This window comes from Mytilus edulis, chromosome 1, assembly GCF_963676685.1.
Source record: "Mytilus edulis chromosome 1, xbMytEdul2.2, whole genome shotgun sequence".
Lineage (NCBI taxonomy): Eukaryota > Metazoa > Mollusca > Bivalvia > Mytilida > Mytilidae > Mytilus > Mytilus edulis.
Genome location: NC_092344.1, coordinates 118,445,287 through 118,552,466, shown reverse-complemented (window position 1 = coordinate 118,552,466; position 107,180 = coordinate 118,445,287). Strand labels below are relative to the sequence as shown.

The window sequence follows — 107,180 nt, the reverse complement described above, 5'->3', positions numbered from 1 at the left end:
TGGTCTCTATATTTAAAATTTGTTTTCCAGTGTGATTTTGTTTTACATTTTGTCATATTGTAGCATTTAAAATTCAATTGTATATCTCGAGCAACACCATATCAATATTTAAGGTAAAGAGCAGAAAATTATAAAGAGGTGACGGAGGGGAAACCATCAAGAATCGCTTTTCTAAAGTAAGGATTTCGGCACTTACGAAGCAAGTGCCAACAGTCTTTAATCAATGGAATGGCCAATATTCTCATTTGTCACTTATGACCTCTCACTATGAGCAATATGATGAACCATCAAGTATAGCCGGTCACTGATTACAAGCTCCGGATAAAGCAATATGATAAACCATCAAGTATAGCCTGTCACTGATTACAAGCTCCGGATAAAGCAATATGATAAACCATCAAGTATAGCCTGTCACTGATTACAAGCTCCGGATAAAGCAATATGATAAACCATCAAGTATAGCCTGTCACTGATTACAAGCTCCGGATAAAGCAATATGATAAACCATCAAGTATAGCCTGTCACTGATTACAAGCTCCGGATAAAGCAATATGATAAACCAGCAAGTATAGCCTGTCACTGTCCGGATAAAGATTTTGTAGTTGGTTGTTGTCTGCAGTAATTGTTTTTCGTTGACTAATTCGTACACAATGACAAATATACACAACGAACATAACATCCTGTTCTCTAACACATGGATTTGTAATTTTTGAAAGCATTTACATTAAAATTTTAACAGCAGTTATTTTCCTTTGATTTCGAATAATTATAACATCGTTTATATAATATATATATATATATATATATACAACTCGTCTAAACATCAACCCAACAATGTTAGATCTGTAAATTTGCTTTCGCAAATTTTTGGTTCTTCCCTCGCCGGGATTCGAACCCATGCTACTGTGATATCGTGACACCAAATCGCCTGCACTGCAGCCGTCCCGCTAGACCACACGACCACCTGGGCTCTCAAAAAAAGAGCTTTCGCTGGCCATGTGTTACCTTTCCTCGTCAGTTTTAATCTAGCGGCGTACTACAGTACATGATATATAAGGCATGAAGATGTTATTGTTACAGATCAGCTAAATTATCTATAGTAAAGGATCCTACAAATTAATGTAATATACAGTCACAGAAAATAATTATATTTATAAGTACGTCTGAGTCAGTGACAACTCTACAACAGATGTATCCATCGGATCGCCATCAATGATGGTGATACATGGCTGTGTACATAATGTATATACAACTCGTCTAAACATCAACCCAACAATGTTAGATCTGTAAATTTGCTTTCGCAAATTTTTGGTTCTTCCCTCGCCGGGATTCGAACCCATGCTACTGTGATATCGTAACACCAAATCGCCTGCACTGCAGCCGTCCCGCTAGACCACACGACCACCTGGGCTCTCAAAAAAAGAGCTTTCGCTGGCCATGTGTTACCTTTCCTCGTCAGTTTTAATCTAGCGGCGTACTACAGTACATGATATATAAGGCATGAAGATGTTATTGTTACAGATCAGCTAAATTATCTATAGTAAAGGATCCTACAAATTAATGTAATATACAGTCACAGAAAATAATTATATTTATAAGTACGTCTGAGTCAGTGACAACTCTACAACAGATGTATCCATCGGATCGCCATCAATGATGGTGATACATGGCTGTGTACATAATGTATATACAACTCGTCTAAACATCAACCCAACAATGTTAGATCTGTAAATTTGCTTTCGCAAATTTTTGGTTCTTCCCTCGCCGGGATTCGAACCCATGCTACTGTGATATCGTGACACCAAATCGCCTGCACTGCAGCCGTCCCGCTAGACCACACGACCACCTGTGCTCTCAAAAAAAGAGCTTTCGCTGGCCATGTGTTACCTTTCCTGTAGTACTGTAGTACGCCGCTAGATTAAAACTGACGAGGAAAGGTAACACATGGCCAGCGAAAGCTCTTTTTTTGAGAGCCCAGGTGGTCGTGTGGTCTAGCGGGACGGCTGCAGTGCAGGCGATTTGGTGTCACGATATCACAGTAGCATGGGTTCGAATCCCGGCGAGGGAAGAACCAAAAATTTGCGAAAGCAAATTTACAGATCTAACATTGTTGGGTTGATGTTTAGACGAGTTGTATATACATTATGTACACAGCCATGTATCACCATCATTGATGGCGATCCGATGGATACATCTGTTGTAGAGTTGTCACTGACTCAGACGTACTTATAAATATAATTATTTTCTGTGACTGTATATTACATTAATTTGTAGGATCCTTTACTATAGATAATTTAGCTGATCTGTAACAATAACATCTTCATGCCTTATATATCATGTACTGTAGTACGCCGCTAGATTAAAACTGACGAGGAAAGGTAACACATGGCCAGCGAAAGCTCTTTTTTTGAGAGCCCAGGTGGTCGTGTGGTCTAGCGGGACGGCTGCAGTGCAGGCGATTTGGTGTCACGATATCACAGTAGCATGGGTTCGAATCCCGGCGAGGGAGGAACCAAAAATTTGCGAAAGCAAATTTACAGATCTAACATTGTTGGGTTGATGTTTAGACGAGTTGTATATACATTATGTACACAGCCATGTATCACCATCATTGATGGCGATCCGATGGATACATCTGTTGTAGAGTTGTCACTGACTCAGACGTACTTATAAATATAATTATTTTCTGTGACTGTATATTACATTAATTTGTAGGATCCTTTACTATAGATAATTTAGCTGATCTGTAACAATAACATCTTCATGCCTTATATATCATGTACTGTAGTACGCCGCTAGATTAAAACTGACGAGGAAAGGTAACACATGGCCAGCGAAAGCTCTTTTTTTGAGAGCCCAGGTGGTCGTGTGGTCTAGCGGGACGGCTGCAGTGCAGGCGATTTGGTGTCACGATATCACAGTAGCATGGGTTCGAATCCCGGCGAGGGAGGAACCAAAAATTTGCGAAAGCAAATTTACAGATCTAACATTGTTGGGTTGATGTTTAGACGAGTTGTATATACATTATGTACACAGCCATGTATCACCATCATTGATGGCGATCCGATGGATACATCTGTTGTAGAGTTGTCACTGACTCAGACGTACTTATAAATATAATTATTTTCTGTGACTGTATATTACATTAATTTGTAGGATCCTTTACTATAGATAATTTAGCTGATCTGTAACAACAACATCTTCATGCCTTATATATCATGTACTGTAGTACGCCGCTAGATTAAAACTGACGAGGAAAGGTAACACATGGCCAGCGAAAGCTCTATTTTTGAGAGCCCAGGTGGTCGTGTGGTCTAGCGGGACGGCTGCAGTGCAGGCGATTTGGTGTCACGATATCACAGTAGCATGGGTTCGAATCCCGGCGAGGGAGGAACCAAAAATTTGCGAAAGCAAATTTACAGATCTAACATTGTTGGGTTGATGTTTAGACGAGTTGTATATACATTATGTACACAGCCATGTATCACCATCATTGATGGCGATCCGATGGATACATCTGTTGTAGAGTTGTCACTGACTCAGACGTACTTATAAATATAATTATTTTCTGTGACTGTATATTACATTAATTTGTAGGATCCTTTACTATAGATAATTTAGCTGATCTGTAACAATAACATCTTCATGCCTTATATATCATGTACTGTAGTACGCCGCTAGATTAAAACTGACGAGGAAAGGTAACACATGGCCAGCGAAAGCTCTTTTTTTGAGAGCCCAGGTGGTCGTGTGGTCTAGCGGGACGGCTGCAGTGCAGGCGATTTGGTGTCACGATATCACAGTAGCATGGGTTCGAATCCCGGCGAGGGAAGAACCAAAAATTTGCGAAAGCAAATTTACAGATCTAACATTGTTGGGTTGATGTTTAGACGAGTTGTATATACATTATGTACACAGCCATGTATCACCATCATTGATGGCGATCCGATGGATACATCTGTTGTAGAGTTGTCACTGACTCAGACGTACTTATAAATATAATTATTTTCTGTGACTGTATATTACATTAATTTGTAGGATCCTTTACTATAGATAATTTAGCTGATCTGTAACAATAACATCTTCATGCCTTATATATCATGTACTGTAGTACGCCGCTAGATTAAAACTGACGAGGAAAGGTAACACAAGGCCAGCGAAAGCTCTTTTTTTGAGAGCCCAGGTGGTCGTGTGGTCTAGCGGGACGGCTGCAGTGCAGGCGATTTGGTGTCACGATATCACAGTAGCATGGGTTCGAATCCCGGCGAGGGAAGAACCAAACATTTGCGAAAGCAAATTTACAGATCTAACATTGTTGGGTTGATGTTTAGACGAGTTGTATATACATTATGTACACAGCCATGTATCACCATCATTGATGGCGATCCGATGGATACATCTGTTGTAGAGTTGTCACTGACTCAGACGTACTTATATATATATATATATATATATACCATTGTTTATATGTGTGTTTCACAAAAATAAGTTTTTATAGGTTTTCCTGTTGTTTTAGATGTTCTTTTGTCTTTATTATAAGTATATTATCATTTTGTTGTTTTCTTTCTCACTGACTATTTAATAAAAGAAGTATAGTTTTATAAGTATGTTTCCATCTTACTTTAATGGTCGAACCCTTGCAGGAAAACAATGTAAATTTACCAAAATACAACTTCGATCGACATAGATTCAAAGTACGTGTAAATACAAACTACATGCTTGGTAACATAAGGTTCTTTTCCTTTAATCATTGGTAGATCGATTTTGAATTGTAACACAGTAATATTTATTTTTAGAGCCAAGTTTTCGATAATACATGCATATTGAGCATTCAATTTGCATTTCAAACTTAACCGGTAACTTGTTGCACTAAAAATGAGTATTCCGTAGACGCTTTTACTTCATTTATCTTTTCTTTTATCTTTTTTAGCGAAATATTGCGTGAATAATATATAAAATATAACAACTAATTTTATAACACTCATTAGTGTGTTAAAGTTACATTCTTAGACACTTATATAATTTAATTCAGTAACTGCATCAGATTATTTACAAACTGATCTACACCTAGATAGATAGAATGTTGATTGTTGCTATTTTTAGACACTATATATATAATAATTATATTTATAAGTACGTCATATATCAGAATTCATCTTTTATTGTATCTTTAAATGTCACAAATCAAAGTTTTATTCATGTACATGTATATGTGCACTTGCATTAGGTCGATTTCTCTCTGACGCAGCTCATATTATTGTGTTGTTAGCTTTCACGTTTGCTGTTTAAGGAGTGCAGTTTTTTATGATTCCTTCTTTTCGTAATGGTCGAAGCTTTTTTGCAAAAAAGGTAATATTACCATAAAAGTAACGTCGATCGAAATTGATTCAATATACGTGTAATTACAAAACACACTGCATGCTTGGTAAGTAAATGAATGTATTTCGATAAGATTACTTTTAAGATTGGTCAAGTTTAAAATTTGAATAATAGGCGAACAATGAACGAAAAATGAGCATTGCATTTTTAAATATTTGAACGATATCTTTGTGCGATAAAAATGAGTATTCACCTTAGACGCTCAAACTTCTTTCAAATCTCAATCTGTTTCTAGGAGATTTTCATAGTCATTTGTCTTTATTTTTCATAATCGGCTATTTTCTAATAAAAAAGATTATCGTATAGAACTAAGTTTTGTTTTCCAAAATGTAGCGTTTATTTTATGAAACTGCATACCAAGTCAGGAATATGACAGATGTTGTCCAATCGTTTGATGTGTTTGAGTTTTTGAATTTTGTCATTTGATAAGGGATTTTCCGTTTTGAATGTTATTCGGAGTATTTTTGTGACTTATACAAATACAAACAGTAACATCGGATATTTTCCTTTTGTCATAATTACAATCCCGTTCCCTTTCACGAATGTGACCTACCGAATTACTATTTACCGGCTTTGTAATAGCATGAGCAACACGAAGGGTGCCACATGTGGAGCAGCACCAGAAATAACCCCCAGTTTTTGATGGGGTTCTTGTTGTGCCCCTATTTGTGACATTTTGTTTGCACATCTTTGTCAATATAATGGAATTTGATGCGACTGTCGTACAAGTAAGAGGTTTAGCGCTATAAAACCAGGTTCAATCCACCATTTTCTACATTTGATAATGCCTGTACCTAGTCTTGAATATGACAGTTGTCCATTCGTTTGATGTGTTTTATTATTTGATTTTGCCTTTTGATTAGGGATTTTCCGTTTTAATTTTTGCTCGGAGTTAGTATTTTTGTGATTAGTAATTTTGTGATTTTACTTTTTATAAACTGCTACTTTGTAAGTAAAACACTATTTCTCCAGTATTGTTCCTCCATTTTAATATTTCTTTTCACAAGACAAAAATACATTACATGAATATAAATATTGAATATCCACCTAATTTAATCTATTGCACTTTTGAGATCAAAAATACACAAAAATAAAAACAGTCATATATAGTATAGTAAATAATACTGAAAACAACAGAAATAAATAAATAACAAAACAAAGGAATGTCAAATAAATAAACACAAGAAATATCTACAAATTATGAACACAAATGAGGCAGATTATTAAAATGATTGCCTTTAAAGTTAAAAGTAAAACATTTTTTTTAAATGTATAATGATAAAACAGTACAGGATTTACACCAGTAACTTTTTATTTCAATGCAAACCTGTTATCTCATTTCTTGGAATGTAAGCATCCCACGTTATATGAAATTTGTTTAACTAAATGAAATAATTGCATGTGATTTCTTTGAGTAACCTGAGAAGTATAAGATTTTTCTTACTCCTAAAATCAAAAATAATCATTGCACAACGTCCTCTAATATTATAAAACAATATTTTGATTCAATTCATTAATAAAAAAATTAAGAATTTTACATTTTTCTGAACAAGCCACATGGAAAATAACTGGTCAAGATTGTTATATCAAAACCTCTCATTCGACCATCGTGTGAAAGACACAAGTAAAGTCTCTTCAATATGAGTTAAGCATATTTTAAATAAGAAAAATATGAGCATATAGTTTGTACTTCAATATCAAAACCAAATATCTTTTTTTTTACAAATAATTTATAATAATGTTATTGTACTATGTTAATAAGGATATAGTACCATGGTATAGGAAAAGTAGCAAAGATGACAGAAGGCTACAGGATAAATAACCTGGCCAAAAAATGTGTAAATGTCTCAAGTTTGATACAAATATTTTGACATTTCTTTAACTTTCTTTCGAGTGCTATGCCATTAATAAATCATGAGGCATTAAGGTTTATTCTCACATTATAAATGATAAAATAATGTACCAATACAAAATACTTTTACTTTAAAGCAAAACCACAGAAAATCATTAAAAGTGTACTCCAAGACCACGAATTAAAATTAACTCGTGTAGAACTGTTTATTTGAATGTTCGTTAAAAGTAACACTCATTCTCTTTTAAAAATAATAATCAAAGTACTTCAAGCTATTGAAGGTTTAAGAATAGAAAATATCAAAGGTTTTAAAAAGTGTACAACAAAATAAATAAGAAATGACTTAAAATCTAAGAAAATCTAGCACTTTCCTGGGATAATGTGACCACAACTGCAAATTCATACAAATATCAAACATTAAAAATACAAAAATAGCTCTGTAATTGTAAAATATAATATCAATGGAAACACAGACAAGTAAGCCCACAACTATACACATGATAATATATAAATGTAAAATTTGACTAGTTATTTAATATCCCTGCAAGATCACAGAACAATGAGCTAGAGCATGAAATATGCACCACATAAGTTATGAAAATCAGCCCAAAAATAATCTGTTATAATTTATCCCGGTATAATTTTATAAAAATCAATTACATATTTGAAGTTTTAAAAAAATGGATTGTCAAAAACTATAATATTTGTAGTGACAAAGCATAAACCTTTAAAATATGTAGGTATGAATTTTCCTTGAAAATAAATATTTAATGAAAATTAAATCATATTACAACACTATTTCCAGGATATCTCATTCAGAAATTTAAACGCTTTAGTTTGCGACGATAAAGGATTCTTTCTACCCAATACAAAATAGAACATCAAGTTAACTCTCTCAATCATACAAAACAACAATATATTGTATATAAACCATGTTTAGTCCAAAACATGATTCGGGAAATTGTGACAAATCATACAAATTGGGGCCTTTCACCAAGTGAACAAAACCATTATGCACATGGTTGACTATCATTTAGAGTTTTCTTTACAAAAGAGTAGTTTTAAACAAAATACATGCTATTTATAATCAAGTAATTACATTATATTCAAACAAGTTTCAATTGAACCTCATCTACTATCAGTTTTGTTGCAGAAGTAATTGTTCAAGTTCGTCTGCTGATCGATACAGAAAGGCGGCAGATTCACGATATCCTGCAATGAGCTGCTTAATAGTTGTTATCTCAGTGGAACTTAGCTGGTTCTTTGCAGAATTTTTCTTCAAGCTTAAATCGGTTGGTCCTAAATAAATAAACAAACGAATTAAAGTTACTAACTGTTATTGTAATCATGTGTGTGTACTTTAAACCTCAAACTTAAGGAGAATACATCATGAATTGCATGTTATGCCATAGGGAATAAAAATCTCTGTTGTATTTAAAAACAAAAGTTCAAGAAAAAAGTAAATTAACCAAAATACCGAGCTCCTAGGAAAATCCATAACGGAAAGTCGGAAAGTCCGCAATCAAATGGCAAAACCAAAATCTCAAACGCATCAAACGAATGGATAACAACTGTCATATTCCTGACTTGGTAGAGATATTTTCTTATGTAGAAAATGTTGGATAAAACCTGGTTCATAGCTACCTAAACCTGTCACTTGTATGACAGTAGCATAAAATTCCATCCTGTTGACAACGATGTGTGAACAAACAAACGGACATAATAGGAAAATTTGTCAAAAAGACCATTCAAGCTATACACGCAGCATTATTGTGAACTTTAATTTAATCTTCCACATAATACTCTGCTTGCCAAAAGTGAACAAACTGTTCTTTATATTATGAGCGCTTATTGGTTTCTGCTATCTACATACATGCAGTAATAATTTTTGTACATCGATTAGTGCACCCAATTTTAGTTCGTATTCATTCTTTACAAAGCTATGCAGTCATTTTCAGATTTGTGAATACTCATTTAACCATCATTTATCTCATACATATTTGTGTTGTCTTTTTTTTTATAGCCGGTACCCATAATTTCATACGGCCTTTTAAAATATTACTTAAAGAATTATCTTATAATCACATACCATTTTGTACAGAGTTTGCTGTAATAGAACTATGTGACAACACTGTGGGGTGATGATGAGCTGGATGCTGATAGGTTGGCGGAAAACCTGGACGGAAAAGTCCGTTTCCGTTCGGAAAAAATGGCGAATGAAACTCTGGAGGAGGCCTAAAGGCGGGTGGTGGAGGCTGATGTCGTAGGAAATCACTGTTACTCTGTGAATGTCTTTCAGCTTGAGGAGTTGCTGAGGGTTGTGGTGCTGGTGAAGACCGACTGTGGGCAACCTGGACAGCAGGTGGCGCTGGTGGTGGTGGTGTCGTCTGCTTCTGTGATGAAGGCGTTGATTGTGGTGTAGATGTTTGACTTTGGTTAGTGGTGGATGATTCTTTTGCTGCGTTCATCACTGATGCCTTCAAGTATAGACAAAACTATTTCAAAAACATAAAAAAAAGGAAATTTGTTATAAATGTTAAACGACTAATAATGCAACCTTGAGTTTTTAAATAATATAAATCGATTTAAAATCACATTTTTTTTGTATTAAAATAAGTGACTATCATTCAATTGTATAAAACATATTTTTGAGGGTCAAATTTGAAGCATCAAAACATTAAATTATGATAGCTTTAGGAATTTGAATGTTTAAGGCGATTTATAATATTAATAATGGCATAGTCTCATAAACATTAATACACAAAACAATTAAATTAAGATAGCTTTCCAAAATCATAGTCTTTCCTTAAAAAATAAATTAACACATTTCCGAATTCTTACCGGAAGTGGTTCAAGTCCCATGCGCATTCTCTTAGCATTATTACTCTCATTTTCACATGCACTACTTAGAAGACCTTCCGCTGCGGCTGAAGTCAGGTGGGGAGGTGTTGGTCGAAGCTGCTGCAAAAGTTGCAAGAATAAACAAATTAGCTTTTCACAGTTAAGCCAATGCATGGATATTTACATTTTGTTTATGTTATCATAGATGTGCAAATTAAACATGACGTCACACTTAATTAAATATTCTAGAATAGTTGAAATTTACACTAGTATTCACAATTAAATTTATGTTTTAAATATTATGCAAATAACCAAAAAAGTTGAACTGTTATGTTTTCATTTATCTTATTCTTCATGCATTTGAAGATATTTTATTTAACTACGTTATGCTATTTTGGTGGCGATTTTTTTATGCAATTAGTATTTTATTTGGTAAGTAACAAATACTCGAATCTTAAACAAAGCGAAAGTTATTTTAAAATGCAATTGCAAAATTTTCCAGGATTGACGACTTTAATGATTTCGACCCAAATAAATGGCACCAAGTCGGGTGAAAGGCAAAGACTTTTGTTTGTTTCATTTTTTCTTCAAATTTTCAAAAGTGCATGCCCCTTATTATTCATAAAACATTTCATTATACAAACGTACCGGTTCCCAACCATTTTGCTCTTTAGTTCTTCTCATTCGTCTGCAGGACTTGAGGTAAGTTCTAATCCTTTTTCGTGATCTCTCGTGAAATTCCGGAAACTGACGATCACATGCTTCAAGAATTGCTTGAACTTTATCCTTAGGTTGTTTTGATATGGGTACTATTCTGTCCAAGTTTTCATCGACAAATAATCGAACAAACATCTGTAATTAAGCAATATCAATTTAATTAGATGATAAGGAAATGTTTCTGGATGCTTGTCCATCTTTTCCCGATATGTCACAGTTTGACGTAGCGAAAATAACATTTTACGTTAGCAATGTCATTACCTCCCCTGTAACTGTATCGAATGCCCTTAATAATGACATTCTAATGCAATTTGTATGTAACAATTTTTTTCATTGGCTAAAAGTTGCCGTCAAATCCACAGTTGACCAGGCGTAACTAAGGAGGGACAACCATTTTGAAATGATTGAATCAACAAATGTTCGATTACTAATGTATTATCCAAAAAAAAAAACTCCTACCTCGAAATCGCCGTTTTAAAGTTATTTTATCCGAATTTGAAGCGTTCAGGTAACGTAATAACCTCCAGTTTGTAAGTTTTTGTTTGTATGGCGTCACGTTTACCCATGACGTCTTTGCGCCAAAATCATTTATGAAGTTTCGCGGATTTTTTTTTATTTGTCAAATTAAGACTTTTTTCCAAGTTTTATCGTATCATTTCTTTTTGAAATGCATTAGAATCGGAATAACAGTACTGTAGTTGAAGAGTTGCCACCGTCAATTTTGATTTGACGGTCGCAAATCTCCGTTTTACTGTCTCCGCTACGCGTCGCCAGTAAAACTGCATTTGCGACCGTCAAATCTACAATTGACGGTGGCAACTCTTCAACTACAGTACTGTTATTCCTTAAATGCCATCGCCTCATAAATATAAACACTTAAAATAAATTACAAACAAGGTACAACAACAGACGTCCGTGCACATTAGGTTCAGCAAATTTAAAACATGCATTTTAAGGCAATCGTCACAAACATCTTCATTTATGAAGTTAGCTTGAATAATTGGCGTTTGTGTAAAAGAAATGGACTGTCTACTGGATATATAAGGGTCTTTAAGAAAAGTAAAAAGCTATTATGATCTACAAAACTACAAATCAAAGTCCTACAAAAAAAAATCAAACTAAAATTCAAAGAAAAAACAATAAACTAAGTTCAAATGATAAAAATGTTTACAAAGTCTGTTCTACAAATTTCATATAAAAGATGCATTTCTACTAGTTCCTTACATTGAAAGCTTTCAGTCTCTCGGGGTCAATTTCTTTCCCAACTGGAATTTTTTCGTCATCATCGTCGTCATTATCATCGTCATCATCTTTACCGTCTTGATCATCGCCCATTTCTACCTCACTAGTCTTGGTTGAACTCTAAATAATCATATACAATATTTTAAAGCAATGCAACTTTTTTTTCCATTCGTTAACTAGGTCGTTACAAATAAAGGGAGAACGTTCAAGATATATACAGATGCCATACATAAAGGGTGTAAAATTTAAAAAAAAATCTGTATCTATTACAAATTAACTACGTGTATTCACTATAAAAGGAAAATTGAAATTATACACTTTTTTGTTATTGGACTTACACCATTTAACTCGAAATAAAAACAGAAAATGAATGAATTAAGATAGTATGGTTTTATTCTGTCATCATATACAGAGGTCCTGTGAGTGGACCATTGGGTAACGTATGTGGAAAGTGGGACGGCTGGAATACGTTAAACATCCTCTCTGTGGATTTGGAGAAAAGATTATGCCCAGGGAGCTACTATAAAAAAATGTTTTCTGTTTTTATCAAACTCATCGTTATTTCTCATTCATGTCTCTTTGACTCTCGTCCCCTTTTAGAAATCATTATCATTTTATAATCAATTTAATTGTCATCGTTTCAATATAACCTTTTTGTTCTTCTTGGTTTACTAAAAAAACCTTTCTTGGTTCTGACACCTACGTTTGCATTAGTTTTTGGACTTTCATAATGTTGGGCTTCGAGCATCACTAGATAGACTGTATTTGTCGAAAATCGGGTTGCGTTCTAAGAAGTTGGGGAAAATAAGATTAAGTATGGTATTTTTCACCAACCAACTACAATAAACAAGGTGTACAGAATATACAATCAGAGGTGGTGGAATTCATTGCATTCTCTAATCACTATAAATGAATGATCAAGACGAATAAAAATTAAAAAAACATTTACTTTAATCTACAATTGGTAATCCATAGCCTCCATTGCCCATTACTCACCTCTACACTACTGTCGTCGCTTGCTCGTCGTTTTCTGTCATTTCTAGGGGTTGGTGATTTAGCTGTTGGTACTTTATCATCTTCCATTGGACTATCTGTACTCCTGGAGCTTTTTGGTGTGGATAAATTTACAGGTCCATTTACAGCGTCTCCGTTCTCAGATGGGGCATCTGTAATAAAGTTTGAATTTTTTTTAATAAAAAAGTAAATATTATCTAGTAAACGTCTGAATTCAAGTTAACTGCAGAAAAAACTCAACATTGTTGCGTTGATTTCGTTCTGCTTTTTATGATCTTTCTGCTTTTTATGATCTTTCTGCAATGACTTTTATATTCTTATTCTATTATTGTTGTTATACATCTTGTATCATATAAAAGTGAACTGCATACACACTACTGATACACATGCCTTTATAATCCAGCTGGATGAAGCAGGTGTATATAGTCACGGAGGTTGTTTGAGACAACATTCAACCTCTCCTTGATATAGTTTACCCTATGAACACTACTGGTCCACTTGTCTTTATAATCCAGCTGGATGAAGCAGGTGTATATAGTCACGGAGGTTGTTTGAGACAACATTCAACCTCTCCTTGATATAGTGTACCCTATGAACACTACTGGTCCACTTGCCTTTATAATCCAGCTGGATGAAGCAGGTGTATATAGTCACGGAGGTTGTTTGAGACAACATTCAACCTCCTTGATATAGTGTACCCTATGAACACTACTGGTCCACTTGTCTTTATAATCCAGCTGGATGAAGCAGGTATATATAGTCACGGAGGTTGTTTGAGACAACATTCAACCTCCTTGATATAGTGTACCCTATGAACACTACTGGTCCACTTGACTTTATAATCCAGCTGGATGAAGCAGGTGTATATAGTCACGGAGGTTGTTTGAGACAACATTCAACCTCTCCTTGATATAGTTTACCCTATGAACACTACTGGTCCACTTGCCTTTATAATCCAGCTGGATGAAGCAGGTATATATAGTCACGGAGGTTGTTTGAGACAACATTCAACCTCCTTGATATAGTGTACCCTATGAACACTACTGGTCCACTTGCCTTTATAATCCAGCTGGATGAAGCAGGTATATATATAGTCACGGAGGTTGTATGAGACAACATTCAACTTCCTTGATATAGTTTACTCTGTGAACACTACGGGTTTTAGTTTAAACATATTTATTTATAGTGGATTGGGAAACAAGTTATTGCAACTTATATTAGTCCCTTTCCACTTTGCTGGTGCAAGTGCTTGCTTGTAGCGGCATTAGCCTGCTCTTTTTCTAAATCTACAAATAGCGGCATTAGACCTGCTCTTTTTCTAAATCTACAAATAGCGGCATTAGCCTGCTCTTTTTCTAAATCTACAATGATGTCTTTTACGTGCAAGAGATATGGCTCTCTCTTAAACAAGGGTCATCTTTTTATCGTACCCTTCCGATGGACCGTCGTTTCTCAAGACCATACTCGCAAATGGGGTCAAGGGAGAGTAGAAAATTCAGTCCCTGAAATTTTCTCACCGGATCGGGAATCGAACTAGGAACCTTTGTGTTAGTAGTCAAATGCGCTAACCACTACACCACGGCTCTCCTACGGGTACACACACATGTTATAAACCCGCTGGATGAAGTAGGTACATATAGGCTAGAAGGATGTATGAGACAACATTAAACTCTACTTGATATAGTTTACTCTGTGAAATCTACTGGTCCACTGGTCAGTAGTTATCGTCACGTTCCCTACATACAGTTTGAACTGACGAGTTTTATTATCGTTGGACAGGACGGCAAGATCTTGTGCAAATAAACAATCAAGAGTACAGTAATCAAAATGATTTAAGTTACCGAAAAGCAAAAGGATTGTGTATAGTATGTATATAGAAAGAAACTTAAAGGTACATTCCTAGAAATATTTCTTTGAGAGAATTTTTTTTTTTTTAAATGGGATCACTGATCTTGATTTCTACTGCGCTGAATAACAAAAATGTTTTAACTTTGAATCATCTTAATTTGTCACATTTTAAATTAAAATTTGCAAATATTTTAATAATATCTCCGTGTATTTAAGATAATTTACTATAAGATTTAAAACTTCATAGATCTGTAGAGGTTTGAATATTGTTTTCAATTTATACGTGTTTATGTTATATATAAATATATGCAAACTAGTTACATTTTTATATTAACTTTGCAGCTTGCGGTAAAAATGTATTCTGGCATTGAATCCATACAATTTTCGATATCCGAAAAATCATAATGCAATGCTCATATACATAATGCATGACTCGATGTCAATTATTTTCACACAAAGGTCTCATTTTTAACCAAATTAGGCACGTTATGAACAGACTGGAAAGGGCACAAATGCATCAAATCACGAAAGATTGATATTATCCGACTTTTTGAGTTCATTGTAAAAAAACTGGAAGAAATCAACGGTTGCGTTGCCAAAATAATACATTCAATGTACCGGAAGAAACGTTTTTTTTTCTTATATGATTGACCAACTTAGATACCAAATTTCCCCTTATTTTAAATCTTGTAAGCTCTGATTATGAAATGTAGAAAGACAGAATTCGTATTATATTCAAATATATTTTCCGTTTCAAGTTCCAGTTATAAAACGTGCTTCATTTGCTATCACAGTGAAATAGTATGTTATGATTTTTTTCTAACAATAAGTTTGTATGGTCCATTCCCTTTAATTTCACACACAACTGCGCGTTCACTCATTTGAACAAGAGCACTGAGTGAAGTCTTTAAGTAGCAGATGTGTTACTCAAAAAAGGAGAAAATTCAATTTTATTCATAACTAAAGTTGTGAATTCGGGCTTTAAAATTACAAACCTGTTATTTCTTTTTTTTTCAAATTAAAACGAAAATATATAATTGTAAAATGTTATATACATATTTAATCAAAACTATGACTGCTTGATCCCTGACATCCCTTCTCTAATTTCGAATCACCATCCTTTTCCTATTGATTTAATTCCATATCGACAAAAAATGAGAAGGTTTTGTAAGTGCAAATGACAAATTAGATAGTTCCTGTGTACGTGATGGAAGGTCTGCGAGCAACAACTTCGATCAGTGGACGATTAGACACTTCGGTTGCCATAGTAATCCAATTTTCTTACCTGTCTCTCTTTGTGTTACCTGATAATATCTCCGTATCCAAAAATATCGATCTTATTTCAAAGTATTTTTTTCTTACCTTGTAAAAGTTTATCCATCAACTGTTTATTCTGTGAAATTATTTTCAAAGTATTTTAAATCACCATATTCGGTGTCAGTTACGCGTTTATGTAGTAAGCACAGGAGGTGATACGTGTTTCTCTTGAATGCAAATCCGATTCCTTTGTGACGCTTCATGAATAATGGTTCTACTCTTACATATTGATCGTCTGCTGAGAGGTTTAGCAGACGACACCATACCTACGGTTCCTGACTTTAATTATCCGGTATTAGGTTGGGATTTACCTTCAGCAAACACTGTTGACAACCTGTCGTGGTGATTTGTATCAATTCATCTACGATTTTATGTTTCCTTGACGATATTTCCAACTCCCCATTTTTTAAACAATAATTAACAGTTCCAAATTTTTTTTTTATTTATTTTCTTGAAAATAAAATAACTGTATCGTCCTTTTAATATTGTCATAAAAAATGTCCTTAGGCATGTATTAAATGGAAAGTATCAATACAATCATTGGAGCAACTGTCTTTGTCATTCTCAAGAAAAGATGAAATATGAAACAGAATAACCGAAGTGTCTTTAGTTTCTATATAAATAATATCATATATTATTGTCAAGGGAATATTTTACATTGATTAACCTGTCCTATATTTCTCCCCCATCCTACCCGTTCCTTTCCGCATACCTAAATGTATTACGTATCTTACCATTCGTTTTCTTTTTTTGAAATTAAGAACGTAGCGTATTCGAGTTTATTTGTTTTCCGCAACAAAAAAAGACGGAAAACGGATTCCGCATAAGATATGAATACAAGGCAACAGATATTTGGAAATCTTTGTATGTATCTTGTGTTTTAAAGCCCGGGAGTGTGTGTGTGTGTGTGCAGGTGTGTGTGAGCAAGGATGACAGAGTAACAAAAGTCTTGAATGATCGTCTTAGAAATACACGAACATCAAATCAAATTCAAATATCAAAGTTAAAATCATTAACAAAGAAATCAAAAAAGTATTTTTTAGATAAAAACAAAAAACTAACAAAAAGTGACAAAAACAGCAGATCTAACCGGGCATTGATGACTTGGTAGTGTAATCCGGACATTTGTGAGTCCCAGTACATTATTCACGGTTACAAAACAACTGTCAAATTTCTTTGAATATTCTGTTTTCATTAACTGTTTTGTGTATAGATATAAGAAGATGAGGTACGATTACCAATGAGACAACTCTCTCTTTTCAAGTCACAATTTATAAAAGCAAACCATTATATTGTACTTATTATAACAAAGAGTTTAAACCAATTGGTGCCTTTGCTATTTTTATTTTTTTCTCCATATTCTATTTACGTGTCATAGAGGAGAAAAGTCCGTCCGTAAGTGTTTATAAATTAACCAAATGAACGAATTGCCTTATTCATCTAAGATAATAATCATACGTCATAAGTGTTTTCTTTAATCTTTAAAGAAAATACACTGTTAAGTGAGCACGTGGCTAAAATAGAACGTTTGACATTTGTTCCATCGTCCATATTGTTATTTTATAAAAATATGTTTTTTTCACGTTTAATGAGTATTTTAAAATTTCTTTTAAAAAGATTTTCTTGCAAAAAAAATTAAATGTTAAAATGTTTCAACTGACAAACATCATACTTATAACCAAAAAAAGCTTTTGAAATTCTGTCTGTTCAGGTCGTCATTTACTTTTAAGTGTAAACAGGTATAAATGTGAGTAAATCTAATACTGTGTTTGTTATTAAGACATGCTGGGTGGAGTATTTGATCTGCCAGTATCAAGCTTTTCTCTGATAAGGCATCGATTCCTGGTGGTTCAGAACCATTAATACTCTGAATCGATCATCTACAAACATCGCCAAAGTGGCACTCATACCATCAAACACAGTTCAGATGTCTCTACGGGGGCTCTCTACGCTTCTAATGGTAGCTATCAGGGAAATATTGGAAACTTCATCTCTCCCCAGTCATGGCGACAGAATAATGTCACATATCAATGTAACATCATCAATAAACACAATTTTATAACATCTTTACATTGCTACTCATAAAAGACGATAATATAACACAAGTGCTGTAAAATGTACTGATACATATGTCACCGAATACACGAGGGCAAACATTTACAAGTTTTTGTTAGGAATTGTTTTCTTTGGTTTTAATGATTTGACAGAGAAAATTAACAAAGCCCGCGGATCACTCAGGATGAACTACTTTAATCGTGCACCTTGTTACAACTCATACTTATTACATTCAATGAAATAGTTCATTTTGTATTGTTGTACACCAAAAATAATAATAAATGCGTGGTGTATACGTAAATAAGACACCAATCCTATAATGCATTTGAAAACATACAAGCTTTATTTGGTTATTAATTTTTTATAATTCTTAAGCAACTCATCTTAATGGGAAAAGACATGTTCTGTTTTGTTTTTTATCTGAAGCAGAACCTAATTTTGATGCCTGTCTCTTATAAATCTGAATTCCAAGGTTTTCTCTTCATTGTTTGTCGTAAAGCATTTCTAGCATCATGACCTTATTTTGTTTTTATTAAGCTCCAAATCTTCTTACAAATAAAGTCTATGCATGCAGGAACTCAGAGTATTTACAAATCACTTGCGTATCAGGACTTCCCAAGCCATCGATTTTCTCTCTCTAAACTATCTTATCAGTGAAATGAGCGATCAGTCAGAATTTTGGTCTCAGAACTAACACAGGATTACACATCCTAAAATGAACGACTGGTAATTCTATTTGAACATTATCGTGATAGTACGTAAACTTTAGCGTGCCAATACAAACTGTAATTAAATAAGCCGTTTTCTACATTTTCAGTTCCTCAAAAATGATTTTAGAATTTTTTGGGGTTTATTACACATTGTTATTTTTTAGCTAACTTACATAGAACATCTAACAACAATAGTATATCTGATATGAAAATCTTCGTAAAATTCAAATTTTATTATATCTGGTATTGACTACTTTTATTGTCTATTGTTCTCTCAGTTAGTTCCTTTGGTGTTCTTTCTCGGTTTTTTTGTAAGCAAATGTGCAAGAGCATATGTATAGAAAAACCAAACATTATCAAATAAAAAGGGACTGTCAGATTATAGGAGGAGAAAACCTCGCCTCCCCTGAAATCTGTCAGATACTTGTGAAAGCTAGTGTGGATCACGTGGTGTAGCGTTTGTAATGGGATCACGTGGTGTGGAGTTTGTAATGGTATGTTTTTTTGTGCAAGATACAAATATGTTCAACCATGGAAGTAATTAATATTGAAATATTGAAATATTACTTCCATGGTTGAACATTTAAAATTTAAATCAGTCTGTAAATAATATAACCGCATAAAGGTCTTTTGATGGCATATTGTAAGGTTTATTGTTTTACACCAAAAGTTAGGAAGGTTTCGTATTGAATTGATAGGGGTATTCTTGAGAAGTTTTGTAGGTTGGTAGTTGGAAGGCTTAGATGTTTTACATGTTCTAGTTCGGTCTGTAGATGGTATGCTGTAATGATGGACCTCTGGTATTCTGGAGAAGTTTTGTAGGTTGGTAGTTGGAAGGCTTAGATGTTTTAAATGTTCTATAGTTCGGTCTGTAGGTGGCATGCTGTAATGATGGACTTCTGGTATCCTGGAGAAGTTTTGTGGGTCGGTGGTTGGAAGTCTTAGATGTTTTACATGTGATAAATCGGTCTATAGGTGGTATGCTGTAATGATGGACTTCTGGTATTCTGGAGAAGTTTTATAGGTTGGTAGTTGAAAGGCTTAGATCATCCCCTGTTCATATGTCTAAATAATTCACATGCGTCGCTAGTCTGTATTTCGTGTTCAATCAATCGGCTTTATTGACAGTTTTTACAGTAAGTCCTAGTTTAAGTCGGTCTTTGTTTGTTTAATTAAGATATTCAAGAGAAAAAGAGAGAAAATTTAAAAAAAAAAAAAAAAGAAAAAAAAAGACAGACAGGCAGAGAATTAAATGTAAACATTGAATAAGATAATGTTCTTTCAAAATTATTTTTTTACTGCCACCATTTTTTTTAAAGATTATATAGATAGACTAATTCATTGGCAACTCAAATCAAATCATATCTGTAAAAAAAAATATTTTGGGTGAGATACATTCTGGATTACAAAATTAAAAATAATTGGTACTCATTCTCGTTTTCTTTCTATTCTTAAGCAAATAAAGAGAAACAATACAACACCAACTTACGAAACAAGCAACACACTCTAGGTGACAAACCCAGCATATGGCCATTTCAATGCCTTTGAACTCACTTTAGTTAACTAGAGGCCTCGGTGGTTGAGTGGTCTTAGTAGGCGCGTGGTGACTTCTAATGGCAAGCTCATAATCATCATTATTCTAGAGAATTTGTGAATTATTTAACAGACGAAAGCGCTGAGACATATACTAACAAAACCAATGGCGAGGTTCACGGCTTAGGACAACAAAACACGGGTTCAATAGATAAAGCTAACATGTACTTTGAAAATAATATCCGGACCTTCAAAAATGAATTAAGAAGCTGTTATAAAACCAACAAAAGACTTTTATAATCAATGACATCAAAAAAATAAACCATTTTGCGAAAGTGACAACCAGTAATTTTTAAATATGCTTTCAAGAGTCATATGCTGTTGATTATTATTGTAAAGCAAGGAACCCGTTTGAATAATAAAAAAAAAGTTATCTCGCGAAACTTCGTTAGCTTTGATAGACTGAGAATAGACTTCGTTAGCTTTAGTCAGTAAACGGGAACCCATGGAACTTAGTTAGCTCTAATAAATAAATGATAACTCGCGGAATTTCGTTAGCTCTAGTAAATAAATGGTAAATCGCTAAACTTCGTTAGCTCTAGTAAACTATGGTAAATGGTAACTCGCGGAACTTTGTTAGCTCTAGTAAACTATGCCATGGTCAATGGTAACTGGCGGAACTTTGTTAGCTCTATTAAACTATGCCATGGTCAATGGTAACTGGCGGAACTTTATTAGCTCAAGTAAACTATGCCATGGTCAATGGTAACTCGCGGAACTTTGTTAGCTCAAGTAAACTATGCCATGGTCAATGGTAACTGGCGGAACTTTGTTAGCTCAAGTAAACTATGCCATGGTCAATGGTAACTGGCGGAACTTCGTTAGCTCTAGTAAACTATGCTATTGTCAATGGTAACTGGCGGAACTTTGTTAGCTCAAGTAAACTATGCCATGGTCAATGGTAACTGGCGGAACTTCGTTAGCTCTAGTAAACTATGCCATGGTCAATGGTAACTGGCGGAACTTTGTTAGCTCTATTAAACTATGCCATGGTCAATGGTAACCGGCGGAACTTTGTTAGCTCTATTAAACTGTGCTATGGTCAATGGTAACTGGCGGAACTTTGTTAGCTCAAGTAAACTATGCCATGGTCAATGGTAAATCGCGGAACTTCGTTAGCTCTATTAAACTATGCTATGGTCAATGGTAACTGGCGGAACTTTATTAGCTCTATTAAACTATGCCATGGTCAATGGTAACTGGCGGAACTTTGTTAGCTCAAGTAAACTATGCTATGGTCAATGGTAACTGGCGGAACTTTGTTAGCTCAAGTAAACTATGCTATGGTCAATGGTAACTGGCGGAACTTTGTTATCTCTATTAAACTATGCTATGGTCAATGGTAACTGGCGGAACTTTGTTAGCTCTATTAAACTATGCCATGGTCAATGGTAACTGGCGGAACTTTGTTAGCTCAAGTAAACTATGCCATGGTCAATGGTAACTGGCGGAACTTTATTAGCTCAAGTAAACTATGCTATGGTCAATGGTAACTGGCGGAACTTTGTTAGCTCTATTAAACTATGCTATGGTCAATGGTAACTGGCAGAACTTTATTAGCTCAAGTAAACTATGCTATGGTCAATGGTAACTGGCGGAACTTTATTAGCTCAAGTAAACTATGCTATGGTCAATGGTAACTGGCGGAACTTTGTTAGCTCTATTAAACTATGCCATGGTCAATGGTAACTGGCGGAACTTTATTAGCTCTATTAAACTATGCCATGGTCAATGGTAACTGGAGGAACTTTATTAGCTCAAGTAAACTATGCCATGGTCAATGGTAACTGGCGGAACTTTGTAAGCTCTATTAAACTATGCCATGGTCAATGGTAACTGGCGGAACTTTATTAGCTCTAGTAAACTATGCTATGGTCAATGGTAAATCGCGGAACTTTATTAGCTCTATTAAACTATGCCATGGTCAATGGTAACTGGCGGAACTTTGTTAGCTCAAGTAAACTATGCCATGGTCAATGGTAACTCGCGGAACTTTGTTATCTCTATTAAACTATGCTATGGTCAATGGTAACTGGCGGAACTTTGTTAGCTCTATTAAACTATGCCATGGTCAATGGTAACTGGCGGAACTTTGTTAGCTCAAGTAAACTATGCCATGGTCAATGGTAACTGGCGGAACTTTATTAGCTCTATTAAATAATGCCATGGTCAATGGTAACTGGCGGAACTTTATTAGCTCAAGTAAACTATGCTATGGTCAATGGTAACTGGCGGAACTTTATTAGCTCAAGTAAACTATGCTATGGTCAATGGTAACTGGCGGAACTTTGTTAGCTCTATTAAACTATGCCATGGTCAATGGTAACTGGCGGAACTTTGTTAGCTCAAGTAAACTATGCTATGGTCAATGGTAACTGGCGGAACTTTATTAGCTCAAGTAAACTATGCTATGGTCAATGGTAACTGGCGGAACTTTGTTAGCTCTATTAAACTATGCCATGGTCAATGGTAACTGGCGGAACTTTGTTAGCTCTATTAAACTATGCCATGGTCAATGGTAACTGGCGGAACTTTGTTAGCTCTATTAAACTATGCCATGGTCAATGGTAACTGGCGGAACTTTGTTAGCTCTATTAAACTATGCCATGGTCAATGGTAACTGGCGGAACTTTGTTAGCTCTATTAAACTATGCCATGGTCAATGGTAACTGGCGGAACTTTGTTAGCTCTATTAAACTATGCCATGGTCAATGGTAACTGGCGGAACTTTGTTAGCTCTATTAAACTATGCCATGGTCAATGGTAACTGGCGGAACTTTGTTAGCTCAAGTAAACTATGCCATGGTCAATGGTAACTGGCGGAACTTTATTAGCTCTATTAAACTATGCCATGGTCAATGGTAACTGGCAGAACTTTGTTAGCTCTATTAAACTATGCCATGGTCAATGGTAACTGGCGGAACTTTGTTAGCTCAAGTAAACTATGCCATGGTCAATGGTAACTGGCGGAACTTTGTTAGCTCTATTAAACTATGCCATGGTCAATGGTAACTGGCGGAACTTTGTTAGCTCTATTAAACTATGCCATGGTCAATGGTAAATCGCGGAACGTCGTTAGCTCTATTAAACTATGCCATGGTCAATGGTAACTGGCGGAACTTTGTTAGCTCAAGTAAACTATGCCATGGTCAATGGTAAATCGCGGAACTTCGTTAGCTCTATTAAACTATGCTATGGTCAATGGTAACTGGCGGAACTTTATTAGCTCTAGTAAATTATGCCATGGTCAATGGTAACTGGCGGAACTTTGTTAGCTCTATTAAACTATGCCATGGTCAATGGTAACTGGCGGAACTTTGTTAGCTCTATTAAACTATGCCATGTCCAATGGTAACTGGCGGAACTTTGTTAGCTCTATTAAACTATGCTATGGTCAATGGTAACTGGCGGAACTTTATTAGCTCTATTAAACTATGCCATGGTCAATGGTAACTCGCGGAACTTTGTTATCTCTATTAAACTATGCTATGGTCAATGGTAACTGGCGGAACTTTATTAGCTCTATTAAACTATGCCATGGTCAATGGTAACCGGCGGAACTTTGTTAGCTCAAGTAAACTATGCCATGGTCAATGGTAACTCGCGGAACTTTGTTAGCTCAAGTAAACTATGCCATGGTCAATGGTAACTGGCGGAACTTTATTAGCTCTATTAAACTATGCCATGGTCAATGGTAACTGGCGGAACTTTGTTAGCTCAAGTAAACTATGCTATGGTCAATGGTAACTGGCGGAACTTTGTTATCTCTATTAAACTATGCTATGGTCAATGGTAACTGGCGGAACTTTGTTAGCTCAAGTAAACTATGCCATGGTCAATGGTAAATCGCGGAACTTTATTAGCTCTATTAAATTATGCCATGGTCAATGGTTACTCGCGGAACTTTGTTAGCTCAAGTAAACTATGCCATGGTCAATGGTAACTGGCGGAACTTCGTTAGCTCTAGTAAACTATGCCATGGTCAATGGTAACTGGCGGAACTTTGTTAGCTCAAGTAAACTATGCCATGGTCAATGGTAACTGGCGGAACTTCGTTGGCTCTAGTAAACTATGCTATGGTCAATGGTGACCGGCGGAACTTTGTTAGCTCTATTAAACTATGCCATGGTCAATGGTAACTGGCGGAACTTTATTAGCTCTATTAAACTATGCCATGGTCAATGGTAACTGGCGGAACTTTGTTAGCTCTATTAAACTATGCCATGGTCAATGGTAACTGGCGGAACTTTGTTAGCTCTATTAAACTATGCCATGGTCAATGGTAACCGGCGGAACTTTGTTAGCTCTATTAAACTGTGCTATGGTCAATGGTAACTGGCGGAACTTTGTTAGCTCAAGTAAACTATGCTATGGTCAATGGTAACTGGCGGAACTTTGTTATCTCTATTAAACTATGCTATGGTCAATGGTAACTGGCGGAACTTTGTTAGCTCTATTAAACTATGCCATGGTCAATGGTAACTGGCGGAACTTTGTTAGCTCAAGTAAACTATGCCATGGTCAATGGTAACTGGCGGAACTTTATTAGCTCTATTAAACTATGCCATGGTCAATGGTAACTGGCGGAACTTTGTTAGCTCAAGTAAACTATGCCATGGTCAATGGTAACTGGCGGAACTTTGTTATCTCTATTAAACTATGCCATGGTCAATGGTAACTGGCGGAACTTTGTTAGCTCTATTAAACTATGCCATGGTCAATGGTAACTGGCGGAACTTTATTAGCTCAAGTAAACTATGCTATGGTCAATGGTAACTGGCGGAACTTTGTTAGCTCTATTAAACTATGCCATGGTCAATGGTAACTGGCGGAACTTTATTAGCTCTAGTAAACTATGCCATGGTCAATGGTAACTGGCGGAACTTTATTAGCTCTAGTAAATTATGCCATGGTCAATGGTAACTGGCGGAACTTTGTTAGCTCTATTAAACTATGCTATGGTCAATGGTAACTGGCGGAACTTTGTTAGCTCAAGTAAACTATGCTATGGTCAATGGTAACTGGCGGAACTTTGTTAGCTCTAGTAAACTATGCCATGGTCAATGGTAACTGGCGGAACTTTGTTAGCTCAAGTAAACTATGCTATGGTCAATGGTAACTGGCGGAACTTTGTTAGCTCTATTAAACTATGCCATGGTCAATGGTAACTGACGGAACTTTGTTAGCTCAAGTAAACTATGCCATGGTCAATGGTAACTGGCGGAACTTTGTTAGCTCAAGTAAACTATGCCATGGTCAATGGTAAATCGCGGAACTTTGTTAGCTCTATTAAACTATGCCATGGTCAATGGTAAATCGCGAAACTTCGTTAGCTCTAATAAACTATGGTAAATGGTAACTCGCGGAACTTTATTAGCTTTGGTAAGAAAACTCGTCGAACTTCGTGAGCTTTAGTAAATTAATGATATTCGTGGTACTTACTTACAAACTTTCTTATACTTGATATTTCAATGATAGTGTTCGTAAGTTAATAGTATCTCGATAATCTGTGTTATATTTTGGTAAGTTAATAGTATCTCGATAATCTGTGTTATATTTTGGTAAGTTAATAGTATCTCGATAATCTGTGTTATATTTTGATAAGTTAATAGTATCTCGATAATCTGTGTTATATTTTGATAAGTTAATAGTATCTCGATAATCTGTGTTATATTTTGGTAAGTTAATAGTATCTCGATAATCTGTGTTATATTTTGATAAGTTAATAGTATCTCGATAATCTGTGTTATATTTTGATAAGTTAATGATGACAAAGCAGGAGCAACCTTACTTTTAGTCTTATTAAATATACGAACTTACAATTTACAATTAACATTATTTGAAAAAGATTACATGTGCAAAGTCATGTTTTAATATTCTTGTTGACATTTTTACGCATTTTTTTCTCAATCAAATTTGTAATTTATAATTGTTGATAAGTGTATGAACTTTACTCATTATGTTTTCCACCAAGATTGTGGTTACCTCACTACAACATCAAACGCGACCTCATGACTTACCTTTAACAGGTGTGCTGGTCCTAACGTCTGTTACAGGGCTCGCTTCACTGGCCAGACTGTCTGTAGTAGACATACTCTCCTACAAAAAAACAAATCAATATGATAGGTTGACCGGTAGGATTGATCAATATGATAGGTTGACCGGTAGGATTGATTGATTGTTGTTTGCTTAATATCCAGTGGCAAATATTTCTTGCGTATTCAAGATGATGGTTCATAATGGATTAAAAAACTTATAACAAAATCACATTTGTTCTGAAGTTGGGCTAAGGTTGGCTAAGTCTGATATTCGAGTTGCATATTGGCAAGGGAAAGTTGAACAGGCATATATTGAAAACAAGGATAACCACAGAGTTGAGCCTACCACAGTATGAGGCTGCAATCAAACTTGTAATATCTTCGAAATGATAAGCTACAGCTAATCTGTAAAGTTTTCTAATTAAAAATAAAGCAAATTTAATTTTGTTGCAAGGTGTGTTGAGAATACGCATATAAATACCAACTTTGGCGTCAATCTCATTTAACACCTTTACGTCCCTTCTATCTTAAAAATCTTAAAAACAAAGTCGTATAAAGTAGGATGTTAATTTAGTAATAACTCTTTACATCACACACACACACACATATTCACATGCTGAGCTGATGGTGTGACTAAATGAGGTCATGTATCGCGGAAATTATATAGCGAGTAGCTTTTTTTCACATCAGGGTTTTCAATTGCTTTCATTGGATAACATATGAATTCCAATCTAATTTATGATGAAGAAAACATAATTTTAGATACAGCTTACCGTTTAACCCGCGTCTCCTGATCACCTTTCCGGGCAAGCAATTAGAGCTTGTAAAAAATTAGTCTTTTATACGCGTATGAGTAAACTTTTATGTATACAAAATAAAAAAGATCGTCAAATGAGATATTATACTAATATATACATTACTGAAATCGTTTAGAGTATATATTTGATATGCAATGGGTGCGGTAGTCATGATACTACCATACCCTTGATAGTTTCATTCAGATAAAGATCTAGAGTTGTGGTATCATTTAAAGACTATAGCGCTGGATATGAAAAAGTCTAGCACTCAAGATGTTAATTGTGGTTCTAGGGAATACGATTAATTTAATAAGCTGAGAGGCATTGGTGGTGAATATTGTTTAAATACGTTGTGGTGTTCTATATGTAACTGCAAGATGACCTGACAATTAAACACAAAAACAAATGGTATCGTATAATAAGTATTTCACACATAATATTTTTCTTCAGAGTGATATACATAAAAGACGGTACAGAGTGATATACATATATAAAGACGGTACAGAGTGATATACATATATAAAGACGGCACAGACTATAGAACTCTTGACCATCTGAATAATATATATATAAATAAAGATTTTAACTTGTAATGGTTGATTCACTTTTTAACCTTCTAAATTTAAATTTTGCCTATTTATCCGTAGCTTTCCATTGTTAACCATTTTAATAACGAATATTTAAGTACGACTAATACACATAACAGGAGTGTAAATATTATACACATTATATTTGTCTCCCATAAATTATTGATAAAAATTTGTCCAATAATGAACCCAATGTAGATCACGTTCCCCAAAACCGTTGATACTAATGTAGTAAAGTGGTTAATGCCGAAAGTAGCGAAGAAAATCAATATTAGAATTGTGTGACATGACTATGTCCGCTGAGAGTCTGCTTACATTATCAGCCAATCTCAGTACCATCAACTGGAAACCTCATTTGCCCAATTCAAAGGCTTAATTGTCCCAGGTAAAATCAATACAGGTGAACCGTTACTGATCACAGAACTTTTCAGGTAAAAATATCGACGTCCTTTTTGAAAGAATATACATCTTTTAAAAGGATTCCTTGTAAGATAACAGATTTTGGATCATGTCAAAGATAAAAATAAAAATGAAAAAATATTTTACAATGCTAGTTCTTCATATTTTGTTACCCTGAATACAAATAAGTACAACAACAACTGAAAAGAAACCCAACAAAAAACAACAAAACATTTACGCATGTGTAAAACAAATTGTTGCGGTCAAAAAAGTTCAAATCAAATCGTAAATTATATACGAAAATAAACTTACTGTTGAACGATCCTTCATTGCTAAACAGAATCCTTTATCTCTTTAAACACAAAGGACAAATTTTTTATGTTTATAACTTAAACGTAAAAAATTTATGTCTAACTGGAGGCTATTTTCTCCCAAAAGTGAAAATGCGAACAAAAATACTTTCAATGTTCCGTCCGCTATTGTCCCGATCCCGTTATACACTTTTCCAATACAGGTGGTAGTTATACACCCTTTGATCGTTGAATTAAACCCATTAACAAAGGAATCAATAATATTTTGTGAGACTATTATAATCGATTACCCCATCTGCACCTCTGCTAAAGGGTAACAGCTGTGTCGCGTGCCATGGTGTGCGACTTTTGTCAGCGTATGACCCGATGTTACTGATCGATACGAACGTTTTTCGGTAGCGTTGTGATTATCTATTGTCAAAATAAATTCACCCTTCCACTATTGTCTGTGCGTTTTGCTACGATCATCATGTTCACTTTTTCAGATATAAATATTACCGTAAAAATTAAGAATAAACATGAGTTCATCTCCTAACAACAGATATTAAAATCATCTTTTATACTTACTATACACACATCTTCTCCGCTTGGTAAAAATTCAATATCGACAAATAAAAAAAAATCTGAAGAATTCAAAATGTTTGTATCGATTCATCTTCACCCTACATTCTCAGTAAATGTCTCGTTCTATCTTAAAATCAACAGTTACATCACTTAATCAATAGTAAAGGTTGAAAAAATTAAAACTTTTTACCTCGGATTTTCCTTTATCTGTTTTACTCGTCTTTTTCGACATATTTCGGCACCCACCTCTTTTTTCACTCTGTTCCTGATTATGTTACTATATAGTCACTGTTCACAAAGAATTCCCCAGTTTTAGTAATTACACCTGGTACAATATTTGTATGAATAACGAAGGTGAACTACACATCAATACAACTGTCACCAATGTATTGGCGACGGATGCTGGATAACGTTCCTCTGAATATCGATCGCCAATAACTAAATATGGGTAAAGTTAATTTTCCAAATCTTTACAGAAGCTGACATTATCAGGAGCATGCGCCGTATCGATGACAAAAGCCCCCATTAACAATCGGTAGAATTTAGGGCTAGCTATTGATCTGATTCTTCAGTGCACCCATACGCTTGCCTCTAGGCACCTTCCTACGTATCGATTCGTGTTATAAATAATGAAGTACAGTGGTTTTGGAAGAGTGGTTTAACATCTAGCATCTGTTGTCAACTGTTTTATATTAAATGGGAGAAACAAATACCCTTCACAAAAACATACGTTTCGTTTTAAATCATTTGAAATAACGGAACCAGTTTTAGATTAGGAGATATTCTTTTCCAATCGATGGAGGATAAGCTTCTCTGATGATAAATAATTGATTGTCGCCGAATAGTGTGACATTTTATATAAAACACTCACACAGTTCCTGAGAGAATGGGGGAAAATCGGGTAAAATCAAGTGTCTTCTCTTTCAACTTATTTTTTTCCTTTTTTTAATAATTTATAATTTGCGACAAGGACAATAAATTCATTAACTTCTTTTCCGTGTTTATACAGTAAATATTATGTATAAGTCACTTGTTGCCGTTACTAATACAATGAAAATGTGATGTAAAACAAATTTTTTAAATGTTGCATAACCATTTAGGTATTTTCATTTTTGCAATTCTTTTAGGATCTTTTATTAATTTTTATTTTACTATTGATATTGTTTGTCAATAGAATGTTTTCACTTTTGTTCTTGGTCTCGTAATAATTTAGAAAACTTAAGTTGACTTTCACTATTTTCTTTTTGTTTTTATTACTCTTTGGTGCCTTTAAACTTCATTCTTTTGAAATGATTCGGCGTTAAACATCTACCAATCAAATTTTTCCAATTTCTAATTTTGTTTTAAGATTCAGATTCACAGACTGCATCACGATACCACAGGAACCACCGCTGGTTGTCGTCTCAACTTTCGTTTCGAGTCGACGTTATTATTTATTTTTAATTGATAGTGATAGTTAGGTTAAATTTGTATAAGAAGAAGAAGATGTTTTATTTCCATTAAATTGGCTCAAACAAATGGAAGTTTTTAACGACCTTGACTGGCTATACAGCCCTTGCACGGTCGGTAACTGGCTCACAAGGAGCCTTGTACAATATAACCGGACATTTATAATACAATAACAAAAAGAAACAAGAATTTGTCCATAGTACACGGATGCCCCATTCGCACTTTCATTTTCTATGTTCAGTGGACCGTGAATTTGGGGTCAAAACTCTTATTTGGCATTAGAATTAAAAAGATCATATCATAGGGAACGTGTGTACTTAGGCCGCATTTCATTCTAACCAAAATTTTGTAAACTTTGTGTCGCGTTTGTTCTTGTTTTCTAAACGCTTCAAAAGTAGAAACAAATACATCGTTTAATAAGTCTTTACTGGCCCTGTTTGAACTTTCAATAATGCATGCACATGCTGTTAGTAAACAGACTTTTTACAAACGTAAAAACAAACATTCCGTTTAATCAGGTTGAAGTAAGAAACAAATGTAGCGTTTGTACTAAAAAACGACAAACTGCAGACGCATTTTTATCGTTTGTATAGTTTGTCAAAGTGTATGTAAACTTTGCAAACGTATGTTTGAAAGAAATGATAAAAACATGTGCGCGCTTAGCCGTTTTCATCGTTTGTGTTAGAATGAAATGCACTCTAAGTTTCTAGTTGATTGAAGTTCAACTTCATCTAAAACTACCATGACCAAAAACTTTAATCTGAAGCGGGACAGACGGACGAACGAACGGACGCACAGACCAGAAAACATAATGCCCATAAATGGGGCATAGAAACAATAATCTAGTATACATACAAAGAAAAAAAGGTATTCTGAACATTTTGAACTACACACATATATATAGAAATAAATATATGTTCAACTGTGTTTCCCACCTTCGAAGGTACACCCCAACATGAAAAATTTCCTAAAATAAATTGACAATGTTTTGGATATTTAACTGCAAAATCCACCAACGGATGCTGCTGAAAGGTGTGATATAGACCCAATAAGATGGGTCTGATTTTGGGAGGTATCACAATGACTTTTGACTTTTCCGTTTTATTTTCACATATGGCATTTTAATTGGAATTGTCCATTTAGTGCCTAAAATACGATGACACGATATAAAATTTGTTTCTCGATCTTGATATCTATATCACTAACGGAAAGCTGAATACTAAAATTTATGATAAAAGAGATGATTTTTCATTTCCTATCGTTAATTATCCATTTTTAGATGGTGACGTTCCCTTGTCACCATCTTACGGTGTTTATATATCTCAACTTGTACGATTCGCTCATGTATGTAACAATGTTTTAGATTTTAACGAGAGAAATTTATGTATTACTGAAAAATTATTACACCAGGGTTTTCGATATCACAAACTAGTCAAAACATTTACTAAATTTTATCATCGGTATAAGGACATCATTCGTAAATATAGCTCAACATGCAGACTTCTTATACGTTCAGGTATTTCACATCCAATTTTTTTATGGAAATATTCTTTATAAAGCACAAAGGTGTCAGTATTCACCTCAAAAACTAACAAAACCTTTGAATAGACTTATTAAGAAGGGATATAGTTACGATACTGTTGTCAGGTCATTAAAGATTGCATATTTTGGCATTAATATTAATTCACTTATAGGGTCTTTGCATCGGAACTAAACACATTTATTCAAAAACCAGTTGTTGGCATGACACGGGTTATGTTTTCTCATATATGTTATGATGGTATGATACTAAACCCCTAACGGGAAGGATTGTGTCTGATGTTCATATGATGAAATCATAATCTTTCAGTCAGTTTAATTGAAGTCTGGAGCTGGCATGTCAGTTAACTGCAAGTAGTCTGTTGTTATTTATGTATTATTGTCATTTTGTTTATTTTCTTTGGTTACATCTTCTGACATCAGACTCGGACTTCTCTTGAACTGAATTTTAATGTGCGTATTGTTATGCGTTTACTTTTCTACATTGGCTAAACGTATAGGGGGAGGGTTGAGATCTCACAAACATGTTTAACCCCGCCGCATGTTTGCGCCTGTCCCAAGTCAGGAGCCTCTGGCCTTTGTTAGTCTTGTATTATTTTAATTTTAGTTTCTTGTGTACAATTTGGAAATTAGTATGGCGTTCATTATCACTGAACTAGTATATATTTGTTTAGGGGCCAGCTGAAGGACGCCTCCGGGTGCGGGAATTTTTCGCTACATTGAAGACCTGTTGGTGACCTTCTGCTGTTGTTTTTTTCTATGGTCGGGTTGTTGTCTCTTTGGCACATTCCCCATTTCCATTCTCAATTTTACATTTCATTTTATTTTCGACATTCCTTCGTCATGACAATCTTTTTATTTTACAGGCAAAAATTTCATAAAAGTTAAAAATATAGGACACTTTAAAAGTTCATTTTAATTTATGAGATAAAAAGAAACTAAACTTTTAATAAAAACCTTAATATAAGAAAACATTGAAGTTACATTAACACATTCGTATATATATGATAAGGTCATAAACTTCAAACTGGCATCATATAGAATTTTTCTTTCATTTGTTTTGAAAATAATTACAAATACGTTGATTTTAAAGATATAATTAAGGAGTGGTGGTATGAGTGTCAATGAGACAACTCTCCATCCAAGTTACAATTAGCAAAAAAAATGTAGTTTTCTTTTATAAACCAATAAGCGCAAGCAATGTACTACATCTTGCATGCGTATATTAATTTGGGTAACCCATGCGTTTAATTTTATTTAACAAATTTATGGTTTAAAATTACTGATAGTCGTAGATTTCGACAAATAATCTCAATGCTGTGCTAACTTTGGAAGTAGTTATTTTGTCTATGCAGAAAAAAAAGCTTCTACGTTTGTCTATTCAACTTTGTACACTTATTTGAAAACATGTTAACGCCGATCACCTACACATGGTGGTCCTCATAAACGATTACAGCGTGTGCCCGTGTCAGTAGTTGCTAAAAAGTATCATGTGATGCTTTATTTTACAAATCTTTTGGGATAAAACATTTCTGGAACCACAACAACTGGAAAGGTCAAAACAAGGTCAAGAAACAATCCTAAAAATGTGAGTTTTGCTTCCATCACCAGCTCTATTAAAAATATCATTTGTTCAGCACTCATTTCATTTTGTGAATCATGATATTACCTTTTTTGTCATCAAACTTCATTATCATGTGTAGCTTTTGACTCATAGAGAACAATTTATGTCATAAAACGGAATAATAAATTAACAGTTGTCTAATGAAATTGAGAACAGGGAGAGCAATTTATGAACAAAACTGTCAAACTTGGTATACAGGCATGTTTTGTATAAAATGGCGGCATTAATCGATATTTTAGATTCTGATTCTTGCTATACACTATATATTTCTAACGTTCGTTTATAAGTATTATTTTTTTTTTAAATACTGGCCCCTTTTCCACAGACGAATAGTTATATTCAATATAAAAGTCAATTTAACAGTTGGAGAATATCGCATCAGATTTTACTTTTCACTTGACCATCTTTAAGACTGACTCATATTCATTTTTTCCTTTTTAATGTTTTATACAGAAAAGAGCAATAATCCTAACATCAGTTCCCTTCTGCTTTAAATGGAGATCTTTCTATCCAAGTAGAAAGAAGGATTGGACAAGAAATATTTATTGGTATAGAATTAAAATAACATCCTTAAAATATACACTTTTTCAACTCACATCTTTGTTGGAAACGTGAAAAACATAGAAGGTTTTATAGAATCTCTTTCTATGTCGTAATGTTATTCTACTGTTTCATGTTAGGGTGAAGGTTGGCGCCTGTTAAATCGTTTGAACCCACTACATTTGTTTGAACCTGTTGTTCGGTGGTTATCGTTTGTTGATGTCGTTCATAAGTGTTTCTCGTTTATTTTTATAGATTAAAACGTCGGTTTTCCTGTTTGAAACATTGTGAGTCCTTTATAGTTTGTCATTCAGTGAGAACCAAGGCTCCGTGTTGGAGGCCTATAATGTTTCACTTTTACCTATAACGTTTTACTTTGACCTATAATGGTTTACTTTTTATACATTGTGACTTGGATGGAGAGTTGTCTAATTGGCACTCATACCACATCTTCTTATTTCTAAGGACTTGAATAAAGATTTTAATGCAAATTCAAACGTTATTTGAAATTTCAAATTTTTATTTATTGAATTAATTGAATTAATTTAGTATTATTTTGATTTATCAAGAATTATTTATTGTTGGTGTTTAACGCCACTTTTGGCACTTATATTGAAGGGAGTCGAGTGCGCTGAGAGAACTACCAATCTTCTGCAGGAAAATTGGCAATCCTTATTAATTAAGATTGGAGTAGAACACACCTGTCATGGGTTGTTCGAACTAACAATCTCAGTGTTACTGTAGATGAGCTTGGACCACTCGACAATCGGGGCTCCCTATCCAAAAAGATTGTAAACTTAACTGGATTCTGTTTTTTTTTATGGTGGGAATAGTAGTAGATTTGTTTAACTTTAAAATATAATTATGCATTGAATCGACAAATTTTCAATTGTTTGGTTGCTATTACTACTCTCATCTTTTTCATTCACACATCAGTGTGATTTGGCAGAAGAAAATGTAGAGTTGAACATGATTTTTTTTTAGTTTAAGAATAGCCTTATCAGTGTATTTATGTTTTATATATCATTTCCAGGCGTAAGTTCTTGTATAGTTATATCTGTCAACAGTAGTCCCATAACAAAACATAAGATTTCCCCCAAAGGAACTCCTTTCCAATCTCTTAACATTATAAATCGTGTTCCATTAATCACATGAAATCAAGCTCTTGTCTTGACTTCTGACGTGTCAACGAAATCCTCTAATAAATCTCCTAAATTATTCCAGAACAAAATAAGACACGCTTTCACCAAACCTTTCTTTTACAGTTAAAATAACATCGATTTTACACAGGTAAATTTAGAACACCTGAATTTGTCCAACGGTGTCCCTTTGTAACAGGTAAAAATCTTATCTAAACCGAACTTGTTTCTGTATTGATCTGACAGTAGTCAGGGCTACAAAATCACAGAGGGTTTCACGATTCTATTCTGTATTTGACCCGCAGCGCCACGTATTGATTTTGGTTGTTTTGTCTGTGGATAAGTTGTTGGATATTACTCGCGTCAAAGATATTTGGATGGAAACATCTTAATTTATTATTCATACGGAACAAAGTGACTCTATCGTCTATCGTATTCACCGCTCAAACATTGATATAGTTAATGGAATGTGTATGATGAATAGAATGGAAATCATTTCCAGGATAAACAAAAATGCTTAACAAAAATCAAATAAATAAAAAAAAGTATTGCTTTCTTTTTTGAACTAGATCGAAATATTTTCATCATAGTAATGTTTAAATAAGTAAAAAAATAAATCAACAAAACAAAAAAACAACAACATAATACATACAAGTAAAAAAATCCAAATATTTTTAATAGAAGATAAAACTATGTTTCTTCTCAATGCATTTTTGGGGCATTATATTGACATGCATGAACAGTATAATTTATGTAATTTAATTTTTAATGTTACTTTTTGATAAATTTGATGCCGGGCATCTATTTTCATGATATAGAAGGAGAAAAGGGTTAATTTGTTTCAACCTTATTACATGGTGAATATTTAATGTATACAGCTTACCTTTTGAAACATACACATTTGATATTTACATATATACAGATTTAGACCTACAGGGAATACGAAAGCATAATCATTTTTGGAAGTCTCTAAATATGCAATACGCAGAAAATACAATCTAATTAAAAACCGATCTCTCATCGCTCCTGTTTCTGATATGTCGCGTGGGAGATCTAACGAAACCCGCTTTGAGGTCACATGTGAGTGACCTCGTAGGTGTGTCTTTTTCGACCAATGAAATTGAGTCTTCCACGATTTTGGAAGTTTAACGTAAGGCAAAGGGATGTAACTCATTTCATTTACGACGAAATCGTCAGTCAAAATAATTCATAAACTTTTTTGATTGGCTTATTAATAGGTCGTCAACTCATTTGCATATCTTTACAAATTCATGACTTTTAGTTCACTCACATGTGACCTCAAAGCCGGTTTCGTTAGATCTCCCACGCGACATATCAGAAACAGGAGCGATGAGAGATCGGTTTTTAATTAGATTGCAGAAAATACAAGACATTTGAACATTTCGTATTCCCTTTACAGTAAAGTCAACGCCAAAATAGATATTCCTCTTTTAATAAAAAGGTTTTATACAGTTTGTATTTAAATATATGTATGTTTTAAAACCGTTTTAACGTAAGCGGTATACATTTAACATTCACCCTGTAATAAGGTAGAAACAAAATTAATATTTTCTCCTCTTATATCATGAAACATAAATTCCATAAATACTTCGATTAATTTCCTAATGCAAAATAGAAACGTTCAAGCCTAATAATTGTAGTTAGTTGAGGAGCGAGTAACAGTTCACCATAATTTAGGGTAACAGTTCACCATAATTTAGGGTAACAGTTCACCATAATTTAGGGTAACAGTTCACCATAATTTAGATTTAAGGAAATTAACTATGTTGAGGATATACATTTGTACGCGCTATCAATATAAAGTGAAAAAATGATATCAAATCAAAAACTTTCTATCTTGAAATCTTCAGATAAGTCGAGTGAAAAACAAATACTGCTATTGCTGACGGACACACAGACGGACAGTGCAAATATAATCCGCATCGAATATTCGTCTTAATTTGTATAAATTTAAACCATTTAATGTAAAACTCAGCAATGCGTCAGCTATTGTATGTCATTGGTTTTCTCTGTACTTTTCCTTGTTAACAATGTTTATGAGTACTAAAGAATTATACAAATAGGAAAAGTAAAGTGCCTCTGTTGCCATTTATTACGGGAACAGATGCACGGAGACATGTGTGTATCATCACGTTATACTCTGTCACGTGTGATTTCCATATACATGTTACACTGATAATTTAGTCTAAGTTATCTTGATGTACAGTTCTAAACATATCAAATGTACATCCGTAAAGCTGTATACAAACTGCACAGCTGAAAAAGTGTGTACAAACTGTACGGCTGTAAAGCTGTATTCAAACTGTTCATCTGTAAAGCTGTATACAACTGTACATCTGTAAAGCTGTATATAAACTATACATTTGTAAAGCTGTATATAAACTGTACATTTGTAAAGCTGTATATAAACTGTACATTTGTAAAGCTGTATATAAACTGTACATTTGTAAAGCTGTATATAAACTGTACATTTGTAAAGCTGTATATAAACTGTACATTTGTAAAGCTGTATATAAACTGTACATTTGTTAAGCTGTATATAAACTGTACATTTGTAAAGCTGTATATAAACTGTACATCTGTAAAGCTGTATATATAAACTGTACATCTGTAAAGCTGTATATATAAACTGTACATCTGTAAAAGTGTATACATACTACATCTGAAAAAGCGTAAAACTGTACAGCTTTTAAGTGTATATAAACTGTACATCTGTAAAAGTGTATACAAACTGTACATCTGTAAAAGTGCATACAAACTGTACATCTGAAAAAGCGTAAAACTGTAGAGCTTTTAAGTGTATACAAACTGTACATCTGTAAAAGTGTATGTAAACTGTACAGCTATAAAAGTGTATACAAACTGTGCATCTGTAAAGCTGTATATAAACTGTTCATCTGTAAAGCTGTATATAAGCTGTACAGCTGTAAAGGTTTTTTTTATAAACTGTTCATCTGTAATGCTGTATATAAACTGTACAGCTGTAAAGCTGTATATAAACTGTACAGCTGTAAAGCTATATATAAGGACGACATAAAAAGTTCAATGTATGATAAAAAAATACTTAATTTGCATAGTTTTTTCACTGACCACCCCAACCCCCACTTAACTTAATTTGGGAAAAAATGATTGACCAATATGGATATATGTAAAACCGATTTTGGATAAACAAAACTTGCAGCAATTTAAACCCCACACCCTCAAACTATTTGATTTAAGTTTTTTTTATCATAAATTGATCTTTTGATGTTGTCCCTTAAGCTGTATATAAACTGTATATTCCTAAAACTGTATATAAACTATACATTTTTAAAGTTGTATATAAACTGCAACTCTGTAAAAATGACTTTAAGTGCACATATTTAAATCAGTAATGAAATGCAAATAGTGAAATAACAATTCGCTTTTAGCAGCCAGTATGGTTCAGTTTTGTCAAAATAAGCTAAAAACAACATTCCAATAAGACAACCTAAAATCACATGATGATGATCTACACAATTATATGGCACTGTATGGACTTCAACAATGAGCAAAACCCCAAAACTGTTAAAGGTAACTACATGACGAAATGTGAAACAATTAAAAAACATGCATGTTAAATTCATTCGAAGAACAATAATAAATGAAAAATAAAAATGAGAATGACCGAAACTATTTTCTTACAATTCCTTTGAACTCAAACCAAATATTATAATTATTTTTTTCAATTTACAAAGAGCATCAGACATTAAATATAATTTATAAGAAAGAGAAATATGAGTGATTAATACACAACTATACACAAACAATGACCGAAAGTTATAACATTAGCAACTTCGATTACGTAAAAATTAAGGACAGTTATTTAGTTAAAAAAATCAAAGAGAATGAAAGATGCCTATGTCGATGGCCAAGTGTTTTGAATAGTCTAACGTCTGAGAGTGGTAACTCTCAGAAACAAAATTGAGATTGTGAGTTCGAACCCTGCTTTGGTATTGTGCGTTCAACTCCGATATTAATTGACTTTTGATTGCAAGTTTCCTAGAGAATGTCGGTAATCTCGACGGCTACATCGGCTTACTACTCCAATAAAATTGGTTGCCATGATATATGACATATAGACAGGTGTTTAAACACCAATAATCAATCAATCTTTGTATTTACAGTTGATTTAAATGTTTCTCTCTATCAGACACTGCGTACGGTATTCAATGTTAACTCTCTATCAGACACTGCGTACGGTATTCAATGTTAACTCTCTATCAGACACTGCGTACGGTATTCAATGTTAACTCTCTATCAGACACTGCGTACGGTATTCAATGTTTACTCTCTATCAGACACTGCGTACGGTATTCAATGTTAACTCTCTATCAGACACTGCGTACGGTATTCAATGTTAACTCTCTATCAGACACTGCGTACGGTATTCAATGTTAACTCTCTATCAGACACTGCGTACGGTATTCAATGTTAACTCTCTATCAGACACTGCGTACGGTATTCAATGTTTACTCTCTATCAGACACTGCGTACGGTATTCAATGTTAACTCTCTATCAGACACTGCGTACGGTATTCAATGTTAACTCTCTATCAGACACTGCGTACGGTATTCAATGTTAACTCTCTATCAGACACTGCGTACGGTATTCAATGTTAACTCTCTATCAGACACTGCGTACGGTATTCAATGTTAACTCTCTATCAGACACTGCGTACGGTATTCAATGTTAACTCTCTATCAGACACTGCGTACGGTATTCAATGTTAACTCTCTATCAGACACTGCGTACGGTATTCAATGTTAACTCTCTATCAGACACTGCGTACGGTATTCAATGTTAACTCTCTACCAGACACTGCGTACGGTATTCAATGTTTACTCTCTATCAGACACTGCGTACGGTATTCAATGTTTACTCTCTATCAGACACTGCGTACGGTATTCAATGTTTACTCTCTATCAGACACTGCGTACGGTATTCAATGTTTACTCTCTATCAGACACTGCGTACGGTATTCAATGTTAACTCTCTATCAGACACTGCGTACGGTATTCAATGTTAACTCTCTATCAGACACTGCGTACGGTATTCAATGTTAACTCTCTATCAGACACTGCGTACGGTATTCAATGTTAACTCTCTATCAGACACTGCGTACGGTATTCAATGTTAACTCTCTATCAGACACTGCGTACGGTATTCAATGTTTACTCTCTATCAGACACTGCGTACGGTATTCAATGTTTACTCTCTATCAGACACTGCATACGGTATTCAATGTTAACTCTCTATCAGACACTGCGTACGGTATTCAATGTTAACTCTCTATCAGACACTGCGTACGGTATTCAATGTTAACTCTCTATCAGACACTGCGTACGGTATTCAATGTTAACTCTCTATCAGACACTGCGTACGGTATTCAATGTTAACTCTCTATCAGACACTGCGTACGGTATTCAATGTTAACTCTCTATCAGACACTGCGTACGGTATTCAATGTTAACTCTCTATCAGACACTGCGTACGGTATTCAATGTTAACTCTCTATCAGACACTGCGTACGGTATTCAATGTTAACTCTCTATCAGACACTGCGTACGGTATTCAATGTTTACTCTCTATCAGACACTGCGTACGGTATTCAATGTTTACTCTCTATCAGACACTGCGTACGGTATTCAATGTTTACTCTCTATCAGACACTGCGTACGGTATTCAATGTTTACTCTCTATCAGACACTGCGTAAGCTATTCAATGTTAACTCTCTATCAGACACTGCGTACGGTATTCAATGTTAACTCTCTATCAGACACTGCGTACGGTATTCAATGTTTACTCTCTATCAGACACTGCGTACGGTATTCAATGTTTACTCTCTATCAGACACTGCGTAAGCTATTCAATGTTAACTCTCTATCAGACACTGCGTACGGTATTCAATGTTTACTCTCTATCAGACACTGCGTACGGTATTCAATGTTTACTCTCTATCAGACACTGCGTACGGTATTCAATGTTAACTCTCTATCAGACACTGCGTACGGTATTCAATGTTAACTCTCTATCAGACACTGCGTACGGTATTCAATGTTAACTCTCAAGTAATTAACTCTCCTAGTATGTGCTAAATGCGCATAGTTTGCATATTAATCCTCTTTTTTTTCTTTTCAAAATAACTTTCCTTTCTTATTTTGGTATTTAGAAAAATATATGAGACGAGTTTACCATCTCTCATTAAGTCATTTCAATGATTCCAATAAATTAAAGATTAAATGTTCTTTCATCATATGACATAATGTGTTCTTTAATGTGAACAATCTTTAATGATTTTTTCAACTGAGGTATAAGTTGTATAATTAGCAGGAGGAAGGTTTTTGTCTGCGTAAACATGTATCTTGCAACAATGAATCTCTGATGTCAGATTTTCTAGTCTACAAGAAGACTGTGCTTTTAACAATACAATACAATGTAAAAGGTTTTAAAAAAATAGTATGGTACACTTTCCTTGCTTCTAACAAATGACAGAATTACAAAAGTAGTATAGTATTATCAAATCTGTTATGGGAAAATTGATATTTCAGAAATTATAAAAATTTTAATTTTTTTACAAATTAAGTTATTTTCAATTTTATAAAATGGCAATATAAGCTGGAAATTTAGAAGAGAAATATCGTGATGTAAATATGATGCTGTAAACATTTCACAATTGAAACAGCTGTTGAATATTTTAAACTATAAAAACCAAATGCATGCAGGTTTTATTTTGTATCTTTAATACATAAGTCAAATAACCCAGGAAGATCCAGTGTGTTGGTGTACAATCATTCTGATTTCCATCATAGATGGTAACTTCTGGAAATGCATGCATCCAATGCTCTCATTGCCGACACGAAGCTTTTGAATGTTACTTCCCTTTGAACGAATATTACTCCCCATGCAGATGGTATCTATACATGTGAAAAGCTTTGTTTTTCTCGTACTACCAAATATTCATCCACCGAAAGCTTGTTTAAAATACACCTGTTCCTACGGAAGATGAAGAACTGTACTTTAAATGGATATCACTATTTAAAAATTAATTAAACGATTATGCGAACAAAAACGGCTCCATCTGATGATTAGTATATTTAAGACTAAATTAGAAAAAAACACAATCCTTGAATCTTCACTCAACTATGAGAAGGTAATTGTTACTACAACATAGTGGAAATTTACAGTCCATGTCAATTACAAAAATTCCTGTATTTTAAAGGGGCACTAGCTACAAGTATGGAATACTAATGCATGATAGTGACATAGTGCAATACAAATATCGCTTTTAGCAGTCAGTTTGGTTCAGTTTTGTCAAAAAAGCAAAGAAACATCGCTAATGAATTATTCAGTTGCAGGTGAATGATTCGACCTCATTAAAAAAAAAAACATTTCATGTGAACTTCAATTGAACCTCATAGCTAGATGTGGATTACGCATGAACTAGGCGTGTTTAGTTAGTAAAAGAAAAAAATGGCAACATTGGAAGTAAAACCAGGGTAAACCATTTGATTGACTGATTCGATCTACAAAAACTCATTCTTATACAGGTAAACACTATTATTAACATATTATTTTAACATATAATATGAAATCAAACAGATTTAGACAATTTCCCACTGTACGAGTTCGCTATCTATTTATATGTATGTTTATTTTTATATAGGGTCAAATAACCGTAGACAGTCCTCGGAAGGTCAACTCGATGGTTAATTAGATGGCGTTAAGAAAAAAACACACACGAAATTCTTATATATAATGCATCGTTAATTGTTTGTTTTATTTGGTTTTTTTTTTATAGTCGTTTAAGTATGTTATAAATCGAATAAGATAATTTAATTCAAATCGGTGCTCATGAATTTGACAGCTTAGCCCCTTTATGAATGCTTTTGATTAGCCATGGTCTCACTGGTGAATATTTTAACGTTTGTTTTCTTAATGTTACATCTAAAACAAAAAATAAAATTGATAGTTTATTGAGCCAATCCAGGCATCAAATTATATTTAAAGACTTGACGAGAAGCTAGCTGCCTCCTAGCTGCTGACGAATTAAAGAGTTTTGACACAGTATTACATCAACAAGATGGAAAAACTATAAACAAGTACAGGTGTCATTCTTTTACAACATCATATGTATATCATTTAGGTTGCGTTAACTCCTCTAGTTTAATATAAGATACTTTACTATATGTCATCACCCCCCCCCCCCCCCCCCTTTTCCCATTTGTTTTAGAGGTATAAGGTATCATTATGCACCCTTATGTATTTACTTATGTTTTATATCTATCCTTATTTTATTTCATTTTTTAGTATCATACATATCTGAACTTTTACTAGTATGTCGGCAACTGCCCGGAAACCTCTTCTAATATGGCATACTGATTTCAAAAGCATAGTTTCATATTTTGAAAGATAAATATCCTATATTAACAGCGCACTTTTAACCGCTGTCTGTGACATTCAAAGGGAAATAACGCTATTTAGTTTTGAGGTCCAATAACATGATTTTTTATGGATCCTGAAGCTATGCTGTCAATATTCAGTTTGATAGACTGATTACATATGAAAAAATAGCCCGGCCAACCTATATATAATCCCTGGATATTGATTTATTGTCTCCATTCAGAGTCCCCAATTTAACACATAATATTGATGAAAAATTAAAAAAAAAAGTCATAGTAAACTAGAAATAAAAATTGTTAAAAAATGTTTTTCAATATCCTAATTTACAGAGGAAAAAACCCTTTAAAACACCACTTTAAAAACTAACAGCTTCATGGGTTTTCGATGCGCTAGCTAACTTGAAGGACCTGGGTATATGTCGAATACAAATTATTATTTTTATAATTATTTAAAAAAAAAAAAATGGCAAATGCGATACGCCCATATATAGCTGTCAGATTTTAGTTCAAACATGTTTATATAACCATCATATTGACCGATTCAGTATTACCTTTGTTAAGTCATTGTGGGAGGGTTTCGTTATTGTATAATTGGATCGTTTGTATTCACAACTTTTATTGACTTGGGACGATTTACAGCTTGACATATTGTAAAGACACCTGTCTATTGTTGAAGGCTCTACGCCACCCTCTAGTATATGTTGACATTTGGTTGCTTTCTCATTTACATTTTACCCACGTGTGATTTTTGGTGAAAAACAAAAACATTTCCTGTCAGGTCTCTTTTTAGTTTCTGTAGGGAGCAAGAATTAAACTTCAAGGGTGGGGAGGGGTGTTAATGGTTTTATCCAACAGTATCCTTTAGATAAACTGCAAGAAAATTTAGAAAAAAATGAGTGGATTGTTATTTTATATCTTGGGTCAAAGTCCTACATGTTCAAATTGTACAAAAGCTTCAACATCCTTCATAAACTCATTACTGTAGTCATATTTGGGCTGAAATCTATATCTTATCTTAATAGTACTGACGTATGGTTCAACAGTAATCATTAGGACACTCTTTTCTTGTATTAACTTATTTTCAGGTTGTTATCTCATTTAAGTATATCCTAATCTCTACTTGAACGTTTCCTTACAAAAATATAGCTAATTTTCAAACAAAATATTGGGGGGGGGGGGGGGGGGGGGTCGTTGGCCAAGGTGTCTAAGTTGTTCTACTTCTGTAATTACTAGCCAGTAACCCTGCTCGTGCGGGTGCACTCGACTTCCTCCACCTATAAAAACTGACTGCCACGAAATAGCATGAATGTGGCGTTTAAAAGTGGCGTTAAAAAAACAACAATTAAACAATCAATCAAAGATTTTTTTTTTTAATTTTGAATGTACAAAAGAAGATGTGGTATGAGACAACTCTCCGCAAAAGACCAAATGACAGAAATTCATACAAGAAAAAAACCTTACTGATGTTCCTTATTTGTTCCTTTAAGATAATCCAAGTTTCTGAAATGCTCACAAAGAGAGAAAAAAATCTATGTGAACTTCTCGCGTAAGAAATATTAAAATAAGAAGATGTAATATCTATGATTGCCAACGCGAAAAGACCAAAGAATGTTAACACGATACGGGATTCAACAATGAGCTAAACTACAGTAAGCTTACATTGCTAACATCCACTTCATTTAACTTTGATGGATAGCTGTCTCATTGACAATCATACAACATATCCTTTATTTTTGTATAAAAGGCCACGAAATCACAAAATGTGGACAGTCACATCAAAGTGGGGTTAATATAAAAAAAAAGGAAGATGTGGTATGATTGCCAATGAGACAACTCTCCACAAGAGACCAAAATGACACAGAAATTAACAACTATAGGTCACCGTACGGTCTTCAACAATGAGCAAAACCCATACCGCATAGTCAACTATAAAAGGACCCGAAATGACAATGTAAAACAATTCAAACGAGAAAACTAACAGCCTTATTTATGTACAACAACAAAACGAAAAACAAATATGTAACACATTAACAAACGACAACCACTGAATGACAGGCTCCTGACTTGGGGCAGGCACATATACATACATAATGAAGCGGGGTTAAACATGTTAGCGTGATCCCCCCCTTACCTGGGACAGTGATATAACAGTACAACATAAGAACGAACTATAAAAATCAGTTGAAAAGGCGTAACTCAACAGATGGACAAACATACAAGTGGACGTGGCCGGGTACTTGTACATCCCAACAACAAAAAGACACTATGCTCAGATCTGAGAGTAATCGCAGTTAACTGACAGCTAGTTTAAAGCCACTAACAACTTATAAAAAAATCATGCATCTAAGACTGAATTATCATGTTAGTGAGCTTCAACAGACAAAGAATCAGCTGGAAAGAGTTTGTCTCATCATATCTGTACAAGAACAAAAATACACAAACAACAAGTGAAAGATAATATGCAAGCTGACTGATGAATAACCTTGTTTCTATACTATGATATCAATCAGTACACCTCCGTCGGATTGCCATAACAATATCATTATTGTAGTACAATAATGTAAAGTATGTTCCCTATTGGATTTTTTTAAAACAAGGATAACAATATCGGACAATGAAAACAAAAAATAAACTCTTACCTCGTCACTGTAAACTTCTGTGTGGAGGTTTCTGTACTTTAGGTGATTGAGGTAAGTTTGAGTAATTGGCATGTTGAAGTCTACAATGGGTACACTCTGTGCCTCATTGTCATGCTCTGTAGTCCTAAAGCTATATTGTGACTGGGGAATTACAAAACTGCTATTTACAGATTCGTTGTTTGTACTGTCGGCAGAAGATAAGTGCATCCTCTTTTGGCAGTCAGAACATGACATAAGAAACCGTGTGACAGCCTCTCGAGGTAAAAAGGCATATTTCTCAGCAATCTGAAATAAAAAGAATGTATAAAACACTTTGGGTCGACCCGATTACTGATTAAAAACAACAATCTTGTACATTTACAGCTTGCTCCGAACCATCGCAACTCTTTAACTACTATTCTGTATGCTGGGTATAAAGGTAAGGTATGCTTCTTTTTTTATCAGATCTACTACATTCATTTGTAATAAAAAAAAAAATCTTTCGTTCGGGAACGCCCATTTATAGTATTGATCCGATTAAAAAAAAAAACTTTTTTATGTTATCTGTTCCGTTTTTAAGTTTAATTTCAGACAAATGAAAATAATTATGTTCAGACACCCAATTAACGATCTTTCAAGATTTGCTCATTCTTATTTCATAGTGTTAAATATTTGTTATTAACATTGCTATATAAATGTATTGGATTTTGAAATAAATGGGACATAAACACCTCACTACTTGTAGAATAGCGAAGATGGAGTTGTCCTCCTTTCATTATGTTTGCCAACTGCATAGGTATTCTAAAAAAACTATCTTGATTAAAGAAGGTATTTTCAGGTTTTAATTACAGTATGCGTTCACCTCTCATGAAATAAATAAATATAAGTATCAAAACTTCAGTACTTGTATTGGTGGACTGAATTTAAAGAATTAAAAGTTTCTATATATAGTAAAACTCCTATATATAACTAGGATATTAGTTTGAGTGAAATAAATGGAATATATAGTTGTTGCAAGTACGTCGATGATGGGATTGGAGATAAACGTCCAGTGGTGAATATTTCATTCGTATCGGGACGAAATCAGTTTAATTAGATATGAATGTGAACCATAATTTGTTCTGTAAAGACAGACACGTTGAATAGGATTTTTAACATGCTTGTTAACAATGTAATCTACAGGAAGACACATGACAGTACACGTACACCTTACCGTACACGGACACATTAATCTTATTCCGAGCCGACTATTGATTACTCTTACTCCCAAATGCTGTATACATGACGTAAATTCTACGTCAGTATCAGTTACCTTTATAATAACTTCAAGTCAAGCGTTTCTATATAGATTAGACCGTTGGTTTTCCCGTTCGAATGGTTTTACACGTCATTTTGAGGCGCTTTATAGCTTGCTGTTCGGTGTGAGCCAAGAATACGTGCTGAAGACCGTACTTTGACATATAACTTTGACCTATAATGGTTTGCTTTTACAATCTATGACTTGGATCGAGAGTTGTCTCATTGGCACTCATACCACATCTTCTTATTTCTATATGCACTGACCATCATTTTTCTCCGATCTTTAATCCTAAAAGTCATTTAAGTATAGCGCCCTCAGCCAGTTTTTTTGCCATTTCCAAAACCATTCCCCACAGATTACAAAGATTCTATCTTCTCTGGACCATGTCTTGGTGTGGTAAATTGAATGCATGGGGTATCATGAAGGGTTTTTGGATAGGCGTCAATGAAACAGCAACCCGACGACAAAAATAACCAAGAGACAACTAAAGTACAACAATAGACAGGAGTCTATACAATATTTTAAGCTTTAAATCGGCCCGAGTATTAAAAAAAATGTGCATAAATTAGAAAGACACACCCAAAGATCTGCCATTTGCACCCAGTGCTGCAGTTTATTAAAATCTGTCTTAGCGTGATCAGTAGATCTCAAGATATTTGACACTCTGATAGGAAGGCTGCCAAGAGAATTAGTATAATTATGTTTAATAGAAAACAAAAACTTTTTTGCCTTTTTTGTTAATTCAGCTGTACTATGACTGAGATTACCATTTGATTTAATCAGAAGACCTAAGTAAGGATATTCTAAAACATTCTCTATTTTTTTGTTTTTATATACAAGTATAGATGTTTCAGGCTTTTGCTTTGTTGTTGAAAAGACCATACTTTTTGTTTTATTTATGTTTAGAGAAAGCTGCCAGTTTTCACAAAACATGGAAATTTTATTTAGACTATTTTGGAGACCCTCCTTAGATTCTGAGAGTAAAAGCAGATCATCAGCAAACAGGAGGGAGTCTAGTTTACTATTTATAAGCTCCAATGGACTTGAGTTGTCATCTTCCAAGCCTTTAGTGATATCATTTATAAAAATATTGAACAAAGTTTAATGTTTCTTCAATTAGGAAAAGTGTAAGTTTCCCCAATAAAACCCATATAAAATAACTGCACGTTCAATTAAAAAACCAAGGTCCGTGACCCCCAGTTTTTATATTGAAAATTGAAAGTGCATTGACCCAAAGTCTTTTACAGAAGTTTAAGAAAAATCTATCGTCGATCTTCTAGACATTCATAACAATAATAATGATAATATTTTATTCAAATAAATATCAAGCATGCATATGAGTAATTACAATACACAATAAATACGATACCAAACGACAATACTAACACATATATGGTAAAATATATTGGCATTTTATGAGTGCAAAATTGCGGATATTTTATCAGAGATAACCCATGAAAGCTCTAAAGCTTGTTTTCAATGGGGTCCCTTCATGTAAACGGCTCATAGTTTCAATCTAACACAAGACAAAAGGGGAAGATCTAGCAGATATGGTCACGCCAATGACCATTTAAACGCTATATGAAATGGCTCTGTTGACTATATAACCAACACACTTCATTTGGCTATGGTTGGCAAGTGTTACATTTTAGGATAAGATTTCAAAATGAGAGAAATAACTACACAGATCAAATTTTCTGAAAACTGCTTTTCTGAATAAATTTCATCAGGTACACTCGATCGAGTTCAAAGCTTGGAACAGCAAGGTATTTAAAACATTAGAGACAAAGACAACCAAATGGTCTAAAACAGCAAGGTATTTAAAACATTGGAGAGAAAGACAACCAAATGGGCCAGAACAGCAAGGTATTTAAAACATTGGAGAGAAAGACAACCAAATGGTCTAAAACAGCAAGGTATTTAAAACATTGGAGAGAAAGACAACCAAATGGGCTAGAACAGCAAGGCATTTAAAACATTAGAGAGAAAGACAACCAAATGGGCTAGAACAGCAAGGTATTTAAAACATTGGAGAGAAAGACAACCAAATGGGCTAGAACAGCAAGGCATTTAAAACATTGGAGAGAAAGACAACCAAATGGGCTAGAACAGCAAGGCATTTAAAACATTGGAGAGAAAGACAACCAAATGGGCTAGAACAGCAAGGTATTTAAAACATTGGAGAGAAAGACAACCAAATGGGCTAGAACAGCAAGGCATTTAAAACATTGGAGAGAAAGACAACCAAATGGGCTAGAACAGCAAGGCATTTAAAACATTGGAGAGAAAGACAACCAAATTGTCTAAAACAGCAAGGCATTTAAAACTTTGGAGAGAAAGACAACCAAATGGTCTAAAACAGCAAGGCATTTAAAACATTGGAGAGAAAGACAACCAAATGGGCTAGAACAGCAAGGCATTTAAAACATTGGAGAGAAAGACAACCAAATGGTCTAGAACAGCAAGGCATTTAAAACATTGGAGAGAAAGACAACCAAATGGGCTAGAACAGCAAGGCATTTAAAACATTGGAGAGAAAGACAACCAAATGGGCTAGAACAGCAAGGTATTTAAAACATTGGAGAGAAAGACAGCCAAATGGTATAGAACAGCAAGGCATTTAAAACATTGGAGAGAAAGACAACCAAATGGGCTAGAACAGCAAGGCATTTAAAACATTGGAGAGAAAGACAACCAAATGGGCTAGAACAGCAAGGCATTTAAAACATTGGAGAGAAAGACAGCCAAACGGTATAGAACAGCAAGGCATTTAAAACATTGGAGAGAAAGACAACCAAATGGTCTAGAACAGCAAGGCATTTAAAACATTGGAGAGAAAGACAACCAAATGGTCTAGAACAGCAAGGCATTTAAAACATTGGAGAGAAAGACAACCAAATGGGCTAGAACAGCAAGGCATTTAAAACATTGGAGAGAAAGACAACCAAATGGGCTAGAACAGCAAGGCATTTAAAACATTGGAGAGAAAGACAACCAAATGGGCTAGAACAGCAAGGTATTTAAAACATTGGAGAGAAAGACAACCAAATGGGCTAGAACAGCAAGGCATTTAAAACATTGGAGAGAAAGACAACCAAATGGGCTAGAACAGCAAGGCATTTAAAACATTGGAGAGAAAGACAACCAAATGGGCTAGAACAGCAAGGTATTTAAAACATTGGAGAGAAAGACAAACAAATGGGCTAGAACAGCAAGGCATTTAAAACATTGGAGAGAAAGACAAACAAATGGGCTAGAACAGCAAGGCATTTAAAACATTGGAGAGAAAGACAACCAAATGGGCTAGAACAGCAAGGCATTTAAAACATTGGAGAGAAAGACAACCAAATGGGCTAGAACAGCAAGGCATTTAAAACATTGGAGAGAAAGACAACCAAATGGTCTAGAACAGCAAGGCATTTAAAAAATTGGAGAGAAAGACAGCCAAATGGGCTAGAACAGCAAGGCATTTAAAACATTGGAGAGAAAGACACCAAATGGTCTAGAACAGCAAGGCATTTAAAACATTGGAGAGAAAGACAACCAAATGGTCTAGAACAGCAAGGCATTTAAAACATTGGAGAGAAAGACAACCAAATGGTCTAGAACAGCAAGGCATTTAAAACATTGGAGAGAAAGACAACCAAATGGGCTAGAACAGCAAGGCATTTAAAACATTGGAGAGAAAGACAACCAAATGGGCTAGAACAGCAAGGCATTTAAAACATTGGAGAGAAAGACAACCAAATGGGCTAGAACAGCAAGGCATTTAAAACATTGGAGAGAAAGACAACCAAATGGGCTAGAACAGCAAGGCATTTAAAACATTGGAGAGAAAGACAACCAAATGGGCTAGAACAGCAAGGCATTTAAAACATTGGAGAGAAAGACAACCAAATGGTCTAAAACAGCAAGGCATTTAAAACTTTGGAGAGAAAGACAACCAAATGGTCTAAAACAGCAAGGCATTTAAAACATTGGAGAGAAAGACAACCAAATGGGCTAGAACAGCAAGGCATTTAAAACATTGGAGAGAAAGACAACCAAATGGTCTAGAACAGCAAGGCATTTAAAACATTGGAGAGAAAGACAACCAAATGGGCTAGAACAGCAAGGCATTTAAAACATTGGAGAGAAAGACAACCAAAATGGGCTAGAACAGCAAGGTATTTAAAACATTGGAGAGAAAGACAGCCAAATGGTATAGAACAGCAAGGCATTTAAAACATTGGAGAGAAAGACAACCAAATGGGCTAGAACAGCAAGGCATTTAAAACATTGGAGAGAAAGACAACCAAATGGGCTAGAACAGCAAGGCATTTAAAACATTGGAGAGAAAGACAGCCAAACGGTATAGAACAGCAAGGCATTTAAAACATTGGAGAGAAAGACAACCAAATGGTCTAGAACAGCAAGGCATTTAAAACATTGGAGAGAAAGACAACCAAATGGTCTAGAACAGCAAGGCATTTAAAACATTGGAGAGAAAGACAACCAAATGGGCTAGAACAGCAAGGCATTTAAAACATTGGAGAGAAAGACAACCAAATGGGCTAGAACAGCAAGGCATTTAAAACATTGGAGAGAAAGACAACCAAATGGGCTAGAACAGCAAGGTATTTAAAACATTGGAGAGAAAGACAACCAAATGGGCTAGAACAGCAAGGCATTTAAAACATTGGAGAGAAAGACAACCAAATGGGCTAGAACAGCAAGGCATTTAAAACATTGGAGAGAAAGACAACCAAATGGGCTAGAACAGCAAGGTATTTAAAACATTGGAGAGAAAGACAAACAAATGGGCTAGAACAGCAAGGCATTTAAAACATTGGAGAGAAAGACAAACAAATGGGCTAGAACAGCAAGGCATTTAAAACATTGGAGAGAAAGACAACCAAATGGGCTAGAACAGCAAGGCATTTAAAACATTGGAGAGAAAGACAACCAAATGGGCTAGAACAGCAAGGCATTTAAAACATTGGAGAGAAAGACAACCAAATGGTCTAGAACAGCAAGGCATTTAAAACATTGGAGAGAAAGACAGCCAAATGGGCTAGAACAGCAAGGCATTTAAAACATTGGAGAGAAAGACACCAAATGGTATAGAACAGCAAGGCATTTAAAACATTGGAGAGAAAGACAACCAAATGGTCTAGAACAGCAAGGCATTTAAAACATTGGAGAGAAAGACAACCAAATGGTCTAGAACAGCAAGGCATTTAAAACATTGGAGAGAAAGACAACCAAATGGGCTAGAACAGCAAGGCATTTAAAACATTGGAGAGAAAGACAACCAAATGGGCTAGAACAGCAAGGCATTTAAAACATTGGAGAGAAAGACAACCAAATGGGCTAGAACAGCAAGGCATTTAAAACATTGGAGAGAAAGACAACCAAATGGGCTAGAACAGCAAGGCATTTAAAACATTGGAGAGAAAGACAACCAAATGGGCTAGAACAGCAAGGCATTTTAAACATTGGAGAGAAAGACAACCAAATGGGCTAGAACAGCAAGGCATTTAAAACATTGGAGAGAAAGACAACCAAATGGGCTAGAACAGTAAGGCATTTAAAACATTGGAGAGAAAGACAACCAAATGGTCTAAAACAGCAAGGCATTTAAAACATTGGAGAGAAAGACAACCAAATGGGCTAGAACAGCAAGGTATTTAAAACATTGGAGAGAAAGACAACCAAATGGTCTAAAACAGCAAGGTATTTAAAACATTTGAGAGAAAGACAACCAAATGGGCTAAAATAAAATTTAGGTCTAACGCAAACTTTGCCTGAGGGAGTTACAATCATAGCTTTATTACATTAATAGTTTTATGATATGGTAATCATATATAATTTGAAGCATGTCAATGTGAAAGACATTGTTCCTGAGTTGACGATACCGTCAGTGACAGATATTCCAACAGAAACGATACAGACCAGTTCATGTTTACAATCGGCGGACATTAGTGAAATAAGCTTGGATTCAGTTTGATATTCACCCGCTCAGTATCGGTTTTGATAACGTATTCGACAAGTTGACAGACGACGGTTGCCTAGCGATGGGACAGAAATTTATACACTAGAACTGATGTTACTTTAAAAATTTCAAATTAAAACGATCAGTCATTCAACCGATTAAAACCTATTCTTAACTTGTTTAGTCTCTCCAAATTTCTTTAATAAATAACGGTTAATCCTCTGCTATTTCCTATTAACAGTTTGTGTCCTACTCAATATAGAGGATTTGTCCCATCTCCGCAATGTAAAATGTTCCTCGTTGTCGCAGAAATCTAATCAACAGAGAATTCTGAAATGTTTGTAAAACGAGCCGAAATAATTCAATAGAGTATTCCTAGCGTCTTACGGACAAACTTCACATAAACTCAATGAAATAAACAGCGATCAAGAATAAAACAAGTGATTAGTATTCTGTTAACGTTCTAAACATTCTTCAGAGGGAATAATGAACGGGACAACGACGACAAAAAATATCACAAACCTTATTGAAATAATTATTCTACAAAGTAAACATTCAAACTTGATGGAATTAAAGGATTCACATGACAAAGTTTAGTTTTACATCGATTTTACACCTTAATTCGAAACTGAACAGTTTTACTTTTGACTAAGCGTTTGAAACATATTCTTTTTACTCAATACATTGGATATAAGTAAAGCACTCCAAACTTCAATACACTCCCAAGTTATATTCTTAATTTTAAGTTGATAAAATAACTAATTCACAGCATTATATCTTTGAGAATGCCTAACGCAGATTCTAATTTCTTGTTCTCGCAGTAGCGAAATGGTGTCAATCCAGTCTAAATCTTTTATTTACAAGCATTCTAATATTCTTCTTTGTTAAGTTAGTTTCTGTCATCTAATAGATTGAGAATCTCTGATGCCTGTTACACAGTTCATATTTGTGGAAATATTCTTTGATAAAAATTATTTGTACTTGGAATATAAGAACTCGTACTAAAAATGTTTTGCCTTAAGAACGGAATATAAGAACTCGTACTAAAAATGTTTTGCCTTTAGAACATTTACGAGTTTAGAATTGTTGAAAGACATAGAAAGCGGCCGATAAACACAACATACTGAAGAAAAACATTCTGTAATAATGTTCTTGAAAAAGATTCCGAAATAATGGCCTGTGTTGTTTGATGGATTTAATTTTCTAGAGTCATTCTAAAGCTTCAAATCTCACTTTCGGCTAAATTTACAAGCATTCTAACATCTATTGATTATGAATATCTCTTGACTAAAGGCTTCCGCCGTGGATTTCATGGGCTTCTCTGTAAATGTCCTGGAAGGTTTTTAATCGATCTTCAGGAAACTATCCAGTTAGAAAGTTTGTCAACAAAATTTCTCATATAATTTGAGTGCAGTCTGTCAAATGTTTCAGGGACAAAAAAATAGTCTTGCAAAAGAAAATTTTCAACGTCCATTATCTGATATAATTATAAAAAAAAATGTCATCTTTGATCATAATTTTCAATCTTAAATATATCTAGATATAAACAAGTTTGTTACTAATGAGAACACGATACTTTTGATATCTTTTAATCATGCGGCATGCAAAAGTAGGATTTTTCCTAAAACGTCCACTAGAACCACGTACACATCTATATACATACATAGTTTAAAGTATGGCAGATCTTGCAGGCGATATAGAAGAATATGTAAACTATCTCACACTATTAAAAAATGTGAACAAAAGACAAACTTAATATTTATTAAACGTCATAGTCAGTCTTCACCAGTCACATGTGTCACGGTTACATGTCACAGCCATTTATCACTATCTTATGCATTAACTGTCACATTCAACCGTCATCTTGGATATGTGTTAACTGTCACATGTTTTAACTGTCACAGTAACCGTCATCTTGAATATGTGTTAACTGTCACAATGTGTGGTCTACTTTATATATGTTTACTGTCAAAGTCTGGTCAAATGCTAACGTGTTAACTGTCACTGTCAACGTGTTAACTGTTAGTTAGTCGTCAATGCAATGCGTTTTAACAGTCACAGTCGGTCATCACCTGTTATGTTAATTCATTGTCAGTTGTCTCCTGCTATTACATTATGTGTGACAGCCAGTCGCGACTGTCCTAAGTTCTACATTAACTGTCAAAGTTAGCCGTCACTTGTCAAATATGTTCAACCGTCATGAAACAATCAGTCGTGCTTACCCCTTTTATGCGTTACTGTAACTGTCAGTCGTAACCAAATTCATTGCATTTTGAAATGTTTTTTAGAAATTTGATTTCAAGAATGAGAAAATCCATTATAACGAGTTAAGAGCATTAAAAGAAATCCTGTATCATCCGTCTTATTCAATATTCTCGTTTGGGCTATTTTTGTTGAAAAGTCATATTTTGATAAATGTGTTATGGAAGCCATGTAAATTGTTCGGTCGTCTTTTTCAGTAGTTTTCTCATAAACCGTTAAACTTTCTCCACCCTGACATGTTATCAGAAGATAAAATTTGTTGAACTCAAATGTATCGGCGCTTTTGTTTATGATAAGCTTATCTAACTAAATAAGGCAAATCGTGTCGAAAATATCATGGCTATATTTGTCGAATTTAAAGATAATCCGATTTTTATTGAGAACTAGCTATAATATATTCTGCAACAAAATACTAGTTATTAAAGAGTGTACTGTTACTAATCAGGAAAAGTGCAAAACCATAAAGTTCGTCTTAGTAGAGTGAAATGAAATATTTGTTCCCGACTTCAAAGTTTTTTTGAATATTACACTGGTTACAATTCAATGCGACAGATTAGTTACGAAGTTACAAAACAACTAAGATATTGACAGTTGTTAATACAGTACTTTACTAGTTTTCATTATTTTACTAGTTTTCGATATAGTACCCTATTAGTTTTCAATATATAGTTTTCAGCCAGTTGTCATTCAATATAGTACTCTACCAGCTGTCAATATAGGACCTTTCTAGTTGTCAATATAGGACCTTTCTAGCTGTCAATATAGACCTTTCTAGCTGTCAATATAGGACCTTTCTAGCTGTCAATATAGGACCTTTCTAGTTGTCAATATAGGACCTTTCTAGTTGTCAATATAGGACCTTTCTAGTTGTCAATATAGGACCTTTCTAGTTGTCAATATAGGACCTTTCTAGCTGTCAATATAGGACCTTTCTAGTTGTCAATATAGGACCTTTCTAGCTGTCAATATAGGACCTTTCTAGCTGTCAATATAGGACCTTTCTAGTTGTCAATATAGGACCTTTCTAGTTGTCAATATAGGACCTTTCTAGCTGTCAATATAAAACTCAACTAGTTTTCAATATGGTACTTAACTAGTTTTTAATATAGTCTTTAGCCAGTTGTCAATATAAATCTTTATTAGTTGTCAACTTTACTATTTGTCATTATAGTACGTAACTAGATGTCAATACAGTTCTTAACTAGTTGTCTATTGTTACAGTACTTTTCTAGTTGTCAATACCGTACATTACTAGTTATCAATATAGTACTTAACTAGTTATTAATACAGCACTTAACTAGTTATTAATATAGTACTTAACTAGTTATTAATATAGTTTTTTACTAGTTGTCAATATCACACTTTACTAGTTGTCGATATAGTTCTTTTCTAGTTATCAATATAGTTCGGTACTAGTTATCAATATATTATTTTACTAGTTATCAATATAGCACTTAACTAGTTATCAGTATAGTACTTGACTAGTTATCAATGTAGTGATAATACAGAACTTTCCTACTTGTCAATAAAGTGTATTACTAGTTGTCAATATAATACTTTACCAGATATGACAATATAATGATGTCATTGACTATATGTAAATACTAATAGACAATACATAACTTTCCTGAAAATATCAATAAAATCTTCAGTTTTTAAAAATCAATGAAAATGGTTTATACCCAGAGAATTTTTTCGTGTTTCTCTCAGATGTACTCTTCTGTCGAGTAAAATGTTTACGTTTCTCTTGCAGATACCCAATACGTGTCTATTATGTCATTCATCAACCACAGTATTTATTTACACCTATCAATGTAAGTGTGAATCGGAATGACTACAATAAAACTGCGACTGTCTGATATGAGATATATTAAACGTAAAAGTTTAATAATTCGTTGACAGCGGCATGTCGTTCGATTCTCAGGGTTTAATTTGACCAAATTTGAACATGTCTGTAGATGATTAGCAATGAAATTACCACCTAGGGTATATTCTGAATTTCGTAACACTTTCTGCTAATGGTAGTGACACACATGCAGGTGCCCAAAGCCGGAAAGTTAATTAGCGGGTCGACAGAAGCCGTTCAAAGATTCTTGATGTAATTGTAACATATTCTATAAACTGTATAGATCCTAAGCTGGAATCAAATTTAATATCTGTCATTCTGATTTTAAAACGCTGATACAGAATAGTTATATTTTGTGAAATTATACCACCAGTCAAATTGCATGGACATATTTTTCTCATGGATGTGTAAAAATTGTTGGCATAGAAACATTAGTTGTTTTTTTACATAAAACGAACGGGCTTTTCGACCTTGAAATTGTTTTGTTATCACTTCACAAAACATTAATTGATAATAATAAAATGTGTACGTGGCCCAAGAAATATTCCTTTTTGTCATTTTAATTCTATGAATTTTTAAAATAATGCTCTGACATTCAGTTTTCTTTAGTTCCTATGACTTATGACCTATGATTTTTTTATAACATACTTTTTTTAAATGTTAATTCTTGTCTATTCCCTATAACGGCTGGATTATTCGGAAAAGAGCTGGCGTAGTTTACAGGTCGAAGTGCTTGGAAATCATGTGAAAAAAAATCAGTTTCATAGAAAGTATTTTCCGCGCAATAAAACCCATGTGTGTTGACCTCTATCGATCAATATACAGTTTAAAACCTATGAAATCTAGAAAAAATCTCTTCTTTATTTGTGAAATATTAATTTTCTTCGTTCGCAAGAATAATCCAAGCAAAAAACTCTTTAGAAATGGTGAGTTATTAACAATAATATATCTTCCTTCAAAGAATGTAAAAGATTCAGGAGAAAACAATAGAACTAAGTTCAGCGGTTATTATATAGTCATCAATTAACACAATCTATTAACAATGGTATATATGTTCTACTGACAAATATTAATAAAGTATTTAAACAATAAATATCAATATCAAAATATATTTATTTCTTTTTTACAAAAAGTATGTAAGTTATCAACACTTTTCAACCGTTTTATCTAGCTCTGAATCCGTTGAACTCGTTTAATTTTTTGCTATAACAGAGATGACTGTCCGCTGAGAATAATTGCGCTGAAGAAACTTTGGGTTTAAAATTGCTTTGAAATATATTTCTTATAAAAATATCGATAATAAAGTAAAAGATATTTCTGGCAACATAGTAATAAAAAAAAGAACTCGGGCAGAGTAACAAATTTCAAGACACCAAACAGGCAAACATTAACAAGTTTATAAGATGCCTTTTCATGAAATAAGCCTATTAAAATTAAATGTTTCTATAAAATATCCCTAAAGTATCATTTCACTCTATCAACGCACCGTATGCACTTCATATTATCAGCTGGAGTCTCGACAAACCAAATCACTGGTGTGGTTAGTTACAGGTTTGATTGTTAAATTGAGCGCATGCTCTGTAATGACTGAGTTCCTAATATTTTTAACACCTAAACATATTTTCTGACTTACCGCTCGATATGTTCTTTTTTGTCCTGCGTGTTTCCCTCCTCGTCCATCCATCTCCACGTGTACTCCATATATGATGTCAAAGAAATCCTCCACAATGGCCACTCGTTTATACTCCTTACTAGTATCATTACTGTTAGAATCTGTCTACAAAATAATCATATTCAAAATAAAAACCATGATAACCTTGAAATATAACCTTGTATTGAATATAATTTTTACTGTTTAACTTCTATTGTATTTTTCAAGATATAAGGCAAAGATTTTAGATTAGTCAAAACATCATATAAAGACCCCTCCTACAATGAGTCCGTTCGTTAATAGTCAAAAACAGACCAGCCATCACAACTGTCTTTTGAATCGTAGATAATAGATATAAGAAGATGTGGTATGAGTGCCAATGAGACAACTCTCCATCCAAGTCACATTTTATAAAAGTAAACAAGTATAGGTTAAGTTATGGTCTACAACACAGAGCATAGGCTCACACCGAACAGCAAGGGCCCCAAAAAACTAGTGTAAAACCATTCAAACGGGAAAACTATCGGTCTAATCTATATAAAAACGAGAAAGAGAAACACTTATGAAGCACATAAACAGACGACAACCACTGAACATCAGATTCCTAAGAGAAAAAGATTTTGTCATTTTTACCGGAAAATTGAATGATTACCATATTCAAAAACTTACGCTTCCATACTCTGGTAATACTGTATTCTCTTTTCTATCTTACCACAACAAAAAACATTCATGAAATGTAAAAATAAATAACATTAAACTTTTAAATAAAATCTTTAAAGTAAATGATGCTTATTATATGATGAGAAAAACCAAGAAAACAATAATTTAAACCATGTTTACCAAGATAGAGTACAACAATAAACAAGGTTTGAATTCTAGATGATCTCCTCACCCTTTATATAACAAATGTATTTGCGAAGCCAAAGCCAAGTTTTAATAAACTCCTAGTGGTAACAATGTAATGTGATGTATGTACAACAGTAAAACAACAACTTATATGTATGGTCACCAAAATATGGACAATGTGACCTTCAACAATGGACAAGCACCCACGCTGTAAACATTACCTCTAAATCTCTGTACCGTTGTGAATCACTGAGAGTGTAGACACGAAAAATACAATAACAACACACAACAATATACAAACAGATGATGAAAAACACATTCCTGAGACATGCGCATCATAACTAAGCGGGATAAACTTTTCTTGGGGTACCCATCCCGAATTCTTTTATCAGTAAAAGAACAAAAGTATGCTTCCAAAACACATAAAATTAATTTTAACTAGAAAAAAAACCCCTTAAATTATGAAAAAAAAATGATACAAACAATACTATATTATGCAATTAAAATGAATGTGAGATCTCGATTGAAATCTTTCTATTATAAATCATACCTTCTTACACTCTAATAGTTATATTACTTGGTGTGGCCTTTTATAATATTCTATTAGCGATATAGTAATATGATTTATAAACAGTGAAATAACAGCTATAGAGTGTCCCTTCTGGATTTTAGCTCCAGGTAAAGACAAATTGACAAGCCTGTTAAGACGACTGTCTGTTTTGTAAATATTATTGTTTTTAATCTCAAATAAATGAGCCTACACATCGTATATCAATAGCCAGTTTTGTTTCATGTCCCAAAGTCATTGTTTTGCGCTGAAACTCATTTGGATCCCGGATTGAGATCACCTGCTACCCGATACGATCCCACGGAGCATTATTACCACGACTAATAGTTTAGTAATAACCAGCTCTGTTTGAAGGAACCTGAAGTCAGATAAAAGAGGCTCTTATTGATCTCGGACGGACAAATTAAAATACACTCGTATTAGAGAACAAAGATGTATAACTAACTCAATCATCCCTTTAGAAGATGATTTTTATTAGAAAATATAATTTTGCAGAAAACATCAGTATCAAATTACCGTCCTAAAATTGTTGATGACAGCATCTTATTGAGGTGTTTGTCAAAGGTTTTACCTGTTTACCAAGATTACGTTTTATGGAATTTAATACAAACCATTCTGCTCTAATTAAAGTCGTTATTTTATTCTTTTAACTGAAGATGTTTAAAAGAATTATCCTAAGTGGGATGACTCGTAGGTTAAGATAGACCATTTTAATTGTGACTTTGCAATTCATAGAATAAATGAACGAAACAATACAATCTAGTAGCAAATATATAAGACTGCATATTTCAAACTAAAATGCACGCAGCAATGTCAGGGGCGGATCCAGGCTCTGATGAAAGGCGACTTACAAACGTAGCAGGCGTAGCACGGAACACATGTTTAAATAAGTTTATTTATTTCGAAAAAACTACAAAACAATAAGAAAGAAAAAAAACGCAAAAAGAAAAGGAAGGAAAACACAATTAGCTTTAAAATAGATATAAGAAGATGTGGTAATCGTGACAATGAGAAAACTCTCCATCAGAGTCACAGTTTGTAAAAGTTAACCATTATAAGTCAAAGTACGTTGCAAATGACATTTCACCATAATTATTCTTTTAATTTTTAGTCAGCCTTCTTTTTTATATTTGAAGGCAAATAACTCTACTGATTTGTTACAGATTTTAAAGAATTATATAGTGCGGCCGCAGGTCGACCGGCAGGAAAAAAGTTTTTACGAGGGAGAATTTTTCATCGAAGAACCGTGGAAGATGTTTTAGCTGGATTCCGCGGGTCCTATACGACGAGCGGGGCAGAAAAAAATATCATCGGGAAAAAATTTCACGTTTTAAGATGCACGGTCCCTTTTGGAAATGTCGCTGCTGGTGGGTGTGTGACATTATAACCAAAGTAAGTTTTACTGTATATTATGCTATCGTCTCGAACTCGGTGAAATGTTAGAGGTTAATATAGTGTTATTATATATGTAGGACTCTAAAGTGCGATGGGGACGCTAAAGTACGATGGTCACGCTAAGTGCGATGGTCTACGCTAAAGAACGTGGTTCCATACGCTAAAGTGCGATGGTCCGGGAAAATATAGACGTAAGAACGTAGTTCGATAATGACGTTCACGTTGTTTATACAAACTAAAAATGAGCATACCGGTAAATATATTAGGAATATTTGATTAACAATTTTTAACACCACATGTCTATGACTTACGAGTAATTGATTGAATTTTACATGAAATATAATATTAGCAAAACATAAATAACCTTTATCGCAATTATTACTAGGTCGGACTTGTTAATTTAGAAACAATTACTTACGCCTACCGCTAAATTGTAAAGCCTATCACATATTTTATATCTTAGCATAATAGCTTTTGCAAAAAGACTTTGTAAACGTCTATGTTTTAATACGTCGAATCTTACCCTTTGAACCATCACACTTTAGCGTGATACACCATCGTACTTTAGCTAACAAACAACCAATGCACTTTAGCGTGAGACACCATCGTACTTTAGCGTAGACCATCGCACTTTAGCGTGACCATCGCACTTTAGAGTACCATCGCACTTTAGAGTCCTAGATATATACCAAAAAACATTTATACTTTAGTTTACACAAATATATGCTGCATTATAGCATTTATAGATATTTTTCTTTATATCGAATTTTTCTTCTCTTTTTAGTACTTCTCTTCTTTCATTCCTATAATTTTATTTAATTCAATTCGTCGCTATGGAGAAATAATAAATGTCTTTGTAATAAGTCTAAAATTACCAGAAATGCCCACGTATCCCATGGAAATAATATAAATTGTGTTTTCGACAAATCTTATTAAAACCTGGCATGTGTTTTACTAGTATAAAATGATCCAGTCCAATTTTAACATTTATGAAGTCAATTTCATGTATTTTTTAATGTAACTTTATTGCTTTGTACAATAAATTCTGTAATGATGCAAAATTAAGACCGAAGGTTAAAAAGACGTTGAGAAAAAACTTGTAAGATATCTAGAACCCACATTACATATTGTTTTACGATGGAAGGGTGTATGTGGATGTTCTTTAATCGGATATTGTGCGGAGTTTAAATGATAGAGACTGTCGCAATAACCATTGCGCAATATAACATATCATGAATGGTAATACAGCAGAACACGACGAACGGAGTATTTTTAAATGAAAAACATTTCAAATCAGAATCTGTTTTTTTTTTATTCTTAGACAAAAAAGCAACAATTTTTTTTATTGGTAAAACACAGTTTTGAATGTCAGAAAAATTTATTTGTTCTTTTCTTAACACTACAGGGAACCATGGTAACCACATAGGTCTTTTAATCAGCGAGTAAATCATGAATCCAGAGACGAGATTTAGCTAGCCCTGAAATAATAATGTATACTAGTTTAAGGAAATGGATCACACAAAACTCTGAACCATATAATTGAACCAAAATTTAAAAAAAAACCACTCAAGACTTACAAAGGCTATAGGTTCCTGACATGGGACAGGCGTAAAACCATGGCGGGGTTAAACATGGTTTGTGAGATATCAACCCTCCCTTACACCTCAATAGTTAGTTTATAATAATTTGTTTCTTTACTAAAAGAAAATATTCGTTCTTGGTTTTATGGGTTCTTCCTAACATTACTGGATATTTAAATTTCCGTTCTAGTGAAGACAGCTATGGTTATATATTCTACATGTATTCGATTCCGGTATTCTGTCCATCCAATGGTAAACAGGTTACCTATTGACTACACTATTATTCTGTCCATCCAATGGTAAACAGGTTACCTATTGACTACACTATTATTCATACATTATACATGTGGACATAGGAGAAACGACACCGAAAACCTAGTAAGTCAAAAAATAGGGGAAAAGTTATACAAATAATAAATTACTAAACCAAATAGACAAAAAGAACGACAGAAAAAAACCTTGAAGATACAAAAAGAAAATCAAAAGTATGAAAAGGACCAAAGTAATCCACCTGCATTCAGTTCTCACAGAAAGCATTTATCGTATGTCATTCTAATCCATATGAAATACTAATGATTAAATATTAATTTAAAAACCAGAGTGACCATCATCATTTTGGTATTACCCGTTTGGGGTATTTTTTATTTTTCCGCTACAAATTAGAAATGAAAACTCCTTGTGATTTGGTAATAAACATTCCATGACCATTATTAATATCACAACGTAATATTACAAATGGTAGGAATTTTAATATTTCCCAGTTTTGATACCTTAATGTATGTTTTGTAATATAGGATTTTATGTTCAAATATAACGATCGGTTTAAGCAATGGATTAAGGAAAGAATTACAATGTACCACTCCTGGGTCTCGTCTTCTCCGATTGGTGAATCCGGATTGTGTTTCTAGTGTCCTGGGACGCATCAAAATTGTTGTAAAACAATTAAAGGAAATTGGAACGGAGAACAAGCGGCTACATTGCCCCGTAAACGAAACTTGATTCCTTTGAGGCAAATTTTCTCAAAGTTTCAGTAGCTAATACGTCATTAAAACGAAGCTTAAACTTAATAGAGAAAAATTGTCACTCTTTTTGTCAATCCTGATTTTATCTTCTGTCGGGAGTACGTTTTAGTATGATGTACATGAAAATGATAAATTCTTTCTCATTTTAGCCGTTCATAAGATCTGGGAAAATATTATTTAACGACGTAGGCGAACTGTATAAACACATTAACAAAGCCAAAAAATGTTTTGTTTAAAATCCTGAGGGAAGTTAGTGTGGGAAATTAGAAGGTTGGACATTTCCTTTTCTTTTTTTATACAGACAAATTATCAATATCCTATTTTTATCTGAAAGTCAGTTTACTATATTTCTTTTAAAAAAAATGGATAAGTTTTTACACAAATTTCACTTTTTTAAAAACAATCTGTTTTTTTTTTTTTTTTTTAAGTATATATCAATTTGAATATACAAAACATAAGGTTTCAATCAATTTATGAAAAAATGACACACATGCAGGTCTTCCGAATGTTGCTGTCGAGTCAAATCAGCATTTTAACATTTGTAGGAAGGTATAGTTAACGTTGATGGTCATAATACAGCATCACCAATTTTGATTTAAATACTAGAACACATTTGTGTTTAGGGTCCAGTTGAAGCCCGTCTCCGAGTGTGAGATCTTCTCGTTGTGTTGAAGACCCATTGATGGCCTTTGGCTGTTTTCTGCTCTTTGGTCGGGTTGTTGTTTCTTTGACACATTCCCTATTTCCGTTCTCTATTTCAATTGAACAGCAAGAATAATTTTTTGATACAAAAATACAGTCTGTTTAGTGTATATAAGTCAAACCATGGAAGTAATATTTAGATATTACTTCCATGGTCAAACAAACACTATTAATGTCTCGTCGTCGGTGTATAGACTTATCAAAACTGAAAGCAGCTATACGTGTTTTATCTTGCTTTTACCTATACGTGGTTTTGTCTTATTCTTTAACTGCGAGCAACAAAAAGCATGAAAATATAAAAATTCACATTATTTAAAAAAGAGGGAGACAACGCCATGGCTAAAAATGAAAAAGACAAACAGACAAACAATAGTACACATGACATAACATAGAAAACTAAAGAATAAACAACACGAACCCCTAATTTAAGATTAATAAATATGTATTTATAGTTTTTCGTGTTGTTTGGTTGCTACTTCATTGACTAACCCACTCATCTCATATTAAATAATCTTTACATATAGATATGATTCAAGGGTGAAAACATCAAATAGATAATTTATTATATACCTTTTAAAACGGTATGTAAAGTCCTCCCTTCATTTCTTTTTTACTCTGAGGTAACAACCCTTTTTTCTATTTAAAAAAAAGGGGTGTGATAATTTCAAGAAACAAATATACTGAAGGGAAAAATTTCAAAAAAAGGGTTTGATTCCATTGAAAATTAAGAGAAAATAATACAACATTGAGTTAAAAAAATATAACATTTTTAAAAAAGTGTTTATTTTTTAGTCGTATTTCGGTTTGTCCCCCACCTCTCCGCAAAACATAAATTAAAAAAAAAACCATATAAAAGAATACCAAAAGACGAAAGGTTGGTAATAGTTAGAGCATTGCCTTTGGAATGGTTTATAATTTCTTTAAATAATTATTAGTTTCAACTATAAAATTATATGACTCAATCGGATTTGTTTTTCTTTGCAATTTTAACATAATAATAGTTTGAAATAATTATTTGATTCAGTCAGATTTTTCTTTAATTTTGTGTTTTTCGCTAAGATTGACGTACTTGTGACAATATCAAAAATCTGCAAAACCACAAACCCTACAAATAAATAGCTTCACACTTTGAAGAATATTATGCTTTAGTTTCTGTTGTTGCTGTTGTTCAAAGGAATCATATATAAAAAAATGATATATTTATTTCATTTTCTCATCTCTCTAAAAAAACATCCTTGTAATAGAGGTTTTCTTTCATTTTAAGTGGTTTATTTAAAGTTCAGGTTAAGAGAATTTGTACTGTAACGGGATAGATAACCAGGAAAAAGGACGGATGTTTAACTATCATCTTCTTTCCGGTTTTGACGGGACAAATAAGATAAACCACGGAAGTGAGATGAGTATCCCTGGTGATAGAAACCGATTTATTTTTGAAGTCCCATCTGAGTTTACCGGATGATAGAAATTAAGTTTCCATGGAAACATAAAGGCAAGGTAACCGCGTTGTTTAGCTGATGTGACAATACCAGAAGTTTCTCATCGATACAAGCCCTCGAGTTGAAATGAATCTAAATAATTACTAATATTTTCTTCTGATTCTTCCTTTTTAGTCCTTGTCCCGTTATATCTATTCTAATTAATCATTGCTTTTGTCCCCTGGTTTCTCATTAATGAACTATTTTGTCAAATCATTTTTGCTATCCATTGATTCATTCGCTTTCAATATCCTTTCTTACTTTTCCAACCATATTTGACGACACGAAAATTATATATCTGCCTTAACAATTCCTTTTGTTACAAATATTAATCTGCGGGCCTAATTAGCCCGAGTTCTGTAGCAGGTAATCTTTTCTCCTACAGAAACCAGGAATCAGCACGAGGCGTTTCCGATTAGCTTAGACTGGCCGCGCACCTGTCCGTAAAGGTGATAGCTATAATATATATCGTTAGCTACTGTAATTACTTATCTGATACATATACCTGTTTCCTAGGTAACAAAATCTATAAAACCAAAACGAGCAAGAATTATTCTAAATAACACTGACGAAATAAAACAGCAAATGCGTGTTAGTTAGAAAGTTTTTTTGGCTAATATATCGTAAAACATTTTTTCATTATATAGTTTATAAAGATGTTTATTATCAGTCGTATTTTTTTCTTTTTTAATATATAATGGTTTACTTTGACAGTTTGCAAAAAAAGAACTTTAATATATAATTGTTATGGGACGGGGTGTTAAACTCATGTGTTAATGTGACTTATATAAATATGAACAAATATGGCATTGGAAAGGACAAAGAGAGCAGTGTGATCATTCCAGTAACAGTTTGCAGCAGACACCTGCCTATTTTACTTACATATTCATTCATTTTTGTAATATTGTCTTTCTATTCTTTCAAAGAAAATAGTTTCCTTAAAGCATCCATTAAAATATATCTTGTTTTTGATCAATAAAGTGGAGTTTGATGAGAGAGTGGTATCACAGTCAGTTTTTAGTTTGATGGATAATATAGTTAAGAGTGTCTTAGCGTGAACTTAATTTCGAGTCATGGATTTTTTAAACTCTCGAGAGAATTTTAGGTATTAAATGGGACAAAATTTCTCATCACCGGGATGCAAAAATCCTAGCAGTGGTGACAGTCATATTGATGTCTGCCATTATAAGGCTCAGAAGTGTCCAGTAATGAGACACACATAATATTCTACTGTCCGGTCGACCGTCAAACTAATTTCGGACTTTAGTATTGAATAAATAGTCGCCCTGTATATATACAAGATCGATGCTTCCTTCAAAACAACGTAAAAAGTCTGAGAGATTTTGTGCAGTTGGTCGAGACCCGACTGAGTACAACATATATGTAAGCTTCAGGATATCGTGGTCGGATTAAAGTATATAAATATATAACTATCATATTGCGTTGTTAAAACTTTGAAATAGTCATTTAAGTATTCATTTTGTTTTATTTAAGAAATACATACATGAAAAAAAATTATATATACATCATTAAAATTTTTAAGCAACAACTTATTTTTTTAAAATTTGAAAGTTTCACTACTTACAACAGGTTTAGTTGGAACATATAAGCAAGTTCTTGATGGGTCACTCCCGTCTACAGGTCCTAAACGGAATCCTTTTGCTTTAACCCAAAATCTGAATTTAGAATTTCCAGCCGTCGGAGGCTCATCCCCTGTCAGGATATCTGTTATACGTTGGTACTTTTTATGTGTCACTGTTTTTGTTTTTCCACTGTCCCCATAATTCTGGATGGCCCAGTAGTGAAAAGATTCATACATTTCCCTCTTTCCTTCGTCTTTCAGAGAGTAAGATAAATTGTTACTATCCATTTGCAGACGACAGCTTTCAGGACGGCAGAAGATTCACGTTTAGGTCTTTATTAGTAAGGCGGGACTTGCGTACATCGAGCAATCACGTCCAGTAGTAAAGTGTCACAAACATAACGGATAACTTATCCACATGTCCAATCACCAGTTATAGGTAAAAAAAAATCCTAATTATCAAAACCAATATGATATTTCTTCTGTGGATGTCATAAATGAAGAGTTATACATTAATTATTTCCGCTGTCTGTAGAGAGCATATTAACAGTGACAAAACTGCATATCCTTTTTCTCGATCGATTGATTTTAAGTCGAAACTGGACAATTTTATAAATATCTTTAAAGTACCTAAATTACTCATAAAATTAATCCTATATGTAGTTGTTGTAGATATACATATTTATTTGTTATATAATTAAAAAGATGTCCCAGTCATTGCTAAATATCGATTTTATATCAAATTAACCGGTGAAATGTTACAAGTTAGTTAGAACAAAGGTGGAAGCTTGTGTATTTTAATGTATACTTTACTTATATTGCCACACTAATAACTATTAATAATTAATTATGATTCAGATTCAGATTCAATGGTTTATTCATAAATGTATTGTATATATAAAGTCTCACCACAGATAATAGGATTCATAGGATAATATATTTTAAAAAATATGAGGGAATTTTAAATCACAATATATATCTATACATTGTTTATATCTACAGTTTAAACAGTATGACATATAAAAACAACACCCCCCTTAAAAAAAAAAATCAAAAAAGAATGCTGAAGTCTGAAGGTTAACTAAATAAGGTAAATGTATGATAAATGATAAAAAAAAAAAAAAAAAAAAAAAAACCCAACACGATGTAAACTTAAATGTATTTCAATGTATTTCGATGTGTATTGAATATGGCACACCTTCACGACATTTGGGCTCTGGACGATAGTCATTATTTTTCATTTGCAATTACACCACATTTCCTTTTTTGTGTAGGCAATCACACTACATCTCCTTTTTTGTGTAGGCAATCACACTACATCTCCTTTTTTGTGTAGGCAATCACACTACATCTCCCTTTTTTGTGTAGGCGATCACACTACATCTCCTTTTTTGTGTAGGCAATCACACTACATCTCCCTTTTTTGTGTAGGCAATCACACTACATCTCCTTTTTTGTGTAGGCAATCACACTACATCTCCTTTTTTGTGTAGGCGATCACACTACATCTCCTTTTTTGTGTAGGCAATCACACTACATCTCCTTTTTTGTGTAGGCAATCACACTACATCTCCTTTTTTGTGTAGGCAATCACACTACATCTCCTTTTTTGTGTAGGCAATCACACTACATCTCCCTTTTTTGTGTAGGCGATCACACTACATCTCCCTTTTCTCCTTATCTTATATACATTGAAGTAAAACATTCCAGCTGAAGTTCATTATTCAGATATGATCACGTTAATTGAGATTCTAATATAAATTTTGGTGTTTTTCACTCACTTGAGGTAAATTGTATGGGATATTTTGGTAGCAGAACGTCTTAATTGAGGATATATCTACTTACATACCATTAAAGTATTACTTTTTTGTTTTAACCTCTGGGAATAAAGTACATAATCAGCGCGGGACACTTCTTATGTCGACGTTCTCTGTCAAAGTTTAGTTCAATATTCAATGGCTGGGATCGGAGAGGGAAATAAATTGCAATGTGATTTCTCTGTGCAGTACTGGGACTGTGTTCTGGTTCAAAATCCTTTATTTTCCTCGATAATATCGGTTAGCTCAAATACTAATAAAAATATATCTATATGATCCATATCAAGTCAAGCTCATTGTATATTCACAAGAGGAATGATTTTTTCTTATGACAAGGGTATCAAGAAGGACATGCCTTAAGACATGATGCCGGAACACAATGACGACTGCTATACTCCTATTTTTGACATTTTACCTATTATGTCTGTTTGTTTTCACACATCGTTGCCAATGAGATTGAATTTTATGCGACTGTTATACAAGCGAGAGGTTTAACGAACTATAAAACCAGTTTTCATCCAACATTTCCTACACAGAAAAATGCCTGTACCAAGTCAGAAATATGACAGTTGTTATCCATTCGTTTGAATGTGTTTGAGCTTTTGATTTTGTCATTTGATTGAGAACTCTCTTTTATGAATTTTCTAGGAGTTCAGTATTTTTGTGATTTTACTTTTTCATATAATGAAATTCGTCAGTGGTTGTCTTTGTTTATATGTAATTGTTTTGTTCAATAAATAATTGAGTGTTGATGACTTTTTTGTGGTCTCTGTTTACTTCCTCGACATGGTGAAGAACCGGTACAATCTAGAACCTGACATTTTGTTTACACATTTACACGAGTGTTGACCTGTATATAATTTTTCTTGACATTTTTTCATGTCTCATTGGGCTGTATATGATATGTTTGTCTTAGTGTGCTGCATATGATTTTTTCATGTCTCATTGGGCTGCATATGATTTTTTTCATGTCTCATTGTGCTGTAAAGGAGTTTTTTTGTCTCATTGTGCTGTATATGATTAATTCTGTCTCATTGTGTTGTATATAATTTTTCCTGTCTCATTGTGCTGTATAAGATTTTTTTCCTATCTCATTGTTCTGTATAAGATTTTTTGTCTCATTGGGCTGTATATGATCTTTTTTGTCTAATTGTGCTGTATATATGATTTCTTTGTCTCATTGTGCTGTATTTGATATTTTTTGTCTTTGTGCTGTATATGGTTTTTCCTGTCTCATTGGGCTGTATATGATTAATTCTGTCTCATTGTGCTGTATATGAGTTTTTTCCTGTCTCATTGTGTTGAATATGATTTTTTCCTGTCTCATTGTTCTGTATATGATCTTTTTTGTCTCATTGTGATGAATATGATTATTTCTGTCTCATTGTGCTGTATATGATCTTTTTTGTCTCATTGTGCTGTATATGATCTTTTTTGTCTCATTGTGCTGTATATGAGTTTTTTTCCTGTCTCATTGTTCTGTATATGATCTTTTTTGTCTCATTGTGTTGAATATGATTTTTTCCTGTCTCATTGTGCTGTATATGATCTTTTTTGTCTCATTGTGCTGTATATGAGTTTTTTCCTGTCTCATTGGGCTGTATATGATCTTTTTTGTCTCATTGTGCTGTATATGATCTTTTTTGTCTCATTGTGCTGTATATGAGTTTTTTCCTGTCTCATTGGGCTGTATATGATCTTTTTTGTCTCATTGTGCTGTATATGATCTTTTTTGTCTCATTGTGTTGAATATGATTTTTTCCTGTCTCATTGTGCTGTATATGATCTTTTTTGTCTCATTGTGCTGTATATGATCTTTTTTGTCTCATTGTGCTGTATATGATTTTTCCTGTCTCATTGTGCTGTATATGATCTTTTTTGTCTCATTGTGCTGTATATGAGTTTTTTCCTGTCTCATTGGGCTGTATATGATCTTTTTTGTCTCATTGTGCTGTATATGATCTTTTTTGTCTCATTGTGCTGTATATGTGTTTTTTCCTGTCTCATTGGGCTGTATATGATCTTTTTTGTCTCATTGTGCTGTATATGATCTTTTTTGTCTCATTGTGCTGTATATGATTTTTTCCTGTCTCATTGGGCTGTATATGATCTTTTTTGTCTCATTGTGCTGTATATGATTTTTTTCCTGTCTCATTGGGCTGTATATGATCTTTTTTGTCTCATTGTGCTGTATATGATTTTTTCCTGTCTCATTGGGCTGTATATGATCTTTTTTGTCTCATTGTGCTGTATATGATTTTTTCCTGTCTCATTGGGCTGTATATGATCTTTTTTGTCTCATTGTGCTGTATATGATCTTTTTTGTCTCATTGTGCTGTATATGATCTTTTTTGTCTCATTGTGCTGTATATGATTTTTTCCTGTCTCATTGGGCTGTATATGATCTTTTTTGTCTCATTGTGCTGTATATGATTTTTTCCTGTCTCATTGGGCTGTATATGATCTTTTTTGTCTCATTGTGCTGTATATGATCTTTTTTGTCTCATTGTGCTGTATATGTGTTTTTTCCTGTCTCATTGGGCTGTATATGATCTTTTTTGTCTCATTGTGCTGTATATGATCTTTTTTGTCTCATTGTGCTGTATATGATGTTTTCCTGTCTCATTGTGCTGTATATGATCTTTTTTGTCTCATTGTGCTGTATATGATTTTTCCTGTCTCATTGTGCTGTATATGATCTTTTTTGTCTCATTGTGCTGTATATGAGTTTTTTCCTGTCTCATTGGGCTGTATATGATCTTTTTTGTCTCATTGGGCTGTATATGATCTTTTTTGTCTCATTGTGCTGTATATGTGTTTTTTCCTGTCTCATTGGGCTGTATATGATCTTTTTTGTCTCATTGTGCTGTATATGATCTTTTTTGTCTCATTGTGCTGTATATGATTTTTTCCTGTCTCATTGGGCTGTATATGATCTTTTTTGTCTCATTGTGCTGTATATGATTTTTTCCTGTCTCATTGGGCTGTATATGATCTTTTTTGTCTCATGGTGCTGTATATGATTTTTTCCTGTCTCATTGGGCTGTATATGATCTTTTTTGTCTCATTGGGCTGTATATGATCTTTTTTGTCTCATTGTGCTGTAAATGATCTTTTTTGTCTCATTGTGCTGTATATGATTTTTTCCTGTCTCATTGTGCTGTATATGATCTTTTTTGTCTCATTGTGCTGTATATGATTTTTCCTGTCTCATTGTGCTGTATATGATCTTTTTTGTCTCATTGTGCTGTATATGAGTTTTTTCCTGTCTCATTGGGCTGTATATGATCTTTTTTGTCTCATTGTGCTGTATATGATCTTTTTTGTCTCATTGTGCTGTAAATGTGTTTTTTCCTGTCTCATTGGGCTGTATATGATCTTTTTTGTCTCATTGTGCTGTATATGATCTTTTTTGTCTCATTGTGCTGTATATGATTTTTTCCTGTCTCATTGGGCTGTATATGATCTTTTTTGTCTCATTGTGCTGTATATGAGTTTTTTCCTGTCTCATTGGGCTGTATATGTTCTTTTTTGTCTCATTGTGCTGTATATGATCTTTTTTGTCTCATTGTGCTGTATATGAGTTTTTTTCCTGTCTCATTGTTCTGTATATGATCTTTTTTGTCTCATTGTGCTGTATATGATTTTTTCCTGTCTCATTGGGCTGTATATGATCTTTTTTGTCTCATTGGGCTGTATATGATCTTTTTTGTCTCATTGTGCTGTATATGATCTTTTTTGTCTCATTGTGCTGTATATGATTTTTTCCTGTCTCATTGTGCTGTATATGATCTTTTTTGTCTCATTGTGCTGTATATGATTTTTTCCTGTCTCATTGGGCTGTATATGAACTTTTTTTATCTTATTGTTCTGCATATGATTTGACTAGTCTTATTGTGTTGGTGGAGTTGCTGTTTTATTGATTTTGTGGAGTTGCTGTCTTATAAACGGACTCTACACCCCTTCCTTTTCGTAGAAAATAGGAGTTACACAATTTATATATTTATCTTTTTGTGATCTCTTTTAGAGCAAAGAAATGTTTCCGATTCAGATTTCCAGTTTTTATTTAGATTATTTTTGTGATAAGCAGATACTACTGCCATGATTTTTTGTGACTATTGTAAAACTTAATTCTCCGGAGATCCGAAACTTGAAGAGACATCTTGTGGTCTTATTTAACGCTATTATGTTTCATCTAGTCGGTCAAATCGCCTTGATTATCTTGTAATTGTCAGAGATAGACATCTGAATGAATACTGGGACGGGACAGGAACATCTCTGGAGACGAAAACACTTAGTGTATTCCGAACATCACTGCAAAACAATAATGTTATTTACTAGGTTCAGAGCAATGTAAATTGAAGGCGTGCTATAAATCAATGGATAGGTATATCACAGTATGTCTATATTTCATGTTATCTAAACTACAACAATTCCAACATGCACAAACATCTGAATACTTTTTGAAAATAGAGTCTCAATCAGACTATTTACCACTTTCACTACAAACATTTCTAGACATGGCACCGAAACAAAAACATGAATTACTGTGAGAAAAAAATAAGATTGAAGTCTTTGTGACACCATATTTCTGCAATTCGATCACTTTGAAACGTGTCAAACCTACATATGTATAGCAGCAAAGAAGCTTGCACTTTGCATGCATAAGATAAATATATTGAACAGTTTTTATACCAAATAAAAAAAAACTTCAAGTAGTTAGAATTTATAATTTAGCGAAAACATGCGAATGCGTCAAAACATTTTTTTTTTATATATATAAAACTGCACAATATCCCACAAGTTTTCACAATAACACATTAACATTGTATGGATAATTTTTGCTCGTGTCAAATTAGTAAAAGTTTAAATACTAGTTAAACGAACAGCCTCATATTTTAACATTCATACGTGCAAATTCGTCTGACATTTTAAAAGTACTTTCCGTGGTTGGAAATGATGTGACTTTTAAAATGTTTTAAACCAAAAAAAATATGTCAGACAACAACCAACGAAATACATCACTTAATTGCAATAATTTGAGTTTGGACACTCATACATACAGAATTAATTGAGTTGTAAGTGATTAAAACCCTTTTCAAGTCAGGAATCTCACAGTTGTTATCCATTCGTTTGATGTGTTTGAGCTTTTTATTTTGTTATTTGATTGGGGACTTTCCGTTTTGAATTTTCCTCAGAGTTCAGTATTTTTGTGGTATTATTTTTTTCTTAACTGGAACAGTAATATCACCACAAAAATTAACAACAAACTGCACGAAACACAAAAAACTAACAAATACACAAAAGTCTGTTTATTTCCCTGTCATATTTCACACGAATATATTTCTACTTTTCTGTATTCTTTGTAACACTTCATAACTTTTATTTCCTTCCCTATGATAGTTAATATAAAAATGTCTACACCTCTAATACACTTCAAAATTTTGGTTTCGTTTCCTGTCAAACTTTTGACATAGAAGCAAAACTTAATGCAAAGAAGTTTACGTATCTATTATGTATAAGACATAGACGATAATTTCTCTGCTGATCTATTAAAGTTCTCGAAATCTTTTATTCTTTTAAAAATGAAAGTCAAAGAAATGATTCAACAACTGCAAGGACTGTAAATTAGGACAATGCTGTTGCTTGCTATTTAAATTTCGAACATATATTTTTCAATCTCTTAGAGATTTCACTGAAAATGAAAATAAAACTATGTAAATTTGGTGCGTCCGTATCTTCATTTACCCTAACCAGAAACGTTTAAAACCACAAAACTTAGAATGCCAAAGTTCTACAAATACTGTAATGCGCATTGACCAAACGTGTAAGGTTAGCTTTGCCCTATGGAGTTGAAGCCTTAGTTTTTTTGTGGATAAAATATGGTGACTCAACAGCACTCTTCTAGATTAACCGTCATCAGGAACGCTCAGACTTATATGCATGTTAGACAAAATGTGGTGACCCAATAGCACTCTTCTAGATTAACCGTAATCAGGAACGCTCGGACTTATATGCATGTTAGACAAAATGTGGTGACTCAACAGCACTCTTCTAGATTAACCGTCATCAGGAACGCTCGGACTTATATGCATGTTAGACGAAATGTGGTGACCCAACAGCACTCTTCTAGATTAACCGTCATCAGGAACGCTCAGACTTTATGCATGTTAGACAAAATGTGGTGACTCGACAGCACTCTTCTAGATTAACCGTCATCAGGAACGCTCAGACTTATATGGATGTTAGACAAAATGCGGTGACTCGACAGCACTCTTCTAGATTAACCGTCATCAGGAACGCTCAGACTTTATGCATGTTAGACAAAATGTGGTGACTCGACAGCACTCTTCAAGATTAACCGTCATCAGGAACGCTCAAACTTATATGGATGTTAGACAATATGTGTACTGAATGCTCGCTGACCAGTTCTCAGACTAATGGTAAAATTAAAATTGAGAAAGGAAATGGTGAATATGTCAAAGCGACAACCATCCGACCATAGAGCAAACAACAGCCGAAGGCAACCAATGGGTCTTCAATGTAGCGAGAATTCCCGCACCCGTAGGTGCCTTTTATTTGACTGATGGTGGTAGAGTAAACTTATCGATGCCATCATGGTATAGTGTTATGATGAGTTTGTCTTAAACAATCCCCAGGAGTAGGTTATTGTTGTTGATGACCACAAAGAAATTGTGCTACTTAATACCGCTGAAGGAGGACCAGCAATAGCATTGCGAAAAGTACAAGCAACAAAAAATTAAATATACTGTCCAAGTAATTATCAAATGAACCCGAGTAAAAGGGGATCCTTGTTGGATCAAGACATAGATGACCGAATACCGGGTAACATATTTGACACGAAATCTGGAGATCTTGAAATATTATGGTGTAAATACTGTATTCTTGGTCCGAAATATATAGCAGAAGGTTAGTGGTAGAAAATGTGATATTGATATCAACCGAAATTGAAATCAGTTCAAATTTAAATGAAGTGAATATATAATGAGCTATTCATCTTATTGAAATAAATAGTGCGATGTTTCATAGTTGAAATCAAGTTCATTACGTATATCGTCAAGTTATTGGAATTCCTGTTTTTATATTGTTATGAGTTACAATTTATGACTAAAATTAGCAAAGACCCATCGAAACAACATTTGATACAAAAATTTAACAATACTTTAAGATATTTGGGTGATATATTGGCTCTCAATAATGACGACTTCAGTATGTATACTAAAGAAATTTATCCTGTTGAACTTACTTTACATAAAGCTAATACTAACAATGACCACTGCCCTTTCCTCGATCTTGATATCTATATCATTAACGGGAAGCTTAATACAAAAATTTATGATAAAAGAGATGATTTTTCATTTCCTATCGTTAATTATCCATTTTAGATGGTGACGTTCCCTTGTCACCATCTTATGGTGTTTATATATCTCAACTTGTACGATTCGCTCGTGTATGTAACAACATATTAGATTTAGCGAGATAAATTTATGTATTGCTGAAAAATTATTGCACCATGGTTTTCGATATCACAAACTAGTCAAAACATTTATTAAATTTTATCATCGGTATAAGGAAATAATTCGTAAATATAACTCAACATGCAGACATCTTATACGTTCAGGTATTTCACATCCAATCTTTTATGGTAATATTCTTTACAAAGCACAAAAATGTCAGTATTCACCTCAAAAGCTAACAAAACCTTTAAACAGACTTATTAAGAAGGGATATAGTTACGATACTGTTGTCAGGTCATTAAAGATTGCATATTTTGGTTTTAATATTGATTTACTTATAGGGTCTTTGCATCGGAACTAAACACATTTATTAAAAAAACAGTTGTTGGCATGACACGAGTTATGTTCTTCTCATATATTTTATGAAAGTATGATACTAAACCCCTAACGGGAGGGATTGTGCCTTATATTCATATGATGAAGACATAATCTTTCAATCAGTTTAATTGAGGTCTGGAGCTGTCATGTCAGTTAACTGCTAGTAGTCTTTTGTTATTTTTGTATTTTTGTATTATTGTCATTTTATTTATTTTCTTTTGTTACATCTTCTGACATCGGACTCGGACTTCTCTTGAACTGAATTTTAATGTGCGTATTGTTATGCGTTTACTTTTCCACAATGGCTAGAGGTATAGGGGGAGGTTGAGATCTCATAAACATGTTTAACCCCGCCGCAATTTTGCGCCTGTCCCAAGTCAGGAGCCTCTGGCCTTTGTTAGTCTTGTATGATTTTTAATTTTAGTTTCTTGTGTATAATTCGGAGTTGAGTATGACGTCCATTATCACTGTACTAGTATATATATTTTTAAGGGGCCAGCTGAAGGATGCCTACGGGTGCGGGAGTTTCTCGCTACATTGAAGACCCATTGGTGGCCTTCGGCTGTTGTCTGCTCTATGGTCGGGTCGCTTTGACACATTCCCCATTTCCTTTCTCAATTTTACTAGTAGTGAAATATATTTTTTTTAAATTACATATAACTGAAAACTTCAGATTTGAATTACTGTTTCATCCATTACCTTGACCAGTAGTCGAAGAGTGTCTGGTGATAACTGTGCTTAGACATATTTTATGTTTGCTTTAAGGTTTGTAATTGACATAACATTAAGAATAATTAATTTATGTGTCGAATTTCACTTTGTCTCTTGTATTATTAGATATGTAGCTATGGACATATTTCAGATTGCTAGCATGTTTGGTTACCAAATATTATTTACTTACCGTAAGTTCGTTTATTTCCATCCATTTGCATATTTGTTTCTATGAATGTTGACCCAAAAAAAAGTCCGACGCCTGTACACCCACTATTTCAAATATGGAAGCTACGAACACCATCGCACAACCCTATGGCAAATGACGTTGTGGTAAGATTTAAAGATACACTAAAAGTCATGTTGCGGATTCATTAATAATTCCTGTTAGAACTTTTGAAATAGTCTGAATGACTTCGTATGGTTTCTTATTTATCAAAAAAAGAGTTTAATGGATGAACAGAAGAAACAAAGCTCCTCAATCAAAAAGCTCCATGCATTATGTTAATGAATTCATCATCGATACCACAATAGAAAGGTTGTAAGACAGACACGCATTTCGTCTACAAGAGACTTCAATGACACTCGAAACAAAAAGAGTTGAAAAGGCCAAATAAAGTACGAAGTTGAATAGCATTGTGGATTCAAACTTCCTACAGGTGAAGCAAAATACAGCTAAGGAAATGCATTGAAGGGATTTTTCAGACTTACACAACAGAGCAAAGAAGTTGATTATCAGGTGCGGATGGATGGCAATACAGGACTTCAAACCAATCACATAAATATGTTGCGTTTAAAAGGTATTTAAACTGTCTCATTGCCCTCCCTTTAGACAGTTCACCAACAACATTCAAATTGAAAGCTGGGGATGTTACAATCAGTGGAAATGTTTCAATAGAAAAGAAATATAATTAAGGAAATATTACTTAGTAAGTTACTGCAAATCCTTCTACATTTGAAAATGCCTGTACCAAGTCAGGAATATGACAGTTGTTGTCCATTCGTTTGATGTGAGTTATCATTTGATTAGGAACTTTCCGTTTTGAATTTTTCTCGGAGTTAAGTATTTTTGTGATTTTACTTTTTTCTTTGCGTTAAAGGCCGTAAATACAGACTTGATAAAACATGCCACTGAACTCAAGGATGAGAAATAATAGAAGAACGCCATGTCAATTCGGAATTTCCAATGTTACTCGTACCGATAAAGTATGTTTCTGAACGTTTTTGCATAGACCATCGAAAATTTAGTTCTATGTCCAAGTACGAGGCATATCCGATTCCACGACTGCGACCTTTAAAGTACATGAATAGTCTTGATCTTGCGAAAGGATACTAGCAAATTCAGATGATGATTTTTTTTTAGAGCTGGCTGCTTTGATTCCCCTTTGGAATATATCAATTTTGAATTCTGCTGTTTTCTCTTAACTACGCTCCATTAACATTTTAATATATTGTTGAAAGACAAATAATAATACAATGGAACATACTTTGGGGTACAACATATTTAGAATATAACCGAAGAAAACATTACGATACTAAACATGTTCTAGCTATGATTCATGTTACTGGTTAAACTACTTGTTTAAATGAGGTAAGTATGTACTGGGCGCATCTAATATAGAAGTTGTTGGACACATTGTTTGTCAGGAAAAAATCAGGATGAAAATCATGCAACTACATGTAATAGAGTTCAAAATTCAGATAGCTTATCGGACAATTTATTTTATTTGCGTACCGCAAGGGTCAGTGGGATATTCCTTTTTTAACTTTTAAATGGTCGGAAGGTAAGGGGACCATTGGACTAAATTAGGGGCAAAAGACGGCAATTTCTTTCATCATGCGTCGGGAATGGGGTACTGACTTCGTAATATTTCTTACCTAGTCATAATGAGTTACTAGTAAATGGATGAGCAGATAAAACAAAGCGCCTACTCTGACAAAAATGATACCAGGATTATAAATTTTGGAAGACAGACAAGCGTTTCGTCTCCAAGAGAGTCGAAACAAAACGATTTAGAAGACCAAATAAAGTACGAAGTTAAAGAGCTTTGTGGATCCAAAATTCATAAAGGTTATGCCGAATACAGCTATGGTAATGCATGCAAGGGATCTTTCAGAATAACAAAACAGATCAGAGATGTTGATTATCAAGTGCAGGGATTTGACAATGCAGGACTCCGAACCAATTATATACATATGATTTATTCATCACAGGAAAGGCAACTGACTATCTACTTTCCAACCACTAGATAGATTCGACATTCCAAATTGAAAGTTGGATGATGTTAAAATCAGTAGAAATGAAAGACTATCAAGAAAATAAGTTATTTCAAGCTAAATTTTACATTAGAGCCCATAAAGTCAGACCTGATAAAACATTCTAATGAACTCAATGATGAGAAATTACCACAATTAAGACACAAGTAGTCCCGAATTCCAGAATGAATAAGGAAAAACTTAAGTGGAGCTTGAAAACCTTTAAAAAAGTGTTAATATAGAAGAACACAATAGCAATTGGTATTTGCCTATATTACTCTTACCGATACAGTACAATATTTAACTATTGAAAGTTAAGTTTCATAGTTAAGCACAAGGCATATCTCATTCCTGGACAAGGACCTTTAATGTGCATGAACAGTCTTGATCTTGGGTAAGGATACTGGCAAATTAAGATGAAGGATGTTCCAGAGAGCTGGCTGCTTATCACTTATATTATTGTAAAAACGCATACCTTATTTACACAATAATATTGTTTGTATTAAGTAGAATAAAAGTTTAAATCGAATCGCTGTCTTATTTTGATTTGATTAGAAATTGGGATACAACACCTATTGCAGATTTTCGAAGAGGTATGCAAAATATGTTTAGATATTTACAGACAGGCCTCTCCTTTTTATTTTCATTTTCATTCTAAGGTCAAAGATTCTGTCTTGATAACGTTTTATAAAATAAATACACCCATTATTTTTCGTAAAATGAACAAGACATGTATTCTAAACGATTTTTTATTTTAATTGGTTATATGTGATTGAAGTTTAATTCGATGGTAGTTGACTGATTCTGTAATGCTTCCTTTCAATTAGACTTGTAATTTGTTTTCTTTGATTTACTTTAGTGGATATTTGACTAGAATGACCAAGTACTAGTGAACTTCTGTATAATTTGTCCCATCAATCCTGCCATAACCTCACATTGATGAGAAAACAAGTAATTGTCGAGTTAGCTTACATTCATTAGATGGCAATTTTAGCCCACTAACTGTATTATAAACTATAGTTGGGTCTGTTTTACACAGAACATGTAATTCTGATGGAGTACTTGAGAAAGACATTTAGTTTAAATGGAATTGCACATCCAAAGTGAATGTCCCAGTCCGACAAATTATTCATCTCGTTCTCGTTTTTCTCTGATATACGACGCTATTGCAATTTACACATGGATTGTAATTGATTAGATAAAGGAAGTGTTCGTTCTATGTCACTTGTGCAATATTGTCACAAGACATGCCAGCTTATTAGATAAAGAAGAAATTTCTTCATTATCTCTCACACAATATAAAAAATAGTTTGCTTAACCGGGACAAAATATTTTAAGCTAAATGCACGCGGGACTTGAATGAACGTTTTACAGAACGTGTTGAATAAGAGATCAACAGGAATGGTTTAAACATTTATTGCTCCAAATCATTTGTAATGAAGTCATTGGGTCTCATACCTTTCCAAGGTCATTTTGTCTTATTAAAACATATCTTTAAAAATATGGTTGTCCTTAAAAGGCCGTCATCGTTTAGAAAATAGAGACCCTGAAACGGATTGAGAGAAAGTAAAACTGAGTAATTCTGTATTTCAATGTCATCATTTCAAGGTATTTTTTTAAAGATTTCTATTTTTTTTTTTTTATTTTGGCACATATATGTTTCATTTTTTAGATAGTTTGTTAAAGGATCAGCCAGATTATTTATGGTGGCTTAGAGAAGGGTCAACCGGAAAAGTGATATTTTAAGCAATGAGTAAAGGATTGTGATCCTAGTTATATCGTCCAATAAAAACAAACGTTTTTTTTTAAATATGTTATTAATCATATAAACAAATATCAAAATGAAAACAAGTAAACATCGCATCATTTTGCAGGATCTAAAAAAAAAAAGGGTAAATTGAACGGAAGAAGAATGGACAATTCTAACAATTAATTTGGACAAGGAAGTCTTTGTTGGGTCGAAAATTGTCCTAATATGACACCAGTAATTCTTTTCGAAGATGGCTAAATTCTTGAACTCAAGGAAAATGTAATATCATAAATACCAGTCAAGGTAAAAAAAAGAAAAAAAGTTGTAGATGAGATAAACAAAGTTGTCTAGAGGTCAACATGCAGCTATCAAAAATATACAGGTGACCAAACCATATGTAAAGTTACAAATTGCACAGATATTAGATACTAGTATGTGAACAATATATAACAAAGGCATAAGAAGTTCTTGATCTAAAATTGTGCATGTTTTAATATATCAAACTTATCTACAGCATAGATGCATGTTAAAAAAAAAGAAGCTGATAGACATTTTGATTTATGTAACGTTGTTGAAGACATTAAGACTCTTCAACATTTTAATTCTATCATATTTCAACAATTTTCAAATTTTAACCCTCAAAATGTAACAGGGGATGGTCCTACCTCATTTAATTAAAACATGTTTTCCTGGTTTACACGTGATGTGTACGTTTGTTATAGTTTTATTAGGTCATAGTTAATTGAAAGTCGTTGGTATAATCTTGAAGCAGATAATTTGACATTAAATCATTGGAGTTATTCCTAGAGCAGTCACATGAAAAACAAATGATGGTTTTCTCAGTGTTAAAACTGCGATCGATCACCTCTGAAACGATCATCAGACGGGACGGATACCATACTCCAGGGAACATTTAATCAACAGTATTTTTCTATGTGTACCCATGATATACAATTCTTAGTTTATAACCGTGTTTTCCTTGAAATTCAGTCATGTTTAGATTTAGATGTTTGTAAATAGAAGAAAAGGAGCTTAATAACATGTGCCAAAGAAAATGAGACTTGAGGGTTTTGAAGTATAATTTATTGTCAAATCAAGACAGAGTGTCACGTATTTTTTATAAAGAAAATCTTGTAAAAAGTAAAATAAAAAATTGTGGATTGAAACTGGTTTTATCTAGCTGGAAATTCAAAATGAAATGGCAACGTAAAAGGTTTTTCCATAGTATCTCAAGAAAACATGTCTAGCATTCGAAAAACTTGTTTACTTATTATCTTACTATTAATTACTTGGTTGAAAACTACAAATATGAGTCCACGGGACGAAATGCGGTACTGCATTTCACGCAGGACACCTGCACTTTATAAACCAGTTTTACTACATGTGTTTATAAATAATTGGCTTGTTCAAAAGGACTTACATAGTTGTAGTACTGTTCGTTTTGAAAACAAAATACGCAAGGAAAGCTATATGAACTCGTATGAGATAATGAAGTAATGAAATCGCAAATGACTGTCCAGTAGAATAATGATGTACAATACATATTAAACAAAGCACGTTCAGACCTCAGAAAATAGAGAAGTACATGTTGTAATTGGTTACTGGCTTCGATACTCGTAGTAAACATTCATCTCCAAACAGTAGGATAGACATAACCGTTATATTCAACTTAGAAACGGATGGTCCACATCAATAATGACAAGTACAATAGTCAAACTTAACCAAGCATGTTTTGTTGAAAAATGTAAATGCTATACAATAAGAATTAAATATAAGTTTAACCTAAGTTTTATGATGACGATTGAATATTAGTAAACCTTTCAAAATTGTGTTCCTAATAGTTGTTGTCTAATTATCGTTTTGTGGAATTTATCCTCATTACCAAATTGATATTGTATTATACATATGATGAAAATGAATATTGAAGTAGTTTGAATAGTTCTAGATTCAAATGTCTTCGATATGTTATTTCGTCATTGAGCTCTTTAAGAAATTTGTCTTTTTAATGAGTTAAGTATTTGTGACAAGGCAAGACTAATGTTACCAGGGATACCAAATTTTGTTGTCTTGGAAAGGGATTGAGGGAAATGAGCACTTCAATGTAAAATCGATCGAAATGAAGCATTACCACAGGCGGTTCCCGCGCTCTATGTTTTGTCTCTTAATAAGTTCAATCCTGGGACATTTCTATCTTCCTGACAAGAGTTTCTTTAGAACAAATTTAAAAGAATTGATTTTGTAAGTGGGTTATCATCGTATGAAGCCATGTTTTCAGCTTTAATTCTCGAATAATTGTCGATCCGCAATTTAAAATATGAAATTACGTGCACACTCACGACAAGCTTATACAATTTAATCCGGCAGAAATATTTCCAATTCCATTTAATTTACATTCCGCTGTGGTCACGGAAGATTTTAAGCATGTAATTGACACTTCAGGCTAAATGATTTCTACCATACCATTCAACAAACGTCCTGTTAAAACTGACAAAAATTATTGTTAAAAGAATAGTGATAAATTGGGGCCTTGCAATTTTATTTCATTCCAGATTCAATTGAATAAAGTTTATGAATATTGTATAAAAAGAAGATTTATAATACTATTTTGGTTTGCAATTACACGTTTGTTTTTGAATATTGTTGCGCTTTGAGATTTTGTTGAAATAATTATAATTTTCAAATTTTCAATCTAAGAAATTTCCAGAAAATGGTCTAAACACGAAAAAAAGACGTATATAGTTACTTTTTTCCGAATGAGTTGAGGCTTAGAGACTTTTTTCCGAATGAGTTGAGGCTTAGAGACTTTTTTCCGAATGAGTCGAGGCTTAGAGGTCGTGGATAAAAATTATTTTCTACTTACGAAAATGCCTGTACGAAATCAGGAATATGACAGTTGTCCATTTGTTTGATGTGTTTGGGCTTTTGATTTTGCCATTTGATTTAGGGACTTTTAGTTTTGAATTTTCCTCGGGGTTCAGTATTTTTGTTACTTTACTTTTAAGAATAAAAAAATATGGATTTATGAATAAACTCATCATATATACCAGGACTAAATTTATTATATACGACAGACGCGCGTTTCGTCTACAAAAGACTCATCAGTGACGATCGAATCATAAAAAGTTAAAAAGGCCAAATAATGTACGAAGTTGAAGAGCATTGAAGACCAAAATTCCTAAAAGTTTTGCCAAATACAGCTAAGGTAATCTATGCCTGAGGTAGAAAAGCCTTAGTATTTCAAATAATTCAAAAATTTTGTGAACAGTAAATTTATAAATTTAACCATACCAATGACAATTCATGTCAGCACAAAAAGTGCTGACTACTGGGCTTGTGATACCCTCGGGGAAATAAATCTCCACCAGCAGTGGCACCGACCCAGTGGTTGTAAATAAACTCATCATAGATACCAGGACTAAATTTGGTATATACGACAGACGCGCGTTTCGTCTACAAAAGACTCATCAGTGACGCTCGAATCAAAAAAAGTAAAAAAGGCCAAATAATGTACGAAGTTGAAGACCATTGAGGACCAAAATTCCTAAAAGTATTGCCAAATACAGCTAATGTAATCTATGCCTGAGGTAGAAAAGCCTTAGTATTTCAAATAATTCAAAAAATAAAAATCCTACGTTAATCTATATAGATCACAATGTTGTTAAACACCTGTACTACCTTCATGGCAAATTTAGATGTGTAGTCGCAGATAAAGCCCCAAATAACATTGCTTTCGTGTGTAAATCACATATATAAACTGCTTGATAACGGATTTAAATTAAGTATTGATAACTCACTTTAAAAATCCATATCCACATACACCACCACGACATTTACTAAGGAGAATATTCTGAATAATCATAGGTCTGAAGTTTCTTTAAAATTCAACCAAAGATTAAGAACTGGGTCTTCCTTCAGTGAATTGGATAATTTTACCTAAAACACATAAGTGTCATTGCAAATAATGTCATATTTGTGAGTCTTTGGAGTGCTCCATAAAACCTCTTTCAAAATCATTAACATCTATTTTATCAGCAATCAAAGTTATTACTCTAGGAACGGTGTGAATCAGATGTGGATACTTAAATATTCGAAAGATCTTTTAGAGTACATACACTCTTAGTCTCTTTCCTCTTGCAATAGTATCAAAACATTTGACTGTTCTACCTTTTACACAAGTATTCCCAATTCCAAACTAAAAGACAAATTAAAGGAATTAGTTTTAAAAAAATCCCTTTGGTCTTACGGCTCTCTTTCGTAGCATTTTTCTATCAAATGTAATTCGGCTGATTTTTGTGACACACAAATGTTCTCACAGGTTTGATCTATATACTAAATGCACATGCACTCGTCTCAGATTTTGTTTCCCTATATACCTTTATATAACACGTGTTATGTAAAGGTATATAGGAATTTTTTTTCTGAGACGAGTGCCTGTCACTAAATGCTACATTTAGATAATGTATTGTTTACATATGAATAAATTGGTTCCAGGATAATCGAATCAGCAAGTTTGTATTTTCAAAAATCTGGTTTTAAAGTTGGGTATAGCATAACAATGCCAAACAAAACATATTACATTTCAAAATCCCCTCAAATTCCATTGAATAGCCTTGATGATTCTTTTACGTGGTAATGTCCCATCTTTGTCTTCTTTTATCACCAAACTTATAATTGTTCCTCACACTGGGGAATAACAGTTTTGATTCATACCCCTAGATAGTGCTTATAGAACCCTGTGGTAGAACCAACGACTTAACGAAATTCTTCATTTGTTACCCGATGTTTTAATTATTACTTATTTCGTTCTCGGTCTTCTATTTGTTTGTTTGTTTGTTTGTTAGAGTAGTTAAACCTTTCACCTTTCCTCTTTGACTACAAATACTTTTGGAGAACAAAAACAAATAGGGTATTTGAGGCGAGTTTCTTCAGAGAACAGACAGAAAAGACAAATAGTTCGCGTACAAAAGAGGGACGAAAGATACCAGAGGGACAGTCAAACTCATTGATGGAATATAAACTGACAACGCCATGGCTACAAATGAAAAGACAAACAGACAAATAATAGCACAGAAGACACAACATAGAAACCTAAAGACTAAGCAACACGAACCCCACCACATACTGGGTGTGCTCTCAGGTGCTCCGGAAGGGTAAGCAGATCCTGCTCATCATGTGGCACCCGTCGAGTTTTTTTTATGTCAATACAAATCCGGTAAATAGTCCAATTCGGTAGGTCGCCTTCATGAAAAGGGAAGGGTAATTGTAGTTACGACATAAGGAACATATCCGATATCATCTGTGAAACGGTTATTCCGTAACTTTGATGTAATATTTTTACTGGACAAAGTAATAACGGATTTACACAGACAGATTGCTGCCGATACAAAATATGGTTGTAGGAAAAGGGCATACTTACCAACAATAGCAAAGCAGTGAAAACAAAATTACTTTGAACAGAATTTCACAGCATTCGAAGAACAAAATATTTTATCGTCTACTTTGATGGAGATCAATTCTTAGATAAAGTACTTTTCTAGTCTATCCTTCAAAGCATTACAGTTTTTTTTTAAATTTACAGATTCAACAGAGAATCGGTAAACACCAATACTGCATACGCAAGTTAAATGTGTGTTTCGTTTATTGTATGAGGCTTTTCAAGCATTAACTGTAGTGACGGAATCAGAACTCATTGAGAGATGTTTTACTTGAACGACTGTAATTTGAAGCCCAATTCAACTAACAACCAAGCCAACCACAGTTGAAAAAAGCTGTTATAGGTTGTTTAAAAATATCCAAAATCGAGAACCTATGGAATTACCATTTTTGATTATTCCTCCGTGTGCGAGAATGGCCTCAATGATTTAAGATAACCAGACCAAATTTGGCACCCAAAAGATTATCAAATCTTCCCTATATAATTATAAAAGAGGGTAGGGGTATAATCCCTTACGTGATTGGAAGTGACAAAGGTAGTGATTAAGAGTATGTCAACAATAAGAAAAGAGAAAATACATTAACCAGAGTCTTGAAAATACGGGCGGGAAACAATCATAAGTATACAGTAAAACCAGACCTGGTCGTAACAAAGAAACAAAAGCACATAGCCTGAAAATAAATACTTCGTGCTCAGAATCAGAATCATGGTTTTCCCTGGCAAAATTATTGTTTTTATCTTCAAATCTTTACCATCGAAAACGTTTTCCCTCCCTCGGGAGAAGCTCCATGGGTGCTCGCTAATGGATTTTGAAGAATACATTCGCTAGTGGTGCGATAGCACAGATTACAAGAAACAAAATTTAAAATTATTGTGCCCGAAACATTCGTTGACCATTTGATAAAAATTACAGAAAGGGAGAATCGAACAAGAAATAATTTTACTCAAACGCCGAATATTGTTTCAGAACTAGAAGGATACAGAGACAGTTGTATTCTTTGATATGTTGTGTGTTATGCAACAAGCATAAGAACGAAGTCTTTAAAACACTGTGTTGATACGACTCATCTCAATCGGTCGAGATATTGGACATAGACAACTTTAGAGAAGTGTTTAGTCGTAGCAATCTTCTAGACCCTCCAAACAACATTGTGTATTGTTTACCTGATCTCAACAACCACATACGTAAATTAAACTGTTGGAAAAAAGGGACAAGAAAATACTTCAAAGCTAAAAAAAAAAAAGAAAAAAAAAAAAATGAAATGTACTTTAAACTGTCCGGCAATTCAATTATATCCATGGGATAGATATATATAATGAAAATCCTAATGAAAAAAAATCATCAAATATATCAGTGTGTATTCCATACATGCATTTAATCTACATGACACACGTTGCTCTACATGCGTGCATTTTGTCTACATGACACGCATTATGTTTACATTGGACGCATCAGTGCTACTGGCATCATAAACTTGGATGGCCATATCAATAACAAAGTCGAAGAGCGTTGAAGCAAAAATAATAAAGTTTTGCCAAATTTGGCTGAATATCTCTATGCCTGGATGAAGAAAACTTTTTTTTTTTAAATAATTATAATAACATGCTATCAACATATTATTTAAAGAAAGTTATTGCATCAATGATATTTCATGTCATCAAAGACCCCTATCAAAGAAGTGCTGGTTACTGAGCTGGGGAAATCCCTTATGACGAAACGTCAACCAACAGTGGACTCAATTCAGTGGTTGTAAAACCTCACGAAAGATACCAGACTTCAAATTTAACATTCAAGACTATTTTTTGGACTATATAATACTCATCAGTGGCATCCAAATCAAAACAATTGAAAATTGAAAGACCAAATCAATGATGAAGCTGAAGAGCATTATTAACCAAAACTTTCAAAAAGAAACGTCCAAATAACTTTTGATTCGTTGGTGGTTGTTTGCCTTACATGCAAACTTTCTATGCACATCCAGCATGGAGATATGGTATAATTGCCAAAATAGAACACTATATATAATACTGTAACACAAGAACAAAAATGTGAGAAAAAAAATATATGTCACCGTACGTCCTTCAACAATGAGCAAAACATGTACAGATAGTAAGCTATATATAACAGACCAGGCATGACAAAATTTGAAACAATTCAAAAGAGAAATCCAACGATCATATTTACAATACAGCAATAAAGGAAACACCGTTATGACAGACACCAACCAATGATAACCTCTGTGTTACAGGGTCCAGCTGGTTTAGGTTAAGACGTTACGCACGGTATTCGGTCTATGTTTTATTTGACCATTTCTTGATGCTTAAGTAGGACAAAAACAAACCAATTCTGCATATTGTTAAATAAGTATTTGTCTTGATTCATCATTTGAATCGAAATTAAATAAAACCTGATTTTAATAAATGTAATGTAATGTTATGTATTATTACATAATTAAGCAATGATTGTGAGTATATAATGCCATTTTTGTCGTGTAAGACGTAACAACAATAACTAACTATCCACATATAAACGAAGAAAAAGTTAAAACTACTGAATGGATTTCGATGAAATTTGTAAAGGTGAGATATAATATGACCATATTCATGGTGTGAAACGGTTACGATAAATATCATTTCAGTTCGCAATCTATAAGGTTTTTTTTTAAATAAGTAGGTAAACATCAAAATGCCAGCTATATTAAAAATAGTGCAAAGCTTTAACGTTTTGTACAGAAGTCGGTTGAAATAATTGAAAAACTTCCAACATTACCATTACTAAACCTAACACTGTGCGTAACGTGCTGGGCATTCAAAATAAGACGAGGTTACATGTACGGAAGCGTATATTACCCTCGTTTTAATACTTATAATCCATGAAGGCGATATAACTTTTAGCGGGAAACTGCATTATTTCTCATTACTGCGATTTATTTTTTTCGACAAAATGCCTAACAAGGCATTAAGCCGATTTGTTTTTTATCGCCTTAAAAATAAATCGTTTTAAATAACGCGACATATTATCAAAACGAGAAAAAAAATTACGATTAATTTATAAGTCAATAAAAATATCATGCAATAATAATAAATTGCCTTTTTTTTTTATTACTGCGATTTATTTTTTTCGACAAAATGCCTAACAAGGCATTTAGCCGATTTGTTTTTTATCGCCATAAAAATAAATCGTTTTAAATAACGCGACAAATTATCAAAACGAGAAACAATTTTACGATTAATTTATAAGTCAATAAAAATATCATGCAATAATAATAAATTGCCTTTTTTTCTTCGATATATTGTTTTATAAAGCAACACATTGTTTTAAATTAAGGCGAGCAACGGGAAAGTTTACAGCTAAATCGAGATAAATGTGGCACGATTTTAACCTGTTCATTTTCATTTTGACTTTGGAAGGATCAGGTCGCCATCACATTTGAGCATTTTATTTCAAGCAAATGGAGGTAAGATAAGAAACAATTTATTAAATGATATCTCGCCGCGATATAGCCTTGTTGTGCTCATGTGGCGTTAAACAAACAACAATCAATCAATCAATCATTAAGTTATTGTTGTAAAAAAACTTCTATAAAAAGGCTTTTCCACGTGTCTGCCGTAGTATACACACGTTAGGGGAATTTTGTTTTTGATGCAAAAAAAACCACAACCCTTTTTCTCCAGCTGTGAAAGTAAAATGGTCGCCTCATAAAATAATCAGGTTTAACTATAAATTAACATAGGGTGTCACGAAATTTACGTTGGAGAGAGCCAGTCGAGTTCTGATTTTTTTAATTCACAGTTGCGGCAAAATAAGATCCTTTGATGTTTTAATACTGAGTCACTACGAGTTCATTTGAACTATATAGACCCCCTCCCCCTATATAAAGTTCCAATGACTGTTCTTGTGACTCTTGTTACTTCGAAGTGTTCAGCGAGAAAAAAAATCTCGTGCAGTACTGAAAAAATGACGGGGCAGATTAATTATAATTGTTCGGTTAATATAAAAAAGAAGATGTGGTGTAATTGCCAATGAGACAACTCTTCACAAGAGACCAAATGACACAGAAATTAACAACTATTATAGGTCACCGTACGGCCTTTAACAATGGGCAAAGCCCCTACCGCAATGTTTTTGTGTGTGCAATAAACAGTACAAAGACGACAAATTTTGTCAACTGTTTTCTGTTCTTTAGTCAGGTTGTTGTCTCTTTAGCACATTCCCAATTTCCATTCTCAAATTTAGTAAACAAAAATTTCCCTCTATGATCTATCCTTATTTTCCATATTTTTTTTACAATAAATACTGACATGACGTATTGTTAACTTCGTATTAAAAATAAGCTGTTTTAGTCCGCCATACCAGGAATAAATAAATGACTGTCTAATCATGTTGAACATTACAGCCATCGGATTTGACTATGTACGTTCAATCAAAAACTTTGATTACCTTTCTTGCTAGCTGAAGCGTAACATCGTTCTTAGGTTTACCTTTACTACCCTAATTTGAGAGTGGACTAATCAATTTATCGTCTTTTGGACTAAACTACTTCAAAATAAGGGTAATAAAGGTAAACCTTATAAGCTAATAACGACTTTACGCTTCAGCTAGCAAGGTTGCTAACAAAAGATTTTGTTTGAACCTGTACATACTCAAGTCCGATTGCTGTAATGTCTGTATTATAAGCTAGTTTAAAAAATGAGGGAAATTTGATGTCACACGCCAAGCTGACAAACTATGGCACTTTATAATGTGATTAAATCTTTTGATCTGTTCTTGTATTTTACAGGTCAGCTTAGAGATCCCTTGCAATTACTGTAAGTATAATATGTGTATGAACAGAGATGTGGTAACGTTATATCATCGTATATGGCAAGCAGTTCTCGTCAAAACTATGTTTAAAACATTTTTCGAAAAATTAACACACTGAGAATTGAAAAAAAAACACAGATTAAAAAACCTGAAAACACACACTAAGAATAAAAACATACACATTGAGATATCAAAAAGACGCACTGAGATTACAAAAATATAAATAACACACAGTGAGCTTTGAAAATTACACACTGAGAATTCAAAAATTACACAATGAGATTTATGTACATGTTGTGTGCAAGTTGTAAAAAGTAAAATAACAAAAAATCCGAATTCCAAGGACAATTCTAAAGAGAAAGTCCTTATTATCACATGGCAAAAACAAGGGGATGGCTCAAACACATCAAACGAATGGAGAGCAACTGTCATATTCCTGACTTGGTACAGGCATTTTATAATGTAAAAAATTGTGGATTAAACCTGTTTTTAAAGTTTTAAATACATACAGATGCATTAGAACTCTCGAGTTTCCTAATAATGTCAATTAAAGATACAGGAGATTTAGGGAAATTCTTCACATCTTTACTAATCGTAACTTAAACAGACCTTGGACTGCTGATGACATAAACTTAATCGAAATAACAATTTGAGCCATGAACTCAGGCTACAAATTAAAAGCGAGTTCTGTCTCCTAGTTGTTTAAGATTGTAATAGATACAGATTAGATATGCAAATTAGATCTGTGCGCAGAAAAAGTGCGCACAAATCTCATTGTGTAATTTTCAATTCTCAGGATGTGTTTTTCAGTTTATTTCATCTCAGTGTTTTTCTTTCTAATTCTCAGTGTGTAAATTTTTCGAAAAATGGTTTAAACATACTGAGTTTTGACGTGAACGGCTTGCAATAAACGTGGCAATTATGGGTATCCCATACCTTGTTTCCATATCAAACGTGGAATATTAGTAAAATTAATTAACATGAAAAATATACATAATTAATTTATCAATATCTAAAATTGGTGAATGTTGCATACTCATTTCTGAGTAATTTACCTTTGAACCATGGTCTCCAATCATTGGAGTTTTTTTAACATAAAGTGTCTTGAAACTTTATGTGAGTCACTGAGTGGCTTGATATATATTTCAGTGCAGATATCTAGCTTCTACTTCTTTTAAAAACAGCGACAAAAAGACTCAAGTCAACATCATTGGAGGTTTTATTATGTTATATTTTCCATTTGTAAACTCAGTTAAAATGTCAAAATATATCTATAACTTTTGAAGCTATTGATACATTTTAATTTTGTTTTAATTTATAAAATGGCAAATATAACAAAACAACGCTCTTCGGTCTTCACCTGAGCACTCGTACATATAGAATAAAAGTATATTAGATTCTTGAAAAAATAAGTATGACATTTATAAAATATAGGTGTTTGCAATAATTCATTTGTTTAATATTTTCAGCTAGTCTATTAGACCTTCCTGAAGAATTAGTGATAATGGTACTTAGTTATATTCCTGTGTCGGAGTTACTTTATACAGTCTGTAAAATATGCAGAGGTCTAAAGGATGTTGTGCGAAAAATGCAAAGCTTGTGGACTATTGTAGAATTTGACGATTCCTATACTATAGACATTGCAATGATGGAAATGATCGTGAAAAATAATCAGCTTGTATGTCTCAATCTAAGTAACCAAAATATTACTTTTGGGTCACACAGATTTACCAAATTGATGCTAAAGCTTACTCCTACTATTCAAGAATTGTATGTAGCAGAAACACCGCTAAACAATCTTGCATTTGTAATGTCCTTGCGAAATTTAACCACCCTTGATATAAGTGGGACATCAATAAATGATAACCAAGTAGTAATATTGTCACATGCTTCACAACTGAGACACCTTTATATTTCATTCACTAAGGTTACTGCTGCAACCATTGCAGATTTGTCTCGAAATTTCAAATTTCTTGTCATTTTTGATGCATGCCAAATTTATTTTATGTTTACTGATATTTGTTTGATTGTATCATCATGTGAGCAACTTAGATTTTTACATGTTTCATTCTTTTCACAGTTTGACATAGATCAAGCTGTTCAGTATGTAAATCAACAGCTTTCAATTGAAAGACAATTGAAGCTGACTGTATTTTAAGTTATATATTGTCGCATATATAGGGTATGAACTTTAAGTTTATATATGTACAGTGTATAGACATATTTTGACAACAAATAAGTAAAACTACGCCACTACTCGGTTCAAGTAGAAAAATATGTTTTTTATGACGTTTTTAGACACATATCTTCTTGCACCAGTTGATACAAGTTTATCTTTTAAAACGTATCAACCCTATGTTCTTACTTCAAATCCTAGCATTTAGTGCTGGTCGTTTTGTCCTAAAACTGCAAATACAGATACTTGAATGGTTCAAACAATATTTTTATGTTTACCAAAATACTAAAATCATATGATATGAATCAAATATCATTTTTTGCATTTATATTTTTTTTTAATTGTCGAAGTTCAAATTATTTGAAAATATTTTTATATGGGTATTTATCTGTGGTCACTACGATAAAGATATATATGTGTATAGTGCATATATCTTAAATGTGTTGCATCAAATTTGGAGAGAGGAAATCTCTTATTTTTTAATTTTATTAACAAAAATGCATTGAATGACTGCAATATTTTTTCTGTCTATGAAGATATAATATCAAAAAAGTTGTGCACACTGAATAATCCATGTAGCGGGTTATTTAAAAGTGTGCACCACATTTTTTAGGTTATTTCGAATAGATGGAAAAAATATAACAGTCATTGCTTATTTATAATCTAAATTCCTTTTAAAAGGAGTAAATCATTATAAATGTTGATGACATCCAGATCACTATGATGACAAAATTATGTCTATGAGCTGATATACAAAAATATTTCCATGTGTTTTAGGAGAATTTAAGGTTAATATATAATATAGTGTGACAACAACAAATAGCAATCCCTTAATATGTGTTGACCCTGATTTTGCAGCAAAGGACACAATAACACTATCAAAAATACATAATTGTAACAGGATGCTGTTACAAGTCTCCCAAACAAAGACCCTGTAATTATAAACCCTGTGGTACTACCCCTGTAATTTTTGCCATTGCAGCTGTCCGCACTCACTTGCTAATAAAGGATTTGATGACAATGAAAATTTGAAATGATTGTGTTTTCTATAAAAAGTTTTGTGGAGATCTTGACTTTTTAAAAAAAGGGGGGGGTGACCCTGGAGACTCCCCCTATATATCATTTGATTTGATTTATTGTCCCATACAAGAATATATATGGTTTAGGGGTGGGGATCTCTACCGTTTACAAGTTCTCAAACAGGAAGGGGTGGGGATGATCCCAGGGGACTCCCACTATATTTCATTTGATTTGTTTTATTCACCCATTCAAGAATATATAGAGTCCCATGGTTATACAGATGAAAAAATGTTGATGTCCCATTCTTTTTTGCAACAAAAAAACTTGGTGTCCCATGTTAATTCATAAAGTATATCAAAGATGTCTTTTGCTCCAGACAGCATACATCATTCAAATAAAACTGACATGTGATGTGATGACAGTGCTGTTAAAATGTGTTGCAAAATTGTTTAAGACAGCCATGTTTAACAGGTTAAGTAACTTCATATTTTGTAAGGATTAATGAAACTCCAAGTTAATTTTAAAAAGTTATAGAAATTTTTAAAGGTAACAATCTGAATTATAAAGTCTGAACTGAAAACTGTAGCTTTTTTGTAATCTATCAATTAAAACATTGATGTCAAGTTTTATTTGAAAAAGTTATAGAAACTCTTTAAGGTGACCATCTGTATTTAGTCTGTATTGAAAATTGTTGCTTTTCTTAACCATTTATTAAAACCTTATAGGTTTGACAGTATTTGACAAAATACTAAATAACTTTGTTATTTGTAAGAACAGTATATAATTAAGATAATAATCAAGTTTATGAAAATCAAAGTTGATTTGACAAAGTTATGGATTTTTTTACAGGTGACCATCTGTATTTAGTCCATACTAATTTTGTTTTAGATTTTTAACTATTTATTAAAACATTATAGGTTTGACAGTAATTAAACAAATATTAAATAACTTTGTTACTTGTAAGAACAGTATATGATAAAGATAACTTTCAAGTTTAATGAAAATCAAAGTTGATTTGACAAAGTTATTGATTTTTTAAAGGTGACCATCTGTATTTAGTCTGTAATGAAAATTTAAGCTTTTTTAGCTATTTATTAAAGCCTTATAGTTTTGACAGTAATTAACCAAATACTAAATAACTTTATAATTTGTAAGAACAGTATATAATTAAGATAACAATCAAATTTTATGAAAGTCAAATTTAATTTGAGAAAGTTATGGAATTTTTTAAAGGTGACCATTTGTGTTTAGTCAGTACTTTTTTTTAGCTTTTTTAACTATTTATTAAAGCATTATAGGTTTGACAGTAATTAAGTTAACCAAATATTAAATAACTTTGTAAATTGTAAGAACAGCATATAAAAAAAAATAACTGTAAAGCGTGTTGAAAATCAAAGTTGATTTAAAAAAGTTATAAAAATATTTAAAGGTGACATCTATATTTAGTTGGTACTTTAAGTTAATATTTTTGCTTTTTTAACTATTTATTACAATATTGTAGATTTGACAGTATGTAAGCAAATAACTTTGTAATTTGTAAGAACAGTATCAAGTTTTAAGACGATCAGTGTTGATTTGAAATAGTTATGGAAATTTTTAAAGGTGACCATCTGTATTTAATCCGAACTGAAAATTATAGCTTTTTTTTACCTATTTCTTAAAACATTATAGGTTTGACAGCAATAAACCAAATTCCAAATAACTTTGTAATTTGTAAGAACAGTATATAATATAGAAAAAAGGCAAGTTTTATGACAATTAAAGTTGATTTGACAAAGTTGTGGATATTTTTAAAGGTGACCATCTGTATTTAATCCGAACTGAAAATTGAAGTTTTTTTTACTATTTCTTAAAACATGATAATAGATTTGACAGCAATAAACCAAATACCAAATTACTTTGACAGTATATAATTGGGATTATAGCTGTCAAGTTAAATGGAATTCCAAACTGATTTGAAAAAGTTATAAAATTAAAAAAAAATTACTATCTGAATTTTGTGCAAACTGAAAATTCAACCAGACAGGAATTTTATTGGGAGAGTTTTCATGATTATCATTTCCTTGCAAAGAAATATGTGGAACTATCCTTAACCTTGTGGCTGTGCAGTCGATTATACATAGTTTACAGTCAGAACTTTTTTTAATTTGATTTAATAAAAGAAAAGTCAATGTCCCATGCAGATCTTAGATGAAAAAAATCTTGGTCCCATTGAAATTTTGCTTTTAAAAAGTCCATGTCCCATGCTAATTTGCACCGGTCCCATGCCTTGAGAAATTTGACCGGTCTCTTTAAACTACATATTATTATTTCTCAAAAACATTGTTTTGTGTCCAATATCTAGAATTTAACAATAAAATATTGAGCGGACATTTTCAATGTTGCCTCTGCATATTGGGCATTTCCTGCCATGTTCTTGTATCTGTAGTCCACATACCAGACACAGGCTGTGGAAACATGGCTGTATGACGGCATCAATTTCCCGATCAGCACATATGATACATTTTCTCGCCGTATTAGGTAGTTGCATGGTTACCTGTTAAAATAAGATTAAAAATGATGTTAAGTGCCAGTCTATGAAGAATCAGGCAAATAATTCAAAAATTGAAACATGATGAAAAAAAAGTATACTATTTTATAGTAAATAACCTCCTGAGTTAGAAATGTTAAGTCTTTTGTTTGGAAGTGTCTGGTAATAATAATTAAATAAGTTATAAAATTGGTTAGAAGGACAGCAAATAAGTTGAAATTACAGAGTTATTTCCCCTTATCTGTTCATTTCTAATGCATTCAACCAAAATGTATCTTCTATTACCAAAACAGAATACAGAAACACATGTTATTTTTGTGTATAACTACATATGATAAGGTAAATAAAATAAACAGCTGTGCCTAGAGTGCATGATACACCTGTATTGCGCATATAGAAATTGGAAAAGACAGCATTAATAATTTCCTTTAATTCACATTGTTTAAGTCCTGTAACTCCAGAACAACAAATAAATAATAAAAAATCAAAAGGGAGCTTCATTATATCAATCCCAACAGTAATGTAAAGTTTCAAGGAAATCAGGAAATTTAGAAACACTACAGAAAGTGTGAAAAATGGGGAAAATTGCCTGAATTCAAATTGTTAAAAATTCTAATTACTCTGAAACAACACGGCAATTGCTTTTTCTAAATCAAAAGGGAGCTTTCTTCTGTAATTCCTAATGTTGTGTTATTATAATGTGAGGAAATATAAGGTTAAAAGGAATTTGAGCTATAGTCCGATAAAGTCCCATTAATCCAAAACACATAATATGAAATTAAAAAAAACACAAAGGGAGCTTACATCAATAGACTTTAACAATTCACCAAAGTTTCATGGACATAAGCTTCTTTCCAAGTTTGGTACAAATCCAGGATTAGATTGACAGTTGGTATATATAAGATTAAAATCTAAAACAATTGTACACTAGGTTTTGATATCTACCAATATTCATGTCAAGTTTCTATTTGTAAGTTAATGTTATTGCTCCTCAAGCAGTCTCTGAATGAAAAAATGTTTTAAAATGTTTAGGGGATCATTTCTGGTTTCTTTTTTAAATTAGAAGTTTATTCATGTATTGAAAGACATTTTTGCAATATTTTATATTGTTCTCTGTTAATGCTTTGACTTTTTTGAGTTTTTAAAAGAAAAACTCCCCTTAGTGCAAGGAGAAATTGTCATTTATTTTATTGTTTTGAGACCACGATAATAAAGATATTATTTGTGTAATTTTATTTAATATGTATGTATTTCTTTCACTTGACAGGGTATTAATACTGATTTTTTTGAGTTTTTAAAAGAAAAACTCCCCTTAGTGCAAGGAGAAATTGTCATTTATTTTATTGTTTTGAGACCACGATAATAAAGATATTATTTGTGTAATTTTATTTAATATGTATGTATTTCTTTCACTTGACAGGGTATTAATACTGAATTAAACTAAAGTCCCCATTCAGTTGATAGTACAATGGTTTATGTCTCGCCTACAATACATAGGACTGTTTTACTGACGATGGTGGTATAACTGTTGCATCTAATTTTATTGCTAAGGTCCATATCTCGTGAAGTATGAGGCATGGTCTTTAATATTTGGTATACAGATGCTCCACTAGTTCACATCAGTCTGACATGTGTCATTAATCCTTGACCTTTTTTCATAAAAAGAAGATGTGGTATGAGTGCCATTGAGACAATTCACCATCCAAGTAACAATGTATTAAAAGACCGACCATCTTACTTTAAGGGGGGGACAGGGGTATGGTATTTTCTTTATAAAAGATTCTGAGAAAATATTGAAAATATTGTGGTTAAGCAAGTGACAAACAGTAAATTCTGAGATCCTTATTTTCCCCAAAATAGGTGGGAAACTCGAGTTATTTGCAAAAATCTCAAACAATTGCATATAAAGGAAAATTGAGGAGACCTTTCTTTTTAAGCTTTACAATCTTTATTTGGGCCCGGTTCTATGATAACCCTTGTAGGAGTTATTAATCCGTAAACGTCAACTTTCAGGAAGTGATAAATATTTACTACAACTAGAGAACACTTATTTAGATGACTAAAACATAACGTCTCTATATATTACTTTATTAAGAGGTTATTATTTGACCATGATGTAGAAGGTTAAGGTTACACAAAGGTCATTTAAAGATGTCACACATCGCCTTATAGTCATGCAGCCGCACATTAAGAAGAAAGAAAAGAAGTTAGCTGTATCCTTCAACTTTACTTTCCGCTATATAGATGATGTTCTCTCACTAAATAATTCAAAATTTGGTGACTATGTTGGACGCATCTATCCCATTGAACTTGAGATAAAGGATACAACAGATACAGTAAAGTCTGCCTCATATCTTGACTTACATCTAGAAATTAACAATGAGGGTCGGTTGAAAACAAAACTTTACGATAAAAGAGATGATTTCAGCTTTCCAATTGTGAACTTTCCATTTCTATGTAGCAACATTCCAGCAGCACCTGCGTACGGAGTATATATCTCCCAGTTGATACGCTAGTCCAGGGCTGGTGTTTCCTATCATGATTTTCTTGATAGAGGGTTGCTGCTAACAAGGAAACTATTAAATCAAGGGTTCCAAGTGGTGAAGTTGAGGTCATCTCTTCGTAAGTTTTACGGACGCCATCACGAGATGGTTGACCGTTATGGAATAGGCACTGGCTACGGTTACCTCCAGGGAGTATACTTTGAACATACATGTATATACTACGAATAAAGTGTATTTTCTATCTGATATCATTTCCACGGCGGTCACAGAGTTAATTAAATAGACAGGGTTTGTGAAATGTATCAATGACCGCCGTAGATCGATTAGTAAACTGAGAATTGAAAGTAAAAAGCAAATACACTTTATATTTATAGTAATATGAATGTTCATAATACACAGATATGCGCTAAAATTATTCATGTGATAGAATGCCCGCGAAGTCGCGGGTGTGTTCTAGTATTTCATTATAATACGTTAATTTGATCAGCAAACAGCAATCTCGTGTTTTTATAGCTGACAGCGGCTATGCGGTATGGGCTTGCTCATGGTTGAAGGCCGTACGGTGACCTATAGTTGTTAATTTCTGTGTCATTTGGTCTCTTGTGAAGAGTTGTCTCATTGGAAATTACACCAAAATCTTCTTTTTTTATAATTATTCTGAAATTAACCTTCATTTCAAAATGAAATGTAACATTCATGATGTCATGACCTTCCACATGAATGTTTATGTAGGCTATTGGCTTCCACAATAAAGTGCACAGATAAATAAAAGAAAGAACCTGATAGAAATTGTACTTTCATGATCCGAGCAAAAAAAATGTAATAAGAAGTATTGAATGCTTTTTTTAGTAGTTCTATAGAGTTGTAAAAGCGTTGACCGTGCGCACATTTTTATAGAAGGAAGCGTGCTTCATACAAAATATACGCATTTTACAATCCAATGCATTTACAAATAGAAGCATTCAATCGTTAAGTATATTTATGGAAAGAGCATCGTCCATAGATTTCCAATAGTTATACACGTGTATAATAGTTACGCTGAAAGGTGCCCACAGGTCACCTCTGAAAAAGTGCTATTTGCGTAGTAATATTAAGGTTCTAAAAATAGAATTCTGCCGTAAGGTGACCAGAGGTAACCGATGTCAATATCGGTGTATTAGCAAGGGCAATGTAAAAAATAATCGGTGTTTGGAGATAACAGATAACCAGTCAATGTCTGTATATCCCTTTAAACGATAACCATTTTATCATACGAGAAAGGTATAACCAAATGATGTTTCAAAGTATTGATTACAAAGCGTCAACTAACACATACAGACTATGGTTACCTCTGGCCACCTTACACAGCTATATATTTATTTTCTTTAATTTCATCATATAAACAGCAAATTATTTTAAAACAACCATTTAACTTAACAATAAAGGGGGGACTGGCAACATCTGGGCATCTGACACAGAAACAGACGATATATTGTTATGTCTGGTCTTATATCAAAACATCTTATCAAAATCTGGTTAAGTGATACATATATAAAATAAGATAAACCCTGGTTACTCAATACAGATATATACTTAGGTTACCTGTGGTCACCTTACACAGATATAAACTTGGGTTTCCTTTTGTCACCTTGGGAAGCTACCATTTGATTTTCAGGGCGGTGGGGCCGTGGGGTGGGTTTGGGTGTGCTAGGATGAAACATTTTGTCCTGCATTTGTTTAGTTGCTATCTTCTTTTCTTCTTGTCCTGCCTTTTTTATTTAAACTATAATGGTCCTGCCTTTTTAATAAGTTAAACCTTTTTTACTTAGTTGCTCATCCTGCCTTTTTTTAACTCAAAAATCATGTCCCGACTTTTTTCAAATTTCATCCGAACCTACCGCCACCTAAAAATCTATTGGTCTCTCACTGAAACAGAAATAGACTGGGGGGTTGTCTTTGGTCACCTTACACAGTTTTAGATATAGACTTGTGGTGTATCCGGCCACATTACCCAGATATAGACATTAGTTTCCATGTGGTAACCTTTCATGTATATCGACTTGGTTGACCTCTGGTCACCTAACACATATATAGACGGGTTACATCTGGTAACCTTACACTGGGTGTGTTTGGATATAAACCTGAGGCGGCCTATGGTTACCCATAGGTACCTATGGTTTGATATTTTGTGTATAAAATATCAAACCATAGGTACCTATGGGTAACCATAGGCCGCCTCAGGCGTATATCCAAACACACCCACTGATATAGAATGGGGTTGCCTATGATCACCTTACACAGATCTAGATATAGACACAGATATACACTAGGGTTACCTCTGGTCACCGTTTATGGATATAAACTGGGGTTACCTCTGGTCACCTAACATATATATATAGACTGGGTACCTCTGGTCACCTTACACAGATTAGACTATATTTACACCTAACACAAGTATAGACTTGGATTAACTCTGGTCACCTTACACAGATCTAGATATAGAATCAGATATATACAAGGGCTACCTCTGATCACCTTTAACATATATATACTTAGTTAGCCCTGGTCACCTTACATGTATATCGACTATGGTTACATCAGGTAACCTTACACAAGTATAGACTTGGGTTACCTCTGGTCACCTAACACAAGTATAGACTTTGGTCACCTCTGGTCACCTTACACAGATCTAGTTAAAGAATCAGATATATACTAGGTTAACCTCTGGTCACGGTTCATAGAAATAGACTGTGGTAACCTCTGGTCACCTTACACATATATAGACTTGGTTACCTCTGGTCAACATACACATATAAAGACCTGGTTACCTCTTGTCACCTAACACGTATCTAGATAAAGACACAAGTATAGACTTGGATTCAATCTGGTCACATTACACCGATATAGACCTTGATTACTTGTGGTCTCCTTATTTGTATATAGATTTGGGTGACCAATGGTCATCTAACATATATATAGAAGGATTACTTCTGGTCACCTTACACTTATTTAGACTTGGGTGACCTCTGGTCACCTTACACAGGGTGTGTTTGGATATAAACCTGAGGCGGCCTATGGTTACCCATATATACCTATGGTTTGATATTTTGTGTATAAAATATCAAACCATAGGTACCAATGGGTAACCATAGGCCGCCTCAGGCGTATATCCAAACACACCCACAGATTTAAATATCGTTCATAGATATAGACTGTGGTTACCTCTGGTCACCTTACATATATATAGACTTGGGGTGTGTTTGGATATACGCCTGAGGCGGCCTATGGTTACCCATAGGTACCTATGGTTGGATATTTTATACACAGGGTGTGTTTGGATATACACCTGAGGCGGCCTATGGTTACCCATAGGTACCTATGGTTTGATATTTTGTGTATAAAATATCAAACTAAAGGTACTTATTGGTAACCATAGGCCGCCTCAGGTGTATATCCAAACACACCCATAAAGGCCATAGGCCGCCTCAGGTGTATATCCAAACACACCCTTGGTTACCTCTGGCCACCTTACACATTTCTAGATATAGACTTGAGGTGTATCCGGTCACATTACAGAGATATTGACATAAGTTACCTATCGCAACCTTACATGTATATAGACTGGTTACATCTGGTCACCGTACACTGATATAGAATGGGGTTGCCTATGGTCACCTTACATAGATCTCGATACAGACACAGATAAATACTAGGTAACGTCTAGTCACCGTTCATATGTACCTTACACATATATAAACTGAGTGACCTCTGGTCATCTTGGTACGCTGACCAGAGGTAACCCAAGACTATATTTGTGTTAGGTGACCACAGGTCACCAAAGACTGATATATGTGTACGGTGAGCAAAGGTCACTCAAGACTTATATCTGTAACCAGAGGTAACCCAAGTCTATATATGTGTAAGATGACCACAGGTCATCTAAGACTGATATATGTGTATGGTGACAAGAGATAACCCAAGTCTATATATGTGTACGGTGACAAGAGGTAACCCAAGACTTTGTATATTTGTAAGGTGACCAGAGGTAAAGCAAGACTATATATGTGTTTTGTGACCAGAGATAACCCAGGACTATCTATGTGTAAGGTTACAGAGATAACCCAAGTCTATATTACTGTAAGGTGACCAGATGTTACCCATGTCTATATCTGTGTGCAGTAAACAGAGGTAACCCAAGACTATATCTCTGTGAGGTGTTATCATGTGTTTATCTGTGTAAGGTGACCAAACGTAACCCATGTCTTTTATCAGTGTAAGGTGACCAGATGTTACCATGAGTATATCTGTGTACGGTGATTAGAGATAACCCAGGTATATATCTGTATAATTTGACGAGAGGTATCCCCAAACTATAGCTGTGTTAGATGACCAGATTTAACTAAAGTCTATATATGTGTAAGGTGACCACAGATTACCAAAGTATATATATATATAAATAGGTTTGAACGTTGTTTTCAATTTAGACTTGTTTATATTTTTTCGTTTGGGCTTGTATTATATTTGCCTTCGGGTTTATATGATCCGTTCATCCTATTTTGACTCTTTCAAAATTCAAGAGTCTATCCTAAATTGAGGTAAGTTTTATGGCCTTCCAAATACCGTTTCGATTCCTAACATCACTGAAGAGACATCAATTGTCGAAATCCGGATATGGTGTACAAATTTTTGCACCTTATGTTTGCGGTATACCATCTTTTCCGCAAGTTTGTTGTTTTCTGTGTGATAATAAATTAATAATAAGATTCATTTTGTAACACCTGGTGATCCGTTTATTTGGAAATCGCCAATGGCAGTCAGCAGAGTTTAAGAATATCAGTTGTTCGACCTGCTAGTCAAATGCGTTTTGTTAAAATATTCTTTCTCACTTTTTTGGTCTTTTGGAAAATGTTGTTTGTGCTGTATTTAGACCCCTCTACCAAGAAATTGTTTTACATGCACACGTATAAAAATTGCGGTTTTTATCCAACGCAATCATAGGTTTGAACGTTGTTTTCAATTTAGACTTGTTTATATATATATATATATATGTGTATAAGGTGACCAGATGTAACCCAATGCAATTGTAAGCGGATAGCAGATTTCAAAGTTTTCTAATTTTTACATTTTTTTCTTTGCAGTTTGAAACAATGATAACAATGTTTTTTAAAATGTTTTATGCACGAATATTGCAAAAAGATCACTTTTATTCTGTTTACCCTGTATCAACTATATGTAACGTTCGTGAAATAATGTACTTTTTTCGCTTAGATATACATTTTCAACCGTTTCTGTTGGATGACCTAGCGTAACTATTATTCTTATGCATAGTTATAATGGTGAAATGTAATCTCTTTTTGGTGATACTATGGCAACAATCTACATCTATTTAATACAAAATATTGCAAAAAGGGGATGAAAAAGTCTCCAAAGTGTGGTTCAAAGTTGAATTTCAATCCATTATTTAGTGATACCTTTCCTGAAACTATAGACATTTATTTATAGACGTGTAAAAAAAAACTATACC

The 107,180-nt window shown here is 33.5% G+C and overlaps 2 protein-coding genes across 2 annotated transcripts; one reads left to right on the top strand and one right to left on the bottom strand.

Annotated features, from left to right (window-relative positions):
- Positions 1–6,342: 6,342 nt before the first annotated feature.
- LOC139502847 (nucleolar protein 4-like) lies at positions 6,343–69,618 on the bottom strand. Its single transcript, XM_071292478.1, has 10 exons — positions 68,823–69,618; positions 59,632–59,775; positions 46,638–46,922; positions 26,589–26,667; positions 13,028–13,197; positions 12,014–12,151; positions 10,721–10,924; positions 10,073–10,192; positions 9,321–9,708; positions 6,343–8,530 (listed from the first exon to the last, which is right to left on the bottom strand). The coding sequence occupies exons 1-10, from the start codon at positions 69,105–69,107 to the stop codon at positions 8,370–8,372; spliced, it is 1,974 nt and encodes a 657-aa protein (XP_071148579.1). The 5' UTR covers positions 69,108–69,618; the 3' UTR covers positions 6,343–8,369.
- Positions 69,619–91,774: 22,156 nt separating this feature from the next.
- LOC139503082 (uncharacterized) lies at positions 91,775–100,408 on the top strand. The gene is made up of 3 exons (XM_071292763.1): positions 91,775–92,101; positions 93,425–93,452; positions 94,917–100,408. Exons 1-3 carry the CDS (start codon positions 92,096–92,098, stop codon positions 95,603–95,605), a joined length of 723 nt encoding a protein of 240 aa, XP_071148864.1. The 5' UTR covers positions 91,775–92,095; the 3' UTR covers positions 95,606–100,408.
- Positions 100,409–107,180: the final 6,772 nt, after the last annotated feature.

Excerpts from the sequence above, each read along its gene's own strand:
- LOC139503082 (XM_071292763.1), top strand. Across the intron at positions 93,453-94,916 it reads AGAGATCCCTTGCAATTACT|CTAGTCTATTAGACCTTCCT; the intron begins GTAAGTATAATA and ends TAATATTTTCAG.
- LOC139502847 (XM_071292478.1), bottom strand. The coding sequence starts at position 69,107 with ATGGATAGTAACAATTTATCTTACTCTCTGAAAGACGAAGGAAAGAGG. Across the intron at positions 59,776-68,822 it reads ATGTTCCAACTAAACCTGTT|ACAGATTCTAACAGTAATGA; the intron begins GTAAGTAGTGAA and ends ATTATTTTGTAG. Across the intron at positions 12,152-13,027 it reads GCGACGACAGTAGTGTAGAG|AGTTCAACCAAGACTAGTGA; the intron begins GTGAGTAATGGG and ends ATGATTATTTAG.